We start from the raw sequence: 144,179 nt of genomic DNA, 5'->3' as shown, positions 1-144,179 counted from the left end.
TTTACCTTTTAGCTGGGCTATTTCATGGCCTTAGAGTGGAATAGACTGATGAGGTCTATGGTTATAATTGAGGACCTATCTCTATCTCGGACACACAAAAGCACTTGCTACACACCCACCCACTCACCCATGAACAGGCATATGCTTGCACGCATGCACGCATGCTCACACGCATACACACACACACACCCTGCCACACCCATTACTATAGATGAAATCCCACTACTAAAAAGTCATTCTTTTAGGTCTGGGAAGTAACAACATAAGCCAATTAAAAACCATAATGGATGAGTTGACAGCAAACTCCACCGATAGGAGACAGGAGAATAGCAACCTAGGTCAAGAACATCAGTAAGGGCGAATGAAGCCCTCACAGTATTGGTGGAAGGGGCCTAAAAAGCAAATTCTTCTTTTCTATTTTATCCCAAGGTGGTCTTAGAAAGAGTGTAGCGGGCCATGAGGAATAGTGTGAAGCAATAGAGTCCCCGCTAGAAATATATCACACTGAGGGGGAGGGAGAATGCCATTAGTCTTTGTCCTAACAGAAAGGTCAAGTGAGAATTCCCAGGGGTTCATTTCAGTGATGGCTCCCTTCCTCCTACTCCTGACAGAGCAGGTCTCCACTCCAGAAATTAAAGTGTTAAACAAGACCCAGGAGAACGGGACGTGCACCTTGATACTGGGCTGCATAGTGAAGAAGGGGGACCATGTGGCTTACAGCTGGAGTGAAAAGGCTGGCACCCAACCACTGAGCCCAGCCAACAGCTCCCACCTCCTGTCCCTCACCCTCGGACCCCAGCATGCTAAAAATATCTACGTCTGCACTGTGAGCAACCCCATCAGCAACAGTTCCCAGGACTTCATTCCATGGCTCAGATGCAGGCAAGAACCCTCAGGTGAGTGTGCTGGTGGCAGCCTGTGTGCCCCCTTACTGAGCATGGGCTCAGTCTTCACCTGGCCCCGTTGCTCCCCAGCCATGGCATTCACCTTAGTGACAATACTTCACATATTCTTTATAGTTTGCAAAAGTTGTCCACGTGCTCCTTTTGGTGAGCTCACTCTCATGGTGACCAGGGTGGCATTACTATGCTCTGTTCATAGTTGAGGAAACCGACAGGAAATGATAGAGCCAAACCAAGAGCCTAAGACTCCAAGGCACAGCCTTCTTCTGTGCCTCTTTCCTTGGCTCCAACCCGCAAGGTTGGCTGGGTGAGGCGGTGTAGGTGGGAGGCCTGGCTCCCAAGTCTATGCTCTACTAATGCTGGGGCAGTTCTACACCATCAATAAGTATTTATTGATCACCTACCTGATACGAAATGGTGAATAAATATATGTGATTTCTAGCAATTCATTGTAAAGATAAGACATAAAACATTTGTTCAATAGTGAGACACAAGATATAATGAAGGGCCTCGTTTCATGGAATTGACTGTGAATCCCGTAGCAGGACCAGGAGAGTCAGAAAGAGAGACTAAGAGTTGGACTGTGAAGTTTGAGGAATAATGATAAATTGCATAGCGCTTTATCATTAGCAAAGCACTCTCGACTGCTAATCTCTTTTGATTCTCACAATAACCTTGCCAGATAGGTGTTATTATACTTTCATTTTACAGACGAGGAAATTGACGTTCATAGTATTTAAGGACCCTCCTCAAGCTTTTTAAAATTGTAAATAGTGGTGTTAGTCCCTAAACCTAAATCTTTCTTTCTCTCGAGAAAGACTGTTCTTTCTCGAGAAAGAAAAGCATTATTATTCTGTCAGCAAAAGGAAGAGAGAGCTTATTAAGTAAGCCCATCTAACAGCATAGAACACAGGCCCTTTTCACCAATAGATCTTGTGTCCCTGCCTCAGGCAGGTTCAGGGACAATAGGACCAGGGTGCTTGCTCTGCAAAGCATTGCTTACACCCTGACGTTCTCCTCTCTGCATCCACTGGGGGTTCATAGGAATCATTCCAGTGGGTCTTCTGCCCACAGGAACCATGGTGCCCATGTGGGGGGCTTTCCCAGGTGGTCATGGATGAAGGGACAGGGGAATTCAGTCAAGTAGTGCCCTTCCACATAGTGCTGCCTGTCACAGAGACTATCCTGGAGTATTCCCAGATAGACTGCTGGGAAATCCCACCTGGCCTCCTCTGTGCACCTGGGAGTGCTTTAGTGAGTCTAACCCACTGCTTATGTTTCTTCCCCAGCCATTTCATAGCCAGAGTCCCCAGTCTGTTCAGTTACTGGCTGTGTCTGGCTGCTTGTCCACCTTGCATACAAACCTCATTCAGAGGCTAATGCCCAGCTCTCCCCACCCACAGTCATTTAGAAGGTGCTGGCAGGACAATCAAGCAGGGCAGCATAGTGGGTAGCATATAGAATGTGGCCCCGGAAGTTCTAGAGCCAATGCTGCCCTCTCTGCTTACACAGGTAAGTCCCTCAACCCCTCTGAAATTTAGATTCTTCATCTATAAATAACAACAACTGGTGGGTCATTATGGTTTGCTAAGTGCCAGTTATGTGGTATCTCAGTTAATCCTCACAGCAACAAAATAATATAGACAGTATTAGTATCCCACTTCACAGATGAGGAAACAAAGTTATTGAAAGGTTAAGTAAGGCCACACACAGAGCAAGTGATGGAGCTCGGCTGTCCGATTCTGGAAGCCTTATAGGTATTGATAATGCACCTAAAATGCCTTATAAACCATAATGAAAATGTACTTTTTATTATAAAATCTACAAAAATACAATGTATTTTTAAAATTTAAATGAGGAAGCAGTAGCCCTTACCTCAGCACTGCCCTCTCTGGGTATAGCTGCCCTCTAAGAGTGCAAAGACAGGACACTGAATATTTTACCTTGGCTTATCCCAAAAAACGGGCAGAACTTTCTTCATGGTCTTCAGTGTAGTTTAGAACGAATTGAATTAGTGCATACCAAAGTGTTGGTGGGCCATGAAGCTTACACTAAGGGCACTTGGCTCAGGACGTTCTAAGAAACCACGTGAAAATTCACTTACCCATCTAAGCCACTCTGAGGACCAAATATACACCAGTGGGAACCAGATTTACTGAGTAGGAAGCAGGTTCTTATAAGGAGCGGAGGGACAGGAAGCAGTAGAAACCTGGTACCACAGGAAGGGTCCTGTCAGTTAAGAGAGCTGTCCAGCCGTTTCTCTCTCTTGGGTCTCTGTTTCATCCTCTGTAAAATGAAAAGGGCGAACAAGTGAAGTCCCTCCCAGAGTTGACAGTCCTTGATTCAGTGTGTGTGTGTGTGTGTGTGTGTGTGTGTGTGTGAATAAGAACACAAATAGAGGCTTGCCACCGTGTATGGGTTTGCTAAGGCTCCTGCAAGAAAGGGCTGCACACTGACTTAGTTACTTGCACAAAGGACCGAGTGACTCAGACAATCAAAACGCATTGGCTCTCGGCTGTAGATGCTAGAAGTCTAAAGTCAAGGTGTCCGCAGGATTGTCTTTCTCCGAGGGCTGTGAGAGAAGGATCTCTCCTGGGTCCCTCTCACTGGCTTATAAATGTCTGTCTTCTCCTTGTCTCTTCACGTCATCTTCCCTCTGTGTGTATTTCTGTGTATTTCGGCTTCTTCTAAGGACACCAGTCACACTGGATTAGGGCCACCTCTTTTAGTTTGCTAGGGCTGCCATAATAAAGTACAACAGATTGGGTGGTTTAAATAACAAAAATTAAATTTTCTCCCAGTTTGGGAGGCTGGAAGTTCAAGGCGAAGGTGTCGGCAGGTTCGGTTTCTTCAGACGCCTCTCTCCTTAGCTTGCGTATGGCCACCTTCTCACTGTGTCCGCACCTGGTCTCTCCTTCGTGTGCTCACACCCTGGTCTCTCTCTCTCCTCTCTCTTTTTCCTGGTGTGTCTTTGCGTGTCCACATTTCCTCTTCTTATAAGGACACCAGTCACGTTAGATTAGGGACCACCCTAATGACCTCTTTTTAACTTAATAACCTTTAAAGACCCTGTCTTCAAATACAGTCACATTCTGAGGTCCTGTAGAGCTTCCACATAGAAATTTGTGGGGAGACACAATTCAGTCCCTAACACCACCCTAATGACCTGTTTAACTCAATTAACCCTGTAAAGATCCCATTTCCAAATAAGGCCATAGTTTAAGGAAATCAACACATTAATTTGGGGAAACACAATTCCACATGTAACACAAGTAGAGACGCCTCCTCCCCGCCCTGCCAGGCTGCAGGGATTCGGGACCAGGCCCTGCCTCAGAACCAGATCACACAACTGATTTGTGGCCTGCCCTTCCCAGTATACCGAGTTGCCTAAATACTGAAAGCAGAATTTTATTAGGACATTGATTTGCATTTGCAAATGAGTAATGAATACGACCAATCCTTAAAACACTGCACTTAGTTTGACAAAACATTTACTGAGTCTCTACTATGTTCCAACATTGTGCTAGGGGCTGAGTACACAAAGACAAAAAAAACACGATCTTTGCCTTAAGGCAGAGGACAGCTGTATAAGTAAATAATGGTCCTAGATTAGACAGTGTGACTGACGTAAAACAGAAATATATGCAAGGCAACAAAGAGGAGGGAAGTATTAACACTGTCCCGGGGATTAGAGAGGGCATCCCAGAGGATGTGACATAAACTGGGTTTTAAAAATGAGTGGAAATTATCCAAGCTGATGAAAGACATTCCAGGCAGAGGGAGGAGCAGATACAATTGGGTCTTGCTCTGTATTATCTTGTAGGTGATGGGAACTAATATAGAGTTTTAGATAGAGGAGTGTCACCATCAGTCTTGCTTTTCAAAGAGAAAATCCAGTGGTATAGAGAACAGACTGGGGCAGAGAAGATGGGGAAGAAAGGGAACTGCTCTCTGGGGGCCATTATTGCAGTCATCCAGCAGAATGATGAGACCTAAGCTGAAGCAGCAATGTCAGTCAACAGAAACTTCTTTCTAGGGCGCAAAAGGGAAATTCCAGCCTTGGGATGAGGGAGTGGGGGTCTGACGGTTTGTTAGAGGTTGCTTCACCATCTGTCATCAGGACAGTGATTTTAAGACATTTTTTCATTTTCATTAATGAAAACCTCCCTGTGGTTAATAATGTGATGAGACGGAATGCAATGTGATGTCAGCACTGTCTCTTGACAGGACTCACTTAAGTTAAACAGTGCAAAAACGTCTGTTCCTTGAAATCGTTTTCTTTCAGTGACATTTGTCCAGGTCATATATTCATCTTTGCTCCAATCCCCATTTCAGTGTTTTCATCATAACGAAGCATCTTTATCGCAAAGTCCAAATCCTAGGGTGCTATGAAGTACTCTGGCTAGGTCATGTGAAGCCAGTGGATGTGGGTCAGCTCTGGACAGCGTGTGACTTGCTGCCATCCTCAGTGACTGTATGCTGAAATAGATATGCTTGTGCTAGAATGAATGAGTCTAAAAAAGAATGCCCCTGGAAGCTCATCTTGAAGAGAGGATCTTTTTCAGTAGATGAGCAAAACGCTGGCTCAGCATGTCTGAGTTAACTCAGTGAAAGAAAAGGCTGGCACCTCCCAGTGAGCTCCGGAGGCATCCCCTTTCTAACAAGGTCATTTCTTCAAATAGGGAGTTCCCATTGTTTCAGAGTCACTTAGATGTTCCAAGCACAAAGACAGGTCTCTCTCCAGGGTCTTCCCAATTTAGCGAGCCTAACAATGGTGAAAAGAAGAAACCTGGACACTTTGCACAGCTCAGAGCCTGGACATGTGGCCACACTCACTACAAGGGAAGCTGAGACACGTATCTCCTAGCTGGGCAGCTACATGCCCAGACAAGACTGTGTTACCATGAAAGCACAAGAGAAATCACATTGGAGCATAACTAGTAGCCTCTGCGATGCTGGATGGGATAGGCAGGTTGAAAGTGATTTTTTTTTTCTGGAAGCTGTGAGCTCTGTAAAAATGTTTACTTGTATGGTCCCAGACCTTAAATTAGCATATGGTTCATGAGCATCCTTCCCCACCCCCAATTCTGAATGGAAACTGCCACCAGCAAGAATGTATCTCTTGAAGATGGCAGCCTTGCTGAACCACATGAAAGGCAGGAAGGAGCTCCGGCACGCTCCCACCGTTACGCTAACATCGCAGTATCTCCTGGGTAAACTATATTTTTTGTTTCTCAGATTCTTTTTCATTTTCTTCTTCATCTTCCTTAAAAAAAAAAATAAGATTTGGGGACTTGAGAAGAGAGAGAGACATGCTTTTGTGTTTCTGTGACAACAGACTTTCAGAGACCAAAAAAAAAAAGCTCTCTAGCTTTTTGCTTGGAGGTGTGACTGTGTGCCAAGTTGTCATGTTTAAATCACAGCCAATAGTGGGGAGGGCCCAGGGTGGAGACTCGAGCAAAGCGCTCTTCCCAAATGGCATGTGAGTTCTTGATCAGCCTGCTCAGCCACCTCTAAGAGCCTCGGAAGTAGGGGGAATTCCAAACCTCTGGTTCAAAAATGCTCAGGTGGCATTTCCTTGTGAATGAAGGAGACAGGAGCTTGTGGATCCCAGGACAATTTTGATTTCTCAATATCACCATCCAGAGAGGCCTCACTACATGACTGAGCAAAGAGAGGAAGAGCTGGAGCTTCAGCCACAGGAAACGGTGGTTTGAAAATGGGAGCACAGGTGTCGCGCTGATGGCACACACACACACTTGCCTCCTGGCCCCATCTTGTTATTGTAACATATAAGCCAAGTGGGTCACTGCTCCTTTGCTTTGATTCCTGCCTTGGGCCATTCAGCAGGTGATCCTGCATTCCTTCTGGTAATTTTTAAAGAAAAAGGTACATAGCAGTCTTTTTCCGGATCCATTTTTGTGGATTCTAATTTAACTTAGTTCATCGAGTGCATACTGAGTGACCTCCTGCCCTATATTGTTTCAGGTGGAATGGAGGACAGAGCTAAAGAATAACATACAGGGCTTACTTAGTGGAACTTGCAATCGAAGTGGGACTTCTATATCTTACTAGGTAGAAAAATATAATATTTAAAGAAACATATTATAATCAAGGAACTGCTACTAGAATTCCTCTTTGAAAAGGAACCGTACTTGTTTAGGCTGGTACCTTAATGAATGCTAGAAGGCAGGTGGAGACCCCCGAGGAATCTGCCTGTGGGTTGGATGGTTCCGTATGAGAAAGGAGGCAGATGAGGCTTGTGCAGAAATGGGAAGAGAAAGAGAGGGTCTGGGCCTGCTAGGTGATGAAAGCTGCCTGGTTGACAGTGGAATTTGCTCCCTGGGACCCTCCAATCTTCAGTAGAGGACTTAAACCCACAAAATTCTTGGTGTAGGTTAAAATTTTTTTTTGGTTTGTTTGTGGAAACTGGTTGTATTAGTCTGTTCTCACACTGTGAACAAAGACATACCTGAGACTGGGTGATTTATAAAGGAAAGAGGTTTAATTGGCTCACACTTCCACATGGCTGGGGAGGCCTCACAATCGTGGCTGAAGGTGAATGAAGAAGAAAATCATGTCTTGCATGGCAGCAGGCAAGAGAGCTTGTGCAGAGAAACTCCCATGTATAAAACCATCAGATCTGCCAGACTTATTCGCTACCCTAAGAACAGCATGCGGGAAACCGCCTCATGATTCAATTATCTCCACCTGACCCCACCCTTGACACATGGGGATTATTACAATTCAAGCTGAGATTTGGGTGGGGGCGCAGCCTAACCATATCCCTGATGAAGGGACTGAACCTTGCACCCAAGACAGCACAGAATAGAGCAAGAGGGGCTATAGGAGCAAAGACTTAGAGAACCATGAGCAAATTACTCCCAGAAATTACAGAAATCATGTGCAGCTTGACCCCCAACAAGCTGTAATAGTAGCACCTTTTTCATATTTATTCAAATTCCTAAGAGCACAGAGTCTCTGACATTTGACTTCCACGTAAATATCATAATTAGAGAATGGCAACAAATGGATGAGCACCAAGTGTAAAAATACTTTGGCCTACTATACAGATGGGGAAACTAAGCCATACGTAAAGAACAGATGGGGCTGAAGCATCTCCGGACACCAGTGAAGAGACTCCTTTGGACTTGAGATCAGATTCATTTTCTTGTCTTTCCAATCAATCAGCAAGAATTTACTGAGACTCTACTTCCTGAGTACTAAGAGAGCTGCAAAATAAGTGTAAGAGAGGGTCTCTGGCCACCTGGAACCTAAGGATTAGTTGGAGAATTGAGGCTAAGGAAGTAACTGACATTTATTGACCACAGGATGGATTCCAGACATTGCTCTGGGCACTTTCCGTAATTACTGCATGGGTTTCTCAGAACAACATTGTGAACTTATTGTTATGCTCATTTTACAGATGAGAAAATTGAAGCCACAGAGGATGTGAGTAGCCTATCTATAGTCACAGAGCTATCAAGTGGTAGACCCAGAATTTGAACCTATCTACCTGGCTCCAAATACTACCACTGAAAATGGTCTCTCCATGGTAAAGACGATGTTGCCAAAATTCAGGTTCTAAGATACATGATATAAACCACAGGTGCTGGTGCTGCAGGAGTTCAAGGGAGAGGGAAGAACAAGAGCTGGGATGGCCAGGAAAGGTAACACAGAGAAAGTAAGATTGGCCTGGGCATCAAGGCTGGAAGGAGAGTATGGGGTGGAGCCTGGGGCCAGGGATGAGCATGAGTTGGGTGGAGGATAGTGAAGGATGCTCAGAAGGCTTTTGACTCAAAAGATTTGAGTCAAAAGGGCTTTGGCATCACCAGTGCCTTCTTTATGGGGGCCCCATCTCTAGGCTAAAACACAAACCAAAAAATCTGCAGTTCTCATCTTATCCAACTCTGTCACTGACTTTTTCTGTGGTTCTAGTTACTCCTGTCTGAGTCTAAGTGTCCTCAAAATAAAAGTAGTGGGTTGGGTGAAATAGGCACTATACTATACTTCCCTTAAGCTTAAAAAAAGTCTGTGGTTCACATTTGTATTCAAAGATTAGGAAAAAAATTCGAGCTTATAAAATATCTTTCAGGACCGTGGCCAACTTGTGTCTCAGATCTAGATGGACGGGCAGAAGCTTGTCTTAGGACAAAGGTGGCTGATTGCTTTCATCCTCCTGAGACCCTAGAAAGATAGAGAGGGCCGACATTATCATGTCCTGCAGCCTTGGTGCTGCACCCAGTCATCGTTAGTTTCTGTGAGTTGGTGGGCAGCAGAGCAACCAGCACCGGGTGCGAGGGAGAGGAGGCTGACTCGACAGGCCTCACCGATGCCCTTTCATCATGTTATTTTCCAATTCCAAGGTGCTACTTTTCTGTTGGTTTTATTTTTTTAATCTCAAATGAAATTGGAGAGAAATAATATCTTTTAAAGTGATGTAAATGGCAGGGGTGTTTCTTCTCAAATCAACTGTTACATTAGAAATTCTCAAAATATCTATGATAGAAGAAAAAAGAGGAACTAGTCTCAAAATAGTAAGTGCTACTAGAATAGTTTGCTGGATCAGTTCCATAGGCTGATGAAACACAAAGTTCAGGCTATTGGCTTTGCTTCTTATCCTGGTATTTGAGTGATTTCTCCAGCAGTTCCTGATGTCGGTATCATAAACCTTGAATGGATCAATCTCACACACACACACACACACACACACACACACACACGCTCCTGCACAGAGGGTTCTCAGTGACCATAAGTCACTCAGGGTAGAACTGCTCCCTCCTCTAGCATCAACAATGATTCGAAATGTCATGCTTTATACAAATTGAGAACTCTCTGCCTGCCCCTAACTTTTTTTTTTCAATCAGAGCATATGGCTGTTGAAGCTGGTACCAGAATTAAAACATTTACTTTAGGGAATAGAATCCATAACCAAGGTGCTTGCAAAGCCAGTTCAGTAAGATTCCTTGGGCTAATTTGATGTATGAAAGGCCTAAGGATAAAAAGAGAGGCTCTTTTCAAACTCGGAAGGAAACTTGTGGTCAGCTATCAGGGTGGAGGCCCCCTTGGATCTTGGTAGGATGCCTTTTACAAATTTGTCGAGATTGTCTGTATCTTTGGTCACTCTGTAAACATCTGGTTGTGTCCACCATGATTCTGTTCCTTTGGAACCCACTTTTTTCTTTTTCAATTTCTGCCCCACAAATTCATCACAGGTTCAACAACAAGCAGGCTTATTCCACAACCATCCTTCTAACTTTCCCTTCCACATCAATGTTACCTGGTGTTACTCTATTTAGAACCTTAGTGTGAATACTCTACTTAGAACCCTAGTGCTTCAGGTTGGTCCCCACTGTTCACACCCTGGTCTAACTTTTCCCAAGCCCGTAAGTGTTTTTGGCTCTCCAAGAAGTCTGTCTTTAGTATTCAGCCACATTTCTACTCCTAAAGCAAGCTGTTAGTTATTGAGGTTCTCCAGGCTGTTTTCCTTCTCTGCAAAATGGGAGTAATGAGTGTACCCACCTTGTAAGATTACTGTGAGGATTAAATGTTAGCACACATGATGCACTAACAATATATGGCCCATTGCAGTGCTGAATAATTGTTTATTATGATCTTACTGAGCTACGTGTCTTGGGGCAATAGTTCTCATTCACTGTTTTTCAAAGTGTTGCGCCTGGTCCAAAAGGATTTGGTAAAGTGGGTAAAGGAGACAAAGCAATGAAAGTTGTCTGTCTGATTTTAAGCCTTGGTGATTAGTTGTCAGGCTAATTTTAAACATGAGGATGATTTAGAGGAAAGACTAAATGCTTTCCTTTCAGTTCAGGTCTGCTGGGTTTAACACAGTTATTTGCATAAAAGGACAACAATAGCACTGTGATGTTTATCTTTTAAAAAGAAAAGTAGATCTTTCTCCCAGTGTCTCATGAGAGTAATGTGAATTCACAGGGACAGCACATGGAACCATTATGTTCTCTTTACTCAAAATGGATACAGGACACATTAGAAATCTTAGGATAGAGAAACTGGGCAGAGAGATTGACTTAGGAGAGATGAAGATAAATTTAATTTTAGACATGTGGTCGTTGAGTTAAAAATAAAGCATTTGGATAGAAAAATCTTGATGAAATTAAGAATGTGAAAGTATATAGAGAGAAATTAGAATAAGAAAACAGACATAAGAATCTTCAGTGGTCTAAAGCTGATCTCTAAAACCATGAAAACAAACGTCTCCCTTGGGAGAGAATGCAGAAATAGAACATGAGGCTCCTTTATCCGACTTCATGTAGGATGTTTTTAAACTCAGAATACTTTTGAGATTGGTCTTTGACCTTTTTTTTTTTTCAGAGACAAATATATGGCCAGTGTATCTTTGGTTGTCCGTAGCGGGGGTCATCATTATCCTCATCGTGATTGCAATAGTGCTGCTGAGAAGAGGTAGGTGTCTGGCAATAAAGACATTCTGATCGCACTCTTTGTGGTAAGCAGGGGACCTCTTGCCACGGGCTCGGACTTGCTGTCACCACGTTGGCTTTCTGCATGGGGCCACCTTTGCAAAAATACTAGATAAACATATCCTGGTTCCTTGCTTAATTCAGTCTAATTCAACATGTCTTGATCCCCTCTACTAGGCTATGGAGAGAAATAGAAGAGCCACAGGTTTCTAATGTGAGTGGCATTATTCAGATAATTTCAGTTCAGTGTGACTGGCACTGCCATCAAGGTAAAGACAGGATGCTGAAGAGATGTACAAGAGGTTTAAGAGTATTCACTGAGAACAGAATTCAGAAAACTCTTGGATCTCATCCAAAAAGTCACCAAGGTTAAAATGAAACCAGTAAGGCACAGTCATTCCCCTGCAGTTTAAGCATCTAGAGGTACCATCCCCTGTCCTCTCTTCCAAATTTCCCTATGATTCAATATCTCAGGGCATTGTGCTCTCTTCAGCCACCCTGACTACTACCAATCCACACTGGAGTCAAAATGTCCTGACCAGGACCAGGAAAGATGCCCCGGCTGCCTTCCCATGGTAAGGATAGAACTTGATCCTCATACCACCGAGCTGATGACTGATTTCATTCTCAAGTAGATCAATATCATCTACATGTAACCTTCTTAGAAAAGCCCTTACCTCGGCACTCCAATGTTGGTTTTGCTTATATAAAAAAAAATCTAGATTGTGAGACAAAGCGACCTACTTGTGTCTCATTTCCTCCATCTAAGAGTCAGCTAGGGAGGAGGGATGGGTGATTCAGATAGAAATTACGTTGACAGCCTATGGGGCTGCAGGTGGGGCAATCACGTTTAGCTTGTGTTATAAAGAAACAGTGAGATACCCGGGATGAGAAAACTGGACTGAGCTTATCCGCATTAACCCACCTAGCAAAGTTGCTGGGATCCTACCCCATACACTTTCTTCAACTATGCTTGGCTCATCACATGGTTGTGCTCTAAGGGAATGGCGTGCCCCATCCCACAATTCCCCATTACCTTCCTCAACACATATACCCATCCTCACCTCCAGTCACCATTTGTCCCTTGTAAGTTAGCAACACAAAAAACTCTGCCTCACACTTGTGGTAAAATCTATATTTAGTTGCTATAGTTTCCACAAAACGTTGCTCAAGAACTTCTGTTGGCAGCTTCTAATGATATAATCTTCAGAATGCAGCCCGACTCTGAAAGCTTTCAGTGGACTCTTTGGCAGTGTCATGCCAGGAGAACACACTGATTAAGAATGTGGGTATGGGCACTGGACAAACTTACATTCAAATGCACATTTTGCTACTGACAAGCTGTGTAGTCAAATGACTTAACTTCTCATCTGCAAAACAGGGGAAATTTATGTACCTCATGGTATTGTTGTGGGGACTAGTATCAATACACAGAAAACACTAAGCACAGTGGTTCCCATGGATGAGTGTTAGATAGATACATACATACATAGACAGACAAATCTCTTAGTGTAGGGGAGTTAAAACACCAATGTTTAAGTGTTATGGCCAGGAGAGGCCTGCACTGGAAGCATCTGGAAACAATATCTAGAACAGTTTTAAAGTATTTGGAGTCATGGTAACGTAAGACTTTATGCTTCAGGTAAGAGCTGAAAAGGATATTACTCTACACTCTCATTTTACAATTATGGTAAGAGAAGAGATCCATTGACATGACATGATTTATGCCACACAGCTATTAATGGCTGGAATGTAAATGTCCTAATTCTAAGGCCAAGACTTTTTCATTAGAGCCTAAGACCTTGCTGACTTGGAGCCGAGTTGAGCTTGCTCCTGAAAACCTGTTCTTGCAATGGGGAAAATAATCTGAGTCTGAATTATCTTGGTCCAATGGTACTTTTAAGCAGCAACAATCAGCCTCACCTTTTCCATCTGTCTAACCATTTAGGACTGTCCTCCCAATCTGACATTTGAGTCTGAGCTGACTGCAAGACTGAAAGTTTTTGAGGACTGGAGTCTGTTCTCTACTCTATTTGTAGCCACCACAGCACCTGAGAGAGTGCTGGGCAGGCATGTCTAACTTTGCAAACACTCATGGGGACTAACAGGCACCCCCTTTGCTACCTCCAACTGCTTCTTGAGTCCTTCTCTCCATTTTACACACACACACACACACACACGCCTCAGAATCAACTCTGACCAAAAAAGTGAAGTTGAAACCACTAGGCACACCATGCTCATACCCACACACACACACACAAAAAAAAACCCATGTTGACTTTCCTTGAATTCTTGGAACTTCATCAGTGGCTGGTCAACATTTCCTCCCCAAGACTCACACCGTCACACAGCACATTCTACCATGCTTACCACATACAGACATACAGACCGGGCCTTTCCCTTCCTCTCTTATAGGAATAGAGCTCAGCCTGGCCAACATGCCTGCTGCACAGAGCTGACCTACGGGGATATACTCTTAAAAGTAGTTTCTTCTTTTCCCCTCCCTCCACCCCTTCTTTTCACAGGTACTGGAAAAAAAAAAAAGGGTTTCTTTTGGGAATAAAATTGGGTTGGTTAATGGGGGAAGGGGACTTAATATTTTTTACTTTATACTTTTCTTCACAATTTTTGTTTTATGGTGAGAATAAATTACTCCCATGATTTAAAAAGAAACTTTTTAAAATTGGCTAAAAATTAAAATGTTCTGTAACTTATTAATTTCCAGAGACCCCAGGCCCTGAGCAAAATATCCAGATGGTAGGCAACAGAATGACATTGTTGCTTTCTTTTCCAAATAGTCCCAGATGGAACATCCCTGCTACACGTCCCCCCACCCTCATCCCCCACACATCGATTCCCCCAGAAATAGGGAGGTGAGAAAGCTGTGAGTGAAGCTGGTAGTAAGCAGCTGGAAAATACAAAAGAGGTATAAATAACTAGCCCTGCCCTCAAAGGACCTAGAAGCCTATTAGGAGACCAGGGGAAAGATACGCTCCTTGAGCAACAGAGATTAAAACACCAATGAGAATACAACAATGAGAAGAACACCTAATGCATATTGGGCATTTGCTATGCGCCAGGCAATGCTCTAAACACTTTACAAGTGGTATGTGATCTAACTATCACACAGCCCCATGAGGCAGGTATTTCAAATCCCATTTCACAGATAGGCCTAGAGAGATCAAGTAACTAACCTAAGACCACATGGCAAACGTGCAGGGAGTTTGGGACTCAGGGCTTTGTTTCTACGGTACTCTTGGGGAAAGTGAGTATGCAAAGGAGAGTAAAGACCAGAGAGAGGTCTGAGCAGGAAGCTCCTGCTGGGGACCAGAGGAAGATAACCATTATGGTTTCTTTTCACCAGGTAAAACGGACCATTACCAGACAACAACGGAAAAAAAAAACCTTACGATCTATGCCCAAGTCCAGAAACCAGGTGTAAGTTCTATACATTGTCTGAGATGAACCTGTCATGTTTCCCATGGGATTCCTGGCCAGTCTACCTTGCCTGTTTGACATTCACAGTTTTCCATCCAGAGCAGAGGAAAGTAGGGAACAGGAGTCAAGAACAAGAGCTCTCTTAAAGGTCACTAAACCTCAGTTTTTGAAATAATGGGATAATTTTCTGATCATGTTTCTTCATAGCAAAAAAATGAAGAAGCTGGAAATCCACGCTGTGTGACTCTTTCCAGCTCTGGCATTCCAGGAGTCTAGGGTTCTATGTTACTCAATTACTCCCTCTAGGGAAAAGAGAGGAGAAGCTTTGGAAAAGCTATTGTGTGACATGTTGGAAGTGACAGGGAAGGCAGAATCTTCAAAATTTTGGTTAGAGTGTGGTTAAAGAGATGAAAGATGATATATAGGCTGGAGATGGAAGAAAGCACAACTGTGATAGAGTGATCATTGGACTCAGAAGTGAAGAATGAAAAAACTGGGCCCATGGTGAAGTTGAGAGCAGATATGCTAGAAGAAAGAGATAGAGACGCTAAAAAGTTGTGGTTAGATGTAGAGACACTGTAGTTTTTCAACATGAAGGCAATTCTTGGTAATGCTTAGGCCAGAATCTGGCCATTTGAGGTGTAGGGAGAAGCAAATTCTTGAGTAAAGGATGTGAAGGCAAAGACAGTTTTTATTAGTACCTTAGAAAATTGCATCAAATGACAGCAAATGCACTTCTGAGAACCAGAAGTGCATTCTGATGGACTCTTGGACAAAGTTCTTATTTCTGCTCTCCCCTAGTGGCCTGGAGGGTTTATTACACAGCCCTGCTCCATCCTTCCCCCTCATTTAAATAAACCACACTCCATTTAAATAGATGAGAATCCCAAGAGGAACCCTTTTCCTCCATGCTCTCATCTGCATACTTAGGTAACCAGGTTCATCTTTACCATGGTGTCTTCCCTCTCTACTCTATCCTATGCTGCTAGCATCCCTCTTTTACTGTGAAGCATGACACATGGTAGTCACTAGCCACATGGTAGCTTTTTAAATTTAAATTAATTTGAATTAAATAAAATTTAAAATTCAGTGGCATTCGTCAGCTCAGGACTATCCTCCTGAGAACTCAAATGTCAACATTTGAGTCTGAGCTGACCTGCAAGACTGAAAGTCTTTGAGGATTGGAGTCTGTTCTCTATTTGTAGCTACTATAGCACCTAGGAGAGTGCTGGGCATGCATGTCTAACTTTGCAAACACTCGTGGGGACTAAATTACACCTCCTCTGCTACCTCCAACTGCTTCTGATCACACTCTGAGTCCTCCCCTCCATTTTACACACACACACACACACACACACACACACACACACACACACTCTCTGTCATGCATGCCCACTACCTCAGTCAGGATCAACTCTGACCAAAAAAGTACACAACACATAAATGTCAGCTCAATGAATTACCCATAAGTGCATATCTTGATATTTGGTAAAGCAAGTCTTCCTAATTTGTTTTTCTGCAAGAGTTTTTGGCTATTCTTGTTCCTTTGTACTTTCACATGTATTTTAGAATCAACTTACCAAGATCACAAAAGAAAAATTTATTAGGATTGCATTGAATCTACAGATCTATATGAGGAGAAATTACATCTTTCAGTATTGAGTCTTTTTTTTGAGACAGAGTCTTGCTGTCACCCAAGCTAGAGTGTAGTGGTGTGATCTCAGCTCACTGCACACTGCAACCTCCTCTGCCTCCTGGGTTCAAGTGATTCTCCTGCCTCAGCCTCCCAATAGCTGAGATTACAGGCATCTGCCACCATGCCTGGCTAATTTTTGTTTCTTTAGTTTCACCATGTTGGCCTGGTTGATCTCAAACGCCTGACCTCAAGTGATCTTCCCGTCTCAGCCTCTCAAAGTGCTGGGGTTATGTGAGCCACTGTGCCCGGCTTCAGTATTGAGTCTTCTCATTCCACAAAACTACCACGCAGATCAAAGAATAGAACATTGCTCATACTTCCTGAAGGCCTCCTGTGCCACTTCCCAATCATTACTTCCTCTCTTTTCCCAGAATATAATCACTATCCTGACTTCTAGAAATACAGTTTAGCTTTCCCTTTTTTATGTTTTGACCTTTATAAAAATGGATTTTTTAATTCTTTTCTCTCTGGTGTCTCATTTATTTTGCTCAATGTTATCTTCATGAGATTCATACATGTCTTTGAATTTAGATATAATGCATTCTTTTTCATTGCTTCATAAAACATAAACGTGTGAATATACTAGAGTTTATTTATCCAGTTGACTATTGATGGACATGTGGGTTATTTTCAGTTTGAGGCTATTATGGAAGTTGCAGCTGTGAAATTCATATGCAAGCTGTTAATTAGACATGTACACATATTTTCGTTGGGTGTATACCTAGAAGTAGAATTACTGAATCATAGGGCATACATATCTTCAAATTGACTAGATAAGGTCAAGCTGTTTTTCCATTTACTTTTCTATCAGCTACATATGAGCATCTCAATTGCTATGCATTCTTTTTTTTTTTTTCTTTGTGACAGAATCTCCCTCTGTTGCCTAGAAGTAGAATTACTGAATCATAGGGCATGCATATCTTCAAATTGACTAGATAAGGCCAAGCTGTTTTTCCATTTAAGGTTGGAGTGCAGTGGAGCGATCTCAGCTCACTGTAACCTCTGCCTCCAGGGTTTAAGCCATTCTCCTGTCTCAGCCTCCCAAGTAGCTGGGATTATAGATGCATACCACCACACCTGGCTCATTTCGTATTTTTAGTAGAGACAAGAGTTTCACCATGTTGGCTAGGCTGGTCTCAAACTTCTGATCTCAGGTGATCTGCCTGCCTCAGCCTCCCAAAGTGCTGAGATTACAGGAGTGAGCCACTGTGCCTGGCCTCAACTGCTCTGCATTCTAATGAAAACTTGGTATTAGCAGTCTAATTTTAGTCCTACTCTTGGATGTGCCTTCTTATGCTTTTATTATATCTCTTTAATTATTAAGGAAGTTGAATAACTTTTCATATGTTTATTAGTCATATTAAAATTATCTTTCTTAAAGTGCCCATTTGATTTTTTGCTCATTTTCCTTTGAGGTTTAAGTCTTTCTTTTATGGACTAGCATATGCTTTTCATATATTTTGGATATGTGCCCTTTGGCAGGTATGTTAGCAAATACCTTCACCTGTGGCTTGCCTTTGGAATTTCTTAGAGATACCTATTGATAAAGGGAAGGCCTTAGTTTTGTTGTAGACCAATTTAGTAATTCTTTTTAAGTATTACCAGATTTTATTTGCTAATATATAGTTATGAGTTTTGTTTTTCACTTATGTTTCTGAGTGAAATTGGCCTGTAATTCTTTTCTTGTAATACCTTTAAAACAAAAATTTTATTGTATTTTAAGTTCTGAGATACACCTGCAGAATGTGCAGATTTGTTACATAAGTATACACATGCCACGGTGGGTTGCTGCACCCATCAACCCATCATCTACATTAGGTATTTCTTTTTATGCTATCCCTCCCCTAGCCCAGTGTGTGATGTTTCCCTCCCCTGTGTTCATGTGTTCTCATTGTTCAACTCCCGTTTATGAGTGAGAACAGCCAGTGTTCAATTTTCTGTTCTTGTGTTAGTTTGCTGAGAATGATGGTTTCCAGCTTCATCCATGTTCCTGCAAAGGACACAAACTCATCTTTTTAAATGGCTGCATAGTATTCCATGGTGTATATGTGCCACATTTTCTGTATCCAGCCTATCATTAATGGGCATTTGGGTTGGTTCCAAGTTTTTGCTATTGTGAATAGTGTTGCAATAAACATATGTGTGCAGGTGTCCTTATAGTAGAATGATTTATAATCCTTTATATATACCTAGTAATGGACTTGCTGGGTCAAATGCTGTTTCTAGTTCTAGATCCTTGAGGAATCACCACACTGTCTTCCACAATGGTTGAACTAATTTACACTCCTACCAAGAGTGTAAAAGCCTTCCTATTTCTCCACATCCTCTTCAGCATCTATTGTTTCCTGACTTTTTAATAATCATTCTAACTAGCATGAGATGATATCTAATTGTGGTTTTATTTGCATTTCTTTAATGACTGGTGATGATGAGCTTTTTTTTCATGTTTTTTGGCCACATAAATGTCTTCTTTTGAGAAGTTTCTGTTCATATCCTTTGCCCGCTTTTTGATGGGGTTGTTTTTTTCTTGTAAATTTGTTTAAATTCTTTGTAGATTCTAGATATTAGTCCTTTGTCAGATGGATAGATTGCAAATTTTTTCTCCCGTTCTGTAGGCTGCCTCTTCACTCTAATGATAGTTTCTTTTGCTGTAGAGAAGCTCTTTAGTTTAATTAGATCCCATTTGTCAATTTTGGCATTTGTTGCCATTGCTTTTGGTGTTTTAGTCATGAAATCTTCACCCAAGCTTATGTCCTGAATGGTATTGCCTAGGTTTTCTTCTAGAGTTCTTACGGTTTTAGTTCTTACAAACGTTTAAGTCTTTAATCCATCTTGAGTTAATTTTTGTATAAGATGAGGAAGGGGTCCAGTTTCGGTTTTCTGTGTATGGCTAGCCAGTTTTCCCAACATCATTTATTAAATAGGGAATGCTTTCCCAATTGCTTTTGTCAAGTTTGTCAAAGATCAGATGGTTGTAGATGTGTGGCATTATTTCTGAGGCCTCTGTTCTGTTCCATTGGTCTATTTATTTGTTTTGGTACCAGTACCATGCTGTTTTGATTACTGTAGGCTTGTAGTATAGTTTGGAGTCAGGTAGCGTGATGCCTCCAGCTTTATTCTTTTTGATTAGAATTGTCCTGGCTATATGGGCCCATTTTTGGTTCCATATGAAGTTAAAAGTAGTTTTATCTAATTCTTTGAAGAAAGCCAATGGTAGCTTGATGGGGACAGCACTGAATCTATAAATTACTTTGGGCAGTATGGGAATGTTTTTCCATTTGTTTGTGTCCTCTCTTATTTCCTTGAGCAGTGGTTTGTAGTTGTCCTTGAAGAGGTCCTTCACATCCCTTGTAAGTTGTATTCCTGGGTATTTTATTCTCTTTGTAGCAATTGTGAATGGGAGTTCACTCATGATTTGGCTCTCTATTTGTCTATTATTGGTGTATAGGAATGCTTGTGATTTTTGCATGTTGATTTTGTGTCTTGAAACTTTGCTAAAGTTGCTTATCAGCTTAAGGAGATTTTAGGCTGAGACAACAGGATTTTCTAAATATACAGTCATGTCATCTGCAGAGACAATTTGACATCCTCTCTTCCTATTTGAATACTCTTTATTTCTTTCTCTTGCCTGATTGCCCTGGCTAGAACTTCCAGTACTGTGTTGAATAGGAGTGATGAGAGGGCATACTTGTCTTGTGTTGGTTTTCAAAGGGAATGCTTCCAGCTTTTGCCCATTCAGTATGATATTGGCTGTGGGTTTGTCATAAATAGCTCTTATTATTTTGAGATATATTCCATCAATATCTAGTTTATTTAGAGTTCTTACATGAAGGGGTGTTGAATTTTATCAAAGGCCTTTTCTGCATCTATTGAGATAGTCATGTAGTTTTTGTCTTTGGTTTTTTTTTTTTTGTCCTTGGTTCTGTGTATGTGACGAATTATGTTGATTTGCATGTGTTGAAACAGGCTTGCATCCCAGGGATGAAGCTGTCTTGATTGGGGTAGATAAGCTTTTTGATATGCTGCTGGATTTGGTTTGCCAGTATTTTATTGAGGATTTTTGCATCAATGTTCATCAGGTATATTGGCCTGAAATTGTGTGTGTGTGTGTGTGTGTGTGTGTGTGTGTGTGTGTGTCTGCCTGCCAGGTTTTGGTATCAGGATGATGCTGGCCTCATAACATGAGTTAAGAAGCATTCCCTTTTTCTCTATTGTTTAAAATAGTTTCAGAAGGAATGGTACCAGCTCTTCTTTGTACCTCTGGTAGAATTTGGCCATGAATCCATCTGGTCCTGGGCTTTTTTGGTTGGTAGGCTGTTAAATGCTGCCTCAATTTCAGAAGTTGTTATTGTTCTATTCAGGGATTTGACTTCTTGGTTTAGTCTTGGGAGGGTGTATGTGTCCAGAAATTTATCCATTTTTTCCTAGGTTTTCTAGTTTATTTTCTTAGAGGTATTTATAGTATTCTCTGATGGTAGCTTGTAATTCTGTGGGATCAGTGGTGATATCCTCTTTATAATTTTTATTGTGTCTATTTGATTCTTCTCCCTTTTCTTTTTTTATTAGGCTGGCAAGTGGTCTATTTTGTTGATCTTTTTAAAATACCAGCTCCTGAATTTATTGATTATTTGAAGGATTTTTCATGTCTCTATCTCCTTCAGCTCTGCTCTGATCTTAGTTGTTTCTTGCCTTCTGCTAGCTTTTGAATTTGTTTGCTCTTGCTTCTCTAGTTCTTTTAATTGTGATGTTAGGGTGTCCATTTTAGATCTTTTCTGCTTTCTCCTGTGGGCATTTTAGTGCTATAAATTTCCCTCTAAACACTGCTTTAGCTGTGCCCCAGAGATTCTGGTACGTTGTGTCTTTGTTCTCATTGGTTTCAAAGAACTTACTTATTTCTGCCTTAATTTTGTTGTTTACCTAGTAGTCATTCAGGAGCAGGCTGTTCAGTTGCCATGTAGTTGTCCAATTTTGAGTGAGTTTCTTAATTCTGAGTTCTAGTTTGATTGCACTGTGTTTTGAGAGACTGTTTGTTATGAATTCCATTCTTTTGCATTTGAGGAGTGTTTTACTTCCAATTATGTGGTCAATTTTAGAATAAGTGTGATGTGGTGCTGAGAAGAATTTATATTCTCTTGATTAGGGCTGGAGAGTTCTGTAGATGTCTATTAGGTCTGCATGGTCCAGAGCTGAGTTCAAATCCTAAATATCCATGTTAATTTTCTGTCTCTTTGATTTGTCTGATATTAACAGTGGGGTGTTAAAATATCCTACTATTATTGTGTAGGAATCTAAGTCTCTTTGTAGGCCTCTAAGAACTTGCTTTATGAATCTGAGTGGTACTGTATTGGGTGCATTTATATTTAGGATAGTTAGCTTTTACTGTTGTATTGATCCCTTTACCATTATATGATGCCCTTCTTTGTCTTTTATGATCTTTGTTGGTTTAAAGTCTATTTTGTCAGAGACTAGGATTGCAACTCCTGCTTTTTTCTTTTGCTTTCCATTTGCTTGGTGAATATTGCTTCATTACCTTATTTTGAGCTTGTGTGTGTCTCTGCATGAGAGATGAGTCTCCTGAATACAGCACACTGACAGGTCTTGACTCTTTATCCAATTTGCCAGTCTGCGTCTTTTAATTGGGGCATTTAGCCCATTTACATTTAAGGTTAATATTGTTATGTGTGAATTTGATCCTGTCATTATGATGCTAGCTGGTTATTTTGCCCATTAGTTGATGCAGTTTCTTCATAATGTTAATTATATTTACAATTTGGTATGTTTTTACAGTTACTGGTACAAGTTTTTCCTTTCTATGTTTAGTGCTTCCTTTAGGAGTTCTTGTAAGGCAGGCCTGGTGGTGACAAAATCTCTCAGCATTTGCTTCTCTGTAAAGGATTTTATTTTTCCTTTGCTCACAAAGCTTAGTTTGTCTGGATATGAAATTCTGGGTTGAAAATTCCTTTATTTAAGAATGTTGAATATTGGCCCTCATGCTCTTCTGGCTTGTAGGATTTCTGCAGAGAGATCCACTGTTTGTCTGTTGGGCTTTCCCTTGTGGATAATTCGACCTTTCTCTCTGGCTTGCCTTAACATTTTTTTCTTCATTTTAACCTTGGTGAATCTGACGATTACATGTCTTGTGGTACTTTTCTCGAAGAGCATCTTCATGGTGTTCTCTGTGTTTGCTGAATTTGAATACTGACTTGTCTTACTAGGTTGGGGAAGTTCTCTGGGATAATTTACTGAAGTGTGTTTTCCAACTTGGTTCCATTCTTCCTGTCCCATTCAGGTACACCAATCAAATGTAGGTTTGGTCTTTTCACATAGTCCCATATTCTTGGAGATTCTGTTCATTCCTTTTCATTCTTTTTGTCTAATCTTGTCTTCATGCTTTATTTCATTAAATTGATCTGCAGTTCTCTGATATCCTTTCTTCCACTTGACTGATTCAGCTATTGATAGTTGTATATGTTTCATGATGTTCTCATGCTGTGTTTTTCGGCTCCATCAGGTCATTTATGTTCTTCTCTAAATGGGTTATTCTAGTTAGCAATTCCTCTAACCTTTTTTCAAGGTTCTTAGCTTCCTTGCATTGGGTTAGAACATGCTCCTTTAGCTCAGAGGAGTTTGTTATTACCCACTTTCTGAAGCCTACTTCTGTCAATTCATCAAACTCATTCTCCGTTCAGTTTTGTTCCCTTGCTGGCAAGGAGCTATGATCTTTTGGAGGAGAAGAGACATTCTAGTTTTTGGAATGTTCAGCCTTTTTGCACTGTTTTTTTCTTATTTTCATGGATTTATCTACCTTTGGTCTTTGATGTTGGTGACCTTTGGATGGTGTTTTGGTGTGGATGTTCTTTTTGTAGATGTTGATACTATTCCTTTCTGTTTGTTAGTTTTCCTTCTAACAGTCAGGCCCCTCTGCTGCAGGCCTGTTGGATTTTGCTGGAGGTGCACTCCAGACCCTGTTTGTCTAAGCATCAACAGCAGAGGCTGCGGAACAGCAAAGATTTCTGCCTGTTCTTTCCTCTGGAAGCTTCATTCCAGAGGGATCTGCCAGATGCCAGCCAGAGCTGTCCTGTATAAGGTGTCTGTTGACCCCTGCTGGGATGTGTCTCCCAGTCAGGAGGCACAGGGGTCAGGGACCCACTTGAGGAGGCAGTCTGTCCCTTAGCAGAGCTCCAACGCTGTGCTGGGAGATTCACTGCTCCCTTCAGAGCTGGCAGGCAGGAATGTTTAAGTCTGCTGAAGCTGCACACACAGTCACCCATTCCCCAGGTGCTCTGTCTCAGTGAGATGGGAGTTTGATCTATAAGTCCCTGAAGGGGGCTGCTGCCTTTCTTTCAGAGATCCCCTGCCCAGAGAGGAGGAATCTAGAGAGGCAGTCTGGCTGCAATGGCTTTGCTGAACTGTGGTGGGCTCCACCCAGAGTGAACTTCCTGGTGACTTTGTTTATGCTGTGAGGGGAAAACCGCCTACTCAAGCCTCAGTAATGGCAGACGGCCCTCTCTCCACCAAGTTGGAGCATCCCAGGTTGACTTCAGACTGTTGTGCTGGCAGAGAATTTCAAGCCAGTGGATCTTACCTTCCTGGGCTCCATGCAGGTGGGATCCACTGAACTAGACCACTTGGCCCTCTGGCTTCAGCCCCCTTTCCAGTGGAGTGAATGGTTCTGTCTTGCTGGTGTTCCAGGCACCACTGGGGTATGAAAAGAAACTCCTGCAGCTAGCTCAGTGTCTGGCCAAATGGCTGCCTAGTTTTATGCTTGAAACCTAGGGCCCTCATGGTGTAGGCATCTTAGGGAATCTCCCAGTCTGTGGGTTGCAAAGACTGTGGGAAAGCGTAGCATCTGGGCTGAAGTGAACCATTCTTCAGGGCACAGGCCCTCACGGCTCCCCTTGGCTAGGGGAGGGAGTTCCCCAACCCCCTTGTGCTTCCCAGGTGAGGCAACACCCTGCCCTGCTTCTGCTTGCCCTCCATGAGCTGCCCCCACTGTCTAACCAGTCCCAGTGAGATGAGCCAGGTACCTCAGTTGGAAATGCAGAAATCACTTGCCTTCTGCATTGATCTTGCTGGGAGCTGCAGACTGTAGCTGTTCTATTTGGCCATCTTGCCAGCCACCACCATTTTTTTTCTTTCTTTTATTTTGAAGGCACTGAATTTTGCAGTGGCTGGTATGCAGCATTATTGTGACTATATCTAACCGGGATGCAGGTTGAGGTAGAAATATTTCAAATGTCCTTAAAAAAATAAGTAACATAGTTCTTCCTGGACTCTAATCACAAGCCTCAGATTGATCCCAAAATGACACAAAGCTGCTCTACCTAATACCCACCCTCATGGTAAGGTTGGTCACTCTCCTCTTATAAATTCAGACTTCAAGAACTGGAAGAGACCTGGGTAGTCATGCCCAACCAGTGGGGTTTTGATATAAAGATTTACACTAATTCACATAATGGGTACCTATTAGTTTCTCAGGGCTGCCATAGCAAATTACTAGAAACTTGGTGGCTTAAAACAACAGAAATGTATTCTGTAACAGTTCTGAAGGTTAGAAGCCCAAAATCGAGGAGCCATGGTCATCAGGGCCACACTCCCTCTGGAGGCTTTAGGGAAAAATCCTCTTTGCCTCTTCCACCATCTGGTGGCTCCAGGCTCTCCCTGGCATTTGTTGGCTTGTAGTTGTGTATCTGCAATTTTCGCCTTCATCTTCACGTGACCTCCCTCTCTGTGTCTTCTCCTTTTCCATCTCTTGTAAGGACGCTCATCATCAGACTTAGGACCTATCTTAATCCAAGGTACCCTCATTTTGAAATCCTTACCTTGGCATCTGTGAAGATCTTTATTGAAATAAAGTCACATTTTGAGATTTTGGGTGGACATATCTTTTGGGGCCACAGTTCAAATCACTACAGGGTACATTTCCTTTTTGTTATCCTCTGGAATGTTTGGGTAGGATTGGTCTTATTTCTCCCCTTAAATATTTGGTAGAAATTGCTAGTAAAGCTATCTGAAACTGGGGTTTCTTTGGTGGAAATTTTTAAAGTTGTATTTTATTATTCAATTTTCTCCTCTACATGTTAGTGAACAACTTTTTTCTGTCTTTAGTGGCTACCCTAGAAATTGTAAAACACATTTTTTTTTTTTTTTTTTGAGATGCAGTTTTGCTCTTGTTACCCAGGCTGGAGTGCAATGGCACCATCTCGGCTCACTGCAACCTCCTGCCTCAACCTCCTGAGTAGCTGGGATTACAGGCACGCACCACCACGCCCAGCTAATTTTTTGTATTTTTATTAGAGACGGGGTTTCACCATGTTGACCAAGATGGTCTCGATCTCTTGACCTCATGATCCACCCACCTCGGCCTCCCAAAGTGCTGGGATTACAGGCGTGAGCCACTGCGCCTGGCCAAAACACATTTTTGACTTACCAAAGTCTAATGTTTGCTTCCCTCCTTCATAATGCTTTAAGTCCACTGTAATTTCACCTCTTGATTTATGTGACTTTTTGTCATTATTTGAACTTCATATATATTTAAACACATGAGACACATTATTATTGTTTTATATATAAAAATATGTACTTAGACTTACCCACATTCTCACAATTTTTTCGTTCATATTTGCAAGGCCTTTATTAGGTCATTATAAAGACTGTAATAGTATAGACAATTATTTAAAAACTAGCAATGCCTTTGTTCTTATTTGTAATGGCTATAAAATAATCTTGTAAAGAATATATAAGGAATGAAAATCACTTAACAGATGTTTACTGTGTTCTAGGAACTCTTCTAGGACTTATTAGAGCTACTGTCTTGCAGAATTAATTCCGGGGGCCATGATTCACAAAGAATATGTGAAAATAATGCCCCTGGAGCTGCTTGTAAATTATGCTCCCTAAAGATGTACAAATCAGTGGTCCTAACTGAAGATGACAAGATACAAAAATATGCTAACATTATAATTATGTTTAAAATAATTCACTGTGCCTGGATAAAAATCCCAAAGTGAACATTTAAATACACACATAGTCTTAATAGGACTATGGGTGATTTCTTTTACAAATTTTTCTCCTTTATACAACTTTCAAATTAATGTTAAAAGTGTAAGTTATTTGCCTTCTTCCTTCTGCCTCTAGGTCAGGTATGCTAAAGTTCTCCCAAACAGGAAGACAAGCAGAGGTTGCATCTGTTGATAAAGGTCTCTTAATGTTAAAACTATTTTCATAACCTCTTATTCTATCTCATTATTGCAAGAAATTCTTTCTTAAATTCTAAATGTCTTCAAACTGTAGTATTTAAGAATCGTATGGGATCTGGAAAGTCATCGATTTGAACCACCCAATTGCTGCTTGAATTATCTTCTACAACATTGCTTCCAAAGTGTTGCCTCGCTCCTTTTTACCAAAATATAGTTAGTCAACAAGCAGCATCAAAATCACCTGGGACTTTATTAAAAATGCAGAATCAGGCCCTTCCCCAGAGCTTCTGAAATAGAATCAACCCTTTAACAAGATCCTCAAGTAATTCATATGCATAGTAAACGTCAGCAGCACTGGTCTAGACCATGCCCAAGCACTTATAACTATAGGAGCTCATTGCCTGCCAAGGCAATTTATCCCTCATTTGCTCACCTTTTACTATTAGGAAGATCTGCATTATACTGAACCAAAATATTTCCCTCAAATCCCAATCTTGGTTTAAACTTGAGATACTTTACAGGCAAATAGAATTCCTCTTCTATATGGCAATTCATCAAATGCATGAAGAGAAAAATTATGTCCCATACCTTTTTCCTCCAATAAACTTGCCTATTTCCTTAATCCTTCTATCACATGACAAGATTCCAAGTTCTCTCTCATCAAAACACATCTGCTGTGGCTTCAAATCTGGCTCTACACCCAGGGAGAATGGAGAGCAGCATTATCCCATAACAAGTGTCCCCCCAAGTGTGTTGAATTAATGACCTCCCTATTACAAGTGACGGCATTCGCATCTTACAGGAATGTGGTCTCAATTTACTTTGAGGACTTTGTTCAGGTAATGTGGATTTTGATTCCTTCAAAGTAACATCAACAAATATCAACTGAAGGATTTGTTTTTATGTCTTGAACACTGTTCTGTGGGGAATTCAAAAATATATAGGTTAGGCGGGGCGTGGTGGCTCAAGCTTGTAATCCCAGCACTTTGGGAGGCCGAGGCAGGTGGATCACGAGGTCAAGAGATCGAGCCCACCCTGGTCAAAATGGTGAAACCCCTTCTCTACTAAAAATACAAAAAAAATCAGCTGAGCATGATGGTGCATGCCTGTAATCCCAGCTACTCAGGAGGCTGAGGCAGGAGAATTGCCTGAACCCGGGAGGTGGAGGTTGCGGTGAGCCAAGATCGCGCCATTGCACTCCAGCCTGGGTAACAAGAGTGAAACTCCGTCTCAAAAAGAAAAAAAAAAAAAAAAAAAATATATATATATATATATATATATATATATATGTTATTTCTCAAGGAATGTAAAGACTGGAGAAACAACATATAAATATGTCAGAATGTTTTAAATATGGCATAGAATGCCATAATGTGTAAATTAGACCTTAAATACCTGAGGAATTTAGGTATGGGATAGGTCACTATAAGTTGAGGTGGCCAAAGAAGAATAGTGATAGAAAGGACATGCACTTGAAGTTAAAAGAGCTTAAGGCGGGGGACTCCTGGCTTTAACACTTCTTTCATGTACACGTTAAGGAAACACTTGATCTTCCCGAGCTGCGGCTTTGTCGTCGGTGAAGTGTGAGTGACAACAGCATTTAGCACATAGACTGGTTGTGAGGCAAATGAGGAGACATATGTGAGGAGGAGGAAGAATAGGAATGGCAGGTGGGATGCAAGAACTCTGTAGCCGGTGACATGAGTGAGACAGATTAAATTCTGTTACTATTCTGTCCCTTCCAGCTGCCTCTGTAAGAGCCACATCAATTTCAGTTTCTTGTGAGGAAGACATTTAAAACACCCGGGAAGCAGTAACAATGGATGAGGCTGCCTTGGGAAGTTGCGTGCTCCAAGACGCCGCTTGGGGAGTCCAAGCAAAGCCTGGGAAATTGAGTTCCAGGGAATCTGGGGGAGAATTCACACCTGAGAAGGAGGTTGGGCCAAATGACTTGAAGGAACTTTCTGCCTCAAGGCTTCTTGGGTCTGTGCTTCCCCATCAGAGAGATGGGTGAGAGCTAGCTCTCTCTATTCAGCTAATCTGCATTATTTGCTTCTCTTGTAGACTCTTCAGAAGAAACTTGACTCCTTCCCAGCTCAGGACCCTTGCACCACCATTTATGTTGCTGCCACAGAGCCTGTCCCAGAGTCTGTCCAGGTGAGGCACTTCTCTGCCTACTCTCTGTAGAGAGGGAATACATGGAGGAAGGGAAAAGAAAGGGGATTTGTTTAGGTGGGAGGAGGGAAAGGATTAGTAAAAATAGCTAATGAGTACTAGGCTTAATATCTGGGTGACAAATAATGTGTACAACAAATCCCCATGACACAGGTTTACCTATGTAACAAATCTGTATGTGTACACCTGAACTTAAAATAAAAGTAAAAAAAAAAAAGATAAAACTTTAAAAACAAATTAAATGAAACAGATTGATGAGTGCTGGACTAGGGAAGTTAGACCATAGCACGGAGGCAGCAAGGAGTCTCTGTGGCCTTGGCTTTCCAGTTTCCATGAAACCCCCAATACCTGCACACATGGGGCCACCACTCACTCCCTACTGGCCAGTGTTTCTCTGAGAATTGTCCAAGGACCACATCAGAACCAGCCAGCATGCTTGTTAAAAATAAAGATTCCTGGGGCCTTTCACCTAGGATTCTGTTCAATGAAAATGTCTATGGAGAGTAGACAGAGACCTACATATTTTTAACAAAACCCACACCCCAGGTAATTCTGATACACCCTCAAGTTTAAGAACAGCAGCTGAAGTCCAGGAGATCTCAACTCCAGCTACAAAACAGAATCACCAGGGAAGCTTTGTAAAAATTCTCATGCCTAGACTCTGCCCGGCACCATTTAATCAGAATATTTAGGGTTGGATCTCTGCATAGGTGTAAAGCCTCGAAGAGAATATGAGGTGCAGCTCTAAATGAGACTTGCCTGTTCTACCCTATGGCAAGATCAGCAGGGACTAAGTTTACTTCTGACAGAAATCTTTCCTTTGCTGAATGAACAGAAATACGTTCTCGGCTGAAATCTTTGCTCCACTTGGGCTTTTTCAGAAGAGAGCCTAGGATTATAGAGGCACAAAGATCACACAAATGCCTGCATCCACCTTCTTCAATGCTCCTACCGCACACACACCCAGAAATGCCTGGGCAGTTGTCCTATTTCAAGATAAAATAGATCTTCAACTTGAGGTCCATTCTCAGTACATTGTCATAGCCAAGAGGGAAGTAAAAATATAAACCGGACTTCAAAACTTTCAAAATGATGTAGATTTTTACTGATGTTTACTTAAGGACACAAGCAGTATGCTATAGGCAACATTTTATGGCAAAACCTCTTAAATTCCCCATTCTCTTTTCTTCGGTTCTTAGACTTTCCTTACGTGAGAAATCTTTGCACATAATCCTCTTCTCCCCTCCCTTCCTCTCTCCTGCCAATATCTCTTTTCTCCTCTCCCTTTGAGTCCCACTAGGCTTTTTAAAAACTCAGTAATTTACAACTCTCTTGGCTTCCCCAGATTGTGACCCTGCCTAACAGCAAAACAAATGGTTTTCCTTACAAGAGAATGGAAGGGGAGAGGGCAAAGAGGGAGACAGAGCCTTGAGTGCCGATCCTCAGATCATGCTCCCCGTGATGGCCTGCTTATGCTTGGAAGAGAGCTGTGGCCCTTGTTGCAGGTGGGGAAGCAGTGTGGGAACCCAGGTGCTGCCCCAGCGAGGCCCTGTCTGTGACAGACCCCGCACACGTCAACATGCAACATGATCGCTTAGACCCTTTCCTGTTCCTCAGCAGCACTGCTTTCATTTGCATCCTGTGAAGTGGGTATCCAGTCCCTCCACTCACAGACTTTTGCTTTGTCCCCAGGAAACAAGTTCCATCACAGTCTATGCTAGTGTGACACTTCCAGAGAGCTGACATCAACGACCCAACAAAGGGACTTTCTGAAATGGAAAAACCAAAACAAACACTGAACTTGGCCCCGGGCCTCTGGCAGACACGCTACACATATCTGGATTGATTGGCCAATCCTTCTTGGATCAATTACCTGGTGATGTTTCTTCCACATGCATCTGTGAAATGAACAAGGAAGTGAGGCTTCCCAAGAATTTAGCTTGCTCTGCAGTGGCTGCAGGCGCAGAACAGCTTTGCATCCTTGTGTTGTGGCAGATGAAATGGGTAGTGATGTGAGTTCAGACTTTGGACATCTTGCTCTTGGCTGGCATTGGATAATAAAAACCAAAGACTGAAAGCCATCTGAGTACCTATCTCAGACAGTGGACCCCCAGTCACAAAGTCTGGAAAAGTTTACATTTTGGCTGCCTTTACTTTGTTCTGGGGGCTGATCATGATCACTTGCAGCCCTGATCAAGCCTCTGCGCCTCAGTTTCTCTCTCAGGATAAAGAGTGAAGAGAGGATGAAGGGTGAATTTCTTATTATATGTATAAACACTCTGATATTATTGTATAAAAGAAGCTAAGAATATCATTATTTTATTTGCAAAATCCAGAAGCTAAACAGTCAATAAACAGAAAGAATGATTTTTGAGATCTCCGAGTTTTGAACAGTGGACTGGAAGCCATGTAAGAGCCTTAAAAGTACAGTTCTGTTCAAATGGTAATCAGTTTTAAGGAAAAAAGTAGCACATGTTTGGTGGTGCTGTTACAAAGGAGCTTGGACTGTTCAGAGAAACTTGTTTCAGGGTGATTTTTCACTTCTCAAAATGACGTTTAAATCCCAGTTCTCTGTTTATTCCCTTGAACCACAAACCTGGAGCCTCAGCTAAGACTCTCTACGGCAAGGTTCCGAACCTATTTTATATCCAGGGCTTCAAGGGGTGTCAGAGGTCAAGGTCTTAGGCGCTTTCTACTCCCTGCATACCTCTCCTCACATGCAATGTATCTTCTAGTAGAAAATTAAGTTATTTTGGTCTAAGAGCTTCAAATCATTGAATGCTCAATAACTTATTTTGCAGGCTACAAGCAGAAAGAGCCTCTTTTAGTAAAGTCCTATTTTCTTGCTATTCTCTGTTTTCAAACAGGGTGTCTTCAATTTAAGCCCTTCCTTTTCTTATTGGTTCTTATATAAACTTGGCGAGTACTGTAAGAAATAGCCACTATCGTACCATTGCATAATAAGGGGCACCAACCTCCCAGCTCAAAACTCAGGTCCTTATTACCTTATATCTCATCTCCTCTACGCGGTCCATTCACACTATAAGCCTGTTGCTTAGCGTAACTCATTTTCTGGGACCAGCTTCTGTAATAGAGTTTTTAGCTGCAATCAACAGAAACTGGCTTTGGCTTTTTTATGTAGAAAAGGGATGTATTGAAAAGATACTGACCATATCCAGTAACTGCTCGAAGGTTCTGTAAAACCATGCTTTGAAAGTGAGGAGGAAAAGAGGAGACTATGCTATGACTGGGTCCACAGACAAAATTACAAAACGAGCCCAGGAATGGCGATCCTGTCTTTGGACAGCCACCGTCCCCAGCACTAGGCACAGACTCTACCACTGCCTCACTATCTCTGCTGGACTTGGAAACTAAACTCGGTATTACTGTCACTGCTGCACTGTCTGCCATGAAAATGAATTCTCCAGGGTCCCTTCTACATCTTTTCATCTCTAGCTTATAATTCAAAACCTGGGATTGATTTTGGCCAATCCTAGGTTACACGTCCATGTCCTATCTCCAAGGGAGGTTGGGAATTGAGTATCTGGCATTTTCCACTTTCACTTATTATGAGCTAGGGAATTTAGAAACAGTAGAAGTGGGATTCAGGTGGCAGGCAGACAAAAAAGGTTCTACGCCATCCACTACGCCATCCTTGTATAACCTTAGCCTCATTCGCTGTCTACGCTCAAGACTGTGGCGCTACTAATGAAGATTTGTAAACCCCAGGCTGATGAGCACTCATTCCTTTACTACAACTCAGATCGCTCTAGAAGCTCCGTTCCCAACATTTGGGTTTTTCCAGTAGCTGAATTCAACCTGATGGAAAGGCAGAAACAAGGGTAAAGAAGAGGCTATCACTTCTAAGTTTCCTGAACCCCTGGACTCAAGACCGCAAGAACCACCCTCCACAGGGGGTGGTGTGTGCTGGCTGAGAAGCTACTGTGAATTGATGCTTCTTCTGAAGTTTATGTTTCTAATTTTTGGAAATGAATAAATTACAGGCAGTCCAACAAGACCTCACTGGGAAAGGAGTCCTTAGGGCACCCACCTGACAGCACTGGCATTATGCCTCTCGCCCCTAGACCATGGTTACAAAGTGGGAAAACAACCCCTTTTGGTCATACACTCACCACTCTCTCGTTGCCCCAAATGGCACTGTGGGAGTGGCGAGTGGCAAGTGGGAGCTTGCCTTTTCCTCAGGTTTAAAATAATAAAATTGAAATTTCAGTCTGTTTTCCCCGTGTTTCCCATGTAATGCCGTTTTCTTTTGACCAATTTGTCTGAATTCTAGAGAAGTCAGGAGGAACACACCCATTCTCGGTTTGAAGGGACTGATGTTCTGAAATACAACTGGGCACAGCTCCAGGCTCTTCAGGACACTTCCTCCAGTCACACAGCAGGGATGTGATTGTTACAGGGGGCGGTGTGCGCTGGCTGAGAAGCTACTGTGAATTGATTCTTCTTCTGAAGTTTATGGTTCTATTTTCTGGAAATAAATAAATTACAGCCAGTCCATCAAGGAAATTGCACGTTCGTCCTGTGTTTCCTAAAGGATTTATAACACGGTAGTATGGCACGACATGTTTGCTGGCCTTGTGTCTCCATGTCATAGTTATGAGATGCCGAAAGAAGCAGATTTGATCAGATAGGATGTGAGGTTGTCCCTTTCCTGGGGTGGACAAGGGTTAGCTTGGCATCCCCTTCACGAAAGGTCAGGAAGCACCCTCCACATGGAGACCCGTGTTGAAAGGATTGTTTAATTTTTGTCACTTTCAGAGGAATTCCCTTCCCTGAAGTCCACCAAATTCCCCCTGTGGACAAAATCTAGAGCAGGGCTTCTCAACTGCGGCACTATTGACATTTGGAGTTGGATAAATTTTTCTCCTGGGGCTGTCCTGTGCACTGTTGGGTGTTTAACAGCACCCTGGCCTCTGCCCACTGGATGCCATAGCACATGCCCTGTCCTTGATTGTCACAATCAAGTATCTCCAAACACCAAATGTCCCCTTCTTGGCGAAATCTCCCCCAGTTGAGAACCACTCGTCTGGAGGTATGCTGGCCCCCTGGTGAGCTTTGAGAAGACTAAATACATCTCTGTATACCAAGAAGTAGATCTAGCAAACGTGGCCACCTGGTCACTTAAGCATGGCCCAGATCTGCCAATAACATCCAAGGTTACCTAAATGTTAGAATTACCTGGGTAACTTTTTAAAATACTGATGCCCAAATCTATCCTGAAACCAAAATGAGATCTGGGTTGAGATCTATAGAACTACCACCTTAGAGATTATACCACACAAAGGATTTTGTAATGAGTTCCACACACCAGCCACAAGAGGGTGATATAGCAACACAATCCACCAAACCTCAGCATCCCTGCCACTCCCTTGTATCTACAGATGGTGGACTGTCACAGACTGGCTGAAACTGTGGCTGGTTTTCAGCTCTTACGGGCTGAACGGAGACAGGGAGGCCAATGTGGATTGATGACAGGCTCTACAAGGTTAACTGTACTAAGTTTATTTCACAGAAGACTTCTAGTTCTACTCAATGCTTCACTCATTCAACAAATAGTTATTAAGTTCCCACTAAGTGTTTGAGCTTGTCATCATCCAGCAGGAGATACAAAGAACACAGACAACTGAAATATTATGATAGGTAGATCCCTATGTGCTCTACTGAGAGCCATTGGAAAATAAAAGACGATGATGTTGATAATTAACCTGGTGTGTGGGGAGGGTGGGAATGGCAGCTAGGAGGCAGGACTGTCTTGTAGCTCTCACTCGGACGAACATGTTTGGAGACCCACATCATGAACTTTTGCTCCAAGAACCACTGCAAGAACATACCAAGAAAGCTGAAAGAATTCACAGACCCCTTGAAAGCAGTGGGTTGCCTCTCCAAGCTCTGTGAGATAGCTGAAAAAATGTGAGTGCCTAAAGAGTGAGAGGGGGAAAGTCTACCTCTGAACACACATCCTCACTGGGGAAACCCGAAAATCTAGATCACGGGAGAAGGATTTAACTTTACCTAGAGCTGAAATGAATTTAGAGAGCCAAGCAAAATATAAAAGTAGAAGAAGGAGTGGGAAGAACCCTGCAGGCACTCCTGGTCCCCCGGAAAGTCCAGGGAAGTCATTTCTGACTTTAATCTCAGAGGGTTCCTTGGGGAGGGCTGCCAGTGGAATTGGGGAAGGGCCACAGGGAGAAGGAAACTTTCAGCTGAACTTTGTAATAATTTTGACTGAGTATGAATTGTCTTGGCCAAAATCTATGGGGATGAACCGAAAGTGCAGATACTATCATAGAAGCCACAGCAGGCAGGGAGGGATGAGGCCTGAAGGCCCGGTTTGCCTTCTCAGCAGAAAGGCTTGTAGCCCAGGGCAAGATCTCAACCCTGCATACCAGGGGCCTGGCTATAAATTTGGCTCTGTTGGCTACTGGGGGAGTACGGCAGGAGTGAGACTGGCCTTGCTGGCTGTGTGGGAGTGGGGTGAGGCCTGTCACTGCTGGCTTTCCCCTACTTCCCTGGCTACCTGTACAAAGCAGCAGAGGCAGCCATAATCCCCCTGGGAACATAACTCCATTGGCCTGAGAACCACACCCCCATACCCCACAGTTGCCACAACAACCCCTGCCCAAGGATAGTCTGAGCTCAGACTTTGCCCCCACCTGATGATCTATCTCTGCCCACCCCGATAACTGAAGACAAAAGACATAATCTTGTGGGAGCCCTATGGCCCTGCCCATCACCCAAGAAACACAAATACTTATACAGGTGACTTTAGGACAAGCTTGTATTTCCCCTACACTGCTGCAGCTGATGCTCTCTTAAAATCACCACCTCCTGTATGGAGGCCAATCAAGTCAGGCCATTACTGCAACAAAACAGCCCTGCCCCAAGGAAGGAGAAAACAACAGCAATTTTACCACTTGTAAGCATCCTGGCTAACCAGAGGTCCTCAGTCTGTCCACATCACAAGTTAGCATAACCAGCATTTGAGAAAACCCATGCACTAAACAAAACTACAACCAAAGACTCTTAGAGCATTCACTTCACTCCCCTGCTACCTCCACTGGAGTAGGTGCTGGTATCCATGGCTGAAAGACGTGAAGATAGATTCCAACACGGGACTCTTTGCAGATGCTCCCCAGTACCAACCTGGAGCCTGATAGCTTCCCTTGGTGAGTAGGCCCAGAAGAGCAATAACAATCACTGCAGTTCAGCTCTCAGGATGCCCCGTCTCTAGAGGAAAGGGGAGAGCACCACATCAAGGGATTACCCATAGGACAAAAGAATCTGAACAGCAGCCCTTGAGTCCCAGACCTTTCCTCTAACATAACTGACCCAAATGAGAACCGGAAAAACAATTCTGGCAATATAATAAAACAAGGTTCTATAACACCTCCAAAAGATCATGCTAGCTCACCAGTAATGGATCCAAACCAAGAAGAAATCTCTGAATTGCCAGAAAAAGAATTCAGAAGGTTGATTATTAAGCTTCTCAAGTATGCACCAGAGAAAGGTGAAACCCAACTTAAAGAAAATTTTAAAATAATACAGGATATGGACAAAAATACTGTAGAGAAATAGATACACATTTAAAAATAACTTCTGGAACTTGGGAGGCTGAGGCAGGTGGATCACGAGGTCAAAAGATCAAGACCATCCTGGTCAACATGGTGAAATCCCGACTCTACTAAAAATACAAAAAATTAGCTGGGCATGGTGGTGCATGCCTGTAATCCCAGCTACTCGGGAGGCTGAGGCAGAAGAATTGCCTGAACCCAGGAGGCGGAGGTTGCGGTGAGCCGAGATCGCGCCATTGCACTCCAGCCTGGGTAACAAGAGCGAAACTCCACCTCAAAATAAATAAATAAATAAATAAATAAATAAATAAATAAATAAATAAATAACTTCTGGAAATAAAAGACAAGCTTAGAGAAATGCAAAATACACTGAAAAGTTTTAACAATAGAATTGAACAAGTAGAAGAAAGAACTTCAGAGCTCAAAGACAATGCTATTGAATTCAACCAATCCAGCACAGACAAAGGAAAATTTTTTGTTAATGAACAAAGTCTCCAACCAATTTGGAATTATGTTAAATGACCAAACCTAAGAATAAATTTGTGTTCCTGAGGAAGAAGAGAAATCTAAAGTTTGGAAAATGTATTCAAGGGAATAATTGAGGAAAACTTCCCTGGCTTTGCTAGAGATCTAGACATCCAAATACAAGAAGCTCAAAGAACACCCAAGAAGTTCATTGCAAACAGATAATTATCTAAGCACATACTCATCGGGCTATCTAAAGTCAAGATGAAGGAGAGAATCTTAAGAGCTGGGAGGCAAAAGCATCAGGTAACCTATAAAGGAAAACCTATAAGATTTAACAGCAGATTCCTCAGCAGAAACCCTATGAGTTAGAAGGGATGCGGCTCCTACCTTTAGCCTGCTTAAATGAAGTAATTCTCCTTACTTTAGTCCCCTTAAATGAAATAATTACCAACCAAGTATTTTGTATCCAGCAAAACTAAGCTTCATAAATGAAGGAAAGATAAAGTATTTTTCAGATAAGCAAATGCTGAATTTATTACTACCAAGAGAATTTGCCATTACAAAGAAAGCACTACAAGAACTGCTAAAAAGAGTTATCAATCTTGGAACAAAACCCCAAAATAGAACATCCTTAAAACATAAATCTCACAGGACCTATGAAACAACAACACAATTAAAAAAAACCCCAAGATATTCAGGCAATAACTAGCACAATGAGTAAAATAGTACCTCATTTCTCAATAGTAACATTAAATGTAAATGGCCTAAATGCTCCGCTTACAAGATCCAGAAAGGCAGAATGAATAAGAATTCACCAACCAAGTATCTACTGTCTTCAAGAGACTTGCCTAACACATAAGGACTAATATAAACTTAAGGTAAAGGGGCGGAAAAATATATTGCATTTAAATGGACACCAAAATTGAGCAGGAGTAACTATTCTTATATCAGACAAAACAGACTTTAAGGCAAGAATAGTCCAAAAAGACAAAGAGGGACATTATATAACAATAAAAGGACTAGTCCAGCAGAAAAATATTACAACACTAAATAGATATGCATCTAACACTGGAGTTCCCAAATTTATAAAACAATCACCGGTAGATGTAAGAAATGAGACCGACAGGAGCATAATAATAGTAGGGGACTTCAATACTCCACTGACGGAACTAGCAAGCATCAAGACAGAAAATAAATAAAGAAACTATACCCTAGAACAAATGGGCTTAACAGATATTTATAGAACATTTTAACCAACAACGAATACACATTTGACTCATCAGAACATAGAACAGTCACCAAGATAGACCATATGATAGGCCATAAAACAAGTCTCAATAAATTTAAGAAAATCAAAATTGTAACAAGTACTCTTTCAGACCACGGTGGGATAAAATTGGAAATCAACTCCAAAAGGAACTCTCAAAACTATGCAAATATATGGAAATTAAATAATCTACTCCTGAATTATCTTTGCATCAGCAATGGAATCAAGATAGAAATTTAAAAATTCTTTGAAATGAATGATAATAGTGACACAACCTATCAAAACTTCTGGAATATAGTAAAAGCAGTGCTAAGAGAAAAGTTCATAGCATGGAATGCCTATATCGAAAAGTCTGAAAGGGCACAAATAGACAATCTAAGGTCACATCTCAAGGAAACAGAGAAACAAGAACAAACCAAACACAAACCCAGCAAAAGATAAGAAACAACCAAGATGAGAGAAGAACTAAATGAAATGAAAACAAACAGTACCCAAAGATAAATGAAACAAAAACCTTGTTCTTTGAAAAGAAAAAGAAAATGGATAGACCATTAGTGAGACTAACCAAGAAGAGAGAAGATCCAAATAAGCTCAATTAGAAACAAAATGGGAGATATTTTAACCAATACCACAGAAATACAAAAGATCATTCAAGGCTATTATGAACAACTTAATGTGCACAAACTAGAAAACTGAGAGGAGATGGATAAATTCCTGAAAATATACAACCCTCCTAGATTAAGCTAGGAAGAAATAGAAACTTTGAACAGAACAATAACAAGCAGCAATATAAAAATGGTAATTTAAAAATTGCCAACAACAAAAAAGTCCAGGACCAGATGGATTGACAGTTGAATTATATCAGGGATCAAAGAATTGGTACCAATCTTATTAAAACTATTTCAAAAGATAGAGAAAGAGGGAATTCTTCCTAAATAATTCTGTGAAGGTAGTATCATCCTAATACCAAAACCAGGAAAAGACATAACAGAAAGAAAGAAAACTACAGACTAATATCCCTGATGAACATAGATGCAAAAATCCTCAACAAAATACTAGCTAACTGAATTCGACAGCATATCAGAAAGATAATTCACCATGATCAAGTGGGTTTTATACCAGAGATGCAGGGATGATTTAAAATACGCAAGTCAATAAATGTGATATACCACATAAACAGAGTTAAAAATAAAAATCATATGATCATCTCAATTGACCAGAGAAAGCATTTGACAAAATCCAGCATCTTTTCATGATTAAAACCCTCAGCAAAATCAGCATAGACAGGACATAACTTAAGGTAATAAAAGCCATCTATGACAAGCCCGCAGCCAACATTATGCAGAACAGGTAAAAGTTGAAAGCATTCCCCCCTGAGAACTGGAAGAAGGCAAGGATGCCCACTTTCACCACTTCTAGTCAACCTGGTACTGGAAGTCCTAGCCAAGTAATCAGACAGAGGAAATAAATTAAGGGCATTGAAATTGGTAAAAAGGAAGTCCAACCGTCACTGTTCACCAATGGTATGATTGTAGAAAGTATTAAACTCTACTCATCCAAAGAACTCCTAGATATGATAAATGAATTCTGTAAAGTTTCAGGACACCAAATCAATATACACAAACCAATAACACTGCTATACACCAATGGTAACCAAGCTGAGAATCAAATCAAGAATTCCACCCTTTTTACAATAGCTACAAAAGAATTAAAATACTTAGAAATATACCTAACCAAGGAGGTGAAAGATCTCTACAAGGAAAAGTAAAAACACTGCTAAAAGAAATCATAAATGATACTAACAAATGGAAATACATCCCATGCTCATGAATGGGTAGAATCAATGCTGTGAAAATGACCATACTGCCAAAAACAATCTATAAATTCTATGCAATTCCCATAAAAATACCATCATCATTCTTCACTGAACAATCTGTGTTAGAGATTGTATTAGAGAATACAATCCTAAAATCAATATGGAACCAAAAAACAGCCTGCATAGCCAAAGAAACACTAAGCAAAAAGAACAAATCTGGAGGCATCATATTACCTGACTTTGAACTATACTACAAGGTTATAGTCAGCAAAACAGCATGGTAATGGTGTAAAAATGGGCAATAGACCAATGAAGCAGAACAGAGAACCCAGAAATAAAGCCAAAGACTTACAACAAACTGATAATTGACAAACAAAAACATAAAGTAGGGAAAGGACATCCTATGCAACAAATGGTGCTGGGATAATTGGCAAGCCATATGTAGAAGAATGAAACTGGATTCTTATCTCTTACCTTATAAAAAAATCAAGTAAAGATGGATCAAAGACCCAAAAATGAATCAAAGACCTAAATCTAAGACCCGAAGCTGTAAAAATTCTAGAAGGTAACATCACAAAAACCCTTCTAGACATTGGCTTAAGCAAAGACTTCATGACCATGAACCCAAAAGCAAATGCAATAAAAAGAAATAAACAGGACTTAATTAAACTAAAAATCTTCTTCACAGCAAAATAAATAATTAGCAGAGCAAACAGACAACCCACAGAGTGGGAGAAAATCTTCAAAAACTATACATCTGACAAAAGACTAATGTCACACCTCAAGGAATCTACAAGAAACTCAAACAAATCATCAATAATAATAATAATCTTGTCCAAAAGTGGGCTAAGGACATGAATAGATAATTCTCAAAAGAAGATATACAAATGGCCAACAAATATGCTCAAAATCACTAATAATGATAAAAAATGCTCAACATCACTAATAAAGAAATGCAAATCAAGATGACAATGTGATACCACCTTACACCTTCAAGAATGGTCAAAATTAATAAATGAAAAAAATAATAGATATGTTAGTGTAGAATGTGGTGAAAGGAAACACTTTTACACTGCTGATGGGAACGTAAACTAGTACAACCACTATGTTAAACAGTATGGATGTTCCTTAAATAACTAAAAGTAGATCTACCATTTAATCTAGCAATCCCACTGCTAGGTATCTACCCAGAGGAAAAGAAGTCATATGAAAAAGACACTTGCACACGCATGTTCATAGAAGCACAATTCGCAGTTGCAAAAATATGGAACCCACCCAAATGCCCATCAATCTATGAGTGGATAAAGAAAATGTGGTATATATAGACCATGGAAAAGGAAGAGAGAAAGAAAGAAGGGAGGGAAGGAAGGAAGGGAGGGAAAAAAATACAGCCTCAAACACTTAAATAAATCTTAGGAATCAGAGTTTTCTATAACTAACCCCCACCTCAATGTAGACATCCTTTTCAAGTGGAGGCACTTCAGCTTGAGTGACATTCCTGGCCTGGCCTCTCCCTCACTCTTCATTTACTCCACCTCAGTGGGGACAAGTGCATAAATTGTTTTGTGAGTTCGGGAAGATAACTGAGCAACAATCATGCAGCCCCTTCTCAGCTGTCTTTCTTGAAACCAGCCTGTCTATAGGAGACTCATATTCTCGTCTGTTCATACCTGTTGACAATGGCAGACTCTACTCACATTGGGAGGGTTTGCCCACTTGAGGCCTCTTCCTTCTCCTACATCCCCCACCTCCTCCTGATGGTAATAATAGTGATAGTCAACATTTATCAAGTGCTTTCTAAGTGCCAAGCATGGTCCTGAGTGTGAATCATGCATTAACTTACCTAAAGCCACATTTGCCAACAAGCTTTATCAATAACAGAGCTGACACTTTTTCTCCATCTGTATGAATCATCTATCAATTTCAAAATTGATTCCAAATCAAGAGTAGAGGAAGTATCATTTGTTGCTCCCTTCCTAAAGACCCAACATCTTCTCTGGCCAAATTCCCTTGCCAAACATTCTCTGTGTCTTCCCGAACTTCCCTCTCACAACAGTTTCTCAGGTTCCATTGTTAAAGAGGTCCAGGTGGCAAGTTGTTGTACATTAAAATCCTTCCTCTTGGAACTTTCCTACTTTCTCATAGTGTTTTTCTCTGAATAACCTAATTCCTCTTCTGCATAATAATTTTTAAAATATCTGAAAATAACTGTCATTTCTATGCAACCTGTGATCATTAAAGGAAACCAAAAAACATTTCACTCCCAAATATGCTTTTTTGACTTATTTCAAGATGGCTGTTCAAATGACCCGAAGACGGGAATAGCCCTTCAAAGCTGCTTTTTGTGGAGGAGATTTGCATCTGTAGAAAAACTCTGCATTTGTGAACTAAACAGCCAGGCTTTCTTTGCCCCATCCTGTCTAGATCTAGGAAGGATAGGCTCCTGGTGTCGAGACTGAAAGTCTGACACCTTCGAGGGGCTGATAGAAACATTATTTCTGAGCGCTGTGTTGTCCAAAAGACCATCAGGGTGGATAAATAGTAGGAAGGAAAGCATTATTAGTGATATTGGTTTGCAAACCCAGAAGAGATAGTCTCCAATATGTGCCTAAGCTGGTGTATCTTCAAAGAGAAGAAGGATAGTTGGGTATTATGTGATGCAGGGTCCATATAGTTTTATTTTTTCCTATCTCTTATAATATCCAATTCACTTTTCTTCCCCACACCCTCCCTTTTTTTTTGAGACAAGCTCTCATGTTGTTGTCAGATTGGAGTGAAATGACATGATCACGGGTCATTGCAGCCTTGACCTCCCAAGCTTAAGCAATCTTCCTACCTCAGTCTCCCTAGTAGCTAGAATTACAGACACATGTCAACATGCCCAACTGATTTTTGTACCTTTTGTAGAAACAGGGTTTTGCCATGTTGCCCAGGCTGGTCTTGAACCTCCGGGCTCTAACAATCTGTCTCCTTAGGCTTCCAAAGTGCTGGGATTACAGGAGTGAGCCACTGCATCTGGCCTCATTTCTCAATAAATTCAAAATCTCTGTTGAAATTCTCTACAAGGAATTTTCAAAGGGCCGGGTGCAGTGGCTCAAGCCTGTAATCCCAGCACTTTGGGAGGCCAAGGCGGGTATCACGAGGTCAGGGGATCAAGACCATCCTGGTCAACATGGTGAAACCCCGTCTCTACTAAAAATACAAAAAATTAGCTGGGCGTGGTGGCGCGTGCTTGTAATCCCAGCTACTCGGGAGGCTGAGGCAGGAGAATTGCCTGAACCCAGGAGGCAGAGGTTGCAGTGAGCCGAGATCACGCCATTGCACTCCAGCCTGGGTAACAAGAGTGAAACTCTGTCTCAAAAAAAAAAAAGAATTTTCACCTATCATGTATATCTTTTCACCTATTGTGTATATTTATTCCACTGTTGTCTTCAAAACATTAATTACAGCTATTTAAACATCCTTGCATCCTAATCTAATATTTATAGGTCTGTTTCTAATGTCTTTTTTTCTCTTGATTATCAATCATATTTTTGTCTGCCTGGTATTTTTTTTAACTTAATGCTGTGCCTTATATATAAAAGAACCAGATATGCTTAAAGTTATACTTTCTTCCACCAGACAGTGTTTTCCCTTCTTTCTCTTAGGCAGATATAAGAAGCTGATCACCTTGTGGCAGTCAGGGACCCAGCTTCATTGGCCTGGATTTCAACTTGTGGAAAGCTTAATCTGCCTCTGCTTGACCCCATTCCTTGAAGGTTGTGGCCCTCCTGGGCCTTTGATTAAGATACTGTCAGGCATCCATCTCCTCCAATCTGAAAGACAATAGGAGAGCTAGCCCTTCTTTTCAGAGTTTCCTGGCCCAGACCCTCAGCCTCCCATACTATATAGCTTCAAAATTTGGCAAATCAACTAAGGGAGAAATCACTATGATTGGTCTCTTTCATGATATGCAGACTGTGAAAGATTTAATTCTGCTTTTAGAAGACGTCTGTCTAGATCACAAGACTCCGACGCACTCCTAGAACCTAGCATATGTCCTGTGGGAAAATCAGACGTGTAGGGACCACCTCAGGTTTCTTAGTCCATTTGTGCTGCTATAACAGAAGACTTGAGACTGGGTAATTTATAAAGAATAGAAACTTATTTTCTCACAGTTCTGGAGCCTGGAAAATTAAAACTCAGGGTGCTGGCATCTTTTGAGGCCCTGCTTGCTGCATCCTCACACAGCAGAAGATAGAAGGGCCATAAAGTGTCTTCACATGGCAGAAAAGCAGAGGAGAGTAAACTTATTCCCATAAACCCTTTTTATAATGCCAATTATCCATCCATGAGTGTAGAGCCCTCATGACTGAAATACTTCCCATTAGGACCCATCTCCCAACACTGTTGGATTGGGGATTACATTTTCACCATACAAATTTTAATGGACACATTCAGACCATAGCAGCTTCCAAATTTTCCCTCTACACTTACTGTTTACTGTTCTTTCTTCCTCAGCCTAGACTAAGCTCAACATTTAGCTCAGGTCTACAATCAGCAAATTTCCCTCCAACTCTCCCTCAAGGTAGAAAATGGTTGATGATGTCAGGTCACCCCAGAAAGTTTCTGCCTCCCTGGAATTTGGGCTAATGGTAACCCATTGCTTCCACTTTAAAGGCTCTCTGATGCCTTTGAAAACAAAATTTTTGTAATTCCTCTGGCCTTTTTGTTATCACTATGCTTTAAGTTCTGGGATACATGTGCAGAATGTGCAGGTTTGTTTCACAGGTATATGTGTGCCATATCCTGAAGTTGCCTAACAGCTTAAGGAGATTTTGGGCTGAGATGATGAGGTTTTCTAAATATACAATCATGTCATCTGCAAACAGAGATAATTTAATTTCCTCTCTTCCTCTTTGAATATCCTCAATTTCTTTCTCTTGCCTAATTGCCCTGGTCAGAACTTCTAATACTATGTTGAATAGGAGTGGTGAGAGAGGGCACCCTTGTCTTGTGCTGGTTTTCAAAGGGAATGCTTCCAGCTTTTGCCCATTCAGTATGATATTGGCTGTGAGTTTGTCATAAATAGCTCATATTGTTTTGAGATAATCCATCAATACCTAGTTTCAGTGAGATGGAAAATTAACAAGGATATTTAGGACTTGAACTCAGCTCTGGAACAAGCAGACCTAATAGACATATGCAGAACTCTCCACTCCAAATCGACAGAATATACATTATTCTCAGTACCACATTGTACTTATTCTAAAATTGACCATGTAATTGGAAGTCAAATACTCCCCAGCAAATACAAAAGAATGAAAATAATAAGAAACAGTCTGTCAGTCCACAGTGCCATCAAATTAGAACTCAGGATTAAGTAACTCACTCAAAACCACACAACTACATGGAAACTGAACAACATGCTCCTGCATGGCTACTGGGCAAATAACGAAATTAAGGCAGAATTAAGTAGGTTTTTTGAAACCAGTGAGAACAAACACACAACTTACCAGAATCTTTGGGGCACAGCTAAAGCAGTGTTTAGAGGGAAATTTATAGCACTCTAGGTGTGCTACAAATGCCCTCAGGAGAAATCAGGAAAGATCTAGAATCAACACCCTAACATCACAATTAAAAGAACTAGAGAAGCAAGAGCAAACCAATTCAAAAGCTAGGAGAAGACAAAAAATAACTAAAATCAGAGAGAACTGAAGAAGATAGAGACAAGAAAAACTCTTCAAAAAAATCAATGAATCCAGGAGCTGTTTTTTGAAAAAATTAACAAAATAGACCACTAGCCAGCATAATAAAAAAGAGAGGAATCAAATAGTTGCAATAAAAAATTATAAAGGGCTATCACCACTGATCTCACAGAAATACAAACTACTCTCAGAAAATACTACAAACACCTCTACACAAATAAACTAGATAATCTAGAAGAAATGGATAAATTCCTGGACACATACACCCTCCCAAGACTAAACCAGTTAGAAGTTGAATCCCTGAATAGACAAATAACAAGTTCTGAAATTGACGCAGTGATTAATAACATACCAACCAAAGGAAAAAAAAAAAAACCCCAGGCAGGCCCAGACAGATTCACAGCCAAATTCTACCAGAGATATAAAGAGGAGCTAGTACCATTCCTTCTGAAACTATTCCAAACAATAGAAAAAGAGGGACTCCTCCCTAACTCATTTTACAAGGCCAGCATGATCCTGATACCAAAACCTGGCAGAGACACAATAACGAAAGAAAATTTCAGGTCAATATCCCTGATGAACATCGATGCGAAAATACTCAATAAAATACTGGCAAACCGAATCCAACACATCAAAAAGCTTGTCCACCACAATCAAGTCGGCTTCAGCCCTGGGATGCCAGGTTGGTTCAACATATGCAAATCGAAAACATAATCCATAACATAAACAGAACCAATGACTAAAACCGCATGATTATCTCAACAGATGCAGAAAAGGCCTTTGTTAAAATTCAACATTGCTTCATGCTAAAAACTGTTAATAAACAAGGAAACAATTTTATTTACAATATCATTTTAAAAATATGTAGGAGTAAATTTAACTGAGGAAGTGAAGGATCTGTGTACTGCAAACTATAAAACATTGATGAAAAAACTGAAGATGACACAAATAAAATTGAAAGCCATCCCATGTTCATGGATTAAGCAAATTAATATTGTTAAAATGTCCATACTACTCAAATCTACAGATTCAATGCTATCCCTATCAAAATTCCAATGCGATCTTCACAGAAATAGAAAAAACAATCCTAAAATCATGTGGAACCACGAAAGATCCTGAACAGCCAAAGAGATCTTAACAAGAACAAAATTGAAAGCATTACACTACAGGATTTCAAAATATATTTCAAAGTTACAGCAGTCAAATCACTTGATACATAAAAACAGACACATCAACCAATGGAACAGGAGAGAGAGCCCAGAAATAAACACACATCTGTGTGATTTTGATTTTTGACAAATGTGCCAATAATCCAAAATGGGAAAAGGATAGTGTCTTCAATAAATGGTGTTGGGAAACTGAATATCTACTTACAGAAAATGAAAATGAACCCTTATCTCACCTCTTATACAAGAATCAATTCAAAATGGATTAAAGACTTAAATGTAAGACCTGGAACTGTAAAACCACCAGAAGAAAACAGAAAATTCTCCTTAATATTGGTCGGGCGCCGTGGCTCAAGCCTGTAAGCCCACAACTTTGGGAGGCCGAGGCGGGTGGATCACGAAGTCAAGAGATCGAGTCCATCCTGGTGAACATGGTGAAACCCCGTCTCTACTAAAACTACAAAAAATTAGCTGGGCATGGTGGCGCGTGCCTGTAATCCCAGCTACTCAGGAGGCTGAGGCAGGAGAATTGCTGGAACCCAGGAGGCGGAGGTTGCCGTGAGCCGAGATCGTGCCATTGCACTCCAGCCTGGGTAACAAGATCAAAACTCCGCCTCAAAAAAAAAAAAAAAAAAAATTGGTGTGGGCAGTGATATCTTAGAAATGATTCCAAAAGAATAGGCAACAAAAGCAAAAATAGATAAATGGGATCGCATCAAACTAAAAAGCTGTAGAGCAAAGGAAACAACAGAGGGAAGAGACAGACCACAGATTGGGAGAATATACTTGCAACATACATTGGATAAGGGGTTAAAATCCAAAATATATAAGAAACTCAAACTACACAATAACAAGAAAACAAGCCTATTAAAAATGGGCAAATGACTTGAATAGAAATTGCTTTAAAAAAGACGTACAAATGGTCAACAGATACGTGAAAAACTGCACAACCTCTCCAATCATAAGAGGAATTGCAAGTTAAAAACACCATGAGCTATCACCTCATACCTGTTAGATTGGCTATTGTCAAAAAGGTTAAAGATAAGTGTTGACAGGGATGTAGAAAAAGGAAATATGTATACACTATTGGTGGTATTGTACATTTTTGCAGCTGTTTTAGAAGACAGTATGAAGGTTCTTAAAAAAATAATAGAAAATTAACACGTGATTCAGCAATCCCACTACTGGGCACATACTCAAAGGAACTGAAATCAGTATATCAAAGATATGTCTGCACTCCCAACTTAAGTGTCTGGTAATGCATGAATAGATTATTTTGAGACAGAGTCTCACACTGTCACCCAAGCTTGAGTGCAGTGGCGCAATCTTGGCTTGCTGCAACCTCCGCCTCCCAAGTTCAAGCAATTCTCCTGCCTCAGCCTTCTGAGTAGCTGGGATTACACCATGCTCAGCTAGTTTTTTTTGTATTTTTAGTACAGATAGGGTTTCACCATGTTGGCCAGGCTGGTCTCAAACTCCTGACCTTGTGATCCACCCACCTCAGCCTCCCAAAGTGCTGGGATTACAGTGTGAGCCACTGCGCCTGGCCTAGATTTTTAAAATGTGGTGCATATACACAATAGAATACTATTTCACCCTAAAAAAAAAAATGTGTCATTTGCAACAACACGGATGAATCTAGAGGACATTAATGTCAACTGATATAAGCCAGGCAGAGAGAGACGAATATCATATGATTTTGCTTATACGTGGAATCTAAAAAAGATGAATTTATAGAAGTAGAGGGTAGAACAGTGGTTACCAGAGTCTAGGGATTGTAGGGGTGGATGGGGAAAAGGGAGATGTTGGTCAATGGGAACAAATTTTAGTTAGAAGGAATAAATTAGAAGGAATCTATTACACAGCACAGTGACTATAATAATCACATATTGTGATATGATTATTTCAAAATAGCTAAAAACAGAGGACTTTAAATGTTCTCATCACAAATAAATTATAAATATTTGAGGTGATAAATACGCTAATTAGCCTGAATTGATAACTCCACAATGTATAAGTATTAAAACACTACATTGCAGTTAACAATATATATATATATTTGTCATTAAAGATAAAATGAAACTTAAAAATATATATAAAGGAGACCCCAGAAAACTAGCTCTTCTATTCTACCATGTGAGGACACAGAGAGGTATCTTTGAGGAAGGCAGTCTCACCAGACACTTAATCTGCTGACACCTTGATCTTGGACTTCCCAACCTCTAGAACTGTGAGAAGTAAATGTTTATTGTTTACAAGCCACTCAGTTTATAGTATTTTGTTATAGCAGTCCAAACAGACTAAAACACAGAACATCTTCCATTTAGCAGAATTTACTCTGAGCTTACCAAATACCCCAGCACTTAGAGAGAAGTTAGTTTCTCAATTTAAAATACTGAGTCTGTAAAGTGCCATTTAAAGTCACCAATACATTTGTCCAGCAAAGTGTTCTCTCCCCAAGCACTGGCTGTAGGCTGCACCACTGCCTCTGCAACTGTGACCTTGGCTTCAGCGACCATGCTTCCTCACACACCAGGCGCCAGCCAGTGAGTCTGCAGGAGGGTGAGGCGCTCTGCAGGGCAAGTGGAGAATCTGCTAGTTCCTCAAGGAATGGTGGCTGCCATTAAATATCATAAAATGAAAATTTGAAGAAGCTCACAAGACAATTTTATAAGATAATTAAAGTAATAAGATCAAAGTTAGTTAAAAAGTACATTTTAGAAAAATCGTCCAATGACCTGGTATGAGAGACAGATACAGCTAAAAAACTGCAGCTCTGTGCCTGTGTCCCAGAAATAATTATTCCATTTATGTTATTGATGATGGCCAGATGACCAATAACATAAATATAGTTTAACATATGAGTAGTAATACATAAAATTTTGATTTTTATCTCAATAAACATAAATATATTTTAGAAATAATTTTATTTTTTAAATGTTTTTAACAAAACTGTTTTACTAGTTTACTAATATAATAAAAATAGATTTTCACCCCATATATTAATATTTCAAAAAAATCAAATAACATTAATCAGCTAAGTGCTTCTTTATCCCAAACATCTCCTGGTTTAGATAATAAATTATATTTATCTAGGCCAGGCGCAGTGCCTCATGCCTGTAATCCCAGCACTTTGGGAGGCCAAGGTAGGTGGATACCTGAGGTCAGGAGTTTGAGACCAGCCTGGCCAACATGGTGAAACCCCATCTCCGCTAAAAATATAAAAATCAGCTGGGTGTCGTGGCACACACCTGTAGTCCCAGCTACTGAGGAGGCTGAGGCAGGAGAATCACATGAACCCAGGAGGTGGAGGTTGCAGTGAGCCAAGATCTCAGCATTGCACTCCAAGCTGGGTGACAGAGCAAGACTCTGTCTCATAAAAAGGAAAAAACTTGTATGTTTCCACTAGAAAGAGGATAATAAAGAACTAACCAGGAGAGTTCTATAGAGATCACTGATAAACTTGGCAGGAGGAGTGTTAGTGGACTCAGGAGCTGTATTGGAGAAGGCTGAAAATAAAGCAAAGTAAGGAAGAGGAGAGATGACAATACATTTATTTTTTAATATGTTTTGCTTTTAATAAGAGCAAAGAAAATTAGATGGTATATAGTGGAAGAAGTGAGGTCAGGAGATATTATTTTTGCAACTAGGTTATAAAGTATCTATGTGCGTTTGCGTTACTGCCCAGTAATGAGGCAGAAATTGATGACACCGTGGAGGGAAAGGGATAGAGCCCAAATAACTATTGACTTTTCATTCAAAGCAACCATAGCATCCTTCGGGAAGACACGTTAGTTTTTCTCTTCCTTATTCTGCTTAATTCCCATGTTCTTTGATCTTTGTCTTTTTTATAAGCATAAATAGTAACATAAATAGAATAACTAAAATAGAATAATTAATTCTGGTACATAGCAGTATTAGTTTTCCAGCTATATCTCTGTATATACAAGACCACTGGAATTATTGAGAATGTCTTTTTAAACTAATACGAACCTTATCAACTTGCTTATCTTCTCTTCAAATCAGTTTCGAAAAAAGGAAAGAAAAAGAGGAACCGAGAGGAGGAAGAAGGAAGAGAAAAAAGTTTTTATTTAAAAGCAGAACCTTTCTCTGTGCTTTGAAGACATGGATTAGATGCTAATAATTGTCTCTGAGCAAATAACCTAAGAAATGTGTGTACACATGTGTGTGTGTGTGTGTGTGTGTGTGTGTAGGGGACTTGCTGTTCTTTTCATTGTTTCCCCTAATTAACTTGAGAAAATGCTAGAAAGCAATGGCTGACATTTCATGATCTTTCTGACCAACAGTTAAACACAGGCTTCTTTATTTTTTATTACCCCAGAATAGATTTTCCTATGCTGATAAAGAGAAAGTGATTAGGTACTTCAATTCAGCTTGCATGTTGAAAATACCAAAATTGTCGCAAAATTTAGCCCTTCTCTTTCTGACATTTATCATGTTAGGTTACGCACATGCTGCCCCTGATAGGGTTTTTGAGTCAGCTAGAAAAGCACAATTTATTAGACAGACAACTCTTAAGTTCATGACCCTATACACTAGCTAGTTGAGAAGACTGTATAAGAATGAAACAATTTTGGCCAAGCACAATGGCTCATGCTTGTAATCTCAACACTTTAGGAGGCTGAGGCAGACAGATCACCTGAGGTCGGGAGTTCAAGACTAGCCTGTCCAACATGGCAAAACCCCATCTCTACTAACAATGCACAAATTAGCTGGACATGGAGGTGTGCACCTGTAATCCCAGTTACTCAGGAGGCTGAGGCAGGAGAATCACTTGAACCAGGAGGTGGAGTTGGCAGTGAGCTGAGATCATGCCAGTGCACTCCAGCCTGGACAACAGAGCGAGACTGTGCTTGTTCTGGGACATTCAAGATTCGACTCCACAATGAGAAATTCCCACAATAACATGTATGTAAAAAGTGCATCTAGTCTTGGTTTGAACTGTCTGTTCTGGGATGCCCACAACTGTTAGGGGAGTATGTTTATGTTGCACCACTGTACTTTCCTGGAGCAACACGTACGGTCTACTGTGGTTTAAACACAAGCCTCTTCGTTTTTCATGACCACGTCCTTGGAGACACTTTGACGCCAAACACCAGCATTTCAAATACCTGGCCATAATTGTCACACTAATCTACCTGATCCCTTAATCACAGCCCCTTTACGAGGCTTCCTCTTTTCCAGGCCAATCAATCCCAAAAGTTCTTTCACTGTTTCTCATATGGAGGTGTTGAACATAGCCCTGGAAACAAACCTAGCCCTCAATAAACGATCATTTTGTGTGTCTTATTGTTCGGTGCCTCATCTTTTACCATCTGTTGCCCTCTGGTGGACAGTTTTCCAGGTCATTCATGTTCAAATGGTGTATTATTCATCGATTAGTGATAATACCGTTAAGAACTAACATTTATGAAGTGTATAATGTGCCAAGCACTTTGCTAAGTGTTTTCAGACATTCTTATTTAATCCCCCAAACAAACTTAAGGAGCTATTATGGCAATTCTTATTTTATGGAGGAGGAAAACAAGACTTAGAACGGTTAAGAAAGCTGGTGAGGGTGGCACAGCTCAGGAGCGGGGCAGTGGCCCTTTACCTTTTCCCACAAGCCTTCGTACTTGCATGGCACAGTGCCATCTTGGAACTTTATTTTGGTTCTCATGTGAAATGTGGTTTCCTCCTTTCACTTTCCTTGTGACAGTTTTTTTTTTTTTTTTTTTTTTTTAATGTTCCAGTAAAACTTTACATTCATGCGCTGGGTGTGGTGGTGATCCCTCATGTCTGTGATCCCCACACTTTAGGAGTCCGAGGCTGGCAGATCACCTGATGTCAGGAGTTCCAGACCAGCCTGGCCAACCTAATAAAACCCCATCTCTACTAAAAATACAAAAATTAGCCAGGCGTGATGTCACACGCCTGTAATTCCACCTACTCAGGCGGCCGAAGCAGGAGAATCATTTGAGTCAGGGGCTGGAGGTTGCAGTGAGCTGAGATCACGCCACTGAACTCCAGCGTGCGCTACAGAGTGAGACTCGGTCTCAAAAACAAATAAACAAAACTTTACATTCATAAACAGGCCGCAGGCAGGATGTACTTTGATGATTCCTGTATTAATTAGTTTACATTTGTTTTGTCATTTAATTATCCTAAATAACCTTTGCATAAGAAATGAGACCTGGTGCAGTGGATCACGAATGTAATCCCAGCACTTTGGGAAGCCGAGGCAGGTGGATCACCTGAGGTCAGGAGTTCAAGACTAGCCTGGACAACATGGGGAAACTCCATTTCTACTAAAAATACAAACATTAGTTGGGCATGGTGGGTGGACACCTGTAATCTCAGCTACTCAGGAGGCTGAGGAAGGAGAACTGCTTGAACCCAGAAGGCAGAGGTTGCATTGAGCCAAGATCACATCATTGCACTCCAGCTTGGGCACCAAGAGTGAAACTCAATCTCAAAAAAAAAAAAAAACCAGAGGTTACTCAACTTGACCACCTGACATTAATACAAATATTCTACTCAGTAAGTAGCAAAACTGAAATTGAATCTCAAGTTGTCTTTTTTAAAAGATTTAATTAATTTTTTAATTGACAAATAATAATTGTACATATTCATGGGGTACATAGTGATGTCTTGATATACATAATGCATAGTGATCAGATCAGAGTAGTTAGCTTATTCATCCCGACAGTTTTATTGTAAAGCTCAAAGCTATGGTCACAGAGATACATGTTTCTGGAGACTTCTTATGCTATTTGATTGTTTTGCATTGCTTACTCAGAGCCTAACCTTTGCTTGACACTTTAAAACTGCATCTACTTGCACACGTATGTTTATTGCAGCACTGTTCACAATAGCAAAGACTTGGAAGCAACCCAAATGTCCATCAATGATAGACTGGATAAAGAAAATGTGGCACATATCCACCATGGAATACTATGCATCCATTAAAAAGGATGAGTTCATGTCCTTTGCAGGAACATGGGTGAAGCTGGAAACCATCATTCTCAGCAAACTAACACAAGAACAGAAATCCAAACACCACATGTTCTCACTCATAAGTGGAAATTGAACAGTGAGAACACATGAACACAGGGAGGGGAACATCACACACTGGGGCCTGTCAGGGGGTTGGGAACTAGGGGAGGGATAGCATTAGGAGAAATACCTAATGTAGATGATGGGTTGGTGGGTGCAGCAAACCACCATGGCACGTGTATACCTATGTAACAAACCTGCACGTTCTGCACATGTATCCCAGAATTTAAAGTATAATAAAAAAAAAAAAACAGAATAAAAAGTTGCATGTGCTTTTTCATTTCCCTTTTCACACTTCTCTCTCTCTCTTTTTTTTTTTTTACCAGAATTCATTTATTGTAACACTAAAGTACAACTTCACAATATCATCAAAAGGGACTAAACAAGATATGCAGAATAGTTTAAATGCAGAAACAGAAAAGAATGTTTCAAGGGTCAGTTAGATTGAAATCGAATTTTAATAATTATTAGAGAGCCAAGTGTTTCCAACCCAGTGTCAATTGGACAACCTTGGCCATGGCAGGTCTATTCACATGGATTCTGAATGACGGTTAGAAGATATTCCTTCTCTCTCCTTGTTTGGTTTCCATGCTATCACCTCCCCTGGTGCTTTTTCCTATTGCTTTAACAATTCTTTCCTTCTTCTCTTTTCTTTCAGTTATAGTTGTTTTCCATAGAGTTTTATCCTTATGTTTTATTTTTAAATCTACACTTTGTCTAGTATAGAGAATTTTTCAACATGGAATTATGAATCAGGTACAACTGGAGGCTGTGAAGAGACTTGGAAGCAAAAGCATATTACCAAAATTTCAAACTCAAGCTAGGGGAGGGATAGCATTAGGAGAAATACCTAATGTAGATGATGGGCTGGTGGGTGCAGCTGAAAGTTACAGACATAGCTGAGAACCCATTCCATAGGGTGTCTATAAGAAGCTCTATCATAATGCAAAGCAAGAAGACAAAGAGAAAATTAGGAGATATTAATTCAGCAATATGGAGGATAGCTTTAAATAGTTAGGAGGACTTTTAGGAAGAGGAAGTAGAAAGGCCAAAAAGGAATCCACAATCAAAGAAACGGAAGAAAAATTTCCTTTGCTAAAGAAACATTTGAACCACCAGACTGAAAATACAACAGATTCCAGGCAAAAATATATCATGCAAACACACCAGGACACACCCTGGAAAAATCTTAAACTTCTATGATAAAGGGAAAATCTTAAGTGTTTCCAGATGGAAAAGTTAAAGTATGAGAATTAAACTAGTATTTGTTTTCTTGTTCCTAAATGCTGAAGCCAATTTAGAACTTCCATTTGGTTCCTTTAGGGGTTTTTATTTCTGTCCAGAAATACAAATCTCTCCAGTCTCGGACTTCAAAGTTTATGAAAAAGTAAAATTTAAAAAGGAAAATTAAAAATGTAAACTTTATTTTTATTTATTTATTTTTTTCTTTTTTTTTGGATTCCCTCTATGGCTCTGTCCTAAGTTTCCCTCATCACTGTCCAGGGCTTGTGGTCTCCTCAAACTCTTTCTGATAGTTCTTTGGACCAAAAAAAAATCACCAAGTTTCTCTCTTTTTTTTTTTAGAGGGAAAAAGAAAAAAGAAAAAGAGGGAAAAAGGAATATTACTTCATTCCTAAAATGGGTTTCAATAATGGCCGATCAATATTTTGAGTGTTTAAAGTGGTTAATGCATATTTTATGTGTTTAAAATGGAGACCTCTATTGTGTTTATTTGTTCTGGCTCTGAGTTCAAGTCCTGGATATCGTTATCAATTTGTTGTCTCGTTGAATCTAAATCTCATTATGTGTCTTATGTATCTGGGTGTTAAGATCTCTTATTGTTACATTAATCCTTTTACCCTTGCATCCTTGTAGCTTTGAAATCTATTTTATTAAGTGTGAGAATTGCAACTCCTGCTTTTTATTTATTTATTTATTTATTTTTTTGCTCTCCATTTGGTTGGTGAGTTTTTTTCCATCCCCTTGTTTTGAGTCTTTGTATATCTTTAGATATATCGTTAGATTTTGTGGATAATGTATATTTTGTGTGTTTAAAATGGAGAGCTCTATTGAGTTTATTTGTTCTGGATCTTAGTTCCAGTCCCGGATATCGTTATCAATTTTCTGTCTCGTTGAATCTAAATCTCATTATGGGTCTTATGTATCTGGGCGTTAAGATCTCTTATTATTACATTAATCCTTTTACCCTTGTATCCTTGTAGCTTTGAAATCTATTTTGTCAAATGTGAAAATTGCAACTCCTGCTTTTTATTTATTTATTTTTGCTCTCCATTTGGTTGGTACTTTTTTTTTTTTTCCAACCCTTTATTTTGAGTCTATGTATATCTTTGGATATACCGTTGGATTTTGTCTGTATCTTTTGGATTTGGTCGATTTAAATTTAGGGTTGCTGCCATTTGATATTAACTGGCTATTTTGTCCTTTCGTTGATAAAAATTCTTCTTTATGTTAATGCTCTTTACTTTTTGGTGTATTTTTAGAAAGGGTCATACTGGTTGTTCCTTTCTGTGTATAATGCTTCTTTTAGAAGTTCTTGTAAAGCAGGCCTGGTGGTAATAAAATCTCTGAGTACTTGCTTGTTCCTAAAAGATTTTATTTTTCCTTCAAATGTAAAGCTTAAATTGGCAGGATATGAAATTCTGGGCTGAAAGTTCTGTTGATTAAGTATATTGAATATTGGCCCCCACTCTCTTCTAGCTTGTAGGGTTTCCGTTGAGAGATCTGCTGTAAGCCTAATAGGCTTACCTTTATGGGTAACTTGATCTTTCTCTCTGGCTGCCCTTAATATTTTCTCCTTCATTTCGATCTTGGTGAATCTAACAATTATGTGCCTTGGGGTTGGTCTTCTTGAGGAATATCTTTGTGGTGTTCTCTGTATTGCCTGGGGTTGAATAGTGTCCTGCTTTGCTAAATTAGGAAAATTTTCCTGGATAATGTCCTGGAGAGTATTTTCCAGCTTGAGTTCATTCTCTCCGTCGCATTCAGGTACACTGATCAAGCGTATATTAGGTCTTTTCACATTGTCCCATATTGCTTGGAGACTTTGCTCATTCCTTTTTATCCTTTTTTCCCTATTCTTGTCTTGTCATTTTGTTTCATTAAGTTGGTCTTCGACCTCTGATACCCTTTCTTCCGCTTGATCCATTCGGCTGTTTAAGCTTGTACATATTTCATTAAGTTCTTGTGTTGTATTTTTCAACTCCATAAGTTCATTTGTATTCCTCTCTATATTGTCTATTCTTTTCAACATTTCATCGAACCTTTTTTCCAAGTTCTTAGTTTCTTTACATTGGGTTAGAACAAGTTCCTTTAACTCCCAGAAGTTTCTTATCATCCACCTTTTAAAGCCTACTTCAGATAATGGAACACAGTCCTTTTCCATCAGGGCTTGTTCCGTTGCTGATGAGTCCTTTTCCATCAGGGCTTGTTCCGTTGCTGATGGGTTCTGATTTTGAGTATACTTGGCCTTCTTAGGCTGTTTTTTTCCCTTCATTGTAGATGAACCGCCTTTCTAATTAGCTTTCTGAGTCGACGTCCAACTATTGATTCCCAGTGCTGGGATCCGAGCAACCCACTGTGGCAACCTAAATAGCAGCGGTAAGACTGATGGTGCTCTTCTGCCCGGGAAACTCTGGTCTGGCTTCCCTCTTGAGTCTGCAACAAGCGGCTCTGACTTCCCGGAGCTCCAAACTCCGGTCAGTAGGGGAAGCAGTCCCGTTGGCTCTGCATGAAGAGCTGCTGCGCCAAGACACCGGCAAAACCGCTGCGGTGGCCACAAGAGTCGCGCTGGTGACCCGTGGGGCTCCTCCACTGGGAATCGGCTAATCAGTGAGTGACAAAAATTCGTCTAAAAATGTGGCGTCATCTCGTTCTCTGAGCTTTCACTGGGAGCTACAATCCTGAGCTGTTAGTGGTCGGCCATCTTGGATCTGATTCCAAACTTTATTTTTTTAATAGAAGTTCCATCAAGTTCAAGACACTTTTGTAAATGATGCTACCAACCATTTAGAACATCCCTAAAGAACTGAGTCTCCTGACTACTTAACCATGTTAATACAGTCTTTATTACATTACCAACTAAACAAAAATGGGTGTCCGTTAAAGATTTTTTTTAAGATCAGGAGAGAAAAAAGTCAGAAGAAGCCAAATCAGAACTGTGAAGTGGATCCTAACGATTTCCCACTGAAAAATGAGCAGGAGCATTGTTGTTGAGAAAGACTCTAGTGAAGATTTTCTGGGCATTTTTCTGCTAAAGCTTTATCTAACTTTTTCAAAATACTTTCATAATAAGCAAATGCTATTGTTCTTTGGGGCTTTAGAAAGTCAACAGACAAAATGCCTTGAACATCCAATAAAACTGTTATAATGGCTTTTGCTCTTGACTGGTTCACTTTCACTATGACTGGACCACTTCCACCTCCTGGTGGCCATCGCTTTGATCGTGCTTTTTCTTCAGGATCATATTGATAAAGACATGTTACATCTCCTGTTACAAATCTTTGAAGAAATGCTTCGACAAAGCATTTTGAAAGTGGGATCATCCTGCTTGTTTAGAATTTCCATTGAAGGCTTTGCTCTCGCCTTCAGCTGCTCTGGGAGCAATCACTTTGGCACTCGCTGAGTGGTAAGTTGGCCTAACTTTAATTTTTCAGTCAGAATTGTGTAAGCTTAACCAATTGAGATGTCTACAGTGTTGGTCACTGTTTCTGCTGCTTAATCATTAGTCCTCTACAATTAGGGCACGAACAAGATGAATTTTTCCCTCACAAACTGATGCGGATGGTCAGCTGCTGGCTTCATGTTCAACATTGTGTTGTCCCTTCTTAAAATGAGTTACCCATTTGTAAACTGCTGATTTCTTTGGCGCATCGTCATCATAAACTTCTCATAAAGCCTCAGTGATTTCACCATTCTTCCACCCAAGCTTCACGGCAAATTTGATGTTGTTCTTACTTCAATTTTAGCGGAATTCATGTTGCTGTAATGAGGGCTCTCTTCAAACGGATTTCTTATCCTTATATGTCAAACTAGATTCCATTCAGACATATTATAACAAGTTAGTACGAGCTTATTTTGGTGCCAAAAAAAAAAACTTTTAAAATTCATGCATAGTTTTTTCACTATATGTATTTTCCATGAACTTTTTGAAGACCCACTTCATGTTTCTAACAGTTGTTTTAAAGACTTTGCTATTTGCAACAAGTAGGTCATCTGTAACCTGCTTCTATTGATTTTTTTCCTCATTATGAATCAAAATTTCTTGCTTCTTAACAATTTTCAATTATTAAGTATAAAAGGATAGTAGATATTCAAGTGTAATTTTTTTTCATTTGGCTTTGCCTTGTTTATATCCCTGGAATGAAAGCCCTTTCCTCCGCCTGGCAGTTTGAGTGAGCAGCTGATCATTAATAGTTCCCATAGAGTTAAATTGATCTGGGGCAACACCACAGTTTTAATTAGATTGAGTTCACCTGTAATTAGCCCAACCCTCAACCTCCCTCACCACAACTACCTTTTTAAAATTTACAATTTATTTATTTTTATTTTTTACTTTTTTGTTCCTTCCATAAATCATGTTGAACACAACTGCCTTTTTTTTTTTAATTGCATTTTAGGTTTTGGGGTACATGTGCAGAACATGCAAGATAGTTGCATAGGTACACACATGGCAGTGTGTTTTTCTCCCTTCCTCCCCTTCACCCACATTTGGCATTTCTCCCAGGCTATCCCTCCCCAGCTCCCCCGCCAACCGTCCCTCCCCTATTCCCTCCAATAGATCCCAGTGTGTAGTACTCCTGACAACTGCCTTTTAAATCTTATCAGTGTTGGATGTAGGAAGGGGTGGTGCTGCGGTTTTAGTGTTTTTGGTTTACTTTTAAATTAAAATCTCAGAATCCAACTCTTATGAACTATGTGGTACCATACATTTGTCTCTGCTTTCAAATACCTTTGTGCCACTTTCTCAGCAAAATTCTAGAAAGGGATGGGAATTTTTGTACAAAGCAATTTGGTTTTGCACTGGGGGCCCTTCCAAATTCCAGTCTGTCCTGCCAGCCCACTTTTCAAGCAAATTTTATTCAATTTGTCCTTTTTCTACAAAGTCTTTGTGAATGGCAGGCCGTCTCTTCTCTTGAGCTGTACCATAGACTAGCCTCCTGCTCCAGGTCTGGGAGTAGGCTCTCTGCTTACCTACAAAGAGCTCATTTCTAGACGGAATTCAGTCCATCAAAGGTTTCTTATATGCACTATAAAAAGGTAGAATTTTTATTTTGTCGATGGTTTTCTTATTGTTTCCATGGAATGAAAGGACCTTTGTATCCTTTTATATCATCATCAAGAGAAGGAAGTCTCAAAAGCCAACATCTTCTTGATACTTATTAGTTATCAGGTAGCCTAAGGTTAAAACACAAAGACGAGAGTGTGGTCAGGCGGCTCGGACTGAGCAGGACTTTCCTTATCCCAGTTGATTGTGCAGCTCGCTTGTCTTCTATTCACCATGGCTTCTTCTGATATCCAGGTGAAAGAACTGGAGAAGCGTGCCTCAGGCCAGGCTTTTGAGCTGATTCTCAGCCCTCGGTCAAAGGAATCTGTTCCGGAATTCCCCCTTTCCCCTCCAAAAAAGAAGGATCTTTCCCTGGAGGAAATTCAGAAGAAATTAGAAGCTGCAGAAGAAAGACGCAAGTCCCATGAAGCTGAGGTCTTGAAGCAGCTTGCTGAGAAACGAGAGCATGAGAAAGAAGTGCTTCAGAAGGCAATAGAAGAGAACAACAACTTCAGTAAAATGGCAGAAGAGAAACTGACCCACAAAATGGAAGCTAACAAAGAGAACCGAGAGGCACAAATGGCTGCCAAACTGGAGCGTTTGCGAGAGAAGGATAAGCACATTGAAGAAGTGCGGAAGAACAAAGAATCCAAAGATCCTGCTGACGAGACTGAAGCTGACTAATTTGCTCTGAGAACTGACTTTCTCCCCATCCCCTTCCTAAATATCCAAAGACTGTACTGGCCAGTGTCATTTTATTTTTTCCCTCCTGACAAATATTTTAGAAGCTAATGTAGGACTGTATAGGTAGATCCAAACTGTAAGATGTTGTTTTAGGGGCTAAAGGGGAGAAACTGAAAGTGTTTTTTTCTAAAGTGTTGGTCTTTCTGATGTAGCTATTTTTCTTGTTGCATCTTTTCTACTTCAGTACACTTGGTGTACTGGGTTAATGGCTAGTACTGTATTGGCTCTGTGAAAACATATTTGTGAAAAGAGTATGTAGTGGCTTCTTTTGAACTGTTAGATGCTAAATATCTGTTCACTTTTCAATCCCAATTCTGTCCCAATCTTACCAGATGCTACTGGACTTGAATGGTTAATAAAACTGCACAGTGCTGTTGGTGGCAGTGAAAAAAATAAAATAAAATAAAAATAAAACACAAAGACACTGATTCAGACTTAACAGGAGATAAGACCATGGACAAGATACCAATGTAGGATTTCTAAAGACATAGACATAAGACCAATCAAGCGTGAAATCTCAAAAGAAGGAGAAACATTTCTACAGAGAAGGAATAGGAAAGAAAGAGGATACAAAATCAAGTTCTTAGCTCTTGGCAACCTCATGTTCTCCTTTCTTCCTTCTATGTGCAACTAAGATGTGACAGGTGTATATTTTTGCGCATGTAGTAATTACAGACTGCAGGAAGATTTACTCACTAAAAAATTGAAAGTACTATGGTTTAATCTTGAGAAATAAAATATAATTAATTTTGGAGGTCACCACACAGAGCTGGAGCAGGAGACACGGCCAAGAGAAGGGAGGAGGAGGAGGTGAAGGAGGAGGAGGAGGTGCAGGAGGAGGAGGAGGAGAAGGAAGAGGAGGAGGAGGTGGAGGAGGTGCCAGACTGGAAAGATTGTCAGTATTTAAACAGACCACATCATGCATGAGTACAAGCTAGTGATCCTTGGTTCAGGAGGCGTTGGGAAGTCTGCTCTGATGGTTCAGTTTGTTCAGGGAATTTTTGCTGGAAATTATGACCTAACTGTAGAAGACTCCTACAGAAAGTTAAGTTGAAGTCGATTGCCAACAGTGTATGCTCGAAATCCTGGATACTGCGGAGGCAGAGCAATTTACAGCATGAGGGATTTGTATTTGAAGAATGGCTAGGGTTTTGCACTAGCATATTCTATTCAGCTCAGTCCACATTCAACAGCTTATAGAACCTGAGGGAACAGATTTTACGGGTTAAGGACACAGAAGATGTTCCAATGATTTTGGTTGGCAATAAATGCGACCTGGAAGATGAGTGAGTAGTTGGCAAAGAACAGGGCCAGAATTTGGCAAGACAGTGGTGTAACTGTGCCTTTTTAGAATCTTCTGCAAAGTCAAAGATCAATGTTAATGAGATATTTTATGACCTGGTCAGACAGATAAATAGAAAACACCAGTGGGAAAGAAGAATCCTAAAAAGAAATCATGTCTGCTGCTCTGAGCCCACAGTAGCCGCAGCTTTGAGCCAGATTACAGGAATGAAGAACTGTTGCCTAATTGGAAAGTGCCGGCATTCCAGGCTTCAGAAAATAAATCTGAAGAGGCTTCTCCTGTTTCATATATTATGTGAAGAATTTAGATCTCATATTGGTTTGCACAAGTTCCCTGGAGAAAAAAATTGCTCTGCGTATATTTCTTGGAAAATAAGACAACAGTATTTCTCCTTTGCAATAGCAGTTATAACAGATGTGAAAATATACTTTAATATGATTATACAAAAGATCATGGATGCATTTCAAATGTTAGATATTGCTGCTATAATCAAATGATTTTATATTGACCTTTTTATCATGATTCCTCCCTATCAAGCACTAAAAAGGTGAACCATTATACTTTATATCTGTAATGATATTATGAAATGTCCCCTCAAATTCATTCCAGCAGATAATTTTTTGAGTCATTGACTTCATTATATATATATATATATATATATATATATATATATATATATATATATATATATATTGTTCGGTAGAAAGTCCCGCCATCTTTCCCCCAGGTTTCTTGCTCCCACCCTCCCCCCAGGCTTCCTGCTGCCCTGAGAAAAGCCCGCCAAGCCTGCTCTGTTCTGCCCAGCAACAACAAGCAGCCAATCATCGCAGCAGGAAAGCCCGCCAAGCCTCAGCCTATCCTGAACCGACACGTAACCCTCTGAGCCACCTCAGCAGTCTGCCCAGAGACGGACAGCCTATCCTAAACTCCTACGACACTCCGCCAGCCCTGTGTCCACGCCCCGTCCACCCCCCCTATAAAACCCTCCTACCCCAGCTGCGCAGTCGCAGCCAGCCCCGATCTCCTTCCTTTCCTGGCCTGCCCGCTGGTCCCAATAAACCTGAACTCGGCTTCCAACTCTCGAGCTGTTATTTGGGGTCGGGTACCGGGCAGGGGTCTACAAGGGGGTCGCACATATATATATATATATATTTATATATATACATTTTTTTTTTTTTGAAACAGAGTTTTGCTTTTGTTACCCAGGCTGGAGTGCAATCGCGCGATCTTGGCTCACCGCAACCTCCGCCTCCTGGGTTCAGGCAATTCTCCTGCCTCAGCCTCCTGAGTAGCTGGGATTACAGGCACGTGCCACCATGCCCAGCTAATTTTTTGCATTTTTTTTTTTTTTAGTAGAGACGGGGTTTCACCAAATTGACCAGGATGGTCTCGATCTCTTGACCTCGTGATCCACCCACCTCGGCCTCCCAAAGTGCTGGGATTACAGGCTTGAGCCACCGCGCCCGGCCCGACTTCATTTTATATTTAAAAAATTGTGGAATATCATCTGTTGTTATATTCTAATTAAAATTGTGCATAATGCTTTGGAAAAATGGGTCTTTTATGGAAAAAAACTGGGATAACTGATTTCTATGGTTTTCAAAGCTATAATATATAATACACTAAACAAACAAAAAATAAATTTGGAAATTCCATTATTTTTGATACTTCTTTGGTCCCAAATAACTGTCCAGTTCACTGTATCTACACAAAGACACTCAACTACAATTACTCTTGAACAACATGGGTTCAAACTGTGCATGCCCACTTATATGTAGATTTCTGAGAATAAATGCACTGAAAAACTTTTGGAGATTTTTGACAATTTGAAAAAACCAGCAGATGAACTGCATAGCCTAGAAATATTTTAAAAACTATGAAAAAGTTACGTATGTCATGAATGCATAAATATATGTAGATACTAGTCTATTTTATCATTTACTACCATAAAATATACACAAATCTATTCTAAAAAGTTAAGACTTATCAAAACGTCCACAAACACAGGTTATACATGGTAGCATTTGCAGTGGATAAAAGAAAACCTTCAGTCAAATTAAAGTTAAAGGAGTTTAATTGAGCAATGAAGGATTTGCAAATCGTGCAGCCCCCTGAATTACAGCAGATTCACAGAGATTCCAGGGATGCCTCGTGGTCAGAACACATTTATAGACAGAAAAGTTAAAGTGACGTTCAGGAATCAGAACTGAGGTACAGAAACAGCAACGTTGGTTACAGCTCAGCGTTTGCCTTATTTGAATAGTTTGGACACTCAGCAGTCTATGAGTGGATGAAGTATGGCCGTTATGATTGGCCAACACTCAGCTATTGTTATGGGTGCATACTATTAAGTTTTCAATTTTGTCTGACTACTAAGCTAGGATGCACTTCATCCAGAAGGGCTCAAATACAGAAGTACAGAGTCCTTCTCAGACCATATTTAATTTCCTTCAACGATTTTTCCCTTTTGGTCATTTTCTCAGTTTTGAGAGATTGACCAAAACCTTAGTCATGGTTGTGGCTATCACTATTGTAAATGTACTTATATGGTTTTGAAACCCACTGAAAAACAGTAGAACAGTGGGTTTTGCGAGGAGGGAATAAGGACTGAGGAGAGAGAGGGTACCTCCTTAAGCTGGAACATCCTGTTTTCAGGAGAAAATACAAAATCTGGTCTGTTCTAGGATTTATGTGTTTTCCTGAAGCCGTAGTTTGATTATGTCACATTTAGCATGAGTGACTCCATTTTAGTTTGGTTTGGTTTGTTGGGGCCTAGTGCATAAGCTCAGTCCAAAATAATGACCTCTCATAATTTTGTTTAAAAAAATTCTCCCATTTTGGCCAGGTTCTCACTTAGGCGAAAGTGTAACCAAAACTTAGGGCGTTAAACCCACTCTCGGTTACCATCATTTTGCATTTCTGGCCTCAGCATGCCATTCATAGGTTATGGTGTCCTCATGGTTGCACATTTCTTTCAGCTTCTGTCATTCCAGTTGAAGAGAGACCATTTGATATTCTGAAGATGGCTGCATGCAAACATTTAAAACCTTTGAGAGAATACAGCATGCCAGGGAGACTATAATTATGACCATTGGGAGAATAATACCAAGAGTTTGGAGTATGCTCCTTACCCAGGGTCCCCATGAACCAAACTATGTAAAATTAAATAGATAAAAGAATGAGCTAGATGAAGAGTCTACTCACTTGATTAAGTGGTCTTTTCATTAATTCCCCTGCAGCTGAATCTTTATAACCTACATTTGATGGATTTCTCCACAGGTCGCAAGTTTCAGCAGCTGCACAGGTACTTTTTGTTTAGCCAATTCTATTCTTTAGCAGAACTTTCACAAGAGATTTTAAAGTCTGTTGTGTAGCAATAGCCTTTAAGGTAGAATTTGCTGTAGAACCTGTTATGAGCGAGACATTTCTAATTATCACCTCGTTTATTCTAAACCATGGGAAAAGGACCTAACAAATGATGTCCTAGAAGACTGAAGGCCTCCTGGCAACGTTCTCTTTAATCCGGGATGTGGCTTAAGAGGAATTTTGACTGATTATGAGGCAACGTATATACCAATAAAGTTTCTCACCTACACTGCGGCTTCATGTTTTATCTATTAAAAGCATAATATTATTCATGTATAAGGCTGGCTATAAAATCCTTCACAAATAAAAGCATTCCCTATAAATTCACATAATAGATCCCCCTTTCATTTCTATTGTTCATAGAGGTGTAAACAAGGAAAAATACTCAAAAATAGGAGTCTTGTGATAGTACATATTTTGATCCATGATCTTGGGAAAGGCTGTTCACATGAAGGATGCCATCTTTTCTGAGGAGAAACTTTCCTGGTTAGTTTTACCTTAAACATTCCAATGGGTGTACAGTTCCAGGAGTATGAAAAGACCTTTCTTAGTTGTGAGATTATGAACCCAATGTTCAAGGCTCCAAAGTTTTGCTGTAGTGTGGATGGCAATGACAGTCTTTCTCTGATGTTCTCAGAAGATCCAGTCTTCAGGTTCTGGATTGTGAAGGGGTTGCCCTCAGTGAACCATAAAAAACTTTCTTTACCTGGTGAAAATACATGGTAGAATAATAATCCCCTATTATAACATCAGCCCTCTTGCATGGGAAAGCTTTTATACAACAAGAAAACATGCATTGAAAATAACATCCCTTTATAAATGTTCAAATGGCCCATTAGGTAGCCAAATGCACCTGAGGCTTTGAATGTCTTTTCAGGAATATGGAACCAAACATCGGTTTTAAACTATTTTCACAATTTTCAAGTCACCACAATAATATATTCAGTTTGGATTATTTTATCTTTTCCTTGATGGAAATGCAGAACCTTTAATAACAAAAGCTTTAAGGACTCGGGAAGGACAAGGCAGCAGTCCTGGTTCTTCATGAGTCCATACTTAACTTCGGACTAATGTCCTCTTGAATACCAGTTGTTTCTCCAATTTAGGTGCATAGCACTGATAACTAATGGGTTATCATAGTTAATAGTTAAAGCAAACTAAATACGGCCTGAGAAGGACTCCATACTTCTATATTTGAGTCCTTCTGGGTGAACTGTAACCTAGCTTAATAGACAAAATTGAAAACCTAACTTAATAGTATGCACCCATAACAATAGCTGAGTGTTGGCCAATCCCAGTAGCCATACTTCAACCTCTCATGCACTGCTGAGTGCTGAGCTCTGTTCAAATAAGGCAAACGCTGAGCTGTGACCAATGTTGCTGTTTCTGCATCTCACTTCCAATTCTTGTAAATCACTTTATCTTATTTGTGTACAAATTAGTTCTGACCACAAGGCACCCCGGGAATCTCTGTGAATCTGCTGTGATTCTGGTGGCTGCCCAATTCACAAATTGTTCATTGCTCAATTAGACTACTTTAAATTTAATTTGGCTGAAGTTCTTTTATCACAGTCAAGAGAAATGTAGACAAATGTAAAGATACTGTATTAAACCATAACTATGTAAGATTAACTTAGTTCATACTATAGTACTGTAATAATGTCATAGTCATATGACATTACAGTGAACTCAAGGGTTGCCAGTCTTCTCTTAATTCATCTTGTGCTCAAGCCTGTAATCCCAGCACTTTGGGAGGCCAAGGCGGGTGGATCATGAGGTCAAGAGATCAAGACCATCCTGGTCAACATGGTGAAACCCCGTCTCTACTAAAAAAAATACAAAAAATTAGCTGGGCACGGTGGTGGGTGCCTGTAGTCCCAACTGCTCAGGAGGCTGAGGCAGGAGAATTGCCTGAACCCAGGAGGCGGAGGTTGTGGTGAGCCGAGATGGCGCCACTGCATTCCAGCCTGGGTAACAAGAGCTAAACTCCGTCTCAAAAAAAAAAAAAAATATATTGTAATACAAACCACTTCCACATAGGAAATTAGTCTCTTCAGTAAATTATGTATCACTGTAAACAAAAATATGCAGGAACTGAGAGAGATCAGTCCTGATTAAAAAAAAATTTTTTATCACCTTTAGTGCAATACCATAGCCTTGAGTAAACTCCATGATACCCATAAATATTGCTACTAGTGATGTTGGAAGTGTTCCCAAGAAGCAGAGAAAAGTTATGACATTACAAAAAAAAAGCTGAATTGCTTGATATGTAGCATAAATTGGGGTCTGCAACTGCAGTTGCAGTTGCCTGCCATTTCTGGATAAAATAATCCAGTGTAAGAACCATTGTAAAAAAAGAAAATTTGTGAAGCCATCACTGCAACTATACCAGCGGGCTCAAAGACCAGGCACTTTTTGTGAAATACCTTTTTAACCTCATTTGAAAATGAGGCTATAAAAAAGGCATACATATAGACTCTAATTTGTTTCAAGAAAAAGCAAAGTCATTAAATGACAAAGCGAAAGGAAGGTGAAGGATCTAAAGCTGAAGAGTTTAATGCCAGCAAAGGATGGTTTGATGGTTTAGAAAAAGGCTTGCTTAAAAATGTCAAGATAACAAAAGAAGCAGCTTCTTGCTGACCAATAGGTAGCAGATGAATTCTTAGACACCATTAAGAAAATCCTTGAGGAGAAAAGATATCTGCCTGAGCAGTTTTTTTGCTTTTTTTCTTCATATTCAAACTGTTACTGGAGAGCAGGTTTGTGGTTTTTTCTTTTCTTTTCTGAGAATATACAAAGTAAGGAGAGCAGGTTTTTAATGCAGATGAATGTGCTCTATTCTGTGGGGAGTGGTACCGGTGTGTGTGTTGAGAGGGGGAATGCCACAAAAGGCATGTATCAGTAAGGAAGAGAAGCTAGCACCAGGATTTAAGGCAGAAAGGAATAAATAACTCTACTGTTTTGTGCAAATGCACAACTACCCTTGTCTATAAATCTGCTAACTCTTGAGCCTTGAAGGGAAAATATAAACACCAGCAGCCAGTCTTCTGATTGTACAACAAGATCTGGACAACATGAACACTTTTCCTGGACTGGTTTCATCAATACTCTGTCACTGAAGTCAGAAAATACCTTACCAGTAAGGGACTGCCTTTTAAAGTTCTTTTGATATTGGACAGTGCCCCGGCCACCCAGAGCCCCATGAGTTCAACATCAAAAGCACTGAAATGGTATACTGGTCTCCCCAAACATGTTTCTAATTCAGCCTATAGATCAGGGGCTCATAAGGACCTTTACGGCTCATTATACACGTACTGTATGGAAAGGATTGTCAATGCTGTGGAAGAGAACTCCAAGAGAGGGCCGTCACGAAAGTCTAGAAGGATTACACCATTAAAGATGCCATCACTATTGTAGAAAAAGTGGTGAAAGCCATTAAGCCTGAGACAATAAATTCTGCCTGAGAAAACTGTGTTCAAATGTTGTGTGTGACTTCACGGGATTTACGACAGAGCTGATCAAGGAAATTATGAAAGATATTGTGGATATGGCCAAAAGAAAAAAAGGTGGGGTAAAGGATTTCAAGAAATAGATCTCACCAAAATTCAAGAGCTAATAGACACCACACTGGAGGAATTAACAGAAGATGACTTGATGGAGAAGAATGCTTCTAAGCCAGGATCAAACAATGAGGAAGAAGACACAGAAGCAGCAGTGCCAGAAAACAAGCTGACATTAGACAGTCTGACAGAAGAATTCTGACTATTCAGAACTAGTTTTGACTTCTTTTATGACATGGACCCTTCTGTAGTATGATACAGGAGCTAAAATTAAAACAAATGGTAGAAGTAAGAAGGGGTATCATATAGAAATATTTTCAGAGAAATGAACAAGAAAAAAGTCAGACAAAAATTAAATATGTTCTGAAAACTTACACTGACTGCCTGTCTCTTCCACCTTCCCTTCGAACTCTTCTATCTCTACTTTGTGAAAAGAAGCTGTGCATCAAACATAAAATTGTTAGCAGTGGTGGTTTATGTGAATTTCTCAAGAGCTAAAAGCGTATGCTTATCAATAGACCGTGCAGCTGGTGGGAGTGGGCTTAGCAAGAAGCCTACATGTCTGGTTACATTCCAGGGCTTCAAGGGAGTGTATGTCCTTAGGCACTATGTTTAGAATATCAGAGCTTAGGTCACTCTGTTTCTGGGAACATGCTGATAATAGAGAGGCCTTCCTCCCCAGAGGCCTCCATGGTCTTCTACAGTTTAAAGTGGAAGTGATTTAAGGTGTTCCCAATTTCTTTTATACGTTACTTATAACCAGTTTATGTAGGCACACTGTAAACCCTTTCGCCATTGCTGCTTCCTGCAACGTAGAATATGTGTTAATCAACTGTGTTGTTGGTAAGGCTTCCAGTCAACAGTAGGCTATTAGTAGTTGAGTTTCGGGGTGTCAAAAGTTATGCATGGACTTTTGACCATTTGAGGGGACAGCACCCTAAACCCCTACATTGTTCAAGGGTCAACTATATTCAGTATTATGTAATTATATATGGGAAATGATCAGCAGGATTGTTTAATGAGTGATTCTAGAGGCCCAGGTTTCCTAGGAATAAGCTATCTGACATGAGGACTCCTCTCAGTTGGAAAAGCTTTACACATCCTCCAGGTCTCAGGGGTAGGGTCCCCAGCCTTCCCAGCACTCCCCAAAACAGCTGGGTCACATTGCTTAGCTTCTGGGTCCAAATATCCATTTACATCACCATTCCCAGACAACCTCTCCCATACACACATTACACAATCACTCTTATTCCCACTAACCAGGATGAGGACCCTCCACAAGAAAAGGTCCTGTTAAATCTAGCTCAACTCCACCTAAGCATGCCTCTGCACCTGCTGTCTCTCATGCCCAGGAGTCATGGTCTTTTCCAAGTGACACTTGCTGCCTTTTACCTCAGTTTACTAATTCACTGAGTGAAATAGAGAAAAATCACTTCCTCTCCTTCTGAGCCAGTTTCTCCTTCTGCAGAATAGATTTGATAGTCTAAAAATCCCTTTCAGCTTTAATTTTTATCAAATGCTTTTTGTGTCCCTAATAAGGTGTGATCATAATCATGTTTCATGATGATATCATGGAATCATACATAATTATATGCATATAGTTATACTATGTTATGTATTAATATACTACATAATTATATATTATTATATTGTGTATAAATATAATTATATATTATTAACATAATACTTAATATAACTCAGTATTATGTCTCTTCCACCTTCCCTTTGACCTTTGACTTAATATAATTAATAATATATAATTAATATATAATTGATTATATTAAATATTAAATGGTATATAATTATGATATAATTAATATATAATTTATTGTGTTAAAAATAATATGATTAGATATTATAATACATAATCATATATTTTTTTCTCTTTCACATCCCCCGCCACCATTTGCCTAATAATAGTAATTCATTCTTCAGGCTTGCCTCAGCTTGGTTGTCAATTTCTTCAGAAAGTCTACTCCAACTTTTCTTAGCCTGAGATAGACGCCCCTACTGTTCTCAGAGTTCCCTGTATTTTCCCTCTTACAACACTTACTGCGTTATATTGAAATTGCTTGTTTAGTTGTTGATTACTCCAAAAAGGAGTAAAAAAATCCATGAAAAGAGGGCGATCAATTGCTTTGTTGCTCTGTATATTGCCAGCACCCAGAAGAGTGTCTGGCACATAGTAGGCACACAATAGATATTTGTTGAAGAAATAATTAATGTTAGGCCCTTTAAATTAGAAAAAACTAGCACAGTAATACAACACCAATGTTAACTAAAGGAAGTTAGTTGCACTTCCTTTCTTCAACTTAGCTATAAAAAGGAGGACAAAAATTCGAGTGAAACTGACTCTGCTAGAACAGTGCCGTGCTTTTCCACAGAAGATTAGACCCCAAGAGAGATGGCTCAACACCACGTATGGATCTTGCTCCTTTGCCTGCAAACCTGTGAGTTCTGACCCTTGCTGATCCCCTCCTAGTTTTCCATAAAGTTTTAAAACTTTCCCTTAAGAAAGACTGAACTGTTCTTTTGATGTTTTTAACAGAACTGCTGAGTCTCAGTATTTACTGTACTCAGCAGGATCCAACTGGCTGGGGAGAGACTTAAAATCCAAACCTAAGTGGTTTTCAGCTTTAAAGTCTATATTTCTGAATTTTGTCTGGTTTTGGAGATCTCAGTTTCCAAAGGTCTGAGGCAAATCCTTCTCAGAGGAGCCAGAACTTGGTAAACCCACCCATAAAGCCTAGCAAAGGAAAGATCATCTAAAAGCTTGAATGACTTAAAAGCCATTTCTTCTTGGCATTCAACTGTGGTGGTTTTTGAGGCAGAAAATGTCTTTCCTAATTATAGTTGATTGATCCATCAGGTTAGAGTGATGCTTGACTCATTGTTATCCTTGTGTAGGCCTCCTCTCTATAAACTCCCTTTATTTTCAAAACACAGTTAGAGACATTACACTGCTTTTATCCTTCAGAAACTCTAAAATAAATGAGGAAGAGATTACTATCCCATTTTACACAAATAGTCTCAAAAAGTTGGAAAACTTGAATCAAAAACCCTATTTCTCTTACTTATGGCATAACGGTAAACTAAAAGAACAACATGAATATTGATTGTTATTGGTACAAAGAAAACTGTGTAACATTAAAAGATCAGATCAAATTTTTGGAGCCTCTACTGGCTGCTCGAGAATGGCAAACAGAAAATGCAACTAGGTGAGGAAAAGTTGGTACTGGGAATGTCCTTAATCTTCCAGAGAGAGACTAGACAAGGTGGCATTTGATACCACTTAATTTTCAAAACATTTTACAATATTTATGCCTACATTCTTATGTTATCCATATGAAAACCATTGAGATGGGAAAGATAGATAGATATTATTAATTACATTATGCAAGAAAAATAAAGTAAGATTTAGAGGTTAAAAAATTCACCTGAAATTTCTTTTTTTTTTTTTTTTTGAGACGGAGTCTCACTCTTGTTACCCAGGCTGGAGTGCAATGGCGTGATCTCGGCTCACCACAACCTCCGCCTCCTGGGTTCAGGCAATTCTCCTGCCTCAGCCTCCTGAGTAGCTGGGATTACAGGCATGCGCTACCATGCCCAGCTAATTTTTTGTATTTTTAGTAGAGACGGGGTTTCACCATGTTGACCAGGATGGTCTCGATCTCTTGACCTCGTGATCCACCTGCCTTGGCCTCCCAAAGTGCTGGGATTACAGGCTTGAGCCACCGCGCCTGGCTCACCTGAAATTTCAATACCTAAATTGGTAGAGGTGGAAATAGACATCGGTTTTTCTAATCTTAAAGTTAATCCCAATCTCACTGGTTATTCTTTCTGCTCCACTTGACCTCCTCACTCATCGTTTTCAAATTCTTGATGCAAAAGGTTAATACCTGCTAAGATAAAAGGTAGCTCTTGGATATACTTCTTTCATCTACTGAAACTGAAATAAATTGTCAAATCAACTAGTAGTGAATTCTTTTGTTTATGAGTTTTGTGACCCTGAGGAAGTTGTATTTCTCCTTTGACTTTTGTTTCAGCGTCAAAATGGGGAAGGTATTAATGTAATAGAATTGTTTTGCGAATCAAAATGATGATAATGCATGAACAACACTTGGTATAGTAGCTGAATATATCGTTTAACAGATACTAGCTAGTGCTGCTGTTTTTCACACTCACTTTTCATGCATTCTTAGGAAGAGCCATGGCTTTACTGCACGGAGATCCTAGGCAGGACTCCTCTGTCTGGGAATGGTCCAAGGAACATCAACAGGAGAAAAGGTGGTGGGAGTTGGAGCTTAGGTGTTGGTTGTTGGGATTCTGGAAAAGGAGACTAGGAAAGAGATATCCATTTAATCGAGGATCCATGAAAGACGGAATGGGAGTTTTCTTTGTTTGTTTTTGTTTTTGTTTTGTTTTTTAATAAAAGTAAAGCCAGGAATACTTTTTACACACTGCCCACTTTTACCGAATTATCTGTTTGCCTGTTAAGGATTATTCTGCAAACCTTTTCTCAGCACAAAAATATACCCTGAATTCCTCCTGCTGCTGCTCCTGTTAGAGGTAGCCCTTTATATTCAGTATTAGGCTTAGGAGTCTACATTTGATGCATTTTCCTGGAATTCAGAGCAGTTGAAGAGGCTGAGAAGCAGTGGAGAGATGCAGGGAGAAATCCCCATTTTCCCCCAGAAATCGCCGACATAAGGAAAGTCTGAGTGTGCAGACTCATGACTGTTCCACGTTGGAAAAGTTTTCTGAGTCAAAATTCACAGTCTTATGCTCTGATCTGAACTTTCTAATCATGACTTTGGAAACATCATGACTCTGACTGTCTCTCCACATATCCTAGGAGACACTCCCACTCTGGGGGTAGGAGATGGAGCAGTTCACAGGTTTTAATCCTTGCCCATCCCCTCTGCATATTCTGTCTCATACTCTTAATTCTTCCTTTTCTCTGCCCCGTTCTTATTTCTGTTTCTTCAATTTTCTATCTTATCTCCCATCAATAAAACTAATAAATAACCATTTATGGAGCAATCACTGCATATTTGGCATTACTCTAAGTAGTCTACAGTTATTATTTTGTTTAATCTTTACTACACACTATAGATACGTACTATTAATATGTGCATATACAGACGAAAGCATTGATTCACAGAGTCTCAAAGGTCATTTAACAAAAACTGAAGGAAGTAGAATTTAAACTTCCTTCACGGAAAGGAAGCATTCATACACAGAGAGTCAAAGGTGAAATATACAGATAAAAGCATTGATACACAGTGAGTCAAAGGTCATTTAACAAAAAGTGAGGCAAGTAGAATTTAAACTTCCTTCACAGAAAGGAAGCATTCATACACAGAGAGTCGAAGGTGAAATATACAGATAAAGCATTGATACGCAGAGAGTCGAAGGTCATTTAACAAAAAGTGAAGGGAACAGAATTTAAACTTCAGTGTCCTTAGATTTAACCTCTGAGTCATGCTGCGTCCACCCACTTTGATGCAAAGTGGAGTAAATTACTCTCCCCACTATTAATGTTTATCACATTTGAGAGTTTGTCAGTAAAAAGTGATGATTTATTTATTTCTGGCAAGCCAGGATTGTTGGGGTAGGAGCTACACCTGTCTCTATACCCGCCCACAGAGGAAGAAGGAGCTGCCGGCAGGTCCTTGCCAATAACAGAAATTTAGGCAGGCCAGTGAGGCAGAAGACCCAAGCAAATAATCATCTCCAGACATGTTTCAAAGACCATTCATTTTAATATTATTCAAACGTGAGTTGAATTAGTTTCTTTAAACTAATAGAAGTCCAGTATCAACATGATCTCGATGTCCTGGTGGATGTTGAACATAGTCATGGGCATTTCAGCAGTTAAGACTTAAAAGTCCGAGAGGTGAGTGGGCCCACTGTGAATAACTGGACCCCTTCGTTATACTCAGTGTTCAAGTACATGCTAATAGAGGGCAGCAATGATAAAATGGTGGATGGCGATGATCCCAGGTCTGTTTTGAGTGTGTGTGTGTGTGTGTGTGTGTGTGTGTAGTGTGCGTTTTCAAGGAACTGATTAAAGTTAACCTAAATCCCAATAAAGATTATTAAAGTAAAAATCCCAGGGGAAAATAATGTACTATTGCATGGGGGTGGTAAGTTCCTTTTTCTTAAAATCTCATGATCAAGGACTTTCCGTCGCTTTGAAGAATGAAGAAGTTCCTGGCTGTCCAGCCCTGTGCTTCCCCTTTCCCTCTATGTCCCTTCACTCCGTGTAAGCAGTTACAATGAACTCTCTTTTTGGGTACCACATGCTAAAGCTACCTCTGGTCACTCTCCCAGACCTGCAATACTCAGCGATGTTCCACCCCCACTTTTTGATTCTAGGAGGCAGTGGGTGGAGAAGAGGAGGGGAAGTTTAGCTAGTCCCTCACACATCAAACAACCACACACACACACACACACACACACACACACACACACACACGAAATGCTTACTTGGAGGATGCTAAGAAAGTAAGGGGATGGCAGTATCTGTTAAGCAACAGTACAGTCTTCCCCATTTCCACCCTTATTAATAGCTCTTTGCTGACTTTAACATCTCCCCAATACCCCAACTCTTATTTTTCCCTTCATAGTTGTCTGAGGTGTTGGTTTAGTCTCTTTGAAGATGTTTGTTTTACATAGCAAACACATATGGTGCCTAGTATATTCCAGGCACTATTTTAAGAGGTCTACAAATATTAACTCATTTAACCCTCATAATATTTTTATGTGGTCAAATATTGTGCTACTATTACCTTCACTAAAGTGCTAATATTACCTTCGTTTTAAAGTTGAGGAAACTGAAGCACAGAGAGGTTACTGACTTTCCCTGCCATTGATCTGAAGTTCTTGCATCAAGGGGTCTTCAAGATGAAGACAAGGCCTCTTGCCTTTCTTGACTTTCCCTAGGGTTTACGGCAGGATTCTAGCCCGGGCAGGCTAGTTCTCAACCACTAACTCATGGTGCCACACAAGCGACTCCACAAGGCAAGGCTCCCCTTGGGACCACTAGACTCTTCTCCATTAGCACACACACTTGAGAGCACTCTCATGTCATCTAATCCTCATAATTCCTCAGAACGGCAGGATGGCTCTGTTTTATTTCTTTTACCAACTGGAACCCTGACACTTAGCAAGTAAGTGACGTTCATGGTCATTTAGTCAACAGCAGACCCTTGACACGAATGTCTTTCCTAATCCCTAGTTAATGACACTTTTACTAACTATGCTGTGGGTCCCCATTCTGTGAATCTAAAAAAATTTCTTCACAAACAGTATAGAATTTTGGAGTAGAAAGAAGTTATGGTTAGCCATCTGCCTCTTCTTAATAATCAATTTAAATCCTTCATCTTTCACATCAAGACTCAGAGACCAGTAAAGAGTCCTCTCTTGCCCTTACTCTTTTTCTTGCTGTGATTTTCTGCCTTGTTTTCTATTGTTGGAAAAGAATAATTGAGTCAGTTGCAAAATAGAAATTCTTGTGCGGTAGCACAGTCACGGTTCACTGCAGCCTTGACCTCCCAGGCTCAAGTGATCCTCCTGCCTCAGCTTCCCAAGAAGCTGGGACTATAGGCACATATCACCACGCCTGACTAATGTTTTTTTTTTTTAATTTTCTTTTCTGTAGAGATGAGATCTCATTATGTTGCCCAGGCTGGTGTTCATTTTTTCAACAAACATTTAATAATCATTCATCAGTTGTTGGAGGAACAGCAGTGATTTAAACAGACAAAGACTCTGCATTCTTGATAACTGCATTATAGTAGCAGTGTATTGAGGGTATAGGTTGGGAGACAATCAATAAACATGCTCAGGCAATGCTTTAGCTGTGCAATGAACAGAAGGGTAGCAAGGCAAGGCAGTAGAGAATGAGGGGGGGGGGATTGCTATTTTAGGCACAGTGACCGGGAAAGCGCTCCGTGATGAGATGATGTTGGGACAGAAACCTGAACAAAGTGGGGGGCTGCTGAAAAGAGTGTGGTAGGAAAAGAAGAGAACAGCAGGTGCAAAGCTCTAAGGCAAAGTGCCCCTGGCCTGTTTACGGGACAGAGGAAGCTGGTATGGATGGAGTGGGGGAGAAGTAGGGGCAGATCCGCCAGAGTCTAGTAGTGACGGTAGAGGTTGGGAAGGAGACTGGAGAGCTCCCCAGACTCCAAGGGTACACTGTATTCATTTTTAAGAGAATCTAAGGAGAACTGTGGGATTTTAGGCCTAAACGCCCTCTCCATTGTCATCAATATTTGACATTTCACTTTGGATTCCACCCAAAACTTCGGTAAATTTCACTTGCCCAGCCTTGAAGAATTTTCTTCTCACCAGTTAAAAGCATCATACCCCATCAATCTTTATACTGTGTATGAGGTTTCTGATTCTTTTCTATTTGTTTGTTTGTTCAAATGTTCTTTTTCTCACAATCCCTATTGTCTTCTTTTAGTCAGTGGCTTTGGCAGCTACCTAACCATGAAATGTACATTTGTAAAATCCACCCATATTCCTGGGATTATCCGGGGAAACAGGGTTATCATCTTATACACGGGAAGGTGTATTGCATTGGAAAGGGTGCCTCAGCCCAAGCCAGGAGGGGCAGGCCACCTCCAGTGAGCAACTAGTCCTCAGTGCTCTCTTTCAACACTGGTCATCCTGCCCTCTGGGTCCTGGGCTCCGTCTTTGCCATAGCTACCTGAGAGTCACAGTGGACAGATTTTTCCATCTAAGCCTCCACCCCAGGGTTTCAGCCTTTTCTTGCCCTTGCTTCTCCTTTGGAGGTATGGCCTTCCTACTCTTCCTATTTGAGTTCTGGTATAAGAAGGTCAGGAAATCACACTCTTTGGGAAAGGTTGGAAATGTGGGTTACCACCTCTTCACTGACCTCCGGAGGCTACTTAGCGAACACTTGATCCCCTTCATCAATCTCTTGTTGACTTCCTATGGTATTCCTTATAGTACTATTTCCCCAAAATTTTTACATTCACCAAAATAATAGCAACTACCATTTATATGTGCTAGGCATCGTGCTAAGTGCTTTATCTTCACAATTACATTTAATAATTGTCCCGCCGGGCGCAGTGGCTCACACCTGTAATCCCAGCACTTTGGGAGGCTGTGGCAGGTGGCTCACGAGGTCAGGAGTTCAAGACTGTTCTGGCCAACATGGTGAAACCCCATCTCTACTGAAAATACAAAAATTAGCCAGGCATGGTGGCAGGTGCCTGTAGTCCCAGCTACTCAGGAGCCTGAGGCAGGAGTATTGCTTGAACCCAGGAGGCAGAGGTTGCAGTGAGCCGAGATCGCCCCATTGTACTCCAGCCTAGTGACAGAGAGAGACTCCACCCCAAAATAAATAAATAAATAATTGTCCACACTTTACACTTTGCAGATGAGGCACCTGAGGAACAGTGAATTTCAGTAATTTTCTCAAGATAACACAGCTGGGTTCAAATATACCTGGATTCAAAATCTGCACCCTTAGTCCATATACCTCCTAGCTGGTCCTACTCTTGCCTCCTCACTCTTAGCAGATAGTCTCCCCTCCTACATTACTGAAGACATGAAAGCCACCAAATGCTTGTCTTGCATTTTATCCTATCTGTTCCAAAATGTGCACCGTGTATTAAGCACCTTCTATGTGCTCTCACAACAAGTCTATGAGGCAGGCATTATTATATCCCATCTTGTGATCAAGTAAGATCAGGACTTCAGCAAATGTCAGGGATTGAACCTGAGCACAAGCCCACCTGGCTCAAGTCTGTGGTCACTCTGCTTCACCAAGCAGACTCTTCCTGTTATTAAAGCCCCATGTCTAATAGCATCTCAGAATCCCTTCGCTCTTTCACTCATCCTTTCCTTTTCCTTTTCCACTTCAGGTGAGGGTGTGACCGTCCTCTGATTGGAAACTCATAGCTTCCACTGCTTGCACTTTCCTTTCCATCTTCTGTTCTGTGACAAGCATTAGTGGCCTGTGTGTCTTGTGCTGTGTGCTTCATACTAGAAGTTTCAGGCAAGACCCCTGAACTCAAGTCATTCGCAGTGTCCAGAACACAGACACGCAGACTGATGACCACCACACAATGTGGCAACTGCTATGAGAGGGAAGCCTGGAGTTCCAGAAAGCCCATGAGCAGGAGCATCTAACCTAGAGCAGGCCCACTGGGGACATCTCTCTCTGCTCACTCTCCCTAGCACCTGCCCCCCAGCCCCCCTAGTTTCTTCTATTTTAAAACAAAATCAAATAAATTAGTTTTCCCTGACCCTCTATCTATTGTTCTGTTTCATCTCCCTTCTTTCACTGTCAAGCTGTTCCTCCATGTTTTACCACCTACTCTGTCAGTCCCCTAGACTCCGGCCTCCCACTGAGTTGCCTTACTTGCACTACATTCTCAAAGGCCATCAGTAACCTCGTAACAGGCAAACCCAGGGCCATTTTCAGTCTTCATTTCCATTGAACACTGAACCATTAGACATCAGTGGCAGTCTCCTCCCTGAGACTCTTTCTCCTTTCTGTGATACTGTCCACTACTGGTGCCTCTCCTGCACTCTTACTGCTTTGTCTATTCGGTTTCTTTTGATGATGCCTCTTCTATAAACGTGAGCACTCTCACAAGGCTCAGTCGTGGACATCAGGCTTACTCTTCCTGAATCACCCTCCTCGCTTCCACCCACCCCGTTTCTGTGGATGATTTCTGAACCCCTTGGATTTCATTGTTAAAGTAAGTACCAGAGACACTAACGTAAGAATGGCTTAAGCAAGAAAGAGGTTTATTGCCTGCTCATGTAAAAAAGCCCAGAGTTGGCAGTTCACAGCTGGTAGAATAGTTCACAGGGTCACTGGGGTCTCTTCTCTCTTCCTGCTCCACCATCCTCAGAACTTGATGTCCTCCTCATGACTCAGAATGTCTGTCTGAGATCCAGCTGTCATGGCCTTCTGGCCTGCAAAAGGAAGGAAGAGATGAAAAGGGCAAATTTCTCTCTTTTATTGTTTGTTTTTGTTTTTGTTTGAGACAGGGTCTCACTCTGTTGCCCAGGCTGGAGTGCGCTGGTGTGATCTTGGCTCACTACTACCTTGACCCTCTCGGGTTCAGGTGATCCTCCTACCTCAGCCTTCTAGGCATCTGGTACTACAGGTATGCACCATCATTGCCCAGGAAATTTTTGTATTTTTTTGTAGACACCGGGTTTTGCCATGTTGGTCTCATACCAGGCTGGTCTTGTACTCCTGGGCTCAAGCAATCCACCCACCTCGGCCTCCCAAAGTGTTGGGATTACGGGCATGAGCCACTGCACCAGGCTCCTCACTCTTCTTAAAGTCAGAGAAGTCATATACAGCATTTCCACCTTCATACTGTTGGGCTGAACTTAGTCATATGACTAACGTTAGCTAGAAGAAAGCAGGACAATATAGTCTATTTCGGGTGGCTATATGCCCTGGTAAAAATTAGCGATTCTATTACGAAGAATGAAGGTGGAAACAAATGTTGGAAAACAGCTAGCAGATTCTGTCACAGTGCCCCAAATAATACTTCAAGTCCATTCTCTTTCCTTATCTTCCATCTTTCCAACAACTTACTTATATGGTCCACCATCACCTGAAATTTAATATTTTTAAGACTAAACTTGTCTTCCCCCTTTGACTTCCTTCCATCATAAACTTTATGAGTTTTCCAACAACATAAAGTAGAAACTCAAAATATATTGTTGAACAATTGAGTTCTAGTAGATGCCTCTTCATTTCTTGCCTTTCTTTGTGTTATCTGTCAAATCCAGCCCTTCCTTTCCATTCCCATTATTGTTTCCTGGTTCATGTCCAGAAGACTACGGTAGCCCTGAAATAGCCTCTCTGATCCAGCCTCTATTTCCTGTTTTTCTCCCCACACATCATTACTGCATTACAGTGACTAAAACATTATTTTAGTCTTCGCCATCAAAAACCTTAATAGCTCCCCTCTCCCTATGACGGAGACCTCAAACTCACGGCTGTCACAAATCTAAACCTAGTTTGTGTCTTCCGCTGTATCTCTCTCCACTCTGTTATGGAAATCCATATTCATCCAACTAACATCATAGGTTCTGCTTCTAAACTTTTATTCAGGATCTGAGGACCTGAGACACCCTTCCTTTCCCTTTCCATCCAGTAGAGTTCTATTCACCTTTCAAAATCCTCCTCAATTCTACATTCTTTGAGATAGTTTTCCGAACCACTACAGCTCGGTGATCCTTCCCTTCCTAGAATTTCTACTGTAATCACTGTTTCTACCATTCATTTGAATGTATTATTCACTACCTCATATTGCAAAGGACAATTTCGAGTGTGTGTGTGTGTGTGTGTGTGTCTGTCTGTCTGTCTTATTTCCCTAATTGGGTATCAAATTCCCCCAAAAAGGCAGAGAATCTGTCTTTGTCACAGACTAGCATAGTGCATTTCGTGTTAAGTCCTCAAGATGTTTTTATGCCACAAGTTATCTCTAAAATTAGATTTTACTAAGGTCACTTCCAGTGGTAATATAATATTAGAGTCCCTTTAGCATCTAGAAACATAAATATTGGAATTGATTGATATGGAGATTCTTTCTTTTAAATCTTAAAGTCTTTTAAGAGCAGAATAAAGTCTATCCAGGGTACCTAAAACTGTCCCTCCAGTCTTTACTTGAATTAGCCCTAAAAAATGGCTCCTGATGCATGCTCCAGTATGGCCCTGGCATCACCAAGGCATCATAAGGATGGCCTAGGGTAGCCCCAAAGGGCTTGTACCAACTGTTAAGGTGATGATAAAGAAGGTATGATGAATGTTATCATTATAAACTCCAGAAATAACTTTTATTTTGCCTTGATGATCAACAAAGTACTTCTACTCACATTACATCATTTGCTGCTCACCAAATAGGGCAAGTGCCTTAGTTACTACTTTCATTCTATGGATGAAGAAACTGAGGCTCGTATTATGTCATTTCCTGAATAATCAGAAAGGTTTTGTGACCTGGCCAGGCGAGGTGGCTCGTGCCTGTAATCCCAGCATTTTGGGAGGCTGAGGCGGGCAGATCATTTGAGGTCAGGAGTTCGAGACAAGCCTGGCCAACATGGTGAAACTCCATCTCTACTAAAAATAGAAAACTTAGCTGGGCGTAACGGCATGCACCTGTAATCCCAGATACTCGGGAGGCTGAGGCAGGAGAATCGCCTGAACCCAGGAGGTGGAGGTTGCAGTGAGCTGAGATCACTCCACTGCACTCCAGCCTGGACGACAGTGAGAGAGTGAGACAGTGAGACTTCATCTTTAAAAAAAAAAAAGAAAAGAAAGGTTTTGTGACCATGTTAAGATTGTGCAGCTCATAAACAGAAGTACTTGCACTTACGCCTTCTGCCTCCCTGTCTTTCCACAGCAGGCAATGGTTTTGCAGCTGCTTCTCTCAGAGCACAGTTGGAGTGTTTGAAGGTGGCAGAATCTTCATCTTCAACGTGTGCAACCCCTTTGCCTTTTCCAGCAAGCAAAGTTTTCTTACCAATTACAGCAGCCGCACATATAACAGCTTCCCCCAGCTTTGCCTACCCACCACTTCCATCGCCTGATTGCCCTTAAATACTCCAGCAACACTTCCTGAATGACTTGCTACAGGAGATGAGACATACTTTTAAAACTGCACCACACTCCAACCACCGTGGCTGCTCAACTGCCCTAACGTCTCAGCCTAAACAATCTACCTACCTACTTCCTGGGGTTTAGTGAGAGAATCCACCAAAATTATGAGTCTGTGGAATCTATGTTCTGTCTATCTCCTCACACCTAATCTCAATCCACAGAGCGAAGTGGCAAGCAATTAAGCACGAGGGCCTGACTTCAAAAAAGAATCGAGACATGGGAGATCTGGGACCAGGGCTGGCTAGATCCTTTGCAAGGCCCAGTGCAAAATGAAAATGGAGGGCCCTTGTTTAAATACCATGTGGAATTTCAAGGTAGCGATGCAGCGTTAAGTCCAGTTCAGCATCCTTTTGAGCTCAGGGTTCTGTGCAGCTGAATAGATCGCATGCCCCTGCCTGGAACATCCAGAGATTCAGGCTGGGACACTCCAAACACCTCTCTCCTAGAACTCATCAGCCCAGTAAAACCGTTTATCTGGGGAGAATTAATGTTCTTGAATTTTGGCAAACTGTGACTCCTACCACCAAAGGTAGCATTAGCCTCTTTCTGACCCACCGCCCCCCGCAATGGTTTATTTCTAGTGCTCTTACCATTTCGTACTCATAGTGTTGTATTATCTTTCATTTGTGTCCACATCTGTCTTATTTCTGGGCTGTGAACTCCTATGGCTGCAGGGATGTCCTGTTCATCCATGCGTCCCTAACACAGCATCTGACACACAATTAGCACTTAGCAAATGTTTGCAGATAAGGGTTCCCAATTATCCGCTAACTACTCCCACCGCACATACTCCCTGCCCTTCCCTGTTACATCTTCTGTACTTAACCAGCCCCAGCTATTCCTAAGGTCTTGTCCTGGACTTTACTCCTAAGGAAAAAAATCTCTGTTGGTCAGAAAGGAAAGAGGTTTACATAACCTGTCTCGGGGCTTTTTCAGTGGTTGCTGAGCTGAAGAGTAGGGGCGACCTTAGTGAGACAGCCCCATTAGCTTAAGAAATCTGGCCGGGCGCGGTGGCTCTCGCCTGTAATCCCAGCACTTTGGGAGGCCGAGGAGGGTGGATCACGAGGTCAAGAAATCGAGACCATCCTGGTCAACATGGTGAAACCTCGTCTCTACTAAAAATACAAAAAATTAGCTGGGCATGGTGGCACGTGCCTGTAATCCCAGCTACTCAGGAGGCTGAGGCAGGAGAATTGCCTGAACCCAGGAGGCGGAGGTTGCAGTGAGCTGAGATGGCGCCATTGCACTCCGGCCTGTGTAACAAGGGCGAAACTCCGACTCAATTAAAAAAAAAAAAAAGAAATCCCTTTATTTTTGTGCCAATTTAAAGTGACTCGTATACTTTATGATCCTTATTCTTCCATATATCAAGACTTGGATAAACATTAGGGTCAGCCTGAACCAACTTATGTGGAAAACTGATGCCATGGTCATCACAGCCTACGTGCAGCCAGACACACCAGCACCGCCCAACTAATTTGTTTATGGCTAACGCCATTTCCGATTGGTCAGGGTCCATGTCATACTGGTTATTAAATATACTGAATATCATCCATGCTTGCCCCAAACACTGTTTCTCACTGAGGAGCACTCATTGAGAATTGCATGATAATGAAGAAGAGGATGAGAAAGAGCAGAAAAATAATGTCTTGTAATTATATTGTCTCTCATTTTACAAACTACATATTAAATGAGTTTATTTTCAAAAGTGATAGAGGAGAAAAAGGGAAGAGAAAATAAGCTTTTCATCTTCCCATGTTACATTTTAAAAGTATTGATCCTTCAGCTTTCACTAGGAAATGTTCCCTGGATTCCCAGAACAGATCAAGTCCTCTTGCTGATCTCTGAACTCACCATAATACTTAGATATTTTTTGTCTATACATTTTTTTGTATGATTATCTGATCAACATTGGTATCTTTCTCTGACTGCAAGTTCCAAAGAGCAAGAATTACAGCTGCTGCTTCTCACCGTTGTATTCCCAGCTCCTTGTATGTTGTTTAAAAGAGTAGATGTCCAACAAACACTTATATTGTAAATTAACTTAATAAATACCCACCATAGTATCTGGAACAAAACTGATCTTGAATAAATACATGCATTCATTCACAAAGGTATGAATGAATAAACAAACTTTGCTGCTTCAGAAGTTGTTCCAAGGGAGTCTAGAAAACACACGAGTAAATTTTATCAATTAATTCCACAAATATTTATTAAGCACTTTCTATGTGTCAGGCACTCTTCTAGAGATTAGGAATATAAAAGTAAACAGAAAAAGATCCCCCAAAATCACCAACTTGGGGAATATTTTCTCCAGAGCCTCCAAAGCACTCTCTGCCTGAAGATACATCTTCAGGAAAAGAGACAAAACTGTTACTTGCTTTTTGCAGAGATCACAGGAAAACAAAAAGCAATGACCCAAGAGTCCGTCAGACGTGATACTCCAGGTTCTTGTTCTAGCTCTTCCAGCACTTGGCAATATGATCTTGGGAAAGGAATGCACCTAATATCTTAGACTTCATGGAGGCTTATGGCCTTCACCTCTCAAATGCCTTCTAGTTTTCAGTCTATAAGTCTTGGTAAAAATATTTTTAATAAAATGGATCTCTAATGAGAAACCTAGTTTTTGAATGAGAATGCTTTAGAAAATGTAGTTGTCATAACATACTAAATACACCTAGAGTAGAATGCCAGAAAAGGGGGGTCATCCTCAAGAAACTGGATGAACTGCATTTGTGGCAACACCTCAGGGAGCTCCAAGGCTAGAAAGATTAGGAACCGTAAAAGGGGCAACAGTCAGATGGCTACAGTTTACTTTTTGCGTTCTCAGGGCCAGAAGCCGCTGGAGAAGACTCAGAAATCTTCACGGTGATTGGGATTCTGGGAGAATCAGTCACTTTCCCTGTAAATATCCAAGAACCACAGCAAGTTAAAATCATTGCTTGGACTTCTGAAACATCTGTTGCTGTTGTGAAACCAGGAGACTCAGAAATAGCACCCACAGTCACTGTGACCCACAGAAATTATTATGATCGGATACATGTCTTAGATCCAAGCTGCAACCTGATCATTAGCGATCTGAGGATGGAAGATGCAGGAGACTACAAAGCAGATATAAATACAGAGACTGCTCCCTACACCATCACCAAGCACTACAACCTGCAAGTCTATCGTAAGTCATGGGAAGATGGAGGGCTTGTGTTTTATTTATACTTTGCAAATTTACTATCTGAAGCACATCTACGTTTCTGATAATTGGGTCCCCTAAATTTTTTCATACCTATTAATACTTATCTATTAATATATCAATATTTGTGAAAGGATGTAGTCTTACCTCAGTCCTGGCTTTGCCAGTGTTTAACTATGTAATCTTCCATCAGCAGTTGGTCCCCTGGGCCTTGATTTTCTTTTTTGCATGCTGTTAGTGATCATACTACTCACTTCCCAGAGTTATCATGAGGATCAAGTGAGACAGCATATGCAAAGTGCTTTAAAAAAAACTTTGTATTTTGAGATAATGATAGATGCAAAGAAGGTACAAATAAATATACAGGGAGGTTCTGTGTACCCTTCACCCTGTGTTAACACCTTGCATAACTACAGCACGATATCAAAAACAGGAAATTGACATTAGCACAATCTATAGAGCTATTTTGGTTTCACCACTTAGGCATGCATTCATTTATGTGTGAGCATGCGTGTACCTCTGTATGATTTAATCACATGGGCAGTTTGTGTGACCACCACCATAACCAAGATTAACCATCACAAGATTCCCTCATGCTCTCCCTTTATGGCCACACCTCCGTCGTTCCCTTCCTCAATCCCTGAAAAACACTACTTTGTTCCTATCTACAACTATGTTATTTCACAAATGTTATGTAGATGGAATGAGGATTTACCTTTTTGAGGTCGGATGGTTTTCATTTAGCGTGATGTCACTGAGATTCACCCAAACTCTTGTGCGTATGAATAGTTTATGCCTTTTTATTGTGAGATAGTATTCCCTGGTATGGATACACTAGTTTGTTCAGCCATTCACCTCTTGAGGAACATTTCCAGTTTGGGGCTATTACAAATAAAAATGCTATGAATATATGTGTACACATTTCTGCATGAAATAAGTTTTTATTTCTCTGGGATAAATGCTCAAGAATATAATCATATGATAAATCTGTTTACAGTTTTAAAAGAAATGGGCAAACTATTTTCAATTTGCCATTCTCCCAGGAATGTATGAGTGATGCAGTTTCTTTACATCCTCACTAGCATTTGGTGTTATTACTCTTTATTTTGGCCATTCTGATGGGTGTGCAGTGGTAACTCCGTTTGGGTTTAATTTGAATTTCTCTAGTAGCTGATGCAAAGTGCTTTTGAAAGGTAAAATACGAGAACTATTTGTTATCGTCATTGTAATTGCCACCATTCACTAGGAGATATGAGTGCTTTGTTGTGCTAACTATCCCAAGTGTGGTCTGTGGACTGGCCGCATCAGCATCAACTGGGAGCTTTTTGGAAATGCAAATGTTCAGGTCCTGCCCCTGACCTTCGTGAATGAATGAAGTCCAGGAATCTGTGTTTAGTATTGTCTCTGGATTATTCCCATCTGTGCCAAAGTTTGAGAAGCACAGATATAGAGATATCCCATTCAGTATGGTAGCCCCTAGCCATATGCAGCTCTTGAGCATCTGAAATGTGGTGAGTTCAAATTGTGATGTGCTGTAGGTGTAAAATTCATACCGGATCTTGAAATCTTAGCACCCAAAAAAGAATATAAAATATCTCAATTGTTTTCTTGTTTTTCTTTAATTTTTAAGTTCAGGGATACATGTGCAGGATGGGAAGGTTTGTTACATTGGTAAACATGTGCCGTGGTGGTTTGCTGCACGGATCATCCCATCACCTAGGTATTAAGACCAACATCCATTAGCTAGCCTTCCTGATCCTCTCTCTCCCCCAGCCCCTCTACAACAGGCCCCAGTGTGTGTTGTGGCCCTCCATGTGTCCATGTGTTCTCATCATTCACGTCCCACCTATAAATGAGACATGCGGTGTTTGGTTTTCTGTTCCTGCATTAGTTTGCTGAGGATGATGGCTTCCAACTCCATCCATGTCCCTGAAAAGGACATAATCTTGCTCCTTTTTATGGCTGCATAGTATTCCATAGTGTATATATACCACATTTTCTTTACCCAATCTATCATTGATGGGCATTTGGATTGATTCCATGTCTTAGCTATTGTGAATAGTGCTGCAATGAACATATATGTGCATGTATCTTTATAATACAATGATTTATATTCTTTTGAGTATATATCCAATCATGGGTTTGCTCTAACAAATGGTATTTCTGCCTCTAGGTTTCTAAGGAATGACCACACTGTCTTCCATAATGATTGAACTAATTTACACTCCCACCAACACTGTAAAAGCATTTCTTTTTCTCTGCAACCTTGCCAGCATCAGTTATTTCTTGACTTTATTAATAATTGCCATTCTGACTGGCCTGAGATAGTATCTCATAGTGGTTTTGATTTGCATTTCTCTAATCATCAGTGATGTTGAGCTTTTTTTCACTTGTTTGTTGGCTGCATGAATGTCTTCTTTTGGGAAGTGTCTGTTCATGTTTTTTGGCCACTTTTTAATGGGGCTGTTTGTTTTTTTGTTTGTTTTTTCCTTAAACATTTGTTTAAGTTCCTTGTGGACTCTAGATATTAGACCTTTGTCAGATTGATAGATTGCAAACATTTTCTCCCATTCTGTAAGTCATCTGTCCACTCTGATGATAGTTTCTTTTGCTGTGTAGAAGCTCTTTAGTTTAATCAGATCCCATTTGTCAACTGTTGCTTTTGTTGCAATCGCTTTTGACATTTTCATCATGAAATCTTTGCCCATGCCTCTGTCTTGAATGTATTGCCCAGATTTTCTTATAGGAGTTTTATAGTTTGGGGCTTCATATCTAAATCTTTAATCCACCTTGAGTTAAATTTTGTATAAGGTGTAAGGAAGTGGTCTAGTTTAAATTTTCTGCACATGGCTAGCCAGTTCTCTCTGCACAGTTTATTAAAGAGGGAATCCTTTTCCCACTGTTTTTGTCAGAGTTGTTAAAGGTCAGATAATTGCAGATGTGTGGTCTTACTTTTGAATTCTTGATTCTGTTCCACTGGTCTATGTGTCTGTTTTTGTACCAGTACCCTGCTGTTTTTGTTACTGTAGTCTTGTAGTATAGTTTGAAGTTGGATAGTGTGATGCCTCCAGCTTTATTCTTTTTGCTTAGAACTGTCTTGGCTATTCGGGCTCTTTTTTCATTCCATATAAATTTTAAAGTGGTTTTTTCTAATTCTATGAAGAATGGTAATGGTAGTCTAATAGGAGTAGCATTGAATTTATAAATTAGTTTGGGCAGTATGGCCATTTCACAATATTGATTCTTCCTATTCATGAGCATTGAATGTTTCTTCACTTATTTGTGTCCTCTCTGATTTCTTTGAGCAGTTGTTTGTAGTTGCCCTTGAAGAGGTCGTTTGCTTCCCTTGTTAGCTGTATTCCTAGGTATACCAATCTTTTTGTAGCAGTTGTGAATGGGAGTTCATTCAGATTTGGCTCTCTGCTTATCTGTTGGTGTATAGGAATGCTAGTGATTTTTGCACACTGATTTTGTATCCTGAGGATTGCTGAAATTGCTTAGCAGCTTAAGAAGCTTTTGGCCTGAGTCAATGGGGTGTTCTAAATATAGGATCATGTTTTCTGCGGACAGAGACATTTTGACTTCCTCTCTCCCTGTTTGAATACCCTTTATTTCTTTCTCTTGCCTGATTGCTCTTGCCAGAACTTCCAATACTATGTTGAACAGGAGTGGTGAAAGAGGGCATTGTCTTGTGCTGGTTTTCACAGGGACTGTTTCCTGCTTTTGCCCATTCAGAATGATATTGGGTGTGGGTTTGTCATATAAGGCTCTTAATATTTTGAGGTATGTTCTTTCAATACCTATTTATTGAGAGTGTTTAATATGAAGGGATGTTGAATTTTATCGAAGGCCTTTTCTGCCTCTGTTGAGATACTCTGTGGTTTTTGTCTTTAGTACTATTTATGTGATGAATCACACTTATGGTTGGCATATGTTGAACCAAACTTGCATCCTGGGGATGAAGCCAACTTGATGGTGGTATATAAGCTTTTTGATGTACTGCTGGTTTTGGTTTGCCAGCATTTCATTGAGGATTTTTGCATCAATGTTTATCAAGGATATTGGCCTGAAGTTTCTCTTTTTTTGTTGTTGTATCTCTACCAGGTTTTGGTCTCAGAATGATGCTGGCCTCAGAATGAGTTAGACAGGAGTCCCTCTTTTTCAATAGTTTCAGTAGAAATGATGCCAGCTCTTCTTTAGACCTCTGGTAGAACTCAGCTGTGAATCTCTCTGGTCCTGGGGTTTTTTTTTTTTTAGTTGGTAGGCTATTTATTACTGCCTTAATTTCAGAATTTGTTATTGGTTTGTTCAAAAATTCAACTTCTTCCTGTTTCAGTCTTGGGAGGGTGTATGTGTCCAGGAATTTATCCATTTCTTCTAGATTTTCTACTGTATGTGCATAGAGATATTTACAGTATTTTCTGATGGTTGTTTATATTTCCTTAGGGTCAGTGATGATATTCCCTTTATCACTTTTATTGTTTATTTGATTCTTGTCTCTTTTCTCCTTTATTAGTCTAGCTAGCAGTCTATTTTTTAATTTTTTCAAAAAAACAACTTCTGGATTTGTTGATTTTTGGAAGGATTTTTTGTGTCTCTATCTCCTTCAGTTCACCCCTGATCTTGGCTATTTCTTGTCTTCTGCTAGCTTTGGGGTTTGTTTGCTCTTGGTTCTATAGTGTTTTTAGTTGTGATGTTAGGTCGTTAACTTGAGATGTTTCTAGCTTTTTGATGTGGGCATTTAGTGCCGTTAAGTTTCCCTCTTAACACTCCTTTAGCTGCCTTGCAGATTCTGATACCTCGTCTCTTTGTTCTCATTAGTTTCAAAGAACTTGATTTCTCTCTTAATTTCATTGTTTACCCAAGAGTCATTCAGGACCAGGTTGTTCAATTTCCCTACAGTTGTGTGGTTATGAGTGAATTTCTTAATTTTTAGGTCTAATTTGATTGTACTATGATCTGAGAAACTGTTTTCCTGAATAATTTCAGGTCTTTTGCATTTGTTGAAGAGTGTTTTGCTTCCAATTATGTGATCAACTTTAGGATTAAGTGCATGTGGTGTTGAAAAGAATATATATTCTGTTGAATTTGGGTGGAGAGTTCTGTAGATATCTATCAGGTCCACTTGATCCAGAGCTGAGTTTAGGTTCTGAATATCTTGGTCAATTTTCTGTCTCAGTGGTCTAATATGGTCAGTAGAGTGTTTAACTCTCCTATCATTATTGTGTAGGAGCCTAAGTCTTTTTGTATATCTCTAAGAACTCACTTTATGGATTTGGGTGCTTCTGTATTGTGCATATGTATTTAGGATAGTTAGGTCTTTTTGTTGAATTAAATGAACCCTTTACCATTTTGTAATGCCCTTCTTTGTCTTTTTTTTTTAATCTTTGTTGTTTGAAACTCTATTTTGTCAGAAACCAGGATTTCAGCCCCTGCTTTTTTCTGTTTTCCATTTGCTTGGTAAATTTTTTCCTATTCCTTTATTTTGAGCCTATGTGTGTCTTTGCATGTGAGATGGGTCTCTTGATGACAGCGTACTGATGGATCTCAGCGTACCACTGTGCCATTCTGTGTTTTTTAACTGGGGGCATTTAGCCCATTTATACTTCAGTTTAGTATTGTTATGTGTGAATTTGATCCTGTCATCGTGATACCAGCTGGTTATTTTGCAGACTTGTTTATGTTGCTGTGCGTCATGTCACTGGTCTGCATACTTCAATGCGTTTTTGTAGTGGCTGCTACCTGTTTTCCCTTTCCACATTTAGTGCTTCCTTCAGAAATTCTTGCAAGGCAGGACTGCTGGTAGCAAATTCCTTCAGCATTTGCTTGTCTGAAAAGGATTTTATTTCTTCTTCACTTATGAAGCTTAGTTTGGCCAGATATGAAATTCTGGGTTGAAAATGTTTTTCTTTAATAATGTTGAATATTGGCCCCCAAATCTCTTCTGGCCTGTAGAGTTTTTACTGAGAGGTCCACTTTTAGTCTTATGTGCTTCTCTTTGTAAGTGACGTGGCCTTTCTCCCTCATTGCCCTTAACATTTTTTCTTTCATTTCCACCTTGGAGAATCTAATGATTACGTGTACTGGGGTTGATCTTCTCATGGAATATCTCACTTTTGTTCTCTTAGTTTCCTGAGTCTGAATATTGACCTGTCTTGCTAGGCTGGGGAAGTTCTCCTGGATAACATCTTGAAGTATGTGTTCCAACTTGGTTCCATTCTCCCCGCCTCTTTCAGATACCCCAATCGGTTGTACGTTTGGTCTCTTTACCTAAAGCAGCTGACGCCCATCCCTAGCCCGACTCTTACACTCTACTCTGGTGTATGAGGCTGTATTTATTCATCCATCACTGAGCCAGGGTCTGCAGGACAGACCTCTGCAGGTGGTGATCAATGTCTCAGGTGGAGACCCTGATGTGATACTCATCACAGCTGGTACCCAAACAGGGACACCAGCTGTGGCATTGATCACATCAGTTCTCCTCACACTGGGGCATCAGCTGGCATTGGTCACATCAGTGGGTCTCTGTTCAGGTGCCAGCTGTGACAAGTATCATGTCGGGGTCACCACATGAGACGCTGATCACCACCTGTGGAGGTCTGTCCTGCAGACCCTGACTCTGAGAGATGAATAAATACACTCTCACACACCAGAGTACAGTGTAAGAGTTGGGCTAGGGATGGTCATCAGCTGATCTCAGAGGGTGACTGCAGCTAACTGACCCCCACTCCCTGTTCCTCCTCACATTTATTCAGTATCAATTTAACAATAGAGGTTTTAACTCAACATGCTTGTGGATAATTAACATGGTTAAAAGAGTGGTTTTATTAATGATAAAAGGTCTTGGTTCTGGGGCCCAGAATAAACACCACTAATGGGTAATTCCCCTTTGACTGCACCCTGAGAGGACCATCCAGCACACAGTTTACATGAGTAAACAAATTAGAGTAGGGACAAAGGAATCGGGTAAACAGACTTACCTGAGGAAGCTTCTATTACCCTAATCTTTACCCTATGACTTAATGCTTTAAAGTAAGAACTGGTTGCCTTCAGCCAGTCTCATTAAAAGCTTTCAGCCTTCCAGAGGGTTTGAGACTATAATCTATAACTTCCCTAATATTTCCCTTAATATTTTGCCAGCCACCTGAGTGGATCCCAACAATATACTAGCTGGTTATTTTGCAGACTTGTTTATGTCATTGCTTCATAGTGTCTCTGGTCTGCATACTTCAGTGCGTTTTTGTAGTGGCTGCTACCTATTCTCCATATTTCTTGGAGGTTTTGTTCATTCCTTTTCATTCTTTTTTCTGTCCTCTTATCTGCCTGTCTTATTACAGAAAGATAGTCTTTAAGCTCTATGATTCTTTCCTCCACTTGGTCTATTCTGCTATTGATATTTGTGATCAATATCTTGTGTGGTGGTTTTCAGCTCCATCAGATTGGTTATGTTCCTCTCTTAACTGGCCATTCTGCCTATCAGCTCCTGTATTGTCTTATTATAATTCTTAGCTTCTTTGTATTGCATTAGAACATGCTCCTTTAGCTCAGCAAAGTTTATTACCCAACTTCTGAAGCCTACTTCTGTCAGTTCAGCCATCTCAACTTCAGCCCAGTTCTGTGCTTTTGCTGGAGACATATTATAGTCATTTACAGAAGAAGACGCACCCTGGCTTTTTGAGTTGTCAGCATTTTTGCATTGACTCTTTATTATCTTTGTGTGCTTATCTACTTTTGATCTTTGAGGTCACTGACTTTCAAATGGGTTTTTTGTGAGGTCTTTTTTGTTGATGCTGTTGTCTTCTGTTTGTTTTTCTTTCAATAGTCAGGCCACACTTCTGTGGGGCTGTTGCAGTTTGCTGAGGGTCCACTCCAGACCTTAATTGCCTCAGTTCTTCCTGTACCTGGAGGTATCACCAGTGAAGCCTGCAAAACAGCAAAAAATGGCAGCCTGCTCCTTTTTCTAGAAGCTCTGTCTCAGGGGTGTACTGACATGTTTCCAGCCCAAATGCACCTGTAGGAGGTGGCTAGGGACCCCTGTTGGGAGGTCTTACCCAGTCAGGAGGAATGGGATCAGGGACCTACTTAAAGAAGTCTGGCTGCTTTTTGGTTGAGCAGGTGTGCTACATTGGAGGGTCCCTTCCTTCTCCAGACTCTCTGGACTCTCCAAAGCTGGCAAGCTGGAACAGCTGAGTTGACTGAATGGAAGAGATGGTGGCCACCTCTCCCCACAGCTCTGTCTTAGGAAGAGTTTGAAGCGTTGTCTGTATAACCTTGGTTGGAGTGGCTGAAGTCCCTGCGGGGAGGTCCCACCCAGTGAGAAGTAATGGATGGGGTTCCCCTTAAAGAAGCAGTCCGGCCATGATCTGGCAAAGCAGCTGTGCTGCGTTGTAGGGGATCCTTTCACCTCTGGATCATTTGAACTCTCCAAAGCTGGCAGGCTGGAATGGCTGAAGCCAGTGAATGGCAGAGATAGCAGCCACCCCTCCTCCCAATAATTTTCATATTAGGGAAATGAAATTTTTGTTATATTGGGTTAAGTACAATGCATAATGTAAATTAATATTACCTGCTTGTTTTTACTTTTGAAATGTGATTATTAGAAAATTTAAAATTAAATGAGTGACTTACATTACATTTCTATTGGGCAACACTAGTTTCTAGCATAGAGAACATCTGGCTATTTCTCAAAGATTTCACTGTTCATGTGCCTCGTAGCAGAAAAACACAGAAATGTGGCTAATCCATGTTGCAACAGATGCAATGCAGGTAGACAGGTCACCAACTACATTGCAAGTTCCATAAAGGCAGGGACTATTGTTTATCACTGTATTCCCAGCACCTATGTCATCAGGTACATAGTGGATGCTCCAGAAATATTTGTTGAAAAAGAATGAATGAATAGTACTATTCCCAGGTTTCTCAGTGCATAGCAATTGTGAATGTTCAGTTAATACAAGATGACTGAATCAGATTTTATCCAGATGGACAGCACAGTGGAAAGAACATTAATGTTGGAATTAGACATACTTTGACAACTGTATGACCATGGGCAATTTGTTTTAATGGACTTTTAAAGAAGTTATAGCTTTCCACCATGGATAGTTTGAAAAAAAATTAAGAAAATATGCAAACACCAGAAAACAGAAAGAAAAACATGTTTAAAGATAATTTCATGCAGCTGTATGCTGATAAGTGTTCAATTGGTTCTTGACTGGGTGTGTGTATTCATATATAGATACAATTTATCTTTAGTATAAATTTTATTGACTTGAAAAATGTGTAGCACACAGTTTCATTAATGATAATAAAATATATAATAGTCTTCATTTTAAATTTCATAAAGAATTTATTTTGCCGAGAGGGCACTAGAAGATAAATTCCAATTATTCTCACAGAATGCTTTCACTGACTTTGCTAAGCACTTATATACCTAAGCAGCCTATAGTTGTAGTTGATATATGAGTATAGGTTTTTTTGTTTTGTTTTGTTTTTGAGACAGAGTTTCCCTCTTGTTACCCAGGCTGGAGTGCAATGGTACGATCCTGGCTCACTGCAACCTCTGCCTCCTGGGTTCAAGCAATTCTCCTGCCTCAGCCTCCTGAGGAGCTGGGATTACAGGCACGCACCACCATGCCCAGCTAATTTTTTTTTTTATTTTTAGTAGAGACGGGGTTTCACCATGTTGACCGGGATGGTCTCGATCTCTTGACTTCGTGATCCACCTGCCTCGGCCTCCCAAAGTGCTGGGATTACAGGCTTGAGCCACCGCTCCCGGCCATGAGTATGGTTTTAATACCAACATTGGTTGATATTTTCATTTAAGTTAAATAATAAGAAAAAAGTTATTCAACAAAGACATGGGCCAGATTCTCTAGAGAAATGTGCTTCCTTCATGTTTGGCCTAGCTTCATTCGTTTATCAATGACACGAGTAACTTTTTTGCTGAATTGAATAATGGTTTTCAAATACCAAAAGAATACTTCCTATTTTTTGTGCTATTCACAATATAATGGCTACAGATATTACACACTATTAAGTTTAATCTGCATTCCTCCATTGCTATTTTAAGTCTACAGAAACAATCATCAAAACAGCAAATCAAGACCTAGTTTATAGCAATTGCCAATTTCTATGGGGTAAGTACTCCCACCATGGCTGATTTTAAGACATGCAGAGTTAGAAAGACATGCCCACAGGTTCTCCACTGACAAAGGACAGATACAATAGATACAATTTCAACAGCATAGACAGTAAGAAAAAGTCAAAAAAGGATTAGAAAATGATCAGTTTTGAGTATTTACTACCTTTATTTTTAACAGAATTTATTTAAGTTTTTATAATTTAATTTTTAATGATAGCTTGCAAAATTTCTGAGAATTTAACAATTGGCTCCCACAAACTAGTACAAGCCAGCTCCAGCTCACAACCGGCTCATGTGTCTGCCCCTCCTAGGTCGGCTTGGGAAACCAAAAATTACACAGAGTTTAATAACATCTGTGAACAGCACCTGTAATGTCACACTGACATGCTCTGTGGAGAAAGAAGAAAATAATGTGACATACAGATGGAGTCCCCTGGGAAAAGAGGGTGATGTCCTTCAAATCTTCCGGACTCCTAAGGACCAAGAGCTGACTTACACGTGTACAGCCCAGAACCCTGTCAGCAACAATTCTGACTCCATCTCTGCCCAGCAGCTCTGTGCAGGTAACCAGCTCTGTTCTTCTCTCCTGGTGAGTCCCAGCGATCACTCTGAGGAGCTGCAAGATCTGAATGTGGGCCACATTCTCTAGAGAAATGTGTTTCCTTTATGTTTGGCCTAGTTCTGGGGCCACGACCTCTCAAGTAGCCCACTGGGAAAGGGGCCAAAGCCTTCTGAGAGATGCTAGACATGTCTGGGTGTTCTGTGGCAACCCCTGCTCAACTCTCTGATCCAGTTTCTCATCCTGGCTTTTAATAGCTGAAAGTTTAGTTTCCCTAGGAGCTTTGGCACCCCTTTGGAGGGCGCCCAGTTTTCATAATTCCCCTCACTGTGGACAAACCTGTCCAGCCTCTTGGGCCTCGTTCCTGAGAATCAAGACTCACTGCATCTTCTATTTTCAGATATCCCAATGAGCTTCCGTACTCACCACACCAGTTTGCTGAGCGTGCTGGCTATATTCTTTCTGCTTGTTCTCATTCTGTCTTCAGTGTTTTTGTTCCGTTTGTACAAGAGGAGACAAGGTAGGATTTTCCCAGAAGGTAAAATGTGGAAACTCACCTTCTTTCTTCCCAGGACTGAAGCCATTTATCCAAGGTGCTGCAGAGAGGTCTGTTGTTCCAGGCAATCAGTCTTCCTCCAATCCCCACCCCACCACCTCCCAGAATGAAGGCTCTGAGGATGGTGTGACATTACCCCGAATGGTCTTCAGAATCCATTCCTGTGAACACCAGTATCTTGTGGGCCCAGAACATGGGTTCTAGTTTAGTACCTACATGAACAAGCTGTGCTTCCTTGGACAAGTATGTTCACCTCTCCAGCTCAGTGTCCTCCCATGTGAAATGTTTGGACTAGAGGATCTCCAGGGTCACTTCCAATTTCATTGTATTTTGATAATGACCATTGAAGAGTCATTGAGAAACATGTTCTAATTCTGTATTCCCTGGTTGTCACTAGATCCCTCTGAATCCCTCCGGATCATTCTGTAGTTGTGCCACTCCCAACTCAGAAAACCTAATCTTAGAACCCCAAGGAATCATTACACCCTCCTATTCACCCACATGCCATGTCCGCCCAAGACATGTTTCACTCCCAGTCAGTCTGGGGGAGGAAGTCTCAGCTTGACCATTTGTTAGCTACCAGTTATTTTATCACTGTAAGCTTCCATTTACTCAGTTGTAAAATATTCACAGTAATAAGGTGTGCTGCATATACTTATTAAGTGAATGAAATGGAATTAGAAATATAAAGTACTTTGCCCAATTCCCAATACATAGTAAGCACTTGGTAAATGTTAGCTAGTATACAGATAACTCATGGGCCTGAGGCATGGTACCGAGGAGGCGTTCTAGGGGGAAGGGATTTGTGACATCTGTCATACTCAAATGGCCTCACCGTGGGGAGAATTCACAGCCTGCTTGAGCCACAGGTGATCTGCAAGGTCCTGCAAAGAGATATCTGTCTTCAATCCCTCACTGGCTTTTGGGAAGAGAAAGGGGCTATTCTCTGCATCTATAAATGAGAAAAGAGAGAGCATTCAGTTTGTCTCATATTCACCAAATATGAGGCAGGGACTGGGACAGGACTAAACTCTGAATGTTGGAGCTCTGTAATACTGCTCAGCTCAGACCTGCTATTTGGTGCCCTGGATTATGAAGGCCCAAAATTCTGGTCGTCTTTTTTCACCTTGACTCTAAAATGTTCTGTGTTAGTACAAAAGCAAAGGAGTACGCTGACGTGAATGTCTCTTCTAGTCCATACATTCTTAAAAGTAAAGACTTACCTACTGGCTTTTCTTCTTTGGGGCCTCACACAGAGCCTGGCACATAGAAGGAGCTTAATAAATGTATATTCACTGTATGGATGGCCGGTGCCATGGCTCATGCCTGCAATCCCAGCACTTTGGGAGATCAAGGCAGGTGGATGGGCTGAGCTCAAGAGTTCAAGACCAATCTGGGCAACATGGTGAAACCATGTATCTATCAAAAATACAAAAATTTGCTGGGTGTGGTGGCACATACCTGTAGCCCCAGCTACTCAGGAGGCTGAGGTGGGAGGATTGCTTGAGTCTGGAAGGCAGAGGTTGCAGTGAGCCATGAGTGCACCACTGCACTCCAACGTGGGTGACAGAGTGAGAGACCCTGTCTCAAAAACAAAGACAAACTGTGACTCAATCAAACAAGCAATAAATGCTCGTGGAACATCCACTGTGTGCTTAACATTGAGATGGTTACAGCAAGGTCTGCACCAAAAGAATGCGAAACTGTGTATACCTAGAGAGAATCAATCAAGTTAAAAAACTAAGACTGTGACATGGAAAGTCAACTAGCCATGCAAGACAGACAGTCAGTGGTAAATGTCAGAGAGACGCAGGGAGATCCTGGGTGGAAGAGCTTCCTTTGACGGCCCACACAGGGAAGGGTAGGGAAATTCTCTTTGGCCTAATCTGGACTCTAGAGTAGAAGAGAATTCCCACTGAGCTGTGCTTGAGGCCTCAGCCAGGTGCCTCCTGAGACATTCGGAGGATCCAAGCATCCATCTCAAAGGATGGGAGCCATTTAACCCCTGGTGGCTTCCTTTTTTCATCTTAAAAAGAGAACATTGGAATAGATCATCTCTAAAAAAAACCCACCTTTCACAGACTGTGGATCTGTATGTATTTGTGAGACAGATGCGGCCTCAAAGAAAACCACATACACATATGTCATGGCTTCAAGGGACACCCGGCCAGCAGAGTCCAGAATTTATGCTGAAATCCTCCAGTCCAAGGTGAGCTGATGCTATTCATGGACACCCCTGTGCCACCATCTCCACGACGGGGAGTGACGGTCAGCCATTGCCCTCTGCCTGTTGTTGTCTAGAAAGTAGCCACGGCCAAGAGTCTGGAGGGTCCAACCAGGAATGCCATGTCAGGGAAGTGATGCCACGGATCTTTCTATGAGGACAGGAATGTGACCCACTGTCACCCCATGGCAGCCTCCACGGGCTGAGGCCCTGAGCGCCCCACAGTGGGCCTGGCTCCAGGTTAGACGAGCCATGACTAGGAGTAAGGCGCCCCCTAGAGGGGCCACACAACAGAGGAGCTCCTGGTGTGAGGCGAGGGCTGCCATGGGACTACCAACGAGGTGAGCAGGTTGCTAAGGGAGCTCCGAGGCTGCAGAACTGACAGAGAAGTTCCCTCGAATGCCCCTCCTGGTCTAGCAGCAGCGGCTTGCTTTCCTCAGACTCAGAATCACTGTCCCACACTCCTCTTCCCACCCGCCCTTTCCCTACCTGCCCTCCCTCCTCTCCACCCGGGATCACCTTCTCTTGTGTCCCCACCAGCCTGCTTCCTTGAAGTCTGCAAGGAATCAAGGGGGAAACTGAGGTCTGCCTGGTCAGTCTAGCGCTGTGTTTGGACTGATAGGGCCGCCGGATCCATAGAGCCCATGGAAAGATAAAATCCTGACTGAGCAGGATTTGGCCTGAACCGTGGGTCCCCCTCTTGGCCTCTGAGGTTTTTCACCGCCGAGACCCTGCCCAGCTGCTACCCATTAGCCCCCACCTCATCCCTTCCTGATCCTAATCCTCTCCAGAGTTGAATGGAACCAGAACTGAGGCCAAGGGGGAGGCCACCTAGTAAATGTGAGACTAGGGAGGGACAGTGGGTAGAGGCAGAATTAGGAAGAGGGACTTGGAAGATTGGGCCTGGGCTCCCTCACTGAGGGGAAGATGCATGTTTTACAGGTGCTCCCCTCCAAGGAAGAGCTGGTGAACACAGTTTATTCCGAAGTGCAGTTATCTGATAAGGTAACCCCTTTCTGGCTTTTTAATCCCTGTTTTCCCGTCTCTTCCAGCCATTCTGGTGTGCTCAGTCCATCCTACCAGGGGCCAGCTGGTTGCCTTGGGATTCCTTGTAGTTCTCAGGACTTACTTCCTAGGGTTTTGGTCTATGTGTACTTCCACCCATGCACAGAGCCCCACTCCCCAGGCCAGTGGCCACCCACAAGTTGCCCTACTTGGGATGCCGATCGCACCATGCAAATGCAGAAAAGTCCCCAGGCCTCTGAACTATGGCGTGGGAACTCTAGCCCAGGAACTCCAGCCCATATAATACCTCGGTGTGAAAATGAGAAAGCTGGTGCTTCCCTCTGAGCAGACACAGACCTATACCAGATGCTCAGATGGGCACAACGGAGCAGAAGCTGAATTTCAGTTCATTTGTTCCCTCAGCTGCCCTTTCACCACACGCAGCCTGCACAACAAGTTGTACTGTCAAGTGCCTTGTGCCTTATGTCCTTCTCTGCCATATGCATAGCCCTGTGACAGGACTTTAACTTTTGGCATCTAAGGAGGGATTGTCAAATCTGAAGGTCCTCACTGCTGCTACAGTCAGGTCAGCTTTAGGGTTGCTTAAAGAATCGAATATTTTCTAAGTATTCCTGTTTAATAGCTGAGTTACTAAGCAGGAAGCTAAAATGAGTAAGAATTAAGAGCTGATCCTATAAGGCAATAGGAAGGACATCTATGAACTCGACAAGCAGGGGAGTGTACTTCCATTTAAGGAGGACTTGAAGCACAGGGCAGTTTGCTTGTAGAGATAGGCCAAATGGACTGCACAAGCAGACAGAGGGACCTTTACTTCCTCAGTGACCAGGAGAGGGAAGGAGGAAAGAAAAAGAAGGGGAGGAATGAGGAAAGAAGAGAAGGACAGGCAAGAAGTGAGGGTGAGGGCGCCCAGCGTATTTGCACGGGGATCCCTAGGAGAGTTAGAGGAAGAACAGTACTCTAACTTTCTAGCAAGTGTAAAAAGGAGATAAAATTTGAGGGATTAATCAGGGAGTCCTGGACTGTGACATCTCAAGATAAATCCTTATAGACGAGTTAGATGGCAGTTATTTGTCAGTATTTAATTTAAAACCTAAGACGCCTCAAGCCAATAGGAAGGTTGTTTATAGCCCTCTAAATGCTAGAGCACAGGGGATGCTAGCAGTGAGTCCCCACTATGTATAGGTGAAAGTAGAGTTATTGGGATACAAAAAAAAAACAACAACAACAAAAAACAAACTAGGGCCCAACTGGGAACAAGGAATGCAAGTAGCTTGAACCTCAAGCCTATAATCAAAATCCATGCCAAATATATGCCCCCCTCCCCCCACTCCATGCCACCATTCCCACCCGCTCCTCTTTTCTGGGCTAAGAAGTTAATTGCCCAAGGCCTCCCAGATGGGGGCTGGCTAGAGCAGACACAGGGACTCAGCAAAGAACAAGGCCCTGCTACCCCAGATTTCCCCAGCACCAGGCAAATCTAAAGCATCCCCCTGTGCCATTTGCTCAACTCCCCTGGGAACTCACAGGACTGGAGTTCCGCTGAGGTACCTTTCAGTTAACATGTTCTCACATCTTCGTCTCCTGTACAGATGAGGAAAGCCAGCACACAGGACAGTAAACCACCTGGGACTTCAAGTTATGAAATTGTGATCTAGACTGCCGGGCTGAGTTTTCCCTCTGGAAACTGAATTACAGCCACCAATATTGGCAGGTTCCCTGGACCCAGCTCTCTGCCCAGCTCTTACTAGGAAAATGCAAATTGCCATATTTCAACATGTAAGCAAAGCAGGAAACCTTCTGTTACTGGGCATAGCTTGTGCCTAAGTGGACAAATGAATGCATACCCTTCCTGAAATGGCTCCCTTCTGGATGAATGACGAAGCAGGTTATCTAACCTAGTGCTTCCCAAACTTCTTCCCATCCTAGTATATGTAGAAAATAATATTGTTATGGCACACCGGGGTGTGTCATAACTGATTGCAACAATCAAGATTGCTCACATCTGGAAGCTGCATATGACCAGAGGCCTCTCATGACTGAAGGTAACAAACCTGCCCAGCAACTGTGGGAGAAGGGGATCAATATTTTGCACACCTGTAACAGGGCATGTCACACCAGCCAAGATGCTCTGCTCACCTCACCGTCAGTATGTGTGAAGATCCCCAGTGCGTGGCCTCCACCAGTCCCTACCTCACAAATTTGGAAAAGGTACCCTTCACTTGAGGCAGATGCAGCCCTTCCCCCGAGTGCATGGCTTGGAGAGTGGAATGTGGGCTGCATATGAGCACACTCATCCCTTTCTCTGGAAATCTTTGTGCAGGGCACAACGTGCTCGGTAACTCCAAACACAAATGATGGTGCTGTGTGGGTCTCTGTCAGGGTTGTGGCTCTCAGCCATGTCAACATGCTCTCCAAATGGAGTGTTGGAAAATGTTCTTTCTGTAGGGTCTAGAGACTGCTGGGCGTTTTTCATGGTGTGCTACTTCAGAATCTCGTAGGATTTTCTTTCTGGCTAAGCTTTCCTTCTGTATCACTCCAAGCATCCTCAGCAGAAGAAGCAGTCATGCCCAGTATTCTCGCTTTCCGAAAAGAATTGACCAGCTTATATTTCTCACACTTCTGGGGAACTGGGTGTAATCCAACCAGCAAAACAGAAGACCTTTCAAGAAGCAGAGTCATCCTCCAGAAGGAACTGGGAGATGATGGTGCAATTATGAAACTGGGTTCATCCCAGTTCCAAAGGCCCAGAGAACTACAGAGTTGAGGCAGAGGCAGAGTGCCCCCACCCTGGCACCCCCCACAAACAGACCACCAGCCAGCTGACACGTGTATTAACTCTCCGCAATGAGGAAGAATCACTCACAGCTGAGCAGGGCATTCATATGACCATTTGAGGACGTGTTTGCCTTATGTGCTGGCAAATAAAATCAGCTAACTCCTAAATCCCCACCAACAGTTCTAGGCTGGACAGCAGAAATGAGCTGCATTTAGGCAGATGACAACATCAGTCCCAGTAAATGAAACCATAGACCCATCTAGCACCAACTATCAGTGCTATGTTAGGGGCTGCAAGGCCCCAAAGTAGAAAATGTGCAGAATGTCTGCCCTTGTGTAGCTGAGGAGTCAATTCCAGCACAGACACTACAGTTAAATCTGAACTGCAGCTACAAGTGATGGCATAAACTAGAACAGTCAAAAAAGACGTTATGATGGGGCAGGGCTGAAGCTGGGCCTTGAAGGATGGATGAAATTTGGATAGAGAATGAGGAAGACAGGGGGAAAGATGCTTCTTTCTCCAAGTGAAAGAAGCATGAAAAATGAGCAGGGGCCTGGATCAGTGGGGTGTATTCAGAGCACCTCTCCAGATGCACCATGCATGTTCACAATCCCTTGCCTATGCTTAGCAGGGTGCCCCAGCCAGACAGGTGAGCTTCACCCCGTGTCCATTTACATGTCCTTCAATGCCCACCTCAAATGGGCATTATACCTCTTCTATAAAGCTTTCCCTGGTATCAGGAGTCAAAATTAACCAGAGATCTTTTCACATTGCTGTTTTTTCCCCTTTGGTCCTTCTAGCACTAGAACTCATCTCGTTCTACCTTATAGCATAAATAATTATTTGTTTTCCTCACTACATTGTACGTGTGGGAATTAGAGATAGACAGAAGCCGGCTGGGTGTGGTGGCCCACGCCTGTAATCCCAGCACTTTGGGAGGCCAAGGTAGGCCCATCACCTAAGGTCAGGAGTTCAAGACCAGTCTGGCCAACATGGTAAAGCTTGGTCTCTACTAAAAATACAAAATTAGCCCAGTGTGGTGTCACACACGTGTAGTCTGAGCTACTCTGAAGGCTGAGACAGGAAAATCACTTGAACCTGGGAAGTGGAGGTTGCAGTGAGCCGAGATCACGCCACTACACTCCAGCCTGGGAGAGACAGAGCGAGACTCTATCCCCACCCCCTGCAAAAAAAAAAAAAAGGGAGAGAGAAAGAGAGCTAGAAGTCAATAATCATGGTGCAATCAAATTCTGGCAAGCGCTAAATATCAGGTTATGGTGCTCACACCTGTAATTCCAGCACTTTAGGAGGCCAAGGCTGGTGGATCACTTGAGGTCAGTAATTCAAGAGGAGCCTGGTCAACAAGGTGAAACCCTGTCTCTACTTAAAATACAGAAAATTAGCTGGGCGTGGTGGCGCACACCTATAATCCCACCTACTCGGAAGGCTGAGGTGGGAGAATCTCTTGAACCTGGGGGGTGGAGGTTGCAGTGAGCTGAGATCCTGCCACTGCACTCCAGCCTGGGCAACAGAGTGAGACCCTGTCTCAAAAAAAGTTAAAATAAAATAAATATCAGGATGCATACATCAGAGGCTGTTCCTGGTGTAAGGGCACTTTGGAGGGAAAAGACTTTCAGAGTTAGGCAGACCAACTAAGAGGTCAGCTGAAGCACCAAACCAGTTGTAAGGAGGTGGAAGGCAGCGCCCCAGAAAGACACATGCAGGAAGAAGTAAAGAGGCTTGGTCGTAAAGGATGGAGGAGTTCCAAAGTGACACTGAGCAGGCTGTGTTTCTCCTAAAATAAAGCCACTCCTCACTCTGTGGATGCGTTGAACACTCACTCCTGAACACCTTTATTCTCTAACTTGCCCTCTTCCTCTTCCTAATATGCTCAGTCAAGTACAATTCCTAGTGTCCTAATGCCCCTGTGCGTATTGTCGAAAATAAAAATAAAAATCAGAAACAGGTTAGATCTGTTAGGTCTTTCAGAAGGATGAAGCCAGAGCCCAGGAATTCTGAAGGTGTTCTTTGGGCTCAGGACACCCTGCTACTGTCTCTCCTTTCACTGTTTCTCTCCTACAAATCTCCTGATTCATTAACACATTAAATAGCCTTCTCTCTAGGGCTCAGTTCTTAGATTTTCCTCCGTAAAATGCATGTGATCTTATTTTCCTCTCCACAACTTTCCAGATGAACTAGATTGTGACCAAGAGGTGTATAAAATCAAAGCACCACGGAACAGGATCTTGTATCCAGCCCAAGTGGGCCTGTTTTAAACTATGTGCATCAAAATGGAAATCTCAAAGAGCCCTCTGGTGGAAAGCTCTAGTAGGTGAGGACAGTGTCTGCCTGCAGACACCTTGGGCTTTACTGAGGGACTCAACTGAGAAAATGAGGAACACTGCAGCTCATGTTCCTTAGAAGAAGAAAGTGAAGCTAGTTTAAAATATGATTTTAAAAAAATATATAGAACACTCAAACTGCACAGACTATGAGAAAATAGCCTGGTTGGGCCAGCTTGGAAACCAGGCACAGGCAGGAAGGAGCCTGTCTGGTTTGTGCTGTGTCCACAGAGAGAACTTCTTAGATCCTGCCTGGAGAGAAGGAATGCTGGGCTATATTTTCTTCCAGACTCATTATTTTTCTTCTGTTTGACCTTTCTCTGAATTACCCTTGATTTGTATAAATTTCCTCAAGAATAGTGACTGCCTCTACTAGTTGTAAAATGAAGCTATAAGGCCTGGCATGGTGGCCCACGCCTATAAGCCCAGCACTTTGGGAGACCGAGGCGGGTGGCCTGATCACAAGGTCAGGAGTTCAAGACCAGCCTGGCCTACACTGTGAAACTCCATTTCCACTAAAAACACAAAAAAATTAGCCAGGCCTGGTGGCACATGCCTGTAGTCCCAGCTACTCAGGAGACTGAGGCAAGAGAATGGCTTGAACCCGGGTGACAGAGGTTGCAGTGAACCAAGATTGTGCCACCGCACTCCAGCCTGGGCAACAGACCAAGACTTTGTCTCAAAAAAAAAAAAAGAAAAAAAGAAAGAAAAAATGAAGCTTGAAGAACAAAGGCAACATGTGGAACTATAATGAGTGGTCGTAAACGTGGGCTCTGACAGTAGAGTGCCTGGGTCTGAATCCTGGTTTCTTAGTCATGTGACCTTAGTCAAGTTACTTTAACTCCACTGTACCTCAGTTTGCCCCTCTGTAAAATGGGGATAACAATAGTTCCTACCTTGTAGGGTTGTTGTGGGGATTAAATGAGGTGTTGCTCATACAGGAATGTGCCTGTGCATGGCAAAGTCCTGGATTTTTTTTTAACAAGCTGTTCTTACAGGCCTGAAACCTTCAGAAGATGCTAATCGAAATTTATGAAATAAGCTTCTTATAACAGAAATGCAGCTAGCACTATGCAAAATTAATGTCATATATCAAACTCTTAACTCTCATCCCTCCTTAGTCAGATATATTTTGCTATATGCAATGTTTGTTCCCCCTGTTATACCACAATCTATTGACCTGATGCTATCCCTGTCTCCCAGTTAGACTGAGAAAACAGGATATATCTAACTAATAATAACAATAAATAATAATAATAACGAAGGGCTCCTTGAAGGCAGAGAGCCTGTAAGAATCACTGAGGGTTTATTTTGTATACCAACTGCTAAACTAGATGCTTCATACATTGTTGTCAATACTTACCACAGCCCTGTAAAGTAGAAATTAATTCTTCCAGGTGACACTAAGGCTGATATAATGAATACCCTGGCACAGTTGGAAAGCTGGGAAGACAGGAATTGAACTCAAGCCTTCTTGTCACCAAGGGCCATGCGCTTGTACTCTGCCATGCAGTTTCTTCTTAGTTCCTGTGGATTCCTCATACCTGGCACTTGGCCTTAGGTGTACATACACCTGCACTTTGCTTAACACATAACAGTTGGACCACAAATAGTTATTGAATGAATACTTACATATACTAATATTTTATGGACTAAAAACAGCTCAAAGTAAATATATTAATATGTTTATTCCATTGCTATCTGGATAACCACTCAACTTTTCTGTTGAAAATGACCATTTAATTAAAGAAGGTTGGATAGAGCTCTCTATATGGATTTTGGACAGACAGGGGTTTCAGGTCATAAATACTCTGATGAGTTAATATAAAATGAGAGAAACTGTAAATTCCCACTACTAAAAATCACAAGAATAACAGAAACAATTGTGCTGAACAATTTAGTGATTTAAAAAAACAGCTATGAATGTTTAGACTTAAATAACCCCCATCCAAGTGTGAGAAGCCCTTGCAATTTTTCAAAACATATGGAAGTGTTAATACACTTTGACAAAGGACCATTTGAAAAGTCCAGAATTCTGACTTAAAGAAGCAAAGTCATGACTAATACATTCTGAGAGACTTGCAGGCTCTGGGAATTCAGACAGGAACGGGTGAGAATTATTAACTGTTGCTGGCTGATGGCCCAGACAGTCCTCAGCAGCCCTGTATAAGTCCCTGGGTTTGGGATGGATCAACTCTGTGACTGGAAAGTGGCCAAATCTTTGCAAATTAGAAAGATTTTTCTTATAAGTTCTTACTGTAGGCAACTAATCACATAAATTATTTGTCAGAGAATTTGAAAACTCTTTCATTTATAACTTGTATTTCCAAGAGTTTATGGGTCATCTCTGCATAGATGTCAGACATCACCTCAAATTTAGTGTCCAAAATTGAACTGACAGTTCTGTCTCTGACCTCCCAACTTGCTTTCCTTCTGTTTTTCCTATGCTAACGATTCACCATGATCAGAATAATTAACATTTATCTGGTGCCTATTGTATACTATTCCCTGTCCCGTCTTATATTTACTCATTTAAAGACCATAAGAAACATTAAAACTCATCTGCCTTCTCAAGAAGATACAGCCATCCTCTGTTTTACAAAGTAGGAAGCCGAGTCACAGAAAGGTGAAGTCTTTAAGGCTGAGTCACAGTAGCTCATCCAACTAGGATTCAACTCCAGGAGCTGGGTACCGAACTGTACTCTTCACCGCTTCACCAATCAGCAGCTACCCAAGGAGGAAAACGTCTTCATCCTTGACTCCTTCATTCTCCCTGTCACCCCAGGTCCCTGTACACCATCTAGTCAGAGAATAGGTCCCGTCAATTTCAACTTCTCTACATGGCTTCTCTCAGCCATGTCCCCGTAATCGGCCTAATTCTCTAACACACCTTCCCTCTACATGCTCACTCCCTCAGATCATTGCTTTGTCATGTGTCACCTGGGATGCTATTAGGTAAAGAGCAATCTTTCTAAAACAAGGTTCTTACCACTTCACTTCCATACTAAATATTTTTCCTGGGGGACCATACTCCTTAGCAGTCTGGCCCATCAGACCTTCCAGGCTGTCTCCTGCCTAGTCCCTAGGCTCCAGCCACACAGAATTGTCATGGGTCCACACACCCACCAAATTCTCCCACGCCTTTGCCCATGTTGTGTCTTCTGTCTGGAATGCCCTTCTGTCTCTGGCTTTTTCATACTTCAAGGATCAGACTGAGTATTCCTTTTGTGTGGGCTTCCAAAACCTCCCATCCAAAGCTGTATATATAGCTCTCTATTTATTCTTTAACAGCATTTGGTACACACGTGCAGAGTAGTAGCTTTTATCACATTCTATGATCATTCCATAGCTATGGTATTTTCTTAGCTCTCTCTCCAACTGGTTAATAAGTTGTTTTGTCTCTGAGTACCTAATGAACCTCAGTTCCTCAAAAAAAAGTTTATTTATTAGTTCATTACTAATTTGAACATGAAAATTATGTTCACTAGTGGCAAATGCCACTAACCCTATTCCAGAAGCTAGGTATCACATTTGCAGCAAGATATCTTATCCTCTCCACATGTCGCCTTTTATTTTAGGCATTTGTAAATGTCTATTAATAAAGTATTGTTCATATATTTTACCTTGTAAGTGCCTAAGAAATGAGACTACAGGCTCCATTTCAGCAGATACACACAATAAATACCATTTTATAATGCATCTATTCTCTTTTGCATTTTACTTTGTCTTGGTTTTGACAGCAACAAAAATGAAGTAAGCAGATGAAACAGCAGAGATGGTCCACATGATAAAACCCTGTACCATCTGAAAACCCAGGCCCTGAGGAGGCACAAGAGACCAAGGGATTGAGAGGATGAGACAGACAATGAAAAAAAGAAAGGCTGATGTGGGGAAATGATTGGGACCCTGGGAGGAGACTGAAAAGCTAGAGACAGGAAGGACAGCTACCAGAAACAGACAGAACCCAGAGTAAGCAGAGGTGCTTGGCCACAGGTAGGGAGTAGAGTTCTCCCTTGATCAACCTAGAGAGAGGAAATTGAGGACTTAAATCACATTTTGGGGGCCATGTGCCTCCAGGGCAGGAGCTTTGTCTTTTTTGCCTTTCACTCACAGTGCCCCATCACAGGAGCCAGTGCCTAGTAGAGCTTCATAAGTATTTGTTGAACTGAATTTGGATTGGTACCCACATATCAGGAGAGGAAAGGGAGTCCTGGAAATCACATTCAGAATCTGAGTCCAGAATTAAAGAGTAGAAATTCTCTGTGTCACCAGAGTGCCACTTGGAGGAAAGGGATAAAAAGACTAGGCTTTTAACTGAGGAGAATGAGGTTGTGGTTGCCACAAAACTGTGGGTGGAGGCCTCAGAATGCTTTGTAAACACTGAAGGGGAAGCCACTTACTAAGAGATTCTGTGTGAGATAGCAAATGGCTTTTAGGTCTGAGACAACACCACTTCCCCTATTCCCTTATCAAAGAGGCCCAGCTGCTCTGTTCTGAGCCAGTCTTTGCAGATGAGCCTGGTCTTCCAGCTCCCCAGCTACATCCTCTTGTGGGGTTGAAATTGACTGCTACCCATGAAGAATTTCAGAGTCCTTGAGTAGAAATGCTATAAGCAGATACGGTAACCATTTGAAAAGATAAAGTTCACTTCTCAGTGCTCGCCCTTGAACCAGAAGGAACACAACAAATCTTACTTGCAATATTCTAATCTGTCTTGGCAGTTCATGAAGAACTGGTCTCTATTTCACCTAATTCAGATCTCAAGTGGGAAAGTGCGACTGCTATGAACCCAGAGATTAGACCAGATGTAAAATACAGAAAATTGATGAACCCAAAAGTTGGTTACTTAAAAAGATCAACAAAATTGACAAATTTAGCTAGAGGAGTTGCAGAAAAGAGACAGAGTACTCAAATTCCTAAAACTGGAAATGGAAACGGGGGCAATACAGTCAGTTTTACAGAAATGAAAAGAATAAAAGAGACTACTACAAACAATTGTACACCAACAACTGGATAAGACAGATGAAGCAGACAAATTCTTAGGAGCACACAATTTTTATGAAGACTGAATTATGAAGAAACAGAAAATCTGATTAGACCTATAACTGTTACTAAGAATATTAAGTAAATAATTTTCAAACAACTTCCCAAAAAAGAGAAGTTCTGGATCAGAAGACTTCACTGGTCACCGAAGAGTTTTAAAAGATTTTACATGAATCCTTCTCAAACTTTTCCAAAAAGTGAAGAGAAATATATTAATCCACTCCATCTTCCTTGACAAAATACCACAGACTTGGTAGCTTAAATAAATGAAATTTATTTCTCACAGTTCTGAAGGTTTCAGTGTCCGAGATCAAGGTGCCAGCTGATTCAATTGCTGGTGAAACTCTCTCTGGCTCAGTATGCCCTCATGTGGTAGAGAGAAAGCAAGAACTTTAGTTTCTCCTTTCTTATAAGTATGCTAATCTCATCATGAGGGCCCCACTCACATGATCTCATCCAAACCTAAATACTTCTCAAAGGCCCCATCTCCAAATATCACATTGGGGCTTAGAGCTTCAATAGATACATTTTGTAGAGGCATAAACACTTAGTTCTTAACAAGAAGAGACCACTCCCTAATTCACTCTGTGAGGCCAGCACTACCTTGATACCAAAGCCAGACAAAGACACTAAAAAAAAAGATAACTACAAACCAATATTCCTTATACATATTTACGTAAAAATGCTTACAAATAAGTAGCAAACAAAATTCAGTGGCATATTAAAAGGATTATACAACATGACTTAGTGGAATGTATTCCTGTTTAATGCAAGGATAGTTCAACATACAAAAATCAATCAATGTAATATACTGTGTAAACAGAAGTAAAAAAACTGACACAGAAAAGGCATTTGACAAAATTCAACAACCTTTCATGATAAAAACTATCCAGCAAGCTAGAAATAGAAGGGAACTTTCTTAATAAAGATCATATATTAAAAATTCACAATTAACATCATATACAATGGTGAAAGACTGAAAGCTTTTCTCCTAAGATTAGGAACAAGACAAGATGCTCATTTTTACCACTTGTGTTCAGTGTAGCATTAGAAGCTCTAGCTAGAGAAATTAGACAAGAACAAGAAATAAAAGACATCTTAATTAGAAAGGAAGAAGCCAAATGATCTCTGTTCACAGATAATATAATCTCATATGTATAAAATCCTAAAGACTACACACACACACACACACACACACACACAAATTCTTAAGACTAATAAAAATTCAGCAAAGTTGCAGGATGCAAAATCAACTTGTAAAAATCAGTTTATTTTATAAACTAATAAACAGTCCAAAAAAATAAGAAAAATAATTTAATTTATGATAACATCAAAAAGAATAAAATACTTAGTAGAAAAACTTAACCAAGGAGAGGAATACTTGTACACTGAAAGCTCTAAGGCATTGTTGAAAGAAATTATAAAAGATATACATAAACGGAAAGGCATCCTGTGTTCATGCATTTAAAATTGTTAAAATGGCAATAAAATCTACAGATTCAATGCAATCCCTACCCCATCCCAAAGATAGTTTTGCAGAAATAGAAAAACTCATACTAAAATCCATATTGAATCTGAAGGGACACCAAATAGCCAAAATCGTCTCAGAAAAGAAGAAAATTGGAGGCCTCATCCTTCCTGATTCCAAAACTTACTACAAAGATACAGTAATCAAGTACAGACCAATGAAATAGAGTAGAGAGCCCAGAAGTAAACCCTTTAATATGTTGTCAAACGATCTTTGGTAAGGGTTCTGAAAGCACTCAGTGAGGGAAAGGCCAGTCATTTCAACAATTGGGTCTGGGACAACTGGACATCTACTGAAACTATAAAAATCTTATAAGAAAACATGGAAAATCTTTTTTTTAAATTGCATTGTAGGTTTTGGGGTACATGTGCAAAACATGCAAGACAGTTGCATAGGTACACACGTGGCAGTGTGATTTGCTGCCTTCCTCCCCTTCACCCACATCTGGCATTTCTCCCCCTGCTGTCCCTCCCCAACTACCCCCTGCCACTGTCTTTCCCCTATTCCCCCCAATAGACCCCAGTGTGTAGTGCTCCCCTCCCTGTGTCCATGTGTTCTCATTGTTCATCACCCACCTATGAGTGAGAACATGCGGTATTTCATTTTCTGTTCTTGTGTCAGTTTGCTGAGAATGATGTTCTCCAGGGTCATCCATGTCCCTACAAAGGACACGAACTCATCGTTTTTGATTGCTGCATAATATTCCATGGTGTATATATGCCACATTTTCCCAGTCCAGTCTATCATCGATGGGCATTTGGGTTGGCTCCAAGTCTTTGCTATTGTAAACAGTGCTGCAATGAACATTCGTGTGCATGTGTCCTTATAGTAGAACGATTTATAGTCCTTTGGATATATACCCAGTAATGGAATTGCTGGGTCAAATGGAATTTCCATTTCTAGGTCCTTGAGGAATCGCCACACTGTCTTCCACAATCGTTGAACTAATTTACACTCCCATCAGCAGTGTAAAAGTGTTCCTATTTCTCCACATCCTCTCCAGCATCTGCTGTCTCCAGATTTTTTAATGATCGCCATTCTAACTGGCGTGAGATGGTATCTCAATGTAGTTTTGATTTGCATTTCTCTAATGACCAGTGATGATGAGCATTTTTTCATATGTTTGTTGGCCTCATGTATGTCTTCTTTTGTAAAGTGTCTGTTCATATCCTTTGCCCATTTTTGAATGGGCTTGTTTTTTTCCTGTAAATTTGTTTTAGTTCTTTGTAAATTCTGGATATCAGCCATTTGTCAGATGTGTAAACTGCAAAATTTTTTTCCCATTCTGTTGGTTGCCGATTCACTCTAGTGACTGTTTCTTTTGCCATGCAGAAGCTGTGGAGTTGATTAGGTCCCATTTGTCTATTTTGGCTTTTGTTGCCAATGCTTTTGGTGTTTTGGTCATGAAGTCCTTGCCTACTCCTATGTCCTAAATGGTTTTGCCTAGATTTTCTTCTAGGGTTTTTATGGTGTCAGGTCTTATGTTTAAGTCTTTAATCCATCTGGAGTTAATTTTAGTGTAAGGTGTCAGGAAGGGGTCCAGTTTCTGCTTTCTGCACATGGCTAGCCAGTTTTCCCAATACCATTTATTAAACAGGGAATCCTTTCCCCATTAACATGGAAAATGTTAATGACATTGGATTTGGCAAGGATTTCTTGAATATGACACTAAAGGCACAGGCACCAAAAGAAATATAGATAAGTTAGACTTCACTGGCTGGGCACAGTGGCTCATGGCTGTAATCTCAACACTTTGGGAGGCCGAGGCGGGCAGATCACCTGAGGTCGGGATTTCAAGACCAGCCTGACCAACATGGAGAAACCCCATCTCTACTAAAAATACAAAAATTAGCTGGGTGTGGTGGTGCATGCCTATAATCCCAGCTAATTGGGAGGCTGAGGCAGGAGAATCGCTCGAACCCCGGAGGCAGATGTTGCCATGAGCTGAGATCACGTGACTGCACTACAGCCTGGGCAACAAGAGTAAAACTCCATCTTAAAAAAAAAAAAATTGGACTTCACTAAAATGAAAAATTATAGTGGATCAAAAGACACTGTGAAGAGAGTGAAAACACACAGAATTGGAGAGAATATTAACAAATAAAATATCTGATGAGGAATATCTAGAATACATAAAAAACTCTATAACTCAAAAAAAACATAATCCAATTTAAAATTGGGCAAAGGACTTAAATAGATATTATTCCAAAGAAGATATACAAATGGCCAATAAGGCCATAAGCACATTAAAAGATCTCAACATTATTCATAATTAAGGAAATACAAATCAAAACCACAATGAGATATCACTTCACAGTCATTAGGATAATCATTATCAAAAATGAAAAATAGAAAATATTGGCAAGGATATAGAAAAATTAGAACCCTTTTTCCAATTCCAGGTAAAAATGTAAAATGGTGATGCCATTATGAAAAGCAGTTTGGCAGTTCCTCAAAAGGTAAACAGAATTATCATGTGATCCAGCAATTTTACTCCTAGCTGAACCCAGAGAAATGGAGAACAGGAATTCAAAAAGATACCTGTACACCAATGTTCATAGCAGCATTATTCACAACAGACAAAAAATAGAAACAACCCAAGTGTCCATCAATAGATGAATAGATTAAAAAATGTGGTGCATACATATAATGGAATATTATTTAGTCATAAAAAGGATATAATTCTGATACATGCTACAACATGAATAAACCTTGAATAATTATGCTAAGTGAAATGAGCCAGACACAAAAGGAAAAATATTGTATGACTCCACTTATATAAGGTACCTACAAGAAACAAATTAATAGAAACAGTAAGTAGATTAGAGGTTGCCAAGGACTGGAGGGAAAGGGAATGGGGAGCCATTGCTTAATGGTCACCGTTTCTGTTTGGGGTAATGAAAAGGCTTTGGAAATAGTGTTGATGACTATTCAATATTGTGCATATAATTAATGCCACTAAATTGTACACTTAAAATGGTTAAAATGATAAATTTTAGGTTACATGATCACAACATATAACTTAGGTTATTTTACCATAATAAAACAATTCCCCCCCACCAAATGGAAAAAGTATTTAGATGGAAAGTGAAATTTCCAATTCACATTGCACAATTAAGATTTGTGCACTTGACTTCTGGGCAAGATGGCCCAATAGGAACAGGGTGATTTCTGCATTTCTGACTAAGGTACCCAGCTCACCTCACTGGGACTGGTTAGACAGTGGGTGCAGTCCACAGAGGGCAAGCCAAAGCAGGGCAGGCTGTCCCCTCACCTGGGAAGCACATGGGGTTGGGGATCTCTCCCCTAGCCAAGGGAAACCGGGAGGGACTGTCCTGTGAGAAACAGTGCACTCCAGCCCAGATCCTATGCTTTTCCCATGGTCTTTGCAACTTGCCTACTCTGCTAGGGCCCTGGGTTCCAAGCACAAAACTGGGCAGCCATTTGGGCAGACACCAAGCTGGCTGCAGGAGGTTTTTTTTCATACCCCAGTGGCACCTGAAATGCCAGTGAGACAGAACCATTCACTCCCCTGAAAAGGAAGCTGAAGCCAGTAATCCAAGTGGTCTAGCTCAGCAGATCCCACCCCCATGGAGCCCAACAAGCTAGGATCCACTGGCTTGAAATCTTGCTTCCAGCACAGCTGTCTGAAGCCAACCAGAGATGCTCGAGCTCGGTGGGGGGAGGCGCATCTGCCATTACTGAGGCTTGAGTAGGCAGTTTTCCCTTCACACTGTAAATAAAGCTGCCAGGAATTTTGAACTGGTGGCCCAGGACAGCTCAGCAAAGCCACGGTAGCCAGACTACCTCTCTAGATTCCTCCTCTCTGGGCAGGGCATTGCTAAAAGAAAGGCAGCAACCCCAGTCAGGGGCTTACAGATCAAACTCCCATCTCCCTGGGACAGAGCACCTGGAGCAACAAATGGCTGTGGGCACAGCTCCATCAGACTTAAGCATTCCTGCCTGCTGGCTCTGAAGAGAGCAGTGGTTCTCCCAGCACAGCGCTCTAACTCTGCTAAGGGGTAGACTGCCTCCTCAAGTGGATCCCTGACAACTCTGCCTCCTGACTGGGAGACACCTCCCAGCAGGGGTCAACAGATACCTCATACAAGAGAGCTCTGATTGGCATGTGGCAGGTGGCTCTCTGAGATTAAGCTTCCAGAGGAAGGAACAGGCAGCAATCTTTGCTGTTCTGCAGCCTCCACTGGTGATACACAGGCAAGCAGGGTCTGTAATGGACCTCCAGCAAACTTCAGCAGACCTGCAGCAAAGGAACCTGATTGTTAGAAGAAAAACTAACAAACAGAAAAGAATAGCATCAACATCAACAAAAAGAGTGTCCACATGGAAACCCCAACCAAAAGTCACCAATAGCAAAGACCAAAGGTAGATAAATCCATGAAGATGAGGAAAAACCAGTGCAAAAAGGTTGAAAATTTCAAAACCAGAATGCCTCTTCTCTTCTCCTCCAAAGGATCACAACTGCTCACCAGCAAGGGAACAAAACTGGATGGAGAATGAGTTTGACAAATTGACAGAAGTAGGCTACAGAAGGTGGATAATAACTAACTCCTTTGAGCTAAAGGAGCATGTTCTAACCTAATGCAAGGAAGCTAAGAACCTTGAAAAAAGGTTAGAGGGATTGCTAACTAGAATAATCAGTTTAGAGAAGAGCATAAATGACCTGATGGAGCTGAAAAGCACAGCACAAGAACTTTGTGAAGCATACAGAAATATCAATAGCTAAATTGATCAAGTGGAAGAAAGAATATCAGTTATTGAAGATTGAATGAAATAAAGCATGAAGACAAGATTAGAGAAAAAAATGAAAAGTAATGAGCAAAGTCTCCAAGAAATATTGGACTATGTGAAAAGACCAAACCTACGTTTAATTGGTGTACCTGAAAGTGATGGGGAGAATGGAACCAAGTTGGAAAACACACTTTAGGATATTATCCAGGAGACCTTCCCCCAACCTAGCAAGATGGGCCAATATTCAAATTCAGGAAATACAGAGAATTTCACAAAGATACTCCTCAAGAAGAGCAACCCCAAGACACATAATTGTCAGATTCATCAAGGTTGAATTGAAGGAAAAAATGTTAAGGTCAGCCAGAGAGAAAGGTCAAGTTACCCACAAAGGGAAACCCATCAGACTAAAAGCGGATCTCTCTGCAGAAACCCTACAAGCCAGAAGAGAGTGGGGGCCGATATTCAACTTTCTTAAAAAAAAGAATTTTCAATCCAGAATTTTATACCCAGGTGAACTAAGCCTCATAAGCTAGCCATATGCAGAAAACTGAAACTGGATCCCTTCCTTACACTTTATAAAAAAAAAAAACTAAGCCTCATAAGCTAGCCATATGCAGAAAACTGAAACTGGATCCCTTCCTTACACTTTATAAAAAAAAAAAATTAACTCAAGATGGAGTAAAGCCTTAAACGTAAGACCTAAAACCATAAAAACATAAAAACTCTAGAAGAAAACCTAGGCAATGCCATAGTAAATAGGCATGGGCAAATTCTTCATGACTAAAACACCAAAAACAATGAAAACAAAAGTCAAAATTGACAAATTAGATCTAATTAAACTAAAGAGCTTCTGCACAGCAAAAGAAACTATCATCAGAGTGAATAGGCAACCTACAGAATGGGACAAAAAATTTGCAATCTATCCATCTGACAAAGGGCTAATATCCAGAATCTACAAGGAACTTAAACAAATTTACAAGAAAAAACCAACTCCACCAAAAGTGAGTGAAGGATATGAACAGACACTTCTCAAAAGAAGACATTTATGTACCCAACAAACATATGAAAAATAGCTCATCATCACTGGTCATTAGAGAAATGCAAATCAAAATCACAATGAGATACCATCTCATGCCAGTTAGAATGGTGATCATTAAAAAGTCAGGAAACAACAGATGCTGAAGAGGATATGGGGAAATAGGAAGGCTTTTATATTGCTGGTGCAAATGCAAATTAGTTCAACCATTGTGGAAGACAGTGTGGTGATTCCTCAAGGATCTACAACCAGAAATACCATTTGACTCAGCAATCCCATTATTGGGTTATACCCAAAGGATTATAAATCATTCTACTATGAAGAAACATCCATACATTTATTGCAGCACTGTTCACAATAGCAAAGACTTGGAACCAACCCAAATGCCCATCAATGATAGGCTGGATAAAGAAAACGTGGCACATATACACCATGGAATTCTATGCAGACATAAAAAAGAATGAGTTCATGTCCTTTTCAGGGACATGGATGAAGCTGGAAACCATCATTCTCAGCAAACTAACACAAGAACAGAAAACCAAACACCACACGTTCTCACTCATAAGTGGGAGTCGACCAATGAGAACACATGTACACAGGGAGGGGAACATCACACACTGGAGTATGTTGGCAGGTAGGGCAGTAGGGGAGGGATAGCATTAGGAGAAATACCTAATGTAGATGACGGGTTGATGGGTGCAGCAAATCATCATGGCACTTCTTACACCTATGTAACAAACCTGCATGTTCTGCACATGTATCTCAGAACTGAAAGTATAATCATAATAAATAAATAAATAAAAGCATCCCCAAACAGCAAAAAGAAAGAAAGAAGAAAATTAGTCTTTTAGAAATTAAGGGTTTTGTTTTGCTTTTTCTTAGCTTTATACTTAAAAATTTCTGATATAATTTGAGTGGAATTGTTTTTCTAATTTTATTTTCAGATTAATCATAGCTAGTATATACAATTGCAATTGAATTATATGTGTTGATTTTGTATCTTTTCACCTTGCTGAATTCATTTATTTGTTCTAGTAGATTTTAGGAAATTCCTTATGGACTTTTACATACAAGTTTATTAAAGATGCAATAAAGGACTTTATCTTTTTTTCCAAAAACAAACAGAAAAAAGATTTGCGTGTTTAGCTCAGAAAAAAGTAAATTGAAAAGTAAACAAAACAGTGGCAGAGGAAGAAGTTCTCACCACGCCTCTGAAGGAAGGGGAAGTCTCAGTACAAAGCATTTTCAGTTTACTGACAGAATGGCAACAGCATTGACTGCCTCAAGGTCTCAAGCACCAGTCTTCACCGCGGAAAGCATGTTGTGGCTGTTCCTGTTGCTCCTGCTTGTCTTCTGCATTGGCCCAGGTAAATGTCAATGCAGAGCCATGTAGTCACTAGTGACTCCCTGGTTTTATGTCACTAGCGACTACACAGGTCTGCATTGCTCAATCGAAATCGTCTGTATACAGTTGTCTGTCTGGGTCCCTGTCAAGGGATTGGGATGGGGAAGGGCATGCTCATAGTGGTACTTGATATAAGTACCACTCATATACCTCCTCTCAACTTTGAATGCTATAAGCTTGAGATGGTTGTCAGTGAACAATTTCAACTGTGTCTATATGTAAGAAAGTTATTTGTTGGGGCAGAGGAAATAAGCTTTTGCAAGACGAGACTGGTTTATGGCCAGCATACTGTAAAGAGTACCAAGATCAAGAAAATGAGCCCTCATACCAATTTAGCCACTACCTTACTGTGAACCTCCAGAAGGTTACTTATCATCTCTGAACCTCACTATCCTCATCTACACTATTAAAAACCTATTATTCAGTTGAGCCAAAATTTCTGGGCCCAACCAAACACACTGAAATTAATCCTCTCTAGCCCGCCCCCTCAAAAAAAAGGTTTCCATCTCTCCCCTCCTATAGTGCAAATTAGGACTGAGTGCTTATTATATTTCAAGTACTGTTTCAGGTGCTGTACACACATTATGAGTCTCATGAGAATTCTATGAATTTGTACTATTATTATCTCCATTTTAAAAGAAAGAACTCAAGTGAAGTTAATTTAAATAACTTGCCCAAATTTCATTAACCAGCATGCGGCAAGCTCTTGTAATAGTTCTGAAAAACAATGACAATTGAACGAGTGTGGCAGCAGCATAAGAGAAAGACAGGATGGAAGCAAGAGATCCCTTCGATATGGAGTTAAGTAGATTAATTGGCAATTGGAATGAGGGGAAAGGAGGATTCGGTAAGTCATTTGATAAATATTCATGGGGCGCCTATTGAATGTCTGGCACTGTTTCAGTCTGCATGAATACATCACGAACAAAGCAAGCAAAAAATTCCGGCTCTCATGGAGTTAACATTTTAGCAGAAGACAAACCATAAAAACGAACAAACAAAAAAGCAAGTAAAATAGTGTATTGAATAGTGATAAGGAAGAAATAAAAGTAGAAAAAAGAAATTCAAGTAGAAAAGGGAGAGATGAAATACGGTAAAGAGGGCAGTGAAATTTCTGACAGGATAGCCAGAGAAAGTGACAAAATTGGAAGGTGGAGAGCAGCCACAGGAGGAAGGTGAGTTCAGTTTTGGACCTGCCGATTTTAGGATGTTGGCATACCATCCATGAGGAAGTTACATGAAAGTTCCTGGGAATTTAGGACTAGGAGGAGGGCTGAGTCTGGAAGCTTAAAAATCAACAGCATAGAGGTAAGTTAAGCTACGGAGAAAACTGGAATGAGAACAGAACTTTGGGAAATATATATACAATGTAGAAAGAGAGAGAATTCTTGCTTTCATTCAAGAGCCACTTCCTGACCTGGGAGCAGAATCTTGAGTTTTTGTTTCATTTTTACCTCCCTGCAAAATTAAATCCACCTCTAGAATAAAAATATTCTGAATGTCCTCATGTTAAAACTCCTCTTCTTCTCCCTATGTCCATGAATACTTCTTATAATGACTCCCTGAAAGATACAGTGCTCCCATCTCCATTTCACAGATGGGGAAAGAAGGCACAGAGCACTTAAGTAACTTGCTTACTGTCCCACAGTTATGGGGGAAATGGGTATAGAAAGAGAAACACATTTGAATGTGTTTGCAGGAGGCAGATGCAGGTGTTCGGAAGCCCAGGAGGGGAGAAGTGGCTGCTACAACTGGAAATCAGGAAGTCCTGCTCTGGAGTGTGTGCTCATGACTGCTTCATCATACTACTTAACTTACACGCAGTCACATATTCACACAAATGCATATATAATTAGAAAGTGTGAGGCTAGCAAGAAAATAAGCAGGGCACGTTGATAGAGAAAAACACAGGGACCTGCTTTAAACCGAGTGATGAAGAAAGGACTTTCTGGAAAAATAACATTTCATCTCATATTTAAAGGGTATGAAAAGTTAAGCAGGAAACATCAAATGAAGAAGCTTTTAAGGCAGGAGGGATCATATGAGGAAAGATCCTGATGCAGGGAAGAGCGTGGAGCGATTTAGGAAGGGAAAGAGACCCCTGTTGCAAAAGTGCAGGGCAAACGAAATCAATCATGGAAACAACCATGAAAAACAATGACTCATGCCAGCCTACATTATTTCCAATGAATGGGAAAGAATCTTCCATTCTTTCCAAAGAATGGGCACTAGCCAACCCACCTCCTTTTAGAAAATTTAGTTGAAAAGACAAACCTTGTTGAAAAATAATCCTATTTCCTTTAACTGAAGCCCTGGGTGGCAAAACTAACAGAACAAAACAATAATTATAACTAAAATCAAGCATCATGACATCCTAGAGAAAGTGAATCTTGTTTCTTTATTTTAATTTCTATAGATAGAAACCTGTCGAACTTAAATGGTCATATAAGTTACTTGGGGGAATCTTATTAAAATGCTGATTCTGGAATAGGGACTGAGGTTCTGCATTTCTAACAGGCTCCCAGGTGACACCAATGCTCCCTGTCCATGGACCACACTGAACAGCAAGGTCCTAAATTCCACTGGACTTCAGTCACCCTGAGATTTTAGGGAGGGAGAAATAGGAACTAATTTTTGAGTGTGCTTGCAGGAAGCAGATACAGGTATTCTGAGGTCCAGGAGAGAACAGTCAGTGGTTGGAAATATAAGTAAAGCCAACCCGTGAGAGCTGATTCTGAGGTTGAGTCAAAATCTGCAATGTTCTTCTGTGAAGAGATTGTAATCTAATGGCTCCCTGAGCAGCATTATCGACTTTTTGCCAACCATCCACATCTTTAAATGTTTAATATTGCTCAACAGGTAGAGAGTTGTTTTATATTTTTTCATTATCCTCAAAGATGTGTGTTTTTCCACCTTTCAGAATGTACAATCTCCAATGTGACCTCCAATCATTCATACCTCTGTTTTTGGTCCCTTAACCCAGATTCAGCTTTAGTTGTTTCTCTGTCGACACTCAGACATTTTTTATTAAGATGAAATTCCTATAACACAATATAATAATTTTAATGTATAAAGTTCAGTGGTATTTTGTACATTCGCAGTGTTGTGAAACCACCACTTCTATTGTTCTAAAACATTTTCAACACCCTAAAGAACACCCTGTACCCACTAAGCAGTCATTTCCCATTCTCCCCTCCCCTCAGCCCCTGGCAAATACTGATCTGCTTTCTGTCTCTGTGGGTTTACCTATTCTGGGTAATTTCATATAAATGAAATCATGCAATATATATATAACATTTTGTGTCTGACTTATTTCACTTAAATTCATGTTTTCCGGGTTCATCCATGTTGTACCATGTATCTGTACTTCATTCCTTTTTGGCTGAATAATATTTTATAATCTGTATATACTACATTTTATTTATCCATTCATCTATCAATGGACATCTGGATTGTTTTTGCCTTTTTGGCTCTTGTGAATAGTGCTACTGTGTGTACAAGTATTTGACTACCTGTTTTTTATTTATCTTGGTATATACCTAGGAACAGAATTGTTGGATCATATTACTCTAAGCTTATCTTTTTGGGGAATTGCCAAACTGTTTTCCACAATGGTTGTACTGCTTTATATTTCTGCTAGCTAAGTACAAAAGTTATAATTTCTCTACTTGTTTCTTTCCCCCTTTTAAAAAAATTATTATCACCATTCTAGTGTTATTCTGATGGGCTTCCCTTTGTAGGCGACTTGGCCTTTCTCTCTGGCTGCCCTTAACATTTTTTCCCTCTCTTTGACCTTGGAGAATTTAATAATTATGTGTCTTGTGGTTGACCTTCTCATGGAGTATCTTACTGGGGTTCTCTGTATTTCTTGAGTTTGAATGTCGGCGTGTTTTGCTAGGTTGGATAAGTTCTCCTGGATGATATCCTGAAGTATGTTTTCCAACTTGGTTTCATTCTCCCTGTCTCTTCTAGGTACCATAATCAGTTGTAGGTTTGGTCTCTTCACCTAATTCCATAGTTCTCAGAGGTTTTGTCTGTTCCTTTTTATTCCTTTTTCTCTGATCTTATCTGCCTGTTTTATTTCAGCAAGATAGTCTTCAATCTCTGAAATTCCTTTCTCCACTGTTCTATTTGGCTATTGATGCTCGTGATCGTATTGTGATGTTTTCATGTTGTGTTTTTCAGCTTCATCAGGTCATTTATGGTCCTCTCTAAACTGGTTATTCTGGTTAACAGCTCCTGTAATGTTTTATCATGGTTTTTAGGTTCTTTGCTTTGAGTTAGAATATACTCCTTTCGCTCATCAAAGTTTATTATTACCCACCTTCTGAAGCCCACTTCTGTCAGTTCATCTACCTCAGCCTGAGCCCAGTTCTGTGCCCTCCTGAAGAGGTGTTACAGTCATTTGGAGGAGAAGAGGTATTCCGGCTTTTTGAGTTTTCAGCATTCTTTATTGATTCTTTCTCATCTTCCTGAGTTTATCTAGCTTTGATCTTTGAGGCTGCTGACCTTTAGATGGTTTTTTTTTTGTGGGGACTTTTTTGTTGATGCTGTTGTTGCTTTCTGTTCATTTTTATTTTGGCAGTCAGGCCCCTCTTCTACAGGGCTGCTGCACTTTGCTGGGGCCCTGCTCCAGACCCTATTTATCTGGGTCCCTCCCACCCTGGAGGTGTCACCAATAGAGGCTACAAAACAGCAAAGATGGCTGCTTGCTTCTTCCTCTGGGAGCACTGTCCCAGAGGGGCACCAAATTGATGACAGTGGGAATGCTCCTGTATAACATGTCTGGTAACCCCTGTTGGGGAGTCTCACCCAGTCAGGAGGCACAGGATAAGGGACTCACTTAATGAAGCACTCTGTCTGTCCCTTGGCAGAAAGAGTGTGGTGAGATGGGGGGAATTCCACTTATCTAGACAGCCCAGATTCCTCAGAGCCAGCGTCGGAAAAGACTAAGTCTGTTGATCCACAGAGCCAGCAGCCCACCTACCCACTGGTGCTCTATCCCAGGGAGATCAGAGTTCTGTTCATAAATCCCTGAGTGGAATTGCTGAAATTCGCCCAGGGAGGCCGTACCCAGTGAGAAAAGATGAGTCTGGGTCCACCCTAAAGGGCCAGTCTGTCCACAGTCTGCCACAGCCACTGTGCTGTACCATGGGGAATTCCTCCTGGGCCCAAACCACCCAGACCCTCTAGTACTGGTAGGAGAAAACAGATTGAAGCTGCAGGGATGGCTGCTGCCCCTTCCCCCAAGAACTCAGTCGTCTTAGGCAGTCTTCAGCCAAGACTGAAGAATGCACAGGTGGCTGAGAATCTGCACAGCTCTGTGCTTGGGACCCAAGGCCCTTGTGGTGTTGGCTCACAAGGGGATCTCCTGGTCCATAGGTTGCAGAGATCCATGGAAAACACATAGTTTCCCGGGTGGGGTAGCACAATCACTCACCACCTTCCTTGGCTGGGGGTGGAAGCACCACTTGCCCCATGCAGCTTCCAGGTGGGCTGTCGCTCCACCCTGCTTTTCCTCATTCGCTGTGGGTCATGCCAACCACCTAGTCAGTCTCAGTGAGTGAACCTGGATACCTTAGTTGCTGGTGCAGGATTCACTCACTGTTTTCATTTTTCTCAGTGGGATCCTTCAACCACAGCCGTTTCTAATTGGTCCCTCCCCGCTTTTTAATCTTTTCTTACTCATGCTGTTGGTGTCATATATCAGAGTCCATTTCCAAATCTAATCATGAATATTTATCATTATGTTTTCTTCTAAGAGTTTTAGCTCTTATATTTAGGTGATCAGTACATTTTGAGTTAAGTTTTGCATATAATGAGAGGAAGGGGTCCAACTTCATTCTTCTGTATGTGGATATCCAGTTGTCCCAGAGCCATTTGTTAAAGAGAGCATTCTTTCCCTGTTGAATAGTCTTAGCACTCTTTGCTACAGATGGGCCTAAGCTAGTCCCTCAGGTTAGAAACCCCAAAGTTTCTTCTGACTTCTCTTTTTCAGAATCTGCTTAGTTCTACCTCTCTCCTCTCTTTACTAAGACACTGCTGTCTGTATACTTTGTCAATTTTCAAAAATACTCCATGTTTTTGAATATCTTCCAAACTAGCCCTCCAGTAATTAGGTAACCCTTCAAAACTTCGGTATTCTAATCCCAATCTACTTAACATTTACTGAGTTCCCTGGACCAGGTTCTGGGGAAATACAATGCTAAGACATTATTTGGGTTCCCCAAAACACATCATACATAGATGAAACTTGTAAACAAATATACCCCGAGTGTCTGCTGTCTTGACATCCTCACCAGAGGATGGGCCACCTCCATGTTGCAAAGGGTTCCCCAGTGACTTATGAGAGTCCCCAAAGGAAAGCTTCTCATGAGCCCCCAAAGCAGCCTACTAGCTACAGCTAACATGAGGCATCTTTCCCATTCTTAATCTCTTTTTTGGTTCTAGTCCTCTACAGAGGAGCCATTGGATGCCCTGCCTATTCCAAGAAAATCAATATCCATGCCAAGGTTGCTGGCCCCAGATGCTCCCAAAGCATCACTGTTGATTCCAGGCAGAGCAGAGTAAAGGACCTCCATGTGCCCTCTGTGCCACACCACAACACCTTGGCCCTGAAGCAGCTCTGCTCCTGTCCAAAGACTCACATAGGGTCTTTTGAACATTTTCAGTAGCATATGACCTTCATTGTCCCTAAGCATATTGGCTCAAATCTAGTTTTGCTTTGGTTGGTTTTGGGTCTGTGGGAACTATTCCTACCATCCCATCCATCCTGCGCTACTTCTCCCTTTCCTTCACCACGAACTCTTTTCTCTCTCCCCCATGTACCAATGCAACCCCCCCCAAAATAAGCGGAGGCAAACAGATACTTTAGCTCATCCTTGAAGATAAACAGGAGCTTACCATGTAGAAAAGGTGAACAAGGGCATTTTAAGCAGAGGGAACAGCAGTATGAAAAAAAAAAAAGTAAAGTATTCTTGGAAGAATTACAAATAATTATGTAATGGAGAACACATAGTTTTTATTCAAAATTTTGCTACAATGTCATCTACTCTGAAATGTTCCCTGACAACTCCCAACTGTCCCCAGTTTGTGCTTCTCTCAATTTTTGCTCCAGTGGAGTACATATCTCTAACAATTCAACATTTATTGAGCTAGAAATTGTGTGCTGATTTCTAGAGATACAGAAATAATCATCAGAATCCCTGACCTCAAGATTGTAGAAAAGAAAGGAAAATAGTCTTGTAACTATGAAAGAAGTGTTTGCTATTGCATGTGCAGGTGCAGTAGTGATACAAGGGCAATGCAGAGGCAAGCCCCACACTAGCTCAGTGCCCAACCCACCACATCAGAACCAACTGCTCATTTACCTGTCAGGCTCCTCTATCAAATGGTGGACCCAGAAGACTGGGAGTATCTTATTGGTGTTTATATTCTCAGTTTCCAGTCCAGAAACTGGCACATAAAACACATCTAATAAATATGATCCAAATGCCATGGTTCCTAAGGTTTTACTAATTGAATTAGCATAGAAGTTGGCAAATAGTAGAATGTTAAATAAACTAACTTTTAAATAAACTAGCGATTGAAATCTATAAAATCAAGGGAACTTAAAGGAGTGTTCTACGTAAGGGAAGGGCAGCTCCTGGTGAGTCCTTGGGCCACTGAGTAACCCAAGACTTGCTACTAAAAGGAAATGAGCTTTAACATTCTAGACAGAAAACCTCCAAAAGATGGAATGGAGATATGTCCATTCACTCAATAAATAGTCACGGGATGCTTACTATGCCCCAGGAACTGTTCAAGAATGTTCACAATAGTAAACAGCACAGACAAAAATCTTTGCCTTATGGAGCTTACATTCTAGTGGAGAGGTGAGAAAATAAATAAAAACAAATATGTGAATTATAAAGTATACTCCATAGTAAGTACTAGATGGTAAATCCAAAGGCAGCAGGATGTGCAGGGGTGGATAGGAGCTGATGGTGAGGAAAGAGTGGTCACACGTCTTTAAACTCTCTGAGCAGGAATGTTTGCATTAAAGGCTTTACAGAGGCAAAAGAGAGAGCTGCATGGATACTTGGAGGAAGTGCATTCCAGAAAGAAAGGATTGCAAATGCAAAAGCCCTGGCTTGTTCAAGGGGGTTGGAGCAAAGTGAACAAGGGGGGAAATAGAGGAATTAGGTCAAAGAGAGAGAAATAGCCAGATCATTTTAGTCCTTATAGGTCATTGTCATGATTTTATTTTGTTACTGTTTTAATTTTTTAAACTAAAATACAAAGATAAAAACTGTTCAGATCTTAAGTATCAGCTCAATGAATTATCATAAAAGTGAATAAACCTGTGTAGTCAAATACGGATCTAGAAATAGGGCATTATCAGCATTCTAGGATCCTTCCTTTATACTCCCCCCTACTCACCACCTCTCCCTCCTCCTCAAATGTAACCACTCTCTTGACTTCTGACAGCACAGATTTGCTTTGTCTGTTTATCCACTTTAAATAAATAGAATTGTATCATTATATTCTCTGGTATCTGGACATTTTGCTCAAAATTTTCCTTGTGGTATTCACCCATGTGATTCAGAGGAAAGAGGAGTCAAGATGACAAATCACAATGTGTTAAAATGCTGACGGGAAACATGTTGATGACAGCAAGTTCATGTGCCTGGAATTCATATGACAATTCATGAAAGAGAGAGGGTGTACAAGCTCACCCAGGAGCTGAGCACCAAGATACCAAGAGACATTTCCTTCCCTATTCAGCTCCTTTCCTAAGAAATAAGAAACCCTCAGAAATTATACAAATAATAGGAAAAACATTTCATGCTCATGGATTGGAAGAATCAACATCATTAAAATGTCTATAACCACTCAAAGCAATTTATAGATTCAATGCTATTTCTATCAAACTACCAATGTCATTCTTCACAGTATTAGAAAAATTATTTTAAAATTCATATGAAACAAACAAACAAAAAAGAGCCCAAACAGTCAAAGCAATTCTAAACAAAAACAACAAACCCAGAGACATCACACTATTTGACTTCAAACTATACCGTAAGGCTATAGTAACCAAAACAGCATGGTACCAGTACAAAAACAGACACATAGACAAATGGAAGAGAACAGAAAACTCAGAAATAAAGCCCCGCCCTAACAACCATCTGATTTTTGACAAGGCCAACAAAACAAGTAATGGGGAAAGGACACCCCATTCAATAAATGGTGCTGGGTTAACTGGCTAGCCATATGCAGAAGATTGAAACTGGACCCTTACCTTTGACCACATACAAAAATTAACTCAAGATGAATCAAAGATTTAAATATAAAACCTCAAGCTGTAAAAATCCTGGGAAAAAAATAGGTAATACCCTTCTTGACATTGGCTTTGGCAAAGAAGTTTTGGCTAAGTCCCCAAAAGCAATTGCAATAAAAACAAAAATTGACAAGTGGCATCTAAGTAAACTATAGAACTTCTGCATAGCAAAAGAAGCTATCATTACAGTAAACAGACAACTTACAGAATGGAAGAAAATATTTGCAAACTATGTTTGCAACAAAGATCTAATATCCAGAATCTAGAAGGAGCTTAAATCAACGAGCAAAAAGACAAATAACCCCATTAAAAAATGGGCAAAGAAGATGAACAGACACTTCTTAAAAGAAGACATGCAGGCCAGGCACAGTGGCTCACCCTGTAATCCCAGCACTTTGGGAGGCCAGGGTGGATGGATCACAAGGCCAGGAGTTCAAGACCAGTCTGGCCAACATAGTGAAACCCCATCTCTACTAAAAAATACAAAAATTAGCTGGGTGTGGTGACAGGCTCCTGTAATCCCAGCCACTTGGGAGATGGAGGCAGGAGAATTGCTTGAACTCAGGAGGCAGACGTTGCAGTGAGCCAAGATCACACCATTCCACTCCAGCCTGGACAACAGAGCAAGATCCATCTCAACAAAAAGAAGACATACAAGTGGCCAAAAAACATATGAAAAAATGCCCAGCATCACTAATCATCAGAGAAATGCAAATCAAAACCACAATGAAATACTGTCTCACACCAGTCAGAATGGCTATTAATATAAAGCCAAAAAAACAATAAATGCCGGTTTTGTTTTTGATATGGTTTGACTATGTCTTCACCCAAATCTCATCCTGACCTGTAGAGCTCCCATAATTCCCACGTGTCATGGGAGGGACCCAGTAGGAGGTAATTGAATAATGAGGGTAGATCTTTCCCTTGCTGTTCTCATGATAGTGAATAAGTCTCATGAACTGATGGTTTTATAAAGGGGAGTTCCCCTGCATATGCTCTCTTTTGCCTGCTGCCATGTAAGACATAACTTTGCTCCTCCTTCACTTTCCACCGTGATTGTGAGGCCTCCCAGCCATGTGGAGCTGTGAGTCAATTAAATCTCTTTCCTTTATAAATGACCAGCCTCGGGTATGTCTTTATTAGCAGGGTGAAAATGGACTAATACACTTTTTTGTCAGAATGGCTATTATTAAAAAGTCAAAATAAAAAAGTAGGTGTTAGGTCCCACTTGGTGAGGCTTCAGAGAAAAGGAAACAGCATATACCATTAGTGGGAAATGTACATTTTCACTGTGGAAAGCAATTTGGAGATTACTCAAAGAACTTAAAACACAGCTACCATTCAACCCAACAATCCCATTACTGAGTATATAGCCAAAGGAAAATAGATCAGTATACCAAAAAGTCACACTTGTATGTTCATCCCTATGCTATTCACAATAGCAAAGACAAGGAACCAACTTGGGTTCCCATCAGCGATGGATTGGGTAAAGAAAATATGGTACATATACACTATGGAATACTAAGCAGCCATATAAAAGAATAAACTCATGTTTTTACAGCAACATGGGTGGAGCTGGAGGCCATAATCCTAAGCAAGCTAACACAGGAACAGAAAACCAAATACTACATGTTCTCACTTGTAAGTCAGAGCACACATGGACATAAACATGGGATTAACAGATGCTGTGTACTACTAGAGGGGAAGGAGAGGAGTAGGGAATGAGTTGAAAAACTACCTATTTGTTGTTATGCTCACTATATGGGTGCAACATACCCATGGAACAAACCTGCATGTGTACCCCCATATCTAAAATAAAAGTTGAAATTTTAAGAAAGAAAAAGCAAGAGATCCTGAGAAGGCTGAGGTAATGGTTATGGTTATTTATTCATTGACCCACTTGAACATTTCCACAGACTCTACTATGTGTCAGACATGGCGCTGAATACTGACATGCAAGGATAACTAGGGCATGGCCAGTTAGGCAAACAGGTGAACAAGACTACAAAATAGTGTGATAATTGCTAAGAATTTGGGAAAGGATGCTAAGGAAGTATCTTCTTTAAGAATCATTGTGATCATTTCACCTTTTTGCTTAAACATTGATGGTTCCGAATAAGCTCACAATAATGTGGCTATCATGTGTTACTTCGAAATATATTTATTATTTCTATATGTATCCATTTTATCTCCTCAACAACTACATTATAATCTTTCTGAGAGAATAAAAAGTATCTTCTGGCATCATGAAAAGAGCACAAAGTCATTGGTGTCAGAAGACCTGAGCTGAATCCTGATTGCTATTCTTTAGCTGTGCAGCCCTGGGAAAATAGTTAACCTTTCTGTGGCTCAATTCCTTTACCTATAAATGGATGTAGTAATATCCATCCTGCCTGCCTCACAGAATTGTTGTCAGCATCAATGAAATAATGTATAAGAACAACTGACTATGCTATAAATCCCTGATATTAGTCCCTGTTACCTTCTAAATTGCAAGGGCCTAGTTTGGACACACGATAGGTAATCAGTAAATATCAGGCTTTAATTATACTTTATCAGCAAAGACTTGCAGTTTTTGGAGTTTATAATAGTTTCCTGTCCCCCTCAACCTAATGCCCAAGGAATTCAGAGGCTGGGGTCACAAAGTATAGTCATGACCTGGGAGTGACCAGCCAGTGTAGGACCCAGTGTGGACTGGGCCAGTTTCATCCAGACCAGCTGCCTACTAACCAAGAGTGCCTGACATTTTGCTGGAGGCAGAGCTCTGGGACTCTGATTATCCATTTAGAAACATCTCCTTAAACTTTCCTACTCTGTCATATCTCCGAGTTTTGGTATCAGAGAGCTCTAACAGACTGGCAGAGATAGGCGAAAGGGTGAAAGACTTGGCAGGGATTTTATCAGGAACATTTTTAAAACCTTTTCCTTCTGTGTTTACAGGGAGTACAGGGAATCTAGTTTCGCAAACCAGCTCAACCCCATGGATGGTGAATGGGATTCTGGGGGAGTCAGTAACTCTTCCCCTGGAGTTTCGTGCAGGAGAGAAGATCAAGTCCATTACCTGGCATTACAATGGAGCATCTATTGCCTTCATAGTGCCCTCTGAATCCAAAAGTCCACAAATCCACGTGACTAATCCGAAATTGGAAAAGCGACTGAACTTCACTCAGTTCTACTCCCTGCAACTCAGCAACCTGGAGATGGAAGACACAGGCTCTTACAGTGCCCAGATGTCCTCAGAGACCTCTGCAATTGTGTCCAGTTACACTCTGAGGATATTCAGTGAGTCAAAACATGGGGTTTAATTCCATAGGGACTGAAAAATATACGTGTATTTCAATCCTATGTGACTTCAAATGTGCACTATAGCCTAGTAGTATAGAGTATGGCATTTGGAGTCATTGAGTCAGTGTCAACTCAACATTACAGAGCCAGCTAGTGACAGAGCTGAGGACAGACCTAAGTCTTGTGTTCTAGCCCAGAATTACTTCACTCCAATAAAACAGTCTTTTTCAACCAGAAGAGTAGTAGAAGTAACAGAAATGAAATATTTATGATAGTGTTGCCTTGTGCATTACATGTATTTGCCATGTAATTCTCACAACGCCTCCATGAGGTAGGTACAGACCTTACCCTTGAGGCACAGCCTCAGTCACAGTGACTTATCTACAAGTCACAGAGATAGTGATGGCAGCACTTCCCATATAACTGCCCTGCCACGACATCTCCCTTTTCACAAAGGCTAGTCTGACCCAGTAGATTGGTCTGTGCACAGAACAGTGGTCTACCTAGAAAGTGCTCTGCAAAGATAAACTGATAATGAGAAACATCCTTTCTGCCAAGGTTATTTAATTTTTAACAATATTTTCCCCAGATGGCTCATATTAATCACCAGTCAATAATCTGCCTTCCCAAGATGAAAAAGAATGAAAATGTTATCATCATAAAATTATGTAAACTATAATGAGATTGCTCATGAGTCAATATCAGAAAAAACCTTTCTAGCGATCAGTAATATTCAGAGATGCCATTAATGGCTTTATAATCACTTAGCAGGAGATTCGAGCATTAAATTTGCAATCAGACCAGACAACACTAAAGGCCACTGAAATTCTATAATTCTTATCCACTTGAGGGCCTGTTGTGTCTAAAATTCACTCAGAGTCCTTGGGGTTAAGACATGGTTCTCAGAAAAGAACTGTTAAATGAAATGTCTCCATAGACAGATTACATGTTAACTTTTAGTATGCCCTGAACATCTGGCAGGTGTAGTGTTAGATTAGTCAAAGTCACGTCCTTGAAGAATAGAACACCAAAGAGATAAATGTAATGGGAAAGAGATGATGTCTGGAAAACTATATAAGCAATTCTAACTAAAAGGGGAAAATCTCCCTGGGGCAATGTGTTAATTTCCTGAGGCTTCTGGGACAGAAATACCATAAAGTAGGTGTCGTAACAGAAATTCATATTCTCTCACAGTTCTGAGGACCAGAAGTCCACAATCACAGTGTAGGCAGGGCTATGCTCCCTCTGGAGGCCGTAGGGGTCAGTCCGCTCTCTGCCTCTCCCAGCTTCTGGTAGCCAGCAACATTCCTTGGTTTTCTTTTGCTCGTGGCTGCCTCACACCAATCTCTACCTCCATGGTCACATTGCCTCCTTCTCTTCTGTCTGTCTCAAACATCTCTGCTTTTCTCTTATGGAAACACTTGTCATTGGGTTTGGGGCCTAACCAGATTATGCTGGATTATCTCATATAACTTAATTCCATGTGCAAAGACCCTTTTTTCCAATAAGGTAATACGCAGATTCTGGGAATTAGGACATAGATCTTTTGTGAGGTCATTATTCAACCTACTACAGGCAGAATCACCCTGGGTGACCAGCGATTGTCAAGGCAGTGTAGGACGCTGGAGATATGAAAGATTCATCCAATGGAAAGCCTGAAATGGGTACCAGGCTTCATCACATTTACCAAGATAATGTTCCTCTAACATTGTTGAGAGACCAGGTATGACTTCTCTTGAAACAACCACATTCTTGAGGCTCAATGCTAATCTCTTTCAGGGCTTTTTGGAGTGACGTCTCCTTCAAAGGTATATACACAAAGAATTGCGTAAGCTACATCAGTACACCAGCTACTTTTACAATAGTGCAAAGGAATTTCAAGGTATAAGCTCTGTACATTTTATTTTTAACATTGATCAGTCTCTTGGTATGTGCCAGAATATGGATGGGAAAGATTTGATTTTATGGGTCAATACCAATTAATTAGGAGTGACCGCTAACATGGCTTGGCTCTGCATCCCCACCCAAATCTCATCTCAAATCAGAATCCCCCCATGCCAAGGGAGGGACCTGGTGGGAGGTGATTGGATCATGTGGGAGATTTCTCCCAAGCTGGTCTCATGATAGTGAGTTCTCATGAAAGCTGATGGTTTTTAGTGTGACACTTCCTTGCTTTCTTTCTCTCTCCTGCTGCCATGCAGATGTGCCCTGCTTCCCCTTGCCCTTCTGTCATGATTGTAAGTTTCCTGAGGCTTCCCCAGCCATGTAGCACTGGGAGTCAATTAAACCTCTTTTGTTTATAAATTACCCAGTCTCAGGTAGTATCTTTATAGTAGTGTGAAAACAAAATAATACAACTGCCTAGAGTTCAGGGTTAAGAAAATGTTGAAGCCATGTTCAATTTATTAATTGAGTCAACAATATTTGATAGACTCAAGTAATATTTCAGGTGCTGTTGCGGGCACCTGAATACATCAGTGAGCAAAACAGAAAAAGGTCACTGCCCTCATGGAGCTTACATTCTGGAAGGGAAGTAGAGGCAGGTAACAAACAATTCACATAACACATGAACAAGTGATATAGCATGTAAGCAAACCCTGAGTGGTATGCACAAAGGAGAGATCCGAACAGCATAAGAAGCATCAGGAGTTCCAGGGAAGAGAGGACAATTTTAAAGGGAGTGATCAGAACAGCCTTCATTGAAAAGATGACGTTTAAGCGAAGACTTGTGGGAAGTGAGGGAGTGTGCCACGCAGGTACATGGAAGACAAGCCATTCAGCATAAGTAGCAAGATCCCCTGTGCCTGGCCTACTCAAGAAGCACCACGGAGGCCAAACATCCAGGAGCAGAGAAAGGGGGAGGGTAATAGAAAACGAGGCCAGAAAGGAAACAGGGGCCACATTGCATAAGGACTCAGAACCATCGCAAAGACTTTGGCTTCTACTCTCAGAGACACTGAGAGCCATCAGAAAGTTTTGCAAACAAGTAATATGATGTGGCTTGCTTGTCTAAAGGATTCCTTCTGCTGCTCTGTTGAGAATAGACTTTAAGGGAGAAGGGTACAATGGACCAATCAGGAGGCCGTTGCAATAACCCAGGCAAGGGTTAGTGCTAGCTTGGATCACGGTGGTAGCAGTGGAGATGGTGAGAAGGGGTTGCATTCTGGACATATTTTGAAGGTAGAGCCAGCAGGATTTCCTGATGTGGGAGTATGAGATGAAGATATGAGTCGGTGATAACTCCAGGGGTTTGCACCTCAGTAATTGCAAGGACGCAATTCCTTCCCCAGTTCTTTGGTTCTCAGCACTTTCCTTTCTGTCTTGCTGACCTTCTACATCTGAGTCTCTTTCTCACTACTGGAACCATCTTTAGATACAGTGGGAACCAGGATCCCCAGAGATTGATGGGAGCTGTAATTCCCCAAGGAAGTGACACTTCCATCTTCCACCCCAGTAAGGGAATTTTGATAACAGAGGAAACAGGGCTGTTGCAGCTGGTCTTTTGGCTTCTGACCTCACGGAGGTGCCCTCAGAGTTCTCTGGCAGAGTGCAAGGACTCAAAGGGACTCCAGAGATAAACTGAGCCAAGGAATACAAAGTGACCACCCCAAAATTGCACAACTAGTTGATGGAAACCCCATTCTCTCCCTTCCCACTTCTCCCACTGGCTATCCTGACCCATACTGATGTCCCACATCATTTGGTCACCCCAGAGCTTGCTAACATCAATTGGGCAATATAAGCAGAGTCATTTACAGAGTTTACAGGCCGTAACATACAGCAAAGGTGAAATACAAAACATTGAGGTGAAGGATATTTTTCACAGGGGGCTGAACCAAGACATTTGCCTTTAATCTGCGTCTTTTTTTTTTTTCTCTCTGCAAACAGGAAAACTGAAGAACATACAAGTTACCAATCACAGCCAACTCTCTCAGAATAGGATCTGTGAGATCCATCTGACTTGTTCTGTGGAGGATCCAGATGACAACATCTCATTCAGATGGGAGGCCTTGGGAAAGACACTTCTAAGTGAGCCAAACCTCACCACCTCCTGGGACCCCAGGAATTCCAGTGAACAGGACTACACCTGCGTAGCAGAGAATGCTGTCAGCAACTTATCCTTCTCTGTCTCTGCCCAGAAGCTTTGCGGAGGTAACAGCCTGCCTCAGGTCTGAGAGCCTTGAGCAGCTGTGGGATTTAGTGCATCCTCGCACCCTACATAATTTCCAAAACAGTGGCCCAGTGGGAGGCAGAAAATACTGCTGGGAGGGGACAGATGCCCTCTGGAGCTCTGCATCTCTCAGTACTCCCAGAGGACTCTCCTTCCTTCCTCCTCATTCCCCAATCTCTCCTCCAACCCACTCAGAACCCAAGACCAAAGGCCTGGGAAGGCAGGGTTGCTTTCCCTCCCCAACTCCACTGGGCCCCACCCTCCCCTGCCTGCCACACAGGACTCCGACCCCAGAGCCTCTGGGTATAGACAAACCTACCCAGTCCCCAAAGATGGACTAGAATAGGCTCCATGGAGGCTCCAAGAACAGTTGGCCTCACTTGATGTGTCTCAATGTCATTTCTTTTTTCTCTTTTCAGATGTTGAAAATCAATATACACATACCACTATGATTGTGTCTCTGGCTGTTGGGGTATTCATAGTCTTATTCATCATCATGCTGTTACTTCTTTGGAAGAAAAGAAGAGCAGGTTTCCTTTCTTCGTGCATGTCTCCTTTCCAAGGTTCCAGGGTTTGAGAGTTTAGAACTTCTGATTCCCAAGGATCTTTTGTGGAGGACAGGAGGAGGGAAGGAGGCTGCAAATCCTGGCTCGGCTGGTCCAATGGGATCATCCCTGGGTGCAATCATGCACCTGCTAATATTCTAAGGGAAGTGACCTATTGGGAAAAGCAGGACCGTGCCTCAGGGCTGCCTGCCCTCCCTTTTGGGTCCCCTCCCTCCATATCCCAACACTCATGGGGTTGGGGGTGAAATGCCTCTCCCACTGCTGTCACACATTTCCATTTTTTTGTTTTATTTTTCAGGTTCCCTTCCTTTGTCTACTCAGCAAACACAGGGTCCTGGTGAGCATTCAGACTTAACTCTCTGTCATAAAGCAGATGGGAAGAACCAAATGGAAGAGAAAGGGGGATGGCAGAGGGCTGGATAATGAGAGAGGAGAGAGTCAGAATGCCATTACTCAGACGACAAGGTGTGAGGGAAGATGACCTGTAATCTTGGGTCCTATAGGGTGCACAGGCACAGGCATGAGAACCAGTCACTCACACAGTTTCTCTTGGTGATATCAGGTTTATTCACCACCCTGCTGAGGGAGAAACTAAGTGCCAGTGAAAGGAATCCTCCCTTGTCACCCAGCAAGTCCAGGGCACAGGCAGGATTACAGCATCCGAGGCACAAAACCAAACTGCCTGACTGCATCACTGCTGTTCAGCCAGGGTCTGGGCAATGGAGAGACACAGTGGAAAGTGAACGCATGATAGAGAAACACAAACACAGGCTCTGGACTCAGAATGGCTTTGGGTCTCATTTCATGCATGAGTGATGCATGACATCACTTGTAGAGGAAAAGGCATAAGGTTTGAAGTCAGAAGACATGCATTGAGTTCCTGTTCCGTCACTTCCCGTGTCACTTTGCCCAAGTCAGTTAAGCCTTCTGAGCCTCCAGTTTCTCATCTCCAAAGTAATCAAATCCACTACAGGGGACTCTGAAAAGCTCAATAATATCCCGTATGTGAAATAACTGGCTCCATTATGTTTGCCAACAAGTTGTCTCTAGCCCTTCCAGAGGCAGTACCATGTGGTCCCAGGAGCTTCCTGACCGACATGTGCAGCCTGAGGGAGACTCTGAAGCTTTAGGGGACCACAACACCACCTCCTACCCCAAGAGATGTGGTTAGATATTGACCACATGATTGAGAAGGTCAACTTAGAACTCCAAAGACTATCAAGAATGAATGATCTCTCAGGAAAGGAGACGCCTCAAACACCTGCCTATGTGGGGACACAGTGTGCTCTGGGGAGGACGAGGTCTTGGAATAGCAGTCCCAGAGTCCTTTTGCCACTGACTGTGCCTTCCTGTGTTAACAGCAGAGTCCACGGGGAACACAGACAATGCTTCAGTCTCTCCAGTGAACAACACTGTGTATGCTTCAGTCTCTCATTCGTCCAGGGTGAGTCCTTTCAGCTTTACACCCCATTGTTGTCAGTTTTACAGCCATTGTTCACAAACTTGCCACCATAACCATCTGACTGATCAAATGACCACTGAGGGGAGGAGAAGACAGCGACAGCGACAGGGGCTGCAAAGTTCTGTGCTAGACCATTCTGGTGTCTGCCGTTCTCTCCCGTAAGGGAATGCTTATTCATACCCTGCTTTATGCCGTTCTCTCCCGTAAGGGAATGCTTATTCATACCCTGCTTTATGCTGTTCTCTCCCGTAAGGGAATGCTTATTCATACCCTGCTTTATGCTTTTCTCCAACTGCTTGATGCATCAGTAAGTCTTGTCCCTTCAGCTTAATTACAAGCTGCCTGAAAGTACAAGTTATGTCTTCCTCTCTCTTCCCCTATATCCTAGCATAATGATCAGTAAATACTTGCTGAATGGGTCAGAGTTCCACTAAGTTTTAAAATTTCCTATGGACGCAGTTCACAGCAGGGGCCTGACTTCTCACTGTGGTTGTAGGAGTCTTAGCAGGAGCTCAGAAGTAGTCTCTCAAGAGGGGAAGGGGGCACAGTAGAGGCCACTAAACCATAAGCAATGGTTCACTCCTCTCCATGCATCTAGCAACATAACAGGATGCTTTGATCAAGCATCAGCAACTCATCTGTCATGCATCGGCAACTTCCCACCACCCCTAAATAAAGGACCTGCAGGTGGCATGTCTCTAAATAATACTATACATTTTGAGAGGGTAGTTTTCATGTCTTCTGAAAAATAAGGCAGGAAAGCTCAGCATCTTCCAAATGGTATAAGCAATGATCTAGCTAGAAGTCGTGGATTCCCTTCGATTACTTGCAAAGTACGATCCTTGGTGACAGGGAGCAAGAAGGGGTACTCTCAGTTGCTTAGACATTTCTACTGCCTTTCCAGATTCTTCTTGAAGACAAGTCAATTAACTCTCCAACAAACCAAAAAACTAATTTCCCACAAATTTATTAGCTTTCTCTTTAACAAAAAGAAAAACAAAATGTACTTTGGAGAGTTTCTGAGTTTTTTTTTTTTTTGACAGAGTCTTGCTCTGTTGCCCAGCTGGAGTGCAGTGGCATGATCTCGGCTCACTGCAACCTCCACTGCCCAGGTTCAAGCTATTCCCCTGCCTCAGCCTCCTGAGTAGCTGGGACTATAGGCATCCACCACCATGCCTGGCTAATTTTTTGTATTTTAGCAGAGACGAGGTTTCACCATGTTGGCCAGCATGGTCTCAATCTCCTGACCTCGTGTTCCTCCTACCTTGGCCTCCCAAAGTGGTGGGATTACAGGCATGAGCCACCGCACCTGGCTGACATTATTTTTTTTTTTTTTGAGACAGAGTCTCACTCTGTCACCCAAGCTGGAGTGCACTGGCACAATCACAGCTCACTGCAGCCTCAACCAGACTAATGTGATCCTTTTACTTCAGCTTCCCAAGTAGCTGAGACTACTGGCATCAGGATAATTTTTCTACTTTTTGTAGAGACAGGGTTTCACCATGTTGCCCAGGCTGGTCTCAAACTTCTGAGCTCAAGTGATCTGCCTGCCTCAGCCTCCCAAAGTGGTGGGATTACAGGCATGAGCCACTGTGCCCAGCCCAGATCTTGATAATTCTCTAAATACTTCTTAATTAATTTAAAGTGTCAAAATCTTTGAACAGGTTCTTGGAGGGGCGTAGGGACTTCTGCGATTATTTCTGGAATGTGCATTCCAGGAGCCATTCTTAAGGTCAAATGTTCCTATTCTACCAATTCCCCATGCTTGAGGAGACCTCAATGACATAATGATAAGGCAGTTAGAATTATAGCAGAAGGTGGAGCAGCCAAAATGGGCAGTTCCAGTTCCAGCTAGCAAAAATTTGAGACAAAACGTAAAATATAACTGTGTGGTATATAAGTCTGTTCTTAAAAATGGAGGAAGGAAAGTAGAATCGGACAAAGGACAAGAACACTTCCTGCCCTCCATACAGCAAGGTTGCCTTTCTCTGGCTCTTGACCCCCTGGTTTGCTATCATGTTGCTCGTCTGTTTGGGGCTCAGGAAATGCCAGTAGACCTTCACAGGTCTGAAAGCGAGCAGTGTTTGGTCTCCCACTAGACATTCCCTGGCCTTCCTCTGGAAAAACTTTGACATATTCTCTTTTTGGTCACACAGCCTTTCCTAAGAATATATCTATTTAGTCTCTTTGTCTCTGTGTAAGCCAAATTACCATGACTATTTTTACAGGAAATGGAAACCTCAACACCTAGAGAAAATGATCTTCTCACAGTTTACTCCACAATTAATCATTCCAAAGAGGTAAGCCCATGATTGCTCCATGTTTTTATATTCTCACCTCTCTCCACAGACCTATGATTTTGCAAATAAGGTAAAAATAAAAGGGTCGTTTTACAGATGCACAAATACCAGCATATCCAAGAAGCTATTTTGTATTAGGATCACCATGCGCAACTGAATTTTCAACCTACATGTTTTTTTCTAATTTAATCCTGCCCTATGCTATCAATATCTCTACTATCTGCCTGTCACTAGTCTCCAATCCTCTCTCTGTAGCCATAAGGGCTGAGCTGAGGTTCCAGTTCCTATTAACCTACTTCATCTTCCTCTTTTTCCCACAGAGTAAACCCACTTCTTCCAGGGCAACTGCCCTTGACAACGTCATGTAAGTTGCTGAAAGGCCTCAAAGGAATTCAGGAATGATGCATCTTCTGATCCCATGGAAGAGAACGAAGAGCAGGAAGCTTGGTTTTCTGCCCGCCAACAGAATTTGAATATCTGGGATAGGATTATCACCTCCACTCCTTCGGATTTAAACCTCCTTACCCAGGTCGAACACCTAAGGACAACATCACTTCCAGCATGTGGCTCAGATAATATTTTCCAATTCACTTCAGACCAAAACATGCTAAAGATAACACACCAGCAGACTGGCTCTCTCTTTGAGAAATAAGCAAATGGAATTATGGTTGACAGAGAGTTTATAATCCAGAAGACAACCACTTCTCTCCTGTTAGAAAGCAGCAGGATTGTGACTTACTGGGCAATAATACGGTGTATTTGTTACATGTGCAGTCTCTGGAGTTGGATAGGCCCATGCTCATATCCTGATACGAGTCGAGCATCCCTTGTCTGAAATGCTTGGGACTAGGACTGTCTCAGATTTCCATTTTTTTCAGATTTTGAAATATTTGCATTATATTTACTGGTTGAGTATCCCAAATCCAAAAATCTGAAATTCAAAATGCTCCAATGAGCATTTCCCTTGAGTTTCATTCGTATTGGTACTCAAAAAGTCTCAGATTTTGGAGCATTTCAGATATTGGATTTTTGGATTTTGGATGCTCAACTTGTACAATATTTATTAGACGTACCTCCTGGGACATATAGCCTAACCTTGTGGAGCCTTAGTCTCACAGACAGAAAAAGGAAGAGGATGGTATCACATCAGCTCCATTGTTTGAGCCAATAATCTAAGTCATCCCTAACTCCAGCGTCTTTGTCACCAGGCCCTTTGGTCTCTACCTCAAAGATATTTCTTGGACCTCCCACTTCTCCCCCAGCTCCTTGACCAGCATCCTGTATCACCACCTCTAACCTGGAATCCTACCTTAACCTCAAAACAATTCTTCTCACTTTTGTTTTTTGTCCCTCTCCAACCCATTCTCCACAAGACAGCCAGAGTAATGTTTTTAATATAAACTGGATCCTTCAGTTGCCTGTTTAAAATCCTGTAGGCTTCCCGATGCCCTCAGAATGAAATCCAGTTTCCATGGCCCTGGTTATTCTGGTCCAACTTCAACCTCAGCTAGCATTCCCCTTCCAACACCCTCCATGTAGCCTCCCTGATCTTCTCAGCTCCTCTATTAAAGTAAAAATTCTTTATGTTAGTTATTTACATCTGTCTGCAGACCTTCGTCTGCATGCTGGGGTCCTCCTATTGTTTAGCTCTTAACTTAAATATGTCACCTCCTAAGAGAGACCTCCCCAGACCACTCTATCTAAAATGAATCATCTAGGCTGGCAGCTGTGGCTCATGCCTATAATCCCAGCACTTTGGGAGGCCGAGGCTGGCAGATCATTTGAGGTCAGGAGTTCAAGACCAGCCAGGCCAACTTGGTGAAACCCCATCTTTACTAAAAATACAAAAAAATTAGTCAGGCATGGTAGTGCATGCCTAAAATCCCAGCTACTGGAGAGGCTGAGCCAGGAGGATCATTTGAACCTAGGAGGCAGAGGTTGCAGTGAGCCAAAATTGTGCCACTGTACTCCAGTCTGGGTGACAGAGCATGACTCTGTCTCAAAAAACATAAATAAATAAAATAAAACAAAATAAATAGATCTTATTATTCTGTTACACTTTCTGTATCATTTATCACATCATTACATATTTATTTTTATTTTTTTATGTCTATTTCTCCCACTATACCCTAAGCTCTTTAACATCAAAGACAATGACTGTTTTGTTTATCACTGTAACCCTAGCACATCTAGCACACAGCAAGTGTTCAATAAACTTTTTAAATAAATAAATGAATATGTAATGGGTTTTTGTTAAAATGAAATAAGACAATACACCGGGAGTCTTTAGCATAGCTCTCAGCCACATAAAGGAGCTCAATAAATGTCAGTCAGCATTGTTGGTATTATATAATTAGTACAAATTAATAATGGTATAAATTAATTATTACTAAGTTATACAGAATCATCTCACAAACCTTCAGCACAACAAGACATGTGACGGAGACCAGCTCTCAAGACCACAAGGTTCAAAGGGAAGGGGTTAGGGAGTTGGAGTGGGGAAGAACTGAAATAACGGCTAAAAACAATAAAAAAGAAAAACAAAGCTCGTCAAAGTTAATTAATCTCAAATACCAGCTATCGATTACATTATTAGTCAGTGGAGTTGGGCAAGATAGAGAAGCTTAATCAGGAAGAAGAACAAGTTACGAAGGAATAGATTCATGGAAACGTCAAAGAAAAGAGAAAAAAGAGGGTTACTGCCATGTCCGTGCAAGATGACCTGAAGCTCAGGGGAAATCTCACTGGGCAGGTAAGAGAATGCTCTCCTTTCTAGGGGATCAAATTTGGAAGACTTCCAAGGTTCTTCAGAGTGGGAAAAGGAATAATCTGTAAAGTCAGTGCAGGTAGAAAAAGACTTGCAACATCTAGGATGCCCAAAACCAGCAAGAAAATGAGGAGATATGTCACGGAATGCACTACTAATTCATCTAGAGCAGGAAATCTCCCAGAATCTACCCTTAGTCTGGACTGCACTGGGGAGGATCACAGACAAAACAAAAACTAAGGGCATATCTATGGATATCTAAGAGGTGAGTACGAAAATAATTCATAAGAAAAACTAAGCTCACATGTCATCATAGACCAACTACTAAAGCATAGACCTCCTGACTCATATTTCCTTCAATCTTTCAACCTTCTCCCTTTTCATTATAAATATCACAGTCTACTCTCTTGGCTTCTGTGGCACTACATTCCCCCAGTTTTACTCCTTCGTTCCTAGCTGCTTCTCGGGCTCTTTAAAGATCCGCTTCCTCCTCTGCAGGACGAATAAAGACTAGAGCTAAGGCTCACATGTGGGTCCCTTTCACTTCGACACCTATGTGCTCTTCTTATCTGATGCCAGCCATTCCTATTGCCTTAATACCATTTACAAGCTAAAGGCTCCCAAACACATCTTTAGTCCTGACCTCCTGGTTTACCTCATTAACTGCCTACATGGTATCTCCATTTGTGTATCTGGTAGACATATCAAAGTTTTTTAAAAAATCAAAACCCTTGGGCAGGTGCGGTGTCTCACACCTGTAATCCCAGCACTTTAGAAGGTCAAGGCAGGTGGATCACTTTAGGTCAGGAGTTCGAGACCAGCCTGGTCAACATGGTGGAACCCTGTCTCTACTAAAAATACAAAAATTAGCCGGGCATGATGGCGGGTGCATG

At 41.2% G+C, this 144,179-nt stretch overlaps 4 protein-coding genes and 1 pseudogene across 7 annotated transcripts in view; all 5 read left to right on the top strand.

The window, feature by feature from the left end:
• SLAMF1 (signaling lymphocytic activation molecule family member 1) overlaps positions 1-30,744 on the top strand; it is a 41,983-nt gene extending 11,239 nt beyond the window's left edge. The window contains exons 3-7 of the mRNA XM_002760176.7: positions 612-896; positions 11,250-11,339; positions 14,721-14,794; positions 28,754-28,846; positions 30,557-30,744. Of these exons, the coding sequence (XP_002760222.4) occupies positions 612-896; positions 11,250-11,339; positions 14,721-14,794; positions 28,754-28,846; positions 30,557-30,607 (593 nt within the window). The 3' untranslated portion in view covers positions 30,608-30,744. The remainder of the gene's footprint in view (positions 1-611; positions 897-11,249; positions 11,340-14,720; positions 14,795-28,753; positions 28,847-30,556) is intronic.
• Positions 30,745-60,351: 29,607 nt separating this feature from the next.
• Positions 60,352-61,357, top strand: LOC100404965 (stathmin). Its single transcript, XM_035279449.3, has one exon. It carries the CDS (start codon positions 60,434-60,436, stop codon positions 60,881-60,883), a length of 450 nt encoding a protein of 149 aa, XP_035135340.1. The 5' UTR covers positions 60,352-60,433; the 3' UTR covers positions 60,884-61,357.
• Positions 61,358-61,862: 505 nt separating this feature from the next.
• On the top strand, positions 61,863-62,484 carry LOC100407763 (ras-related protein Rap-1A pseudogene; annotated as a pseudogene).
• Positions 62,485-71,522: 9,038 nt separating this feature from the next.
• CD84 (CD84 molecule) lies at positions 71,523-109,351 on the top strand. Of its 4 annotated transcripts, XM_008984741.5 has the most exons (7): positions 71,523-71,622; positions 85,672-86,013; positions 96,481-96,732; positions 97,129-97,248; positions 99,396-99,493; positions 100,451-100,513; positions 102,124-109,351. In XM_008984741.5, the coding sequence occupies exons 1-7, from the start codon at positions 71,577-71,579 to the stop codon at positions 102,187-102,189; spliced, it is 987 nt and encodes a 328-aa protein (XP_008982989.1). In that variant the 5' UTR covers positions 71,523-71,576; the 3' UTR covers positions 102,190-109,351. The 4 variants fall into 4 exon arrangements, with proteins under 4 accessions (XP_008982989.1, XP_054103647.1, XP_008982991.1 ...); XM_054247672.2 differs by lacking the exon at positions 85,672-86,013; XM_008984743.5 differs by lacking the exon at positions 99,396-99,493.
• Positions 109,352-119,263: 9,912 nt separating this feature from the next.
• SLAMF6 (SLAM family member 6) lies at positions 119,264-142,751 on the top strand. The gene is made up of 8 exons (XM_008984738.5): positions 119,264-119,378; positions 131,676-132,017; positions 135,909-136,172; positions 136,611-136,721; positions 137,056-137,094; positions 138,119-138,201; positions 140,448-140,519; positions 140,840-142,751. The coding sequence occupies exons 1-8, from the start codon at positions 119,273-119,275 to the stop codon at positions 140,885-140,887; spliced, it is 1,065 nt and encodes a 354-aa protein (XP_008982986.3). The 5' UTR covers positions 119,264-119,272; the 3' UTR covers positions 140,888-142,751.
• Positions 142,752-144,179: the final 1,428 nt, after the last annotated feature.

This window comes from Callithrix jacchus, chromosome 18 (genome assembly GCF_049354715.1).
Source record: "Callithrix jacchus isolate 240 chromosome 18, calJac240_pri, whole genome shotgun sequence".
NCBI lineage: Eukaryota > Metazoa > Chordata > Mammalia > Primates > Cebidae > Callithrix > Callithrix jacchus.
This window is presented reverse-complemented; position numbering and strand designations above follow the sequence as displayed.

Excerpts from the sequence above, each read along its gene's own strand:
- LOC100404965 (XM_035279449.3), top strand. The coding sequence starts at position 60,434 with ATGGCTTCTTCTGATATCCAGGTGAAAGAACTGGAGAAGCGTGCCTCA.
- CD84 (XM_008984741.5), top strand. The coding sequence starts at position 71,577 with ATGGCTCAACACCACGTATGGATCTTGCTCCTTTGCCTGCAAACCT. Across the intron at positions 86,014-96,480 it reads CTACAACCTGCAAGTCTATC|GTCGGCTTGGGAAACCAAAA; the intron begins GTAAGTCATGGG and ends TGCCCCTCCTAG. Across the intron at positions 96,733-97,128 it reads TGCCCAGCAGCTCTGTGCAG|ATATCCCAATGAGCTTCCGT; the intron begins GTAACCAGCTCT and ends TTCTATTTTCAG.
- SLAMF6 (XM_008984738.5), top strand. The coding sequence starts at position 119,273 with ATGGCAACAGCATTGACTGCCTCAAGGTCTCAAGCACCAGTCTTCACC. Across the intron at positions 136,173-136,610 it reads TGCCCAGAAGCTTTGCGGAG|ATGTTGAAAATCAATATACA; the intron begins GTAACAGCCTGC and ends TTCTCTTTTCAG. Across the intron at positions 136,722-137,055 it reads TTGGAAGAAAAGAAGAGCAG|GTTCCCTTCCTTTGTCTACT; the intron begins GTTTCCTTTCTT and ends TTTATTTTTCAG.